Raw genomic sequence first — 144,179 nt, 5'->3', positions numbered from 1 at the left:
TATGCATTATTTTTCACTTTGATTCTGAAATATCATTCATTCCGTCATGAATATGACTCAAAGGGATGCATTTTGTGCATTTTCACACATTCTGGAGACAAAATATCGGCCTTTCTATTACAGAAATTGCTGCAGAAATAGGCGCATCTACATAAAATATGGTCAAAATTCAAAATGTTTCAAATTTAATGATTATTTTGCATTGAAAATATCATTTTATAACATATACAATCGATTTATGACTATTACGACTAATTGTGATGTCTTAGTCTTATTTCAGGTCTTATACTAGGTTATATACCGACAAGAAACGCGGCAATGCCACGAAACCAGGTTTTCAACACTTTTCATAAGAATAAACAAGAGTGCCAGAATGTCACAATATACGCCCGTCACAGCAAATTTCTTTACTCTAGCACCTGTATTTGCAGATGTAATTTTAATTTTGTGGTTGTTTAGTAATCATTGTAATTCTTTTGTTTTTCTAAGTCCACAAAAAACTCCTTACCAGGTAGAGATACCTTAAAATACACCTAAGATTAGAAAGTAACAACTATGTTGTACCACAGAAAAGTGGTCTTGGTTTTTCCCTACGGTCAATTATAAAAAAGTTACAATATAAGTTATTTATAGTAACAACTAAGGGAAGTTAATCTTTAAAAAAAAAAAAAAAAAAAAAAATTGTAAGTCCACACAGAAATCCTTACCAGGTAGAGATTGGTCAAAATACACCTCAAAATTGGATGTAACATGCATGTTGTACTACAGAAAAGTGGTCTCGATTTTTCCCTACGTCTAGTAATGAAAAAGTTACAATATAAGCTATTTATAGTAACAACAAACGGAAGTAATTCTAAAGAAGGGAACTGCGCAAGACACTTCGTCTCATGATGGTGTATAATTGTGCCAAGTTACATCAAAATCCCTCTATGCATGAAGAAGATATGCTCCGGACAAAGTTTTCATTCTTGTATCCTTTGACCTCTAAGTGTGACCTTGACCTTAGACCTAGGGACCTGGTTCGTGCGCATGACACACCGTCTCATGATGGTGAACAATTGTGCCAACTTTCATCAAAATCCCTCCATGCATGTAGAAGATATGCTAACCCTAACCCTAACCTAACCCTAACCCTATTTTTAGTAACAATGACCTTGACCTTGGTCCCAGAAACCCCAAAATCAATCCTAAGCTACAACTTTATATAAGTTTTCTATACACCAAGTTTCATCATGACAGCTCATTCCTAAGTTAAGTTATTAACCGGAAACCCTTTTTCTATTTTAAGTAACAGTGACCTTGACCTTGACCCCAGAAACCCCAAAATCAATCCCAGCCTTTGTCTTGATATAAGCTACATACATACCAAGTTTTATTCAAATATCTTTACCGAAACAAAAGTTATTGACCGGAAACACCAGTTTGACGCCGCCCGCCCGCCCAACGACATACCCCAATCTAATAACTCAGGTTTTCGTTGAAAACCTGGTTAATAAAAGAAATTGTTCTTTGTTTGATATAAAATTCAGCTACTTCAAAACAATTTTGTTACAGTTTCTAGATTTTCACTCCGTCGTAGACCTATTTTCCACTAGATATCCATACATTTGCTTCAAGAAAACGAAAAGAAAAAGGGGTGTTGAATAGTATGCAGTGAAATGCAAGTCAGCTGAAGTCAGGTACCCTCATATTGCCGCATTTCAGAAAGCGGTCCGCAGAATAAACACCCTACTTTCGTTTTCAAGTAAACAACTCGAAAACATGCGAATATTAGCATGAAAAGTGTCCTATTTTATGTAAAATTCATTCTACGAGTGAAATAGTGCCCATTTGGCCCCCGATTTACGCGCAAATGCGCAAAAAATGGAAAAATTAGGATCTATTTATTAGGGACTTCTTTCACTACACAACGGAAGCACATTTTTGACCGAATTACTGCATTATAACCTATACCGAAACTTAGAGGTCGGTGTCACTAAATACAACAATAAAACTCCTGCTCACACTACAAAGGCAATATTTTTCTCCAACACTCATGCAACCCCATCAGACTGTCTGTTTGCCTAGGATCTACAACAAAGACACCAGTATCGTTATATCATCTCCTGTTCTATCGTACACTGGTTTGTTTGGCGTGGATTTTCCGTTTGCTGCATCTTGCAGCAACATTCGTGCTTGTATCTTAGATATGTGACTTTAATATTCACTGTAAAACATTTAATGGCTATGGTAACTAGCATTTTGTTCTAACTATAAGCTTACTTCAGCAATTTTATTTGTTGAAACAAAGTCCTAGTTTAGGTCTGAAATGGAAATAAATGTACATGAATACTATTCCAAGCAGGTATTTGAAAATTTGAACATCACATTGGCCTGAAGAAAACTTCATGCTGAAAAAAAGAGACTGATTTTAGTAAAAGCTCATGTCTTCCCATACTGTTTCATTTTAACGGAAAGATGAATTTGTAAGCAACAGCAAGCCAGATCTCGGTGATATTTTGTTACACAAGTTTATTTGTTTGGAAAATAGAAAGGCTAATTACCAAAATACCAGTAGTATAAACAAATGTATGTAAACATATCAACTCATCAACAAAAAAGTAAACATGAGTGTTTGAAACACACATATGTCCCATATAAAGGCCCCTCAAAGGATACAACGTCACAAGATATTAAGTATGCTGTCACCCTGACTTGGACTTTAAGAGGCTAAAACTCATTCAACATATATGCAAAACTAACCTTGGTACTACACCTTCCAATAAGAATCGGATGTTTTTAGAATAAAAATAACCTAATCCAAACTGTCAAATATCTAATGGTCCAAAACTGTCCAGATACAACTGTAAAAGTAAATTCCCTTCGAGTAAAACACTTCCAGATTATTTTATTAATAAAATCTGTAAGAATATCCTTTGGAAGCATAGAATAACTAAGACTATCATGTTTTTGTTTTTTGGTTTTTGGTGTATTTTTTTATTTTGCTTGTAAGTTTATTGATAGTCGCCACCGGTAGCCAGAAGACTGTTAGTAATGTTAGTTGGAGGCGAGATACAGAAAACGCTCCAGTGCCAAGCTTCCCTTGTTCTTTAGCGTGCAAGGTGTATTTACACACCCATACAAGGGTCACTTATCCCAATGGTTTTGCTATTACTGAAATCCAAACAATTTTGGACTGGAGTTAAAATCATTTGTACACTGTTACGTCCGTACAAAGTAAATCACCAACAAGTTTTGACTGGTGCGAAGGCAAACAAACAACAGCAAAACTGTGTGTTTCTGAATAAATACGAGCGGGAAATCAAATAAGCAACCTTTTAATTTGGTGAAGCCTTGTAGTAAAAACATGAGCACTGTACTTTTAACTTGAATAAATATATAACATGTAAGCTTACGCTTTACGGCCAACAAGCATGACTTAAAACATATTTCTTGGACTGTTGTAGAATTCACAACGTATTCAACGTATAGCAGGCATCTTAATTCAACAATGGATTTTCTGGAAAACAGTCAGTCTTGAATATCTTAATATGAATTTTGCAATGTGAATGTGTTAAAACGTCAATATCAGACCTTTTTTCGGGGAAAACAATAGTTGGGTGAAGCGATGGGATTAATTTTTATTTACATAGCTGAAAGGTATTTAAAGCCCCGCCCGTCTGATTGATTTAATGCTACATCATACAAAACGAACAGAAAACAATAAAAATATATTTATCACACAAATGTATACTGACTAATAACATACAAAGTTCATCATTTGATCTATCATAGCGTTTACTATATTTCCTTTTGGATGGACCAATTTCTCATGCTGAGCGAGCGTAGCATCTCTATTATTTAGCAGTATAACTTTGTCGTGTAAGCCATCAAATACCTCAAATAAGATCTTACTATATACATCGCCGTAATAGTCATGTAGCCTACATTCTCCAGCTGGACCTTCAAATGCATGCGGTGCTTTAATCAAGACAATCGAATATTTGCTATCTAATAAATAATTTTCAACGCTTTTGCGGATTATTTCCATTTTTTGCCTAAAAACGTTATGGTGGAAGTTAATAACATGCGCATAAACATGTATCAATACAATAGCACGTTCATTTCGTGGTAGGTTGTCTATACGAAAAGAAATAGAGTGCCAATGACGCGTAGTGCCCCAGGCTCGCCCCATGAAGATTGGGTGAGCGTGAAAGTACCAGTTTGCTTTGAAATTTATGTCTCTGTTGACACACGTTGACTCTCCTTGACATTTTGGACATTTCTCAAATCCGTCTGATGTCAGTTTACATTTAAAACGCTTGATAACAGCTTCATACCACTGTCTCACTGTCGAATCACCAAACAAATATAAACGTCTGTTTTTAAGGCATGACATATAATGCTGCTTTTGAACACCTGAAATTTAAAAACGAAAGAAAGTATTCTAACAATAAATATTATCAATAAGGCAAGGTATTATCCGAAATGTTGTTAAGGCTACACGTTTACTGTACACTAAAATCGTTTACCACATTTTATGAGCGTTGGCTATATATCTTTAGAATACACTGAAGTCTATCTGGATATCTGCGTTAATTTAACGGTCACAACTCAGTAATTTTAAAACGTACTTGCATGTCCTGAATATATGCCCAAATTCACTTCACAGTGACCTGTTTCTATAAGCTTGTGCTAAATCCTTTGAAAAAGATGTCATGATTTATCCAAACACGCCTTTAATACATGTACCTCTAAAGCATAACGCTTGAAACGGGACATAATGAATTTATACTCAAAATACGAGGGGTGTAAATAAATACACGGAAAAAATGCTGAATTTTTTTTCTGCTCCTATTTGAATAAAATTTGAAAATCTTATAGATGAAAGCATATTGAATATAAATCCTAATGACACTGTCATATCAATCAAAATTAACAAATAAAATTCGTCATTACTGACGTTTTCAAGTTTCTTGCCATTAAATGCATTTCTTTACCGTTCTGCTAATAAAATAAAAACTGTTTGCATAATTTTCCTGTTGTACTGATGAAATGGGGCACTGAACTGTGATGCACCGATTCATAGCAAGCAATGAGCTCTTTGATTTTCAAAACATTGACAAGACGCTATTGTCATCTGACGTGCGAAGCACGAGATACTCTTCTAACCTACTTTAAACCTATAACACTGGTAAAATTTTGATTTTTCTTCTTCCTTTATGCATTGTCACTTTAGCGTTTTAAAGCGAAGCAATTTTTCTATTTAGCCTACTATGTTAAAGAAATCTTGTTTTGACATTTTTCTCGTGGCCATGTTATTTAACGATTCGGAATTCTTTGAATAACCACGTTTATTTAGTCCTTCGGAACTGTATTCAGTAAGTTCGTTATTATTCAGGACATATTCTTTTGGGACGACTTCAATGTATTCGTTATTCCTTAGGTATAAGCGCGCTTCGAGGTTTTATTCAATGTGTTCGTTATTTTACAGAGTTTAGCCCTTTCGGGCTTCATTCAATGTGTTTGTTATTTGACAGAGTTTAGCTCTATAGGACATTATTCAATGTGCCCGTTATTAGACAGAGTTTACCCCTTCGGGACATTTTCAATGTGTTCGTTATCTGACATAGTTTAGCCCCGAGGGTCATTATTCAATGTGTCCGTTACTTGACAAAGGTTAGTCCTTTAGTGCTTCATTTAACGTGTGCGGTATTCAGCAGGGCTTAAACGTGAATGGACATGACATAAAACAAACTAATAGTAAGTAAACCTTGTAAAGCTTTACCTTTAAAGCTGGTCATGTATTTTGAAAAAGAATAGGAAAACAAGCTGAGTTATGGACGGTTCTGTTGGAAATTGTTTACAGATAGCCCTCATCAAATAAAAAGCGCTGTACTAAATCAGTTTAGAAATCATTTTCGTTAATAGTTATCTGTAAAATCATTAATATTTATACCGAGGCAAGTTTGTAAGTTCCATTTTCCACCATAAAAGAAGCCCGTAGGCCTTCTAAAATGCCACGTTCTTGAAATATTGTACTGTGAACAAGGTATAGACGGTCTGTCTGTCACGGAGAAATATTTGATATCTTCACGTCTGTTCTCAACAGTAACTTTTAAAGTCTGGTTAAATGTGACTTGTCCTCTGAAATTCAAATGTTAAGAAATTAGTTAAAACATACGCAAATGCACTTAAGTAAAATCCGCGGAAAATATGTTTTAATCGATACAACTTTGCAAATGATCATGAAATGTAGAAAAATATCTGTATCGTTGAATATTACTGTTACTATGCCATGTTATCTGACGTTCAAAAAGACATATCAAAACCTGTTTTGGAAGACTTTTCAACGACGAGACACTTTCATATCTAACAGGTCTGTAATTATACAACATACTTTACCATCTAAGAACTACATACCTTTTAAAAAGCACCTTCTCACTGTCTGTGATTGGAAGAACTTCGCATTTCTCCATCTTCACACGCTGCAAGTTTTTACACGACAAAAGTTTATTTGTTGGTTTTCCACAATAAAACGGCATTCCCGTGTTGAAACTAGTCAAGTTACAAAGCTGTGTGTAGTTAGTAAGCAGCCGCAGATGTGTGTTGTTAGGATGACATGGTGCACAAGGGGTCTCGTCTGTGGAAGTTCTGTTCATGTACAGGCCACATAACTTTCTATTAGCTAAAACCTGAAAAGAAAACATGTAAAACACAAATTCTATAAAGCGTTTACCTTTGTAAAAAATGTACCATTGTTACCATAACACCAAATTATGGCTCTTGAAATACTAGCAGTCGCAATTGTCACAAATAACATTTTATTCACTGCTGAAGCTAGATTTCTTTCACAAACTGAAAATGAATTCTCGGCAGACGGTAAACTATCACGAAATCTTATATTTGTAAATGTTTGATATGGATAAAAGAATTTGGTAACAAGTTAACAATGGTACTGTCAAAACTGAATAATAGACAAGTTCATTATAGAAATTTAGCAGGATAGGGATATTTAAACAGTCTCTTTAGAAAAGCTATTTATGTATCTATTGACAAGAATAAGAAGTCATTTATATTTCTGTCTTATTCCATATAACAAGAAGATGTTGACGAATGGTCCAAAAAATTCTAATATCAGATTTATAAAACATCATCGTTAAAACTCTATATAACCAAACGAAAATTATATGTTAAGATGTTGACGGTGAACGACCAGTGCCGGATCATCCACTAACATAAAGCAGCTCAATCTGAGTTAGTGGTTAAGAAGAGCTAAAACTCTGGTTGTCCATTTTGAATCAATGATATTCAATTACAATAATGAGCCTCTAAACATAGGGGATGGTTCCCCGACCCATATGTACCCACTTGCTGGGACATTAAACAAGGTTACTATCTTTCTTGATAGAAGTTTTTACAAAATCAGTGTTCTGCGTGTGTTGTCAGCTCAAGAAGGAATTTTTTTTACCAAAACATACAGGTTTAACAGACTGGTGCTGTGAGATATTTCGGTAATTTTTAAAAGCAAATAATAAATTGTTAATATCTGAACTATACCATTTAACATGAAATTACTTACGTTTCATGAGACGATACCTTACATGACGTCATTTCATTCATTTCTATTTTCATGTACCTTTGTACAGAAATTAATGAAAAACCTACCTTGGTTCTTGTGCGATAAATACTAGTAATTGTCTCTCTGGTATATGCCAGTTTTACGTTTATTATTGAATCACCTTCCCAAAATGTTTCACACAACAGCGCATGCGTACCGTCTCTGTTGTCGTCCACAATACAGGGGGCTGACGCCAAGAAAGTTTTGTTTTCAATTGTAGCTCTAAGCTGATCACCTCCAGAATATTTACGTTGCCCGTAGCGATCGTACAAAGTAACAACAACTCGTATTGTTTCACCGACAGTGTACGCGTCTTTAGAACTATCTTGAATAAAAAGGAACGAATTGTAAATTATCAAACTGCTAAGAGATACTAAAATTGATACAAGTCAGTTACAATGGTGTAGGGAAGTTATCAACTGCTTGATATGGACACGTTAACACTTGCAAGACACAGAAACATTTGCCACGTTAAACTAGCTACCACCTTTAAATGATAATAAACCTGTGTTAGCAATGGCGCTATACGGTGGCCTATCTGAAGAAACTGATGTGACATTGAGCTTTTATTTACTGACTCCAAAACAGAAGAGTTTATGACTAAAGAATAAGGGTTATCTAGTTACTACAGTCGATCATACTGTGAAAAGGTCGACAGTCCTATAGCTGACGCGTCATTGTCACTTTGGCCTTGATCTGTCATCTACTGACTCCCAAAACAATAGGGCTTCTTACCCGATCATAGACAAAAATGCTATGAAGTTTCAAGTTCAAAGTTACTTCATTTTTTTGACCAGAAATCCTTTTGACTTTCAAGGACACTGTGACTTCGACATCTGACTTATGATCCCCGAAATAATAGCAATGTTCTGCTGACAACAGAAGTCAAGACATATTGTTTGAAAATCCTAAGCCAAATATTCTCTTGGCATGACAGGACATCGATTTCATTCTAGAGGTCACTGTGACTATGACCTTTGCCCAAATGGCTCTTAAAATTGGTCATTTAGGGGCCAAAAGAGATCATACTATACTCTTGTTATTGATTGAGAACCATTATAAGTCTCAAGATCATTGTGACCATGACTTTGGACCTACTTCACCTTGAAACAACAACGGGCATGTACTGAACAGAGACAATCATTTTGTAAAGCTTGACCATTGTAGGTCAAAGCGTTCTGTAGGTAGTTTGGTGTTGATTCGGAATCAAAGTGTCTGCCAAACGACAACTGTTACTATACAGGCAATGAGCAAAACCTACCCCTTCGTTTTGGGTACAACAATACCTGAAAATGATATTGTTGAGTGCTGCGTCGAGGCTGTTTTATAAATATCTTGGCATGGTTGAAACGTCAATGCGTTGTCCTCTGTTATGATATTGTAAAACCTTGGATCGCGCGGGTCGTCAACGCCGTATGTGTGCGCTTGTTGTCTGGAAAAAAAGACATTGATATCTAAATCTAGCCGTATTCCTAAGTTTGCCAATGACTTTAAAGACGAAATATATGATATTGCAGCGATGACATTTTTTGATTTTGTTTTAATCAAAGAACTTCTGTTAACGGAGGGTAAATTACAGAAAAACAGCCATTTTTGTTATTTCTTGTAACACATTTAACAAGGGCTAACAGGGGAGACATCGCGTTTGACTATTTCAATGCTTAATAGTGAAATAGTGATTATAGAAGGAAACTAGAGCTACAGCTACAGTGAGTAACACCCCCTAAAGACTGCCTTGTCAAAAGAAACAAATCATTTATGTTTGAATAGTGTGTTGTTTTTTATATTTAAAGTAGATAATAAATACTGAGGTGTGTGTACTGGTTTACAAAAGAACGCTGGAAAAGGAAACTTAAGTGACCTTGACCTTTGCTAAATGAAGTGGTAAGTTTAACAAGTAAATACTTTGTATGTCTGCGTATTGCGGAAACTGAGGCAGGAGGGGTGGGTAGGGTTGTAAGCGAAATGAAATTAAAAAGTAACATTTGAGGGTGACGCAGGAAACTATCAAAGAGGTATTTCATCTACATTTCATGGTGTCATATATACGAAGATTCGTGAAAGTGCATTAACACTTTAACTGGAAATCGTTGGGGAAAGGGACATTATTCATTGACATGTCTGCAAGAGTTAGTTTAAACAAATTTTTATTCCGAAAAGCATGAAATATATAATTACAATACAACATTTCAGGAATTGGACAGAAAGCTATACATGTCGTCATGTGAGCGCAAAAACTGGTTAACTGACATTTTCATAATTTTTCAGGAGAGCTAAAAAACTAATAACTCCTACTTTAATTTGAGCTCCTTTTATATGTGCATAATTTTCCAACAATTGAAAATACATGAATTTATACCTTAGATATATTTTTTATAAAATCATTACTTTAAAAGAGTTTTTTGTTAAATATGCAGATAGCTTGATTTTGTTCTGAAATTGTTTTGTGCAAAAACAGGTTAAATGCTCATAACTGGCTTTTGCGTCATTTTTGTGTGTGCAAAAAGTAGCTATGTGCACTTCCTAATGCATATTTGCACAACCAAACTCAAAAAAAGCTTTGTATATGCTAAGATAAGAAGAATAGATTTCAAAGTTGACTCACACTAATGACTAGCATGTTTAGAGAGGATCTGCATGATTAAAGATACTATGTTGTATAGCGGGATATGTTTAACTTTACTACATTCAGTTACAATTGGTGTTACCGGTAATTTATATAATAATTTATGTTAATGACTTTAAAAGGTAGAAACCTAGTGCAAGCCAGTGACTGAAATTGATTACTTATTAATCTCAATAATCTTAATTAACAGTCAAATGCAACATAACAAAGGGGTTCGGCACATGAGTGGATTAAGTTATGTGACTTATTTTTGCGTCCTAGAGGGTATAAAAAACATACTAATATGTCTACTCCCTGGAATATAATTATGGCTCAGCGCTCTAGGACACAAAACTCTATCCGCTGGTGTGCTGGACCCCTTTGCAACATAATATAGATAGATAATTTTATTCCTCCAATAATTTAAAGTATAGCACTCTCTCAACAGAAAAGTTGTTAAATAGAATGATGATAATTGTCATTTCCTAAATAATTCATACATTCATTTTACCTGTCAGGACTACAGTAATGTGGTTGATAGTTGCTTAATAAAAATGCTGTTTAATGGAATGTATTTATGTACTGAAAACGTTCTGTGGGGATTTTGACCAGTCGTTTAATAATAAAAAAATCGCTTAATAGAGATGGTCGCAAGTACGATGTCAACTGCAATGCTCCAAGTCAGATTAAAAAAAAAAAAATTATTACTCCAAAAGCCATATTCTTTGTTTCGAAACTCATTAGATTTAATATTTTATAATTACATAGTAAGGTTAGTATAATTATTATATAATTTATAGCATAACACTTTCCTTGGCAGCATTTCATTTAAATATTGGACACTGCTGAAGATGAGATTGATTCTGTGTAGTGTAATTGTGACTGTAATATGTTGTGCAGGTAATTTCAGTATATGAACAGTACCCTATACCACAAACTTATGCATATGTGCAGGGAGTCGTGAATGTGCGGGGGGAGGGGGAGGGGGTGGGGAGGGAAAGGGGAGTACCATTTTTTGAGTATTATATATACTGGTATATTTTCTTCTTATTTATAAGACCATACTGATGATTGCATCCTAAAAGCTCACTAGAATTCAGCAGTTGGCTGTTGAAATATTCAGAACCATCTACAGTAATACTTCCAACAAAGATCTTGTACCCCAATAAAGATTTCTACATAAAATACATTTTTTAGTTACAGTTTTGATGACAATGCATAACTTAAACAAAAGTAATCAGCAACCATAATCAGTGTTGAAATTGCAAAATTTTACACCCCTCCCACCCCTTATACAGAAATAATACATTTTCTCAAAATAAAATGTAATATAAGATGTATTATGCCTCATGCAAGTACATATAGCTTTTATCTAAAGGCATTTATTTTTTCCTTTTTGTACGTCAAAATATCAACCCCACAGTATCAACTCCTATAACTCTGACATGCATTTTGCCAATTATGCCCTCTTCTGGACTTTGAAATTAAATCCTGTTTATACTGTTATAAAGTTTGGGTACAAGTAACTCCATAACTAATGCATAATATTGATTTGAAACTTCACTTGTGTCTTCAGGGTTATTAAACTAGGTAATAGCATCAAGACCCATAAACCTGAGATGCATTTTGACCAAACTATGCCCCCTTTTGGACTTAGAAAAACCTGGTTAAGATTTTGCATGCAAGCTCCTATCTCCAAAACTAATGTAGATATTGAATTGAAGCCTCACTTGGGGCTTCAGGCTAATAAATCAAGGCAAAAGCACAAGTCCCATAACTCTCACATGCACTTTTGCCAAATTATGGCCCCTTTAGGACATAGAGAAAATCCCGGTTACAGCTTTGCATTCAATTTAACTAATGCAGATACTGGACCGAAACTCTATAGATATTTTAACATTTATGGTAATATTCCACAATTCGAACAACTGAGCTTTGGCAAGGACAGCCTTTGTTAAGAACAGCCATCAAACACACAGACTAAATAATGTGAATAACAGTATTCATAATTTCAACTCTTTACAATACACATAGTTTATCTCAGACTGTGATGAAATGATTATAAACTCTGTGTAAAATTTCATTAGCTTTAGAACAGTAAATTATGAACTACGGCTTCTGTTATTTGTTGTCGCTGGAAATAAGTTGAAAAATAATCTTAACTGACTTTGTGTCATCAAAAACTGGCCATAGCTGAAAACATCTAACTGTCGAAGAAAACAGAACTCAAGACGTTATGGTATTGGACCCCTAACAGTAATGTTGAAAGAATGGCATTTGCTTGGTATATTCTTAACGTTGACCATGTTTCGCACTGTGTTGCAATTTTTAAACAACATATATATAATTCATGGTGATGTAGAGTCAATTTTCAAAGTTATGGCCACTATCCAAAATGTTCGCAGAGAATTAATTTTGATAAAAGAAAAGAAACATCAAACTATTGGTAAAGAATTATAAAACACAAAATAAAACTGTCAATATATCTTTTTTCTAGGGTGCCTTAAGTAAACAGAGTTAATGAAACAGAATTCTAACTCCAACATTGAAAAACTAAGGTTGAATCCTGCAGGTCTGTTTTAAATTTTGCTCACTACATTCAAAAATAACCTTGGGGCAGAAGTAAAACCAACCTACATTTCTTCCACAATATGTAATCTAAAGAACTTTTACCGCATTTAACTCAGTATTTTTAAAGATGTCTAACTCTACCCTTTTTATTTCAGAGTACAATAAATATTATTTTGTACAATTAATCAATAATAAGTTTTGAAAGAAGTAAAAACTTACAAGAAAAAAAATGAAAATAAGGAAAAAAATACTTGGTCCCTGTGGGGCTTGAACCAAAGGGGTACATCACATAATTTTAAAGGTTTTGGGGTGGTCTGGGGTATAGTAACCCTTATTTTGTGAATAGGGGTTACTATACTCAAGACCACACCAAAACCTTTATGTGATGTACCCCTTTGGCTTGACCCTACACCCCCACCCACTCCCACATCCCCCTGAAAATTGCAGTCAAAGTAGGCATATGGTAGGAATTGAATACTCTTGACTTCAAAAAGGAGGTACTCTATTACGGGTCTAATACCTTATATAAGCACTCCAACATCACCAGCACCCTACATTGTTTTGATTTTTTCTTTGTTTAATGATAAAAAATTCATTAAAATACAAACTTTTCTCAAGTGAAACAATAATCCTGTGAAACTTCTATAAATAACAGAAATGTTTCTCTTAAAAACTCAGCAGAATATAGAATTTTGTGTTTAAAATACAAAAATATTGCAGGATGGGGTTCCCCCACGAGGAGTTTCCCACACCCTGCTACACTTTAGTGTACATACATACATACATTCATACATACATATTATTATATTACTGTGTATACACCATTCGAGTCAGGGATGCACCCAATGCACCATTGTTCCTAAAAACTACAAGCATACATGTTTTAAAGCATAGAATTCAGATCCCAGAGCAATTCTCATTTATCTTTTAGGTATCAATTACATAATTAATGTATATGAAAACTGAAAACCATTTTTTTATCATTTTTGCTCAGAGAAGTTTATTACTATGCTTTAATCAAAGAGACTTGCATTTGGCTATTTTATTTGTACTTAGGCAAATTACTCATTATACAAAATGTACATCTTTATCGCGTTTGTTAGCTTTGAATAACGTAAGTATAACAAAAATATTTTGAGATAAAAAAAAACAAACTTGGATCAGTAAGCAGTACAGATTGGTGTTCAAACTCAATGTTAAAATCATAATAAAATGCAAATTTACTATTTTGTTTGCCTATCTGTTTTTAAACAAATTATTGATGCAAAAACAAGTTAAGTGCACTTGTCCTGTTTTTGCTCTTATTAAAACAATGGTTTGCAGATAGCAGGTTTTTGCAAACTTCTGAAAAAAGGGTTTTTTAAATAAAAACTTGAAAAAATAAATGGTGGGCATATGTATAACATCATTTTGGACTAAAATATGCAAAAAAGTGATTTTTGAAAAAATGTCAGTTATCCAGTTTTTGCGCTCATATGACGATGTATTAGCTTACAGCTGTCCTCTCACTGCAAGAGTTATGGACCTTGTGTCATGTGTTGTGTGTGATGATGAGAAAATAAATGTTTTAGTATTTCAAAATGTTGGAACATTTTACAAGAAATTTAAACATTTCAAGTTAAGAAGATTTAATTCAGCAAAATGTCGTTCAGATCGCCATGCAAATGTGACAATTACTTCTTTCGACATTACATGGATTACTGAATAGTGTTTCGTAATAAAATCTGAAAACATATTGGATAAAAATGACGCTCCTCTGCTTTTTATTTTGAGTGACCTTATTCGGCAGATCCAAACATACATTTGCTGGTGTAGATACACTAGTGTGCTTCTGACAAAGCTTTGATTGTTTATGCGATGTCCCACTGTACTTTATACCCAACTAATTTTTGAACGCGCAGAAAAATCATTCAATCCTTACGTTTACATTTTTACTGCAGCTTGCCAAAAATAGGTGGTTCATTTCCATAATTACCACAAAATCATTGTAAATGGCAGAGTATCTATCTTTACAACAAATTAGATACAACGGCCATAAAGACCCACCCAAGTTAAAACACAGTTCCTGATTTTGATTCATAATATCCTCCAAATCCAATGCAAGCCAGTAAGTGTAATCAATTCAATTTCGATCTTTACAATCAGAAAAAAATAGTTTAAGCAATAACTGATTGTTCTTTTTGAAATGTGAAAAGCGCATGTTACATCCGATCGTGATATTGGTCGCCACTGGTTTTGCTGTAGTAGTGTTATTTATATGAAAATAACTTCGGGGACTTTTTTCTGTTTTCGTTCCACACATAATGTTTGATGACGCACTGAGATCACTACTCAAATTTGTTAAGATTTTTATTGAATCCCCAACCAGAATACTTGCCTCGTCCGTCGTCCACCAGTTTCTGGTCGTCTTGATATATGATGAATGGGAAAGACTAGAACTGCGTTTGTTGCTAATTGTCCGTATGGTTATAAACACCAAAGCTGTAGAAAGGAAAATGAACACTGCTCTCTTTGAACATCGTCTAAAACCAATGAAAATTGTTGAAGCAATTATTACAAATTCATAAAAGTTATTCATGCAAACATTTTAGCCGCACAATTCCATTTCTTGTGCTTTCATATACTACTACCCATAGATATAACTAGGAGCATAGAAACTGATTTTCAAAGGAGTAGACAACTTGTGTGAAACACTTGTTTAAACATCATTAAGATTACTGCTCTAAAGTAAAACAGTGGATTTTGTTCACAAATTGTGAAACAAAAACAGGCAATTTTCTATTCTTATAAAACAATCTTCTTTTTGCTATGTATTAATATGTATTCTAACACGATCCGCGGCAGCAATTGCTATATAAACATATAGCGAAATCGCCTATAGATATATGAATCTACGATAAAATATGGTTGGCTGTTACATTTCACCCCCTACGATTGTGACCTAAGCGATTCTACTTCTGTTCCATTAAATACGAATTATTTCAGAGCCAAACGGTTGAAAACAATATTTCAAAAACATAATTATGATAAAAAGTCATATTGACTTATGTGTAGGACCGTAAAACACATTTTGATCTCTACGAGCGAATTCAATTAGCTCAATTATGACTCAGCGATGACGTCATGAATGTATGACATAAAGTATGAAGTCATAATGATGTGACGTCATATAAAAGTTAAGCTTGTAATCAACTAACCTATTTTGATTATTCTGTTCATAAATAATTTGCGAGCTGTTAGATAACTAGTTTATAAATACTTCTCAAAATTCTAATAAAAAAGGAACAAATATCTATACGTTCCATTGGCTATGCAACACTTTCTAACCATGGGGGTAAATTGTAACTACATATATGATCCGAATGACGCATTACGCTGAAAATGTAGTGCTGTAAAATGCGAATTATTTGCGTTGTTAGAATCGAAATAATAATTATTTCTTAAGTAATAACCATGCAGAAAAACGATTTACCTCCTTTAGACAATCTGAAATATTGGCAATATCTTAATAGAAACATAATTATAAGGTTTTTACAATGTGAAGATTACTTCATAAAAACGAAATGTATTTCGTATTTGCAATAATTCTTCGTTTTTACGAAGTAGATCTAGTATTTCGCAATTAAGAAGTAACATTCCGTAAATAAGAAATAAAAACGACTGTGATATACATATAAAAGTGTCGGTTGTCACGCGAGGTCTCCATTATCATTCATTTCAGGTCGATTTGGATGAAAGCTTTTTTGAATCACTGTCACGTCCTTTTTCTCGATAACCACTAGAGACATGTGAGGAAAGTCGGTCATGGCACCAGTAGTGCCAAAACCAACGACCTACAGGTGGTAACATAACATGTGAAATTGGATAATCGTAATAACTAAATTAGTCTACTTGTTTTAAAGTTTCCGTGCTATTTTTCTAATAGAAAGATGGATAGATATTATATTGGAGTTATTCAGGTATTGATTTTTCACCCAATTCCAACTGATACCAACATCAGTTTCAATAATTTTTATTCGCATTAAACATTAATTATACAATGGTTACTTGGGGCCTCCGTGGCCGAATGACTTATGTCATTGACTTCAATTCACTTGCTCCAAACCGATGTGGGTTCGAGCCTCACTCAAGGCGTTAAATTCTTTATTTGAAGAAACCATCCAGCTGGTTTAAGCTAGGTAGGTGGTTCTACCCGTGATGAAATACTAAGTAATGCACGGAGGGGCACCTGGGGTCTTCCTCCACCATCAGAAATGGAAAGTCACCATATGATCTATTATTGTGTCGGTGCGATGTTAAACCCAACAAAAATATATATAAAAAAATGTTTACCTGAGTGCGACTGATTAACAGTTCAATTCAAAAGTCATAAAAATAAGAAAATATTATCATGATTATAATTTGGTAAACCTAATTAAAAGTGCATGTCTATAAATAACTTAAATTAACATAACATACATGTGTAAAGATTCACATATGTGAGTATGAACTCTGCCAATGTTCATACAGTTAGTTCTTTGAACTGTTTATTATTATTTCTAAGACTTGAAAATACTAATTGAAAAAAACGTTATATCATTCATTGCTATAAATTTCACTGAGTATTAAATACTGACACTATTACATTGAGTAAAAGAGTTTTACGTATACTTTTTGTTGTATTTTTGACAGATAAGTAAATTTCTGCTAAAATACATTGTAGTTAAAAGGTAACGACAATATTTCGAGTAAACATTGACTTACCTATAAATGACAGAGATGCCCATCTTTATGTAATATCCGATAAACGATCCCACCCCCTATAAACGACTGTATTCTCCCTCTTCCTGCTGCTGCGACCGATCCAAACAAACAGATAAGAAATAGTCTTCAAATTAATTATTTTGCTTTACACGGTGTGTGTGTTTATAAGTTTTACGATAAGTTGAACATAAAAATGTGTATGTGGTAAAATAACGGATGAAACAGACAAGTAATATTCATAATATGCTGATAAAATGTTGACTGATGACATTCATTGCATGGAAATTCACTCGACCGAGTCTCAAAACTGGTGAATAACATGTTAAATTGATTTGCAAACCAAATAATTCCTTTTTTGTTTTCTGAAATAAGCATGCATACTCCATAAATATATGTAAATAAGATGTTGCATAGCTGTTGCCTTTATGAAAGAAATTACTTTTTTCTGGACGGTAAAAACATTAATTGTATGCCGACTTGCCATTAAGTATGCGATTTATGTCCTTTGAGGGCGTAAATGAAATAAAAATACATACCGAAGTGTCTCTATCGACCAGTCTCCATGTACATAATATAATAATGTCATTTGATGTCGAACTCCTAGTGCTATATGCGTGTACTAATCCATTTAGGGTGTCTGTGACTCGCTATCCTACATAATTATATAATGCAATAGAATGCTTTAGAATCGTTTGTACAATTCTATGTTGGTTTTATAGACATATACTCTCATAAAATACATAATTAGAAACCGAAAGTATACACAGGGTCCCTAGTATGTCACGCAAGAAATTACCTTGTCAGGCGAAGAAATGCTTCCTGACGATTTCAAAAAGTCGATGAGGTGAAACAGGAGAGGACTATAGGTTTACCTCCGTCCGTTTGTCCGTCTGGCTGTCTGTTTGTCTGTCTGTCTCGTCCGCCAAAAATGGTTCCTTCGATTTCTTAAAGACTACTGCACCTACCTTGAAACTTCACACACACACACACATGGAGGGCAATATAATATGTAGTTATTGCCCGTATATTTTTTCGGATCGAATCCAAGATGGCCGACTGGCAGCCATTTTGAAGTAAAATGTGTTTCTGTTATTTCGTGAAAACTATTGCACCTACCTCTCTTAAACTTCACACACACAAAGAGGGCAGTATGTTATTAATGTTCGTGTTATTCGTTTCTGGATCGGATCCAAGATGGCCGACTGATTGAGCACTTTTCCACTAACAAGCATACAACCCGCTTGCTTTGCGCAAAAACCTCTGATTCGTGTGGGGAAAAATGCAGTTATTTTCGGAGAACAGGTTTGTACTGGTACAGAAATCGGGATCATAGGTTAGTTTAACTGCCTGTCGTTACATATTAACTGAAATACTGTTGAAAAACGGCGTTAAATCCTAAACAAACAAACAAACAAAACCAAGCATACACTTTGGGCCTATATATCCACATATAGATGCGGTATTCAATGGTAGGGAACATTTGCCCCCTCCAATCCCCCGCCCCTGTGGGGCTGCTTGCTTTTCTTTTTCATGTCAACCATTCGGAAAAGAAAGTATGGATCTCATAAGTAGATCCTTTCATTAAGAGTATGACATTGACTATAAAGAGAAAAGAAAAAGAAGAGGACGGATATTAACTACATGTTGCTTATGTGTGTGTGAAATTTGAGATAGGTAGATCTAGGTGTAATAGTATTCAAGTAATTGCAGGACCAAATTGATGAGGACACACATACAAACAGATCATGGTGACTCCTATACACACCCTCCTTCAAACTTCGTTATAAAGAAATACTACAGGGCGAAGGGAAATGCTAAGTCAGGACATCATGCCGAATCCTCTTTCATTGACGGTTATAAACAAATTGGAGGTTTTATCAATGATTTTATTTAGTTTTACCAAACAAGTATCGTTTCTTTGTACACAAAACAGTAGGATTTATATGTAGATCATTCTTCAAGCATGAAGATATGTAGGCCTACTTTTGACGCCAACAATGTGCAATTTCTGGACAAAATCAGCTAACAATCGAGTTGTTTGCTATAGTTTTACCTGTAATCAGAATAACATATTATATAAAGAAACAAATCATGTTCAGCATCCAATAAAATATAAATATACACACCAACAAAGCATATTAATCTTTTTAAAATAGTTTTTTCAACTTTTAGCGGTCAGCTTATTGTTTTGATCAGTCGTTCATAGGGCTTGGATATCCGTCTTAAAGTTAATTTTATAAATATCATTTGACATTCAAACAACAACATTTGGATCAATGCTTTTTTAAAGGTGTTTCTGGTATTCGGATTACCTCGGTTTTCGTCAATTTTTGAAAATTGCAAGAATAAAAGTCGCAATGGTATTATTTGCAATATTATGTAGGTACGAATACCACAAGAGCTCCACCTTAAAATGTTTGAGGGTTTGAAATGGTAAGTTTGTGAGTATGCTTTTCTTTCCCTTTTGCATTTTTGTCATGTCAAAAGTCCTTATCATTTCCTGTTTAATTAAGTTGACGAAAACTATGCATTTTAATCCTCCTTTTCCAAAGGGACTATATTCGGTGACGACGGCGAACTCACTGATAGTCTTATGCCGACGTGAATGTCGAATTCCTTCTCTCCTAGACAAAAATTTATTAGTAAGATCCTCTGGAAGCACCTCTGGAGGCACAGAACACAACCAAGCAAAATATTAGCAGACAAGGTTTCACCGAATTCGTTTATTAGCGGTAATGAAATGTGCAAAAACACTCCCGTCCCTGCCCTTAGATACTGAATGGACTCCATGATACCTAAGGATCAGAAAATATTACAACGCTCACCGCTGATAAAAACAAAATATATAAAAACGGTATCATTAAGAGATCGTATTGGTTTATATAGACTTTATCATAACTTTAAGACATAACATCCCCTATAATATATAGCAGGATCACTGTTAATGATTTCATGCCCTCAAGCATTGTACGGTATTATGACAATATTTATGATGTAGACTGACGTGATGCATAATTACACGGTCAGTGTCCCTGACAATAACAATAGCTCTATATAGCACCATTAAAATCTCAAGGTTATCTTTTTTTTTTTCAAAGTGCTGTTCATATACCATTAACCGGAACATTCAAAGATATATTAGACCAAAAGTCATATTTGAAAGTTTGAACGATTTACAAAAATATAACAGTCACAAACCACTCATAAGCGATACCGACGGCTATCGAACAGCAATCATATACATGTACAATCTGGTTTGTGTATACATAGACAGTGTATAATTCGTACGGTGTGTTTGTCTAAGATAGTACACACATAATAATACATATGCAGCTAAGCAAAAAAACCAAATAAATGAGCCGTGCCATGAGAAAATCAACATAATGGGTTTGCGACCAGCATGGATCCAGACCAGCCTGCGCATCCGCGCAGTCTGGTCAGGATCCATGCTGTTCGCTTACAGTTTCTCTAATTCCAATAGGCTTTAAAAGCGACCAGCATGGATCCTGACCAGACTGCGCGGATGCGCAGGCTGGTCTGGATCCATGCTGGTCGCAAACCCACTATGTTGGTTTTCTCATGGCGCGGCTCAAATATCATTCTGTTATATCTTCAAGCGTTTAGCATAGAAAAAAAGAGATACTATCATATATGTGACTGTTGCGCAGAAAAGTATGTTATAGCGGTTTTGTGCAAATTAGGATCAGAAATTTCTTAAAAGGGAGAAAACAAAGAGTCTGTATAGGATATTCAAAATCAGAATGGAACAGTATCACATCAGGTGTACCTCAGGGATCTGAGACTGGACCAATCTTGTTTATCATTTACATAAATGACTAGTCTGATGCAATAAATGCAGCTTGTAAAATTTTTGCAGATGATACTAAAGTTTATAAGAAAATCATCTACTCCACAGCAGATCATGTTTCATTACAGGAGGGTCTTTTCAAACACTGTGACTGATCTATACCTAAATGCAAAACTATCTAGTTTGGTCACATTAAACATGATTTTAGATATGAAATGAGAAACACAAACATGAATTTTATAAATCTTCCTACTGTTGAAGAGGAACGAGATCTATGTATAACATTCCAAAACAATCTGAAGAGTGACAAACACGATTTAAATGTTGTCAATAAGACAAAGAGACTTACAAGTTCAATTAAACGAGATTTTGCTTGTATGACCAAACAGACACTTCTGTACAGAAGACAACGTTTCGATATGATCAAAATCTTCAAAATTGTGCGCGGATTTGAAAGCATAAATTCTGAGAATTTTTTTTTTACTTTTAATGACAACCCAATTCGCGGACACTAGTTCCAAATTTATAAACCTGTTGTTAACAAGACTCTAAGGAAAAAACACCTTTCCCATGAGATGTATTGATAAATTAGACATTGTTTTAAGTGACAGTGTTCTATCATTCAAGACTAAATTGGAGTTCGATATTCGACTTACACACTGTCAGACTGCTCGTCAGTGATCATGATCTCAGGTCTGCCAAGCAAGGGACCAATAAAAAGTTTTTATTGCAAATTAAGTATGTATGTAAGAATGTTTTCTATTTATCCCAGCTGTTATATTTATGTTTCTAGTGTAACATGGCGTTATTTCAGTGATGAATTTCAGAGTGACTAGCTGTAAATTCATTTATATTTCAATGATATAATATTTAAATATTTTGCAATATATAACCTTGCTTAAATAAAAGATTCATATGAAATTATTTATATTTTGCTTTGGGGATTATTTTCGGACCATGTATCAATAAGCACTATATACCGGTAGCGAGATATTTTAACACACAGTTAAGTTACAAGTGTTACGGTATGATTACATTATTTATGCACCTGACGCTGAATAACCGAGATGCATAACGATAATGTGTTCGAAATATTCGTCCCTTATTTTTTATTTTGTCTGTCCGTTACATTATCTTGTGTACGCAACTTCTACAGCTTTCATCCTGTTTAAACAACAACATCAACATCATGCGGACATACCGCATATTGTCTGGAATAGTTTTTAAAGTTATGCCTATTTTTAGCATAAAACTTATAATACTATATTAATTCAACACATTCTAATCCATTTGAAATGAGACTGATCGTTAATCATTATTATTTAGTGTGCATACACTCATTATCGGGCCCCTCACTATTCTGGGTTCGAAACTTGATGTATAGAACTTTTCATGTGAGGGAGCCACCAAGCTGGCCTACAGTGTGCAACCTACTTTTTTGACCAATCAAAATTAAAAAATGTGGCCTCTTATTCCTGAAGACAATGTGACTGAAGCAATAATTATCAAAGAACAGCTCTACACGCTGAAGAGCGTCGACACGACTGACTCTGCAATTCTGATTGGTCAAACGTAGATTTCACACAATGTCAGATAGAGTCCATGAAGAGAATTCTGCGAGAAAAAGAAACCTTGGTCGGTCACTCCCTATCGGTTTCTTTTTATGCCCCCCCCCCCCCCACGCCCCCCACCGTTTCGAAGAAGGAGGGGTATATTGTTTTGCAGATGTCGGTCGGTCGGAATGTAGACCAATCCGTTTCCGGATGATAACTCAAGAACGCTTGGGCCTAGGATCATGAAAGTTGATAGGGAGGTTGGTCATCACCAGCAGATGACCCCTATTGATTTTGAGGTCAGTATGTTAAAGGTCAAGGTCACAGTGACCCTGAACAATTAAACGGTTTCCGGATGATAACTCAAGAACGCTTCAGCCTAGGGTCACGAAAGTTGACAGGCAGGTTGGTCATGACCAGCAGATGACTCCTATTGATTTTGAGGTCAGTATGTCAAAGGTCAAGGTCACAGTGAACAGGAACAGTTAAATGCTTTCTGAGCAATAACTCAAGAACGCTTGGGCCTAGTGTCAGGAAAATTGATAGTTAGGTTGGCCATGACCAGCAGATGACTCCTATTGATTTTGAGGTCATTAGATCAAAGGTCAAGGTCGCATTGGCCAGGAACAGTTAAACAGTTTCTGATCTTCTTGTCCAAAACCATAGGGCCTAGGGCTTTGATATTGGGTATGTAGCAAAATCTAGTGGTCCTCTACCAAGATTGTTCAGATTATTTCCCTGGGGTCAAATATGGCCCCATCCCGGGGGTCACATGGTTTATATAGACTTATATAGGAAAAAAATTTGAAAAACCTCTTGTCCAAAATCACAGGGCCTAGGGCTTTGATATTTTGTATATGACATCATCTAGTGGTCCTCTACTAAGATTGTTCAAATTTTTCCCCCAAGGGTCAAATATGGCCCCGCCCTGGGGGTCACATAGTTTACATAGACTTATATAGGGAAAAACTTTGAAAATCTTCTTGTCCAAACCACAAAGACTATGGCTTTGATATTTTGTAATATGGCATCATCTAGTGGTTCTCTACCAAGGTTGTTCAAATTATCCCTCTAGGGTCAAATAGGCCCCGCCTCAGGGGTCACATGGTTCATATAGACTTATATAGGGAAAAACTTAGAATCTTCATGTCCATAACTTACATCATTCAAATTTGGACCACATGTATAGTTTTGAGTGGCAAGATGAACCTTGACATGAGTTGACCTTGATCTTGACCTAGTGACCTACTTTCACATTTCTTTAGCTACAGCCTTCAGATTTGGACCACATGCATAGGTTTGTGTACTGAAACAAACTTTGACCTTGTTATTGACCTAGTGACCTACTTTCATATTTTCGAAGGTACAGACTTCAAATTTGGACCACATGCATAGTTTTTTGTTCCAAAATAAAATCTGACCTTGATTTTGACCTAGTGACCTACTTTCACATTTCTCAAGCTACAGCCTTCAAATTTGAACCACAAGCATAGTTTTGTGTACTGAAATTAACTTTGATCTTGAAATTGACCTAGTGACCTATTTTCACATTTCTGAAGGTACAGGCTTCAAATTTGGATCACTTGCATAGTTTTGTGTTCTGAAATAAAATTTGACCTTGATTTTGACCTAGTGACCTACTTTCACATTTTTCAAGCTGCAGCCTTCAAATTTGAACCACATGCATAAGTGAGCATATAATTTGTTCCTTGTGCAATTACTAAATGGTTCAAGGGGGGCATTTCGTGTTCGACGAGCTCTTGTTCACGAAGAATTCACTTCATAAACTCTATCTATAACATGGAAGAGCGATGGTTTTTCCAAGGTGTCACCCATGCTTGAAACAATTTCCGGTGTTTTCTTCGATCAAAAGCTGGTATTGTCGACTTATGACCTAAACACAAACAAATTATTTCTGAGCTTTTCATTTTTTATCGGGTATCTATGGTAAGATTTGGACAGGAATTGCTTTTAGTAACTTTTATTGCGATATTGTATGTATGTATGTATGTATCTATCTATCTATGTATGAGTGTACGTATGTTTACTTCAGCTGAGAAGCAAGTTTTATCTTTTAGTTTATACTAATATATTTTCGGTTGATTGTGACGAAAATTCTACAACTTATATTAATCACTCTCGACATTGCATTTCTGATGGAATCCATCGCCACGAGAGTATGAGAGAATAAGCCACTTTCCCTTTTAATGCTGAGCGCCAAGCAATGGATCTGCTGGTACCATTTTTGGCATGACGCGGCCGGGGATCGAACCCACGGCCTCCCTCCCGCACTGGAAGCGGACGCTCTATCACTAGGCTGTCGATGCGGTTAAATATTATCAACAAAAATAATAATAAATGAATAAATAACCGCATAAATCAACACCAAATCCGTACTCATGACTGCAAGAGAATAACAAAATATTACAATAGTAATAGATCACTTAAAATATTTGGTACTACAGCTTTAAATCGTGGTGAATGAAATGTTCTCATTTCCATGCATGGAACTTTTGTAGCATCTCTAATAAGTTTTAGATCTCATTTCGCGACATTTATTACAGTACTGAACAATTTATACCAAGAAACAGACTCATATTTTGTAAATTAGCATTTCCACTGCATGCATTATTGATACATATTGCATTGTTTTGCCGCTTTTACTGCAGACTAGACAGATAATTGTTGCATTTTACTGTAGATATTGAAAACATGTCTCCAAGTACTTGGGCCAGCTCAAGTCTGAAGATTCATTAAATCTAAAATGGTATCTTCATTTTTCATTTTCACTGGTGATTTTATGGCTACTCCATATTTTTTGTGAAATTTACCCTTTGGGTAACAACACACTAAATAGCTGTTATTTTTAATTTTATATAAGATTGACATATTTCCAATGATCGCAGCACACACTAGGATCCATTCTAAATGTCTGTAACTTATATTTTCTTGAAGAATAGAAAAGTGGGGTCATGTTTGATGCAAGAAAAATATTTTCAGTCAAAAATAAGCTAAAAATGAGACCCCAACTTGTAGTGATGGTGTATGATCTACGTTTCGATGAAAAATGTTGTCATGTTTTTATTTTATTATGAAAATGCTACCTACATGTCAAGCATAGATCTGTCATGTGATTTTAGCAAAACAAAATGCAAGGAAAATAAGGAAAATAGCACTACAGGGAAATAAATCTGAGGACTATTTGTATCCGCCATTATGCGACTGCCATTTTTTTCGCACCATTTTCCTATTTAGTGTCTGTATGCGTTATCACGCTGGACACAATTGATTCTGCCTTTCAGACCAGTCTGATCAAGATCTGTACTTTTTGCTATTCAGTCAGTATCTCTTTGGTAAACACCCCTTTTAACAGTTAAACTGTCAAAATTAGAGGACGGATAATTTCATTTTTTTATAGAAATTTAGCAGGATACGGGTTAAAACTGCCTAGTTTTGGTGGAAGATTGACTCTTAGTCTTCACGCCACATCGTCATATAAAAAGTATTTTCTGAAATGTTTCCTAAGGAAATCTTGCGTTGCGGTACGACATTAGAACGTTGAAGACGCAAGCTGGCCATATTGCCATTTTAGAGATCTATAAATATAAAATGGGAAAAATAGAATTGAAATACAAGAAACAAATCAGCCTCTACCTCAAGGCACTTCAAATAGTGCAATGTATCTTAAAATTTGAACTGTTCTATAAATGAATAGAAGCAACGTATTTGCAAATGATTGTATTGTTTTGTTTGTCTAAGTGAAAATTTTGAATTGTAAGTATGCTATCATGATATGCTAATTTCCAGTCTGTGGAGTAAATGCAGATCTATAATTATTTATTCCTTCACGAAACTTCCTCTGCTGACAGCATCTGTTATCTTTTAGAAAATGATGTACAGAAATGTAAATTTGACTGAAAGTATATTTGAGCGGTGCCATGAGAAAATCAACATAGTGGCTGTGCGACCAGCATGGATCCAGACCAGCATGCGCATCCGCGCAGTCTGGTCAGGAACCATGCTGTTCGCTAACAGTTTCTCCAATTCCAGTAGGCTTTAAAAGCGAACAGCATGGATCCTGACCAGACTGCGCGGATGCGCAGGCTGGTCTGGATCCATGCTGGTCGCAAAGTCGCTATGTTGGTTTTCTCATGGCGCGGCTCATTTGTCAAGTATGTGCTATCACTTAACCCGAACTTTCGAGATACATTGTATTAACTCAAAGTTTCGACATACCGCCTTTATGACATCCCTACAAAATATAGAGTTAGCGTAGGTACCCCTGGTTTAAGATGGTAGTCATGACCTCTTAAACACGTCGATGTAGAATATGACTGTATTTACTTGCCATAATAGCTCAATGGGTTGAAAGCCTTCCAGAGTTAAATTAACTCTCTATGGCAAGCCAAGGATCCTGGTATCGGCCAAGACTTACACTTCTATGTACATGCATAGTAGTAAATCAGACATGAGTGGAAATTTTCAGATGAAATTTTGAGCAACGTATCTCGTAATTTCGACTTACGTTATCGTAATTTTGACTTACATATTAACAATGCTTTGTCGTGCTGTCAGTAAACGTATGCTTAATCAACGAGTCCTCTAGGACTTACAAAGTCTGTTGAGATCAAGTTATCTGTTATGAATTTATTTATTTCTTTATCATGACACTGATAATTTCTAAGAAAACCCTTTTCTCCCTAGGCTCATCTGGAGAGAAAAGAGATATTGTATTGTTTTCAGAAAGTGCTATTTGAAATGATTTAATGACAGAGATATTTGTTTTAAACGACTCTACAATCTGACTAAAGTACTTGATCTTCTAAACGAAGATCTGAGAACGACCCATTCACATTCGTCTTCTGTAGATTTTGGATTTCCAGTATTGCTGTTTTTATTTTATCCAATCAGATGACTTGTTCGAATGTCAAAGAGTAAGAAAAATGTGCAGTCATTCCAGGGCTCGAACTCGGGACCCCTAGCTTACAAAGCAAGCGGTCTACCGACTGAGCTAGGCGGCTATCTGATACATTACGACATAAGAATTGTAAATATCAAAAGTTAAGGCTACAGGTAGATTTGCAAGATGTTGTAAGTTAGGCTCTGATTGGCTGGCGAAAGGGTCGTCAGAACGAGACAATGAATAGGTCGGTCTCAGATCCTATGCGTAGCGTAATAGGAGATGTACTTTAGTCAGATTGAACGACTCTAACGACTGATGCCAGATTAGGTATCCTCGTAAAATACGGAGTTTTCACAAGAAATAAAGCGTCACAGACGAGCGAAATTAACTGGTATTGGTTACATGTTTCACCTATCTAATGTTGCGCGCAGGCGTAAAATCCATTGGTTCAGAAAACATACGAGTTACGCCTTTTTTTAGAAAAAGGCGATAAAAGATGTGATTTCTAGCTTAGTATGCAAACTGAAATCATCTAATTTAAAAAGGAGAACGATTGAAAAAAAAGGTTGAATTTTTTGTCTCAATTTACATTCATTAATCTTCAGGTAAGAAACATTTTTAAACATTATTCAGTAGTTAATAAGTTTAAGAAATAGCCGGAACAAGCTTTAAACAACTTTAATGATTTAGCCTTAAACTTTTTTGCTTTAGTTCAAAGGTATAATTGTGTTATATGCAAACTTAATCTATTTCAGTTTTATATCTATGATTACTGTTGCTAGAGATTTCAAAGCTGACTATTGTGACATTGATCCTAAAATCGATAGGTTTTTTTTCCTTTTCCTTAGTGACACTTACCAAATGTATAAAGTTGAAAAGCTGTATAATCATTTATGATTTACAGTCAAGAAATCATTTTCAGTCTCCCGGTTACTGTGACCTTGACCGTTGACTTATTGATCCGAAAATGATAGGGATCATTCTCAGATGGTGCTTAGTCATCACGTAAATTTTGAAAGCTGTAGCGTTTCTACTTTGTGAATTACATTCCGAAAATTAAAAAAAAAACACTAGAAATTCAGTCATGTCCATATGACCTCTACCTTTAAGCCACTGGCTCCAAGATTAATAAGGATCACCTTCCACTAGTACTTAGTCATCTAGTTAAAATTGACCATTACCTTTGACCTATCGATCCCAAAAACTATACAGTTCCACCTCAAGTTGTGTTTAGTCATCCTATAAATTTTATTTTGAAAGTTGTAGCTATTATACTTTCTGGAGCAGAGTCCGGAAACTAAACTGTTGGCGGACATGACGGCCAAACGATAATACATCCATTTTCCCCCTAAACGCCCGTATTAAAACTTAAAACGCTAAAGAAAACCTAAAACACACGGAATGGCTGAAAAAATTATCAAAAATTTATATAATTATTAAAAGAAGCATACAAAGCAGCCAATCAAAGTAAAAGCAGAATCTGTTTGATTGAATCTGCTAGTGTGTGTGTGTGTGTGACGCTCTTCGCCTACCACCGACTTCTGCGAAACTCCATTATAAATTGAGCATTGAATTGGCTCCATGATCCCGAATGGAAATAAATTGAACAGAACTAAGGCCATAATCCTTCTACATACCCAACATTGAATATGGCAAACGGACAGACGGACATTGAGTAATCACAGCCTGCCCCTAGAAAATAGTATATGTGTTATTGTTAAGAAAAAATGAAACAGATTTGACGATGCGGACTCACAATGTGTGATTACGCTTTTGATAGCAATATTATTTTTTATCTGACACTTGCATTGTTCTTATCAGTCAGTGAATTTATCTAGGTTTAAGTTTTCACATGTGTTTCAGAAGCATGTGATTGTTTAGGGAAAATGAAAATAGACTTAAGGCAAAGAAACTTAAAAATCGAAGAAAGATAATGATACATATACTCTCAACTAACATTTAAATATAGCTTTTACACTCTCATGCACTTTGTAAACGCAGTTGAACAAAATAATAAGCTTGACCTAAAATAAATGAACAGTTCTCCTAAATGAGCACTACATTGCTTTCTGTTTCTTTTTGAACGTGTCTTATCTTTCGCCAAAGTTCTCTTTTATGTTAGATTTAACATCACTCCCACACAATTATAGGACATATGATGACTTTAAATGGCCCCTCCGGACATTATTTCATCGAGTAGAACCACCGACCTTCAATAAGACAGCCGGATGTCTGCCTCACATGAAGAATTATGCACCCCAAGTGAGGCTTGAATCCCCATCGGTGAGGGGCAAGTGAATTGAATTCAGCGAGTTTAACCACCCGGCCACGGAGACCCCCTTTCGCCAGTGTGGTATTGCATTTTGCATATGAAGCAATGTTGTGCCGAGCGTTTGCGCTGAATCAAACATCTTTGAGGATTTTAAGCACTCACTAATGTACTTTCACTAATGTTATATATGTTTAAACACGGGACAACAAAAAGAAATTTGTCCGTGGTACCGAGTATTTATTAGCTTCTTGTTTATGCTATGTTGTGGCTACTCGTAGGAAATCTAAAGTTCCATCATTCATACTCTGTAGAAGAAATGTAAATATTTAGCTGGTGCGTTTGAAGGGCGCCACAACGCCCACACGCCAAAACGAAAAACTAGCGCGCTGATATGACACATACCTTATTAACGACGCGCTTATTTGTCGTTCAACAAGCTCGAGAACGACACATTTTCAAGCCGTGGTTGTTTTTGCGATGAATAGGAAACTCGAAGAATAGAAGAGAAGTTTAGTTTCCAATAAACATACTTATGAAGGAAACCGTCTGTGTTTACATCAATATGCCGACATCAAATAATATTTTTTATCTAATATAACTCTCTCATTTTCAAATTATATCATGAGATGAGATGCAAAACATGGAAATACAGATTTTCACGTGAAATCTTACACACTAATGGCTGTCAAATTTCATTTTGCACATTTATTACAGTATTTGTAACAATTATTTGGAAAGAGCCCAACAGTCTTGACAAGTAACACATTAAGTGTCTACGTTATTAGTAACATGATCAGCGATTCTAATAAACGTTGAAATTGCACTGTTTTATTGTTGAATTGTAATGATACAAATATTGCAGTCGCAGCAGGACTATTTAATATGATATTATGTAACTATTTGATATAATATCGCAAACCTATTTTGATGGTATTTCATTACTAATTTATACACTATTGCATAACAGTTTTCTGTAATATTGCATAGCTATGTCACAGAAAAGTAGACAACTATCTTATATAATATTACATATCTATTTTGAATAATATTGCAGAACATTTAATATAATACTGCGCAACTATATTATATGATATAAATATCATATGGCAGCGTGTGTGACATCAATATTGTCAACCCGAGGGCAGAATATCACCTGAGGCGAAAGCCGAGTGGTGACGTTCTGTTTCGAGGGTTGACAATATCAATGTCACACACGCTGCTATATGATATCTATTTTATTATACCGAACATAATTAAGTACACGAAAATTAAAAAAAAATGCTTTTTATTCATTTAATTAAACAGTTTCATCTTTCGTCTGAATCGCCTGTGTAAACATTAAATAGTGACGTCACTACTATATGTGTACAAGAGAGGCAATCATTTCATAATTTGGCTAAAAATTGAAGCAGTTATTTGCCTTTATATGACATTTAAAATGTCAGCGCGGTCACATGACCTGACAGTCACTTTTGCTGGGTCACGGTCAAAAAGGTTGATAATGTTTTTGGTAGTCAAAATATCTCTTTCTTGGGTAGTGGGATTTCATCATTTAGACAAAAGCGAGGTATAGTAATATTACATGATTTGCAAACCCATTTTTTTATAATTTTGCATAATCATTTAATATACTAGCGGAAAAAAGAAACTGTGCATGTGTAAAAGGTTCATGTATCGCTCAATTTTATAAATTAAAGCTTGAAACTTTACACAGGTAAGCTGTGTATCCCTCTCGGTCATTTACACTGGTCAATGCATGAGTTGCACGGGTAGTTTGTCTGTCTGACCAATAGTTTGTTGTTTTTTTTTTTTTTTTTTTTTTTTTTTTTTTGCGATTTCTTATATACCTCCTAAGTGATAGCATATTATACACATGCACAGTTTCTTTTTTCCGCTAGTATATAATATTGCACAAATATATTGTATGATATTGCATACTTATTTCATATAAATTAAATATTGAATAACTATTTCATAATACAATGTTATCACTTGGTCACTTAGTATATGGAAGTATGGATGGATGATAAAAAACTGCCGCGGCAATTTTCCATAACATTGACCATACTTTTGAGATTAAAATGTTATGAATCGATCTTTTCTTCTTGTTGTATTATTCCTATGCGCTGATTCAATATTTCTTGTTGTCATGCAAGTGCAAGTGTCGGTGGGAGGGGGAGGGGCTTCGTGCTTACTTACATATATACTCATCACCGGTAACTAGTTTTTGGGCGACTCCTCTATTGTAGGATAGTGCAAGAAACAGAAGACGCTCAGATTCCAGAAATTCCCTGGCTGTTAAGCATGTCAGGTGTAAAGCACTTGTACATAATTATTACGAATCTTATCCCTATGTTAGAAATGTTTCGTAAAGGTGTGGAAGCTCTAACGAACCTTGATTTCTTTGTCAGACAGTGCTACTACTGAATTACTGTGTCCGCTCTGATTGACAACTTGAAAGGTATCAATCTTACTACATTTCTTAATAATCAAGCTATAACACTTTTGACTGGAAAAAGTTTTATGGCAAATGCCACTTATTGTTTTGATAACTCTAAGACAAAATACGAATATGAATTTTATTAAGCATAAAAAATATTACAATGTTTATAGCCAATATAATCATAAAATACAGCGCGAAAATGACATTATTTTAATATTTTTCTGTATCTCTTGTTTTGCTTCTTCATCCAGAATGTCATCTATGTTTGAGAATTGATACGACAAAGTGTCAGTGTCCTTCCACCCGCCATAATGACGTTGCTACATATCATCTCCGTTAGAACACATAAACGTTACGGTTATCCTGGACCCTTATGGGTATGGCACGTGAGACACACTGCGTCATTAAACATCGGATAACAGCAGCTGTCATTTTATGGGTAAACTTACTATTTGAAATAGTGTGCTGCTAATGTTGATCTGTATTTCGATTGATCATTTGCTTTCCGCTCAGTAAGTAGAGAACGCTTGATTCTACAATGGTCAAATTTTATAGGATGAATGACGTTGGTCAGCATATGACCCTACTATCTTGTTGGCCAAAGGTCAAGATCACAGTTGCCTCTACACTGAAAACAGCTCCCATTCAATAATTGGACTGGAGAAGGCTTGGGCTGTTGTAGTCAAACTTCACAGGATGATTGCCTATGACTTGTTGATGATCCAATTTCATTATTTTTATGGGGTTGTGGAGGCGTGGGGGTATTAATATTAAAACTCGAGTTTTCAGAAGTCATAAAATGGTTGCCTGTGGTGAGCAGATTACCCCTAGTGTTTTATAAATTAAAGGTCAAGGTCAAAGTTACATTGATACTGAAAAGATTTATGTTCAATAATTTGAGAACACTTAGATTAGCAGTAGTCAGACTTCATAGGAAAATTGTCTGTTGTCAGTAAATGACCCCTATTGATTTTGGGATTATAAGGGCAAAAGTAATTATCACTCCGACAGAATATCACTGTGAGTGTTTACAAACGGTTCTTGTGTCTGTATGGCCGCCGTAAAATGCAGAACATGTGCTTTGAAATGTTCTGGGTACCGCTATTTTCAAGTGCTCTTGGGTCAGTCACATTACACCGTATAGCGTGAACGGACGTCCAACGTATAACAAAATTTTCAACCCGTTCGTGTTCGTTCGTATTCGTTTCTTTACCGTTTCTCATGCGGCGTCTGCACTCCTTGTCCGGCGATGTTCGTTCCATCCGGTAGAAGGTTTTGAGCATGTTCAAAATTTGGAACGTACACCACCGGACAAAGTTGTCCGTTAGATGTACGGTAGCAATGCGCTGATATGCATTTTGTTCGTTACTCATGCGTTCCTTATTCTGTACTTGTCAGGTTCGCATCCGTTCTTGTCCGATGGACCTGATTCACGGTCGAACTACTACCGGATAGGCAACGGATGTAACGTTTGTTTAACGGACGATAACTGACAATAAATTCGTCAAACGTTTTGTCAGTTTCTCATGCGTTGCACTTACGTTTTACGCGGTACAAGTCCGTTACTAATACGGTGATGTCCGTTAATTGAACGTGGTTCGTCCTGTATATGTGCGTTGATCCTGGCAAGCAGTCATTGTACGTTTTATGCGCCCCGTTCAACGATCGCGAAAGCACCGAGCAGCAGCGGGGGGTGTCTTTCATCACCGGACAATTTTCTGTCGCATTTTTTCTATACGTTGGGCGTCCGTTAACGGTATACGGTGTAGTGTGACTGACTCATTTCTAATAAAGAAATAGCGGACCCAGCTGGTTTGTGGTATCAGAAAAAACAACCTCTTGGTCGCAAAATTGACACAACCATGGCAATGCTATTGGAAGTGGTCCATTTGGAAGACACCAACACGCGGACAAGACAGTCCATCAGAAAACTAGGACCAGGCAATTTATTGTAAAATTGATCAACTTACACAATTTGATAACTGATGTCTTTATATAAAATGAAGCATTCTTTGTCTTGCCATTTTTAATACCTTTGTTTGCCTTATAATGTGGGGGTGTTATGTAAAAAGTAAATAACTAGATATATAGTAAGTGAAAACTCAATATTTTGGGCAATACCAATATCATAATAATGAAAAAGGTCATATCGGTGAAAGTGAACTTATCTTTGTATACAAACAAAGAAGCACAGATGAATATCCACCAGGGAAAGCCACGTTTTAAATAAGCAGTCTCCCAAAACGTAAACCCAGCACGCGGACGCGCACACGACCAACACACATACACACAAAGTAAACACACAAGGACAAAACGAACAAATAAATTAACATAGTGGGGCACCGCCTTCGAACGGTCAGTGGCAAAACCACCACTGGGGAAGTTAAACCGGTTTATGGTGCACCTAGCCTCACTTTTACCCCAATCATGCTCCAAGGTCGAAGGACAGTGTAAATAAAGTTATCCCCGCCATGTAAACCCTAACATACGCAAAGGCAACAGAAGGCATGTAATGTAAAACACAAAAATGCTCTTGTATATTTATATAAAAACAATCCTTAAGAACCTAAAACGCATGTACTCAATGACAGAGCAACAAGGAAAACACCCTTAAAGGCCAGAAGACAGAAATCAAAATAGCTCAGTTCCGGTGGGATTTAAGAACTGCCTATCATAGAGTCCGCCACCTGTTCCGTCAGACACAATCAAAGAGGAAAGAAAGCATAGCGTCCAACTGTAAAAGAGCTAAACACCAAACATGCGATGTGTCTCAAAACAGTTGGGTCATAACGTCCTTTAATAAAACGTTTAATAACTATACTAAATACAATTCGGAAAATTGCCATGACCCCAAATCTGATGAAGTTTGTAAACCACATCCCCATAATAAACGGGTTTTGATATCCCTTCTAAAACTTACAAAAGAATGGTTAAATGTTTTTATCATAAACGTGCAGTCATAGTTATTTGAACATGACATAATAGGATAAAATCAGATTATTGAGTTTCACCTGTACAAAGATTTGTCAAAACTGATGTTGATAAATATGAATGAATAGTGATGATAAACCATATCTATCAAAGTGTCTCTGTTAGAAGTAATTGATATGTTTACACGACCATCCTACGTTTTTTTGCTCACCTGAGCACAAAGTGCTCGGGGTGAGCAATTGTGACCGCTCAACGTCCGTTCGTCCGCCCACACTTTCCTTTAAACAACATCTCCTCTAAAACTATTACGTGAAAGTTGATGAAACTTGGCCTGGATGTTCCTTGGGTGTTCTCTTTTAAAAGTTGTTCAAAGAATTGAATTCCACACAGAACTCTTGTTGCCATGGCAACCGAAAGGAAAAACTTAAAAAATCTTCTTGTCCAAACCGCAAGGCGTAGAGTCTTGATATTTGGCCTGTGACAGCGTCTAATGGTCCTCTATGAAGATTGTTCCCTGAGGTGAAAAGAGGCCCTGGCCCGGGGGTCCCAAGTTTTACATAGACTTATATAGGAAAAATGTTTAAAAATCTTCTTGTCGGAAACCACAAGATCTAGGCCTTTGCTATTTGCTCTGTATTATTGCCTTGTGGTCCTCTACCAAGATTGTTCAAATTATTACCCTGGGATAAAAGGAGGCCCTGCCCCGGGGGTCCCAAGTTTGCATAGACATATAGGAAAAAACTGTAAAAATATTCTTATCTGAAACCACAAGACCTAGGCTTTTGATATTTTTTATGTTGCATTGCCTAGTGGTCCTCTACCAAGATTATTCAACTTATGTCCCTGAGGTGAAAAGAGGCCCCATCCAGGGGATCCCAAATTTAACATAGTCTTATATAGGAAAAAAAATCTTCTTGCCTGAAACTGCAAGGCCTAGGCTTTTGATATTTGGTATGTTGCATTGGCTAGTAGTCCTCTACCAAAATTGTTTAAACTATGTCCCTAGGGTGTAAAGAGGCCCTGTCCTGGGGGTCCCAAGTTTTGCATACACTTATATAGGAAAGAACTTTAAACTCTTTTTGTCTAAAGTTCAAGACCTAAGCCTTTGATATTTGGTATGTAGCACTGCCTAGTGGTTCTCTAACAAGATTGTTCAAATTATGCCCCGGAGAACACTTTTATATGAGTTATATAGGAAAAAATACTTTAAAAAATGTCTGATCATATTTCCTACACTGTTTGATTATTACTACCTTATGATCCCAAATAGTTAGAGGTCACCTGACTGTGACCTTGACCTACTGACCTACTTGCTTGTTCCTTTCAGTGACCATGAATGTGACCTACTTTCTTAATATTTTAGCAATTTGAAACATGTAGCTCATATTACTCAGATGAGCGATCCAGGGTCATCAAGACCCTCTTGTTTATTTTTCTTCTTAGGAATTTGCGTATCTTAAATTGCGTAGTTAACCGTTTTGCTAATGTGGGAATACATACTAAAATAAGATTTACAATAATTGGACAACAGCAAACCAAAATAGTTACAAAATATTACATTTAACAACCAAAATTTATTTTAAACTTAAATTTAAGCTGGTACATAAATATAATGAGATGAAATAAAGGGAAGTAAAACATGTACAAAAATAAACAACTTACCTTTTTAGCGCAGAATAATATAATAATATTTAATGTACCTTAACATACCAAATAATTGATGAATACCATCTGATAATTTTTTTCAATACAGTGAAAGTAATGTTTGAAAGCTTGTCAATGAACTGTTACATGGCATAAGACCGGCTATGTGTATGCCCGTAAGAGTATCGAGTTATTTCAATGTTGATTTAACGCGTGTCATTAGATTAATTGTTAATTGACAACTTTTGTCGATATAGGATCACGTTTAAGAAAAATGATACACGTGGTATGAATAGTACGTTTTTCTGATAATTTATTTGTTAAACATTTATAGTATGTTTTATCACCAACACTAATGGCTTACATGTTTATTTGTATAAATAAGAAATCATTCAATATTAAGTCTAGATACACTATTGAATTACTTTTATTAATGCGTAGTGTATGCGTTTGTTTTGTTTTTGCTTTTTCAGTTTAAGCTAACAAAATTAACGCTGATGACCGTTCTTCATAATTATATGAAAATAAATGAAATACTACTTCTATATACCAATCATAATTATACCAAAAACAAATTGAAAGAATAGACTAGATTTGAAATAACGGCGAAGTTTTCGTTTCGTGATTAAAGTAAAATTGCCATTATAAATATTATTGCATATTGCAAGTTAAACGTATCTTATAAAAGTAAAATTCTATAAAGAAACATTTAGTACATCTTAAGATATTTGCAATAAATCCGGTTGCAAATTGTGTGTTATATCATTTGTTAAGTTTATGATATGCGCATTAGAAAACATTATATGGATTTAGCGGTAACTGCTGGTGATTCTCCGCGACCCATCATAATTTAGCGCGCCCCGCTGAGATATTTCATCGCGAATAGCCGTAGACATTTTATTTAATATAGATCATGGGGCCTTATAAAATCATCGCGATTAATCACACGCTTTAGTAGTCATTCAATGTGAAAATAGACATCGCTATTTTCTACTCAGGGTAAATATTTGTGCCGGTGGTAACGCAGAAAAAGCAAAATCCGCGAGCCAGGGACTGTAAAATACCTCTAAGACGTTTTGCTTTAAATTACTCAAGGCACTTTTAATCTACTTTCACTCATTTATAGACCAATATTGCGCAAGAAATCCATAAAATCGCTATAGAAACCTGAAAATAAAAGAGAATCAGTTTAAAAAGCAGAGAAACACAAGCAAGACAAACTGTATTCATTGACACAAATAATATTGGTCTGTTTCATATATTTACAAATGATTCTTGAGCAGAACTCCAAAGGACATTTCCTTCATTGTTATAATATTTTATTAGCATTTACTTCCGTTTATTCATATTCAAATGCAACATGTTACATACTGGTGTCAAGGGCCTAACGTTTGATTTATAATGGCATCCTGATCATAAAGATTGCTTGACTGTATAAGTCGTTTTGGCGTAAGGTCCTGTCACGTTTCAAGAGCCTATACAGACAGCAGATTTATTCGAATAACTTTACATATATTGATATTTGATATGGAACACTGTATTCGACTCTAGGCTAACCTTATTGTAAGTAAACATTAAAGAAAATAAATTCAATACTGTATCCTGCCTCTAATGATACTATGACTTGTTTTTTCGGGGATAATACCTCAAAGATATTTTGCTTCAAACTAATTAACGTTTGTTTAATCTAATTTCACTCATTTATAGCCCTATATTGCGCAAGAAATCCATAAAATCACGTCAGAAACTTGAAAATGGTATTCCAAATATAAGATACGTTCGCATTTTTTACTTCAAACATGTAAATATTCTTGCAAAGTTCATCTAAGCTGTCCATTTTAACTTAATATGAAGTCCACTATGTCGATGTAGATTATGTGTAATATTCTAGACAGATTTTCGTAGCAATAGGGGTATGTTCGTATTGAATATGTGTAACATTTTAATTTGTTTTTCGTTCCTTTTCGTTGTGTTTGCAGATCATATATCGACTTTCCAGCTTTATTTACCTTGCAATGTTTCACTGACAAATATAATGTCATTTAATTTGAATATTAATATCAGGATTTTAGATAAACGTTGTAAACACGAATATATCAATGGAGTCATGAAATTCGATTCTTTCATTTGAATGTAAAACGGATTTGTTGTTAATTACCGAACTCTTCATTTGATGAAGCGTATGTCCTTATACTTAGTTTTCTACACAATAAGCTGTACTCGACATTTGGAATAAGAAGATATAATCCGACATACGAAACAAATAATGCTAGCATAAAGCTGCTGCTTGGGGTGCTTATCAGTCCGCAGAGACATTCTCACGCGCACGCGCTGTTTACACACCTTTTAAATACGAGAAAATATTTAGAACAAATGAATTTTTCTTCGAATAATACTATTCTGCAATATATGGCAAGTATGGATGTGTAGAATATACATTTACATTTATCTATCCCCTGCTTGCGGGAAAATCCCCCCCCCCCCCCCCCACCCCCACTTTCCTGCCGTCTACCAACTATCCCATTCCGATCGCCATAGTTACAAGTAAACGATGAATCGGGGCAGGTCAGAAATATATTGTTCCTATAAAATATTAACATCCGCCCGGGCATTTTCGCACTGTTAATAGATAACACATACATGTACTTTCGATATCGAAGGTGTGTCTGCTTAGAAATTAACACTTTATATACAAGACATCACATATAAGACGTTTGAAATACTGTACAATGTTACTTTTTGGATACATCAACCTAAACATAATTGAGCCGTGCCATGAAAAAACCAACATAGTGGGTTTGCGACCAGCATGGATCCAGACCAGCCTGCGCATCCCCGCAGTCTGGTCAGGATCCATGCTGTTCGCTTTTAAAGCCTACTGCAATTAGAGAAACCGTTAGCGAACAGCATGGATCCTGACCAGACTGCGCGGATGCGCAGGCTGGTCTGGATCCATGCTGGTCGCAAACCCACTATGTTGGTTTTCTCATGGCACGGCTCAATTAATAATTGCAAAAAATAATATCGTTGACGTATGTTTGCAATCACTGGCGTTTAGTTTAACTGAAGTTGCACTTAAAACAATAAAAAAGGCTACATCTAACAATCAAGACAGATTTTCATGTGTGTTTATTTATCATATTTGCATAATTAATACGGGTATCAATGTTTTTTTTTTCTTTGAGGATTAGCTACCGCTCATGAAACTCGTATTCGTATTATTTTTATTCGGGTACCCATAAAAGTAGTGACATCCTTAAATGACAAGAATTTCCAGTCTAAAATTGAGTTGGTTGTATCACTACAAAGCGCTTTTGTATGTGACGTTGAATGAATTTTAAAAAAAAAGTTGACGAATGCTTTTTATTAGTGATGAGAATCGGACAGCTGATTCAGAATCGATTAATTGGTCCGATTCTGATCTGTCTCCGATCCTATTAATCGGAAAGAATAGAAATCGGAAGACCAAATAGACTATTGTAATGTAGCAATGTGGTAGTAACAGCAAACCTTTCTAAAGACTTTTATATCATTATATGACTACTTTTATTACTTTTTGATGAAGAATTTTATGATAAAGCTGCTGTAGTTTGCAGCCATGAGCAACTGCCGGGCAATCAGACAGGCACTCTGGGAGGAGCTGTTGGACCAAATGGAAAACTAACTGCCAAGGATCTGTGATTCAAGTCATACAAGACGCAATGCAAAATTTAACATGGAGTATATGTTGGGAACATTACTAGCTGGTCTGGAATTAGTTATGTCATCTGTTTTGAATTATATCCACTATTTTGCATTGTAGCAATAATAATAGCTTGTCAAATAAAATCTGAAATCTGAAAATCATTAATATAATTTTAAAAAGTGGGTGGGGTACCTTTGTTACTGTACGCTTTAAGGCATACAGACACTAAATAGAAAAATGGCGCGAAAAAAAATGGTAGTCGCATAATGGCGGATACAAATAGTCCTCAATTTTTTGGCTCTGTAGAGCTATTTTCCTTATTTTCTTTGCAATTTTTTGCTGAAATCACATGACAGATCTATGCTTGACATGTAGGTAGCATTTTCATAATGAAATACCAACATGACAAAAATGTTCATGGAAACTTAGATCGTACACCACCAGTATGATTTGGGGTCTCATTTTGTAGCTGATTTTGCAGTTTGTGTGTTTGACTGAAATTATTTTTCTTGCATCAAACATGACCCCCACTTTTCTTTTGATTTTTAGTTAGCACTGACAATATTCTTCAAGAAAATGTAAGTTACAGACATTTAAAATAGGTCCTGATGTGTGCTGCGGTCATTGGAAGTAGGTCAATTTTATATAGAATAAAGAACAACAATTATTTAGTGTGTTATAACCTTAAAGCAGATTTTGCAAAAAACACTAGAAGTATCAAAGTGGTCCTTAAAAGGACCAAACGCCCGGCATTCAGGCTTCATGTAGAACCCGAAATATTTCCAGGCGTCTGATGATGAACGTAAAATTTTATACAGCGTTCTCCATTTTAAAGTGCAATTATTTTGAAATATTAACCCAAAGACGATAAAAGCGCAAAAGTATGTACGCAATAGCGAGAGGTTTCTGAAAAAGTCTCGAAAGCTGAAATTGAATTTTTCAACACAATCAGCGACTAGAGTCGATTCCCTGGGTCAGAATCGATGTCGCCGACTTTAAAACTTTGGCGACGATTTCTCGATCACCGGCGACAATCGGAACATCTTTACCTTTTATGTGACGTTGACGAAACAAAAAACGCGGTGTCCTACGTCTGCCCTAAATACTTTCTGTGACCTCACTATACCGAAGACAGGTCTTGTGACATAGTCACGCTCAAACAAAATAAAACAAAAATACGCAAACTTTTTTGCAAGAACAAAAGACAATTTTTTCAATAAAAATGCGTTTCATTTTAGAAAAGTCGTGAAGAAATCGTTGTTTATCGATTTCTATGCTTTATGTTATATTTCATGCCAGGCGCGTAGCTAGGGCATATTTCATAGCATAGTAAGTAGACGTAATGGGGTGGGGGTCGGTGTATCCTCCCCTTGATTATTTATAAATGTGAGAACGGCAAATGGTGCATTTTAGCGTGTATTTGAAGCAAAAACATTGCACGAAAACCTTATTCTTTGTTAATTGTTTATATAAAATGTTTTATTTTACTAGGTATGTGCGTAATATTGCACGTGCAATCTGTGGTTTAGTGATCCATGTTATATATGTGCAAGTATTAATTCAAAACAAATGGTTAGTGGTGACACACTTTGAAAATATCATTATGATTGGATATATCATTCAAGAGATATGTCTGCATGTATATATACGATAGCTGTTACAAGGAATTTGCCATAACTCCAAACTGAATACTTGACTAGTCAACAAAAACATGCTAAGTTTCATGATACTGATACATATGTACCAAATCTGAAACTGATACCTTGCATAGGGAAAACATTCCGGTATAGCGACGTCTTCATTACGTCAACTTCGTTATAGGTATTTCCCTTATCTTTTTTAACTAAAACAGTATTCTGCAAAATGTTTCTTACACATTTGAATTATTTCGCCGTTTCGCCATCGTGATCTCGCGCATCGCTTTCTCTAAGGATATGCGAAGCGCGAGATAACGATGGCGAATGGCGAGATCGCGAAACTTTAGCAATTTCGTGCTTTCCCATCGTGGTTTCGCGCATGTGAAAATTCTCGATTTCACCCTTCGTCATCGTGATCTCGCGCTTTGCCATCATGATTTCGCGCTTTGCCATCACGATTCCGCGTTTCGCGTATCGCCTGCTCATGATGAAAAAGCGCGAGATCACAATGGCGAAGTGCGAAAAAACGAAAATTTCAGGCTTTAACATTAGCATTGGGTAGACATTTTACCAACAATATTGAATCATAAAAATGTTAAAAACATAGCGTGATTGTTGATATCCTTTCCGCAGCCTTAACGTACTAAAACGTATTAGCGTCTGATGGCCATTTCACGCTTCCGTAGAAACAACATTTATTACACGAAACTTATTTTGAAAATATTTTTGAAATGTCTAGGTCTGCAGCTCTCAAATACGGTTATATCTTACATCTGATGCGTAAACTGACACTCTCAGACAACATCAAAAATGACATTTTGAGCGATTTGATGAAGTTCCAAAATTATCAATGTACCCTTGGTCCGTTACGGACCCCTGTGGGATTTCTGTTTATCCAGAGCTCAAATATTTTTTCATAGATTATAAGCTGACATGCTGTACTAAAGCCCAGGTAATTTCGATTCGATAATTTCATACATTTAAGTACAGTTATAAGATAGATCTATAATATCTGAAAATTACGTAATAATTATTATGCGTGACAAATTACGTCTGCAATGTTATACAAATTGTCCTATTCAAAAGCTTTTAGCCTTGAAAATGTATCTTTGCCGATTTCTCAACCAACTGTTTTGTTGACAGTTTTAACATTGTATTATAATTTTATTATAGAAATTTGTCTCTTTAAACCGTTAGCATAGACGGCGTATGAATGTAATATTTCACATGGCCAGGATTATTACAAAATAAGAAATCAAATAGTAGGATAATGACTGTACCTTAATTGTTACAAAACTACAAAGACAATTATTGGTGGATTTCAATGCACGTTAAATCAACCAATAATATAAACCAGTTTGCTATTACTTCAGTTTACTGTACTTTAAACAAAATATGAAGTAAGCAATGACTGCGTATGAAGCAAACTCCGTTGCATGATATAGACTTCTTGTTGCAACGACTTCTTGTTGCAACCAAAGAGATTAGCCAGTTTAATTGTGTATGCTTGCCAGATTTTCACTACGCAGCTGCGTATCTGCGTAAAAGCAGCTACGCGCCTGCATGCTATGAATTTGATATGAAATGAATTACAACATGAGCTCCACGTGCATATGTTCAAATGGTCACGCTTTAAATATCACAAATGAAACTACCATATTTGGTCGAATTTAATAAATAAATATCTTGTGGGATCGGATTTAACAAATATATATCATATCGGGATACGTTGGTACTCGCCCTACCGGGCTCGGGCACCAATCAATCCCTCGAGATTTTAAGATGTTGTAACGTATAAAACATGCGCTTCTCCTACAGAAATAGAAACATGCGTATGATATTATTTTATGCTTTTAAATAGGTAAAGCATTTTAAAACACTGATAAGATTATATGTAACTGAAAAAATCGTCACGTTTAAAGTGAAATACAACACTTTTGAAAAATAAACAAAGTCTCAAAGTTAATGAACCATGTATGCCTCCATTGTCTTTAAAATGTTCAACCTATAACTAGGTATAATATTTCAGTCACTAACTCTAGCTGGCGTTCCTATAAATAAGGACATTTTGTCGCTGACTAACGTACAATATTTGTATTTATTGTTTTAAATTCCTACGGCAACTTTTGTATACTTTTTATTTAACTGTTTAATGGAAAGTCTATTTCTATGAACAAATTGTTTTAATTCATAAATGAGTTTAACGTTCAAACTACAATGTATACACTGTTTGAATAGATTTTCAATGGAGCATTTATTTAAGTTAGAATTGTGATAAATAAAAAAATGAAAATATTATTATTGATATTCCTTGGTAGTTTTCAACTTGCAGGTAAGAGATATTTTCTCTCTTTTTATGCGTTTGTGTTTCTTTTTCATATATTGTTTTTGATCTTGTCGATAAGTGAAGTCTAGAAAATAAGGACTCGTTTTTGTATACTTTGTATTTTACTATTTAATGGAAAGTAGTATTTCTATGAACTATTTGTTTTAATTCATAGTTGAGTTTGACGTTCAAACTACGATATGCTTGGCCCGAATACAATATTAATGTATTTCAGTTAGAAATATGATCGAAGATATGCTTAAAGATAAAAGGAAAATATTATTTGTAATCCGTGTCAATTTTGAACGTTCAAGTAAGATATGTTTTCATTATTTGCTGTTTTTTCTTTATACTTTTTCGTATATTGTTTTTGTTCTTTTAAAAAAAATCTAGAAAATAACGACTGTATGGTTCATCAAACGATATAATACGGTGTACTCGTAAATTTCTTCTTTAGACAGTTGTGTAATTTATCATATACAAGGTATCCTCAGTCATTTTAATTTTATTGAGAAATGGTAATTTTCTTAATACGATGAAAGTTTCACTCATAAAAGTTTCAAAAACATTTTTAAATGGGTGATCGGAGAGGAAATGACCTGGCTATAACACGAGTTCTTTCGTACGTTGTGTGAAGAAATAAGAAAGTTGTCGTGTGGAAATGAAACAATAAGAACAATGGATTCATATGTTTTCAACGTATTGGCTAAACATTTTAAATAGCCTTATTCAATTTCTATTTGAATCTGAATATTTTGATTTTATATGAATGTGTTTTATAGTAAATCAACTAGATCTGGCGGATCAAAAATCAGTATGTCCGGTCATGAAACGTTTTGCATATCCTTGGACAGATTGAACAGAAAAGTTTTAGATTTAAAATCACAAGACGATACAAAATAAAATAATACCACGGCGGTCGTATTCGAATCCCACATTCATGTTCATGGTTCACACATATTATCTAAGAAATAATATATCTCATTTAGTGATTTGTCGCTGAATAAATCATTGTTTAGAGTTCAGATGCTAAGGAATTTTATCACGAGGGCGCAGCCCGAGTGATATAATAATGCGCATCTGAACGGCTAACAATGACTTTATTCAAGAGCAAATCACTAAATGAGATATATTATTTCGATTCTAACACGATACCAAGGACTTTAAAGTACATCTTTGACGGTATTCATTAAATATTTGCCCGTTTACAATTGGTTTCTTTTCAAGCGCGCCGCTATGCCGTTTGACGCTATGACGTAATAAATGTGACGTCAGAACAGCGGATTGTTGTGTAATAATTCATTGTTTTCAGCCTTCTTTGTTTAAAAGGAAAATGAATCGGATCGTGTTAGAATCTTATATAACTCGCGATGCTTAACACATCACAAAAATATTATGTTGACGTTATGTCGACATGATATTTAGTGCCATATATGCATCGAGAAATATCGCTTTCAAAGGGGGGGGGTCCCAGTTAGGTGTCTGCGCAAAATGTTTTTTGATTTTATTTATACTTTGTGGTAATATACCTACATGTATTAAGTTTCATTAACAAGTATTGTTGTTACTAGTTTTGACTTACTTTTATAGATATTCACATTTAAAGTGGGTGGGGTAATCTGACCTGTGACCAGCCAGGAACACAATTTTTGTTATTTTTTTTTTAAATGGTTCTAACTTTTACCTGAAACTTTCATGATAAGATAACTATGCAATGGACATTCACACAACATGTTGCATTTTAAATTGTACTGAATACTTTTTTCATTACAGAGCCACAAAGTGGTCTAATCAAATTTACTGATTTTCAGTGGACGAACTTTACCAAAAAGCTAAAACATTTTTCATTAGTTGAGATATTAAGGTGTTATTTTCAGCAGATATTGTAAACTAAATAAACATTAAAATGACAGTATATCAGTGTACTCTGATTAATATTGGAAGAGTGGTACACTCTCAAACTGGGAAAAAGTGGGTGGGGTAAATAAATATTCGAAGCAACACTACAAAAATGGTGCAGTTGTTAAGAAATGGCCTCAGATTGTCTATTACTATCTTAATTTTATTTAATACAGCATTGATTGATAAATTTTAACAAAAAATTCCCATTTTATACATGTGTGTCATGGAAAAAGCATGGACCTTGAACATGACATGTAGACAACCCAAATTAACCCTGAAAGCTCAAAGTATTTAACAAAATGTTTTGCCTGAGGCAGTATATTTTGATGAAAGCTATTGTTTAAATTAACATTAAATTTTCTGCATTGATTTTTTCATGGCACACATGTATAAAGTCTTATTAAAGTGAAAAAAAAATTGTTAAAATTTATCAACCAAGTCTGTATTTAATAAAACTAGAATGTGTCTGTAGGACACAGGGTGTGTCCCCCCCCCCCCCCCCCCCACCCCTCGCATGGTACATTTGTCACAAATAAGGGGAAATTGTTCAAATGATTGCAGTCTTAATGGGGTATAGACTCAAAAAACTATGAAAACGATTCATTATTCTATACCATATACTTTATGAGCATCACAAACAAAAAATCCACTATTTAAGCTATTTCAAAGGCCATAACTCTGTAATAAATGCTAAAATTATCAAGAAGTGCCATGTGTGCAAAGGTCACATTATGATAAAGACTCAATTAAGGTTTCATGAATTTACATTTAGATACTTCTGAGTAAGGCACCGAGAATACTTCTGAGTAAGGCACATAATTAGGTAAAAATGTGCATTTATCAGTTACTATTTCAGGGGCCATAACTCTGGAAATAGGGGGCAAACCCAGATAAAAATAGTATATGCACAAGTTCATATCATGATAAACACTCATCAATTTATATCAAATACTTTTTGAGCTAGGCATGTCACAAGGTGAAAATGTGCATTTTTGACTATTTCAGGGACCATAACTCTAGAAATAGGGCGCGGACCCAGATTAAAAATAGGAGATGCGCAAGTTCATATCATAATTAAGACTAATGCAAGGTTTCATGAATCTATATCAAATACTTTTTGAGCTAGGCGTGTCACTAGGTGAAAATGTGTAATTTTTACTATTTCAGGGGCCATAACTCTAGAAATAGTAGCGGGGCCAGACGAAAAATAGAAAATGTGCAAGTTCATATCATTATAAAGACTCATGCAAGATTTCATCAATTTATATCAAATACTTTTGAAGCCGGGCGTGTCACAAGGTGAAAATGTGCATTTTTTACTATTCCAGGGGCAGTTACTCTAAAATTAGGGGGCGGAGCCAGACGAAAAATAGAAGGTGTGCAAGTTCATATCATGATAAAGACTCTTGCAAGGTTTCATCAATTTATATCAAATACTTTTTGATCTAAGCGCGTCACGAACTTCGGACGGACACACAGACGGATTGACGGACGGACGCACGGACAAATGCAAATCTATATGCCCCCACCACTCATGGTGGCACAATTAAGATAGTAATAGACAATCTGATGCCATTTCATAACAACTGCACAATTTTTGTAGTGTTGCTTCGAATATTTATTTACCCCACCCACTTTTTCCCAGTTTGAGAGTGTACCACTCTACCAATATTAATCAGAATATACTGATATACTGTCATTTTAATGTTTATTTAGTTTACAATATCTGCTGAAAATAACACCTTAATATCTCAACTAATGAAAAATGTTTTAGCTTTTTGGTAAAGTTCGTCCATTGAAAATCAGTAAATTTGATTAGACCACTTTGTGGCTCTGTGATTAAAAAAGTATTCAGTACAATTTAAAATGCAACATGTTGTTTGAATGCCCATTGCATAGTTATTTTATCATGAAAGTTTCAGGTAAAAAGATAGAACTATTTTTAAAAGAATAACAGAAATTGTGTTCCTGGCTGGTCACATGTCAGATTACCCCACCCACTTTAAATGTGAATATCTATAGAAGTAAGTAAAAACTGGTAACAATAACACTTGTTAATGAAACTTAATACATGTAGGTATATTACCACAAAATATTAATAAAATCAAAAAACATTTTGCGCAGACACCTAACTGGGACCCCCCCCCCCCCCCCCCCCCCCCAAATATTTTACTTAAATGGCATGTTTAAAACGAAATGTCACATTGCACAACTGTCTTGATTAATTTAAACAAATATCGAGTTGGTTATTCGCTTTTGCAGAATAATTCGCCATCATTTTCACCCAGACTGAACTCTTTCGCAAGACGTATTACCATTTTCTGTTCAGGCGTGCATAAACAAAGGAGCGTGACGACCTACAATTTGGCACCATGTGCGAAAAACCAGTTCTATCACATTTGATCTAAATTTTACAATAAAAGACATGTTAGAATCGAAATAATTTATATCAAAACCGTGTTTGAACACTATTTATACACTCGGGCGGTTAAACGTCGTTCAAAATAATTCACTCGGGCTGCGCCCTCCTGAAATTATTACGCCCGACGTATAACCACCAATCGTGTATAAATAGTGTTAAAACACTGTTTTGCTATACATTATTCTTTATTCTAACACGATCCTATACATTTTCTTATTAAATTTAGTTGAAACTGAGTATCATTTCATTATGTGTTGTCCTAAACATAGACAGCTAAGAAAAATGTTTTTACCAAAATACTGTATGAATTGGCCAACAATTGAAAAGTTTATTACACTTATGAAATCAAAATATCAGAGAACAATTGTTAAGTTCGGAAAATTTTTTAAAGCTGCATATAAGCTTAGAAATAACACAGATTAATAAATAATAAAGTTTATGTTCTTCTGTTCTGGTAATACGTACATAACGTTTTAGTTATAACAGGTATATCTCTGCGTGTATATCTTGTATTTTACTTTCGCACAAGATAGACAACAGTGAGAAATGTTGCTATTATATGCATGTTCACATGTCATTCTTGTTCTTTCGTTTCGAACATGTTTGATATCTGTGAATCTTGCATGTGTTTTAGAACATAGTTATATATTTGTAAACATGTATGTTTGTATAAGTTAATACATAAAACTATTGATTATGTTTAACATGTAATTATATGGTAAACCTTTCTTTAAAGATCATGATGCCATATTATACATATAAATGCTTATTGCATATTGGTACGTATGAAAATTTCAATATATTAGGAAAGTGGTTTCATTGTCAATTTTAGCATTTTTAAAGTTCTTGAGTGTGAACATTTTTTAACATTAGATCTTTAACGTTTCTGTTAAATTTATTTTCTGAGAATATTCAACCTGAATCTCTCCTTTAAATTATACTTTTTAGATCTTTGAACTTTCAAGCCTATTTGTTTTACTATACTAGTAACCATACAAAGTTCTAAATCTGATGATTCGGATATGTTTTCGTTAAAGAAAAGGTACATCTATTTTTTGTACGTACATAAGCAAGTTATACACACATGTATACAAGTAATTTTTTCTAAATATGTCACATGACATTACATGGCCAAGGCATTATTTGGGTAAAATGTGCTTGTGCTATCCCAAACTTTTTAAAATATGTTTTTAATTTTCTCTGTGCAGACATTTTACCGCCAGTCTCAATTTTCTGTATCTTATTTTACCGTTCTTCTTTTTTCCAAGTCCAAACTCGACAGTTTATGATAAAAGGAAAGGAATCTCCTCTGCCTAAAATGACCTAAAACTGAGTCCCTAGTTGTAGTAAATTCAAAGAACTTCAGCGTTTTTTTTTTTTTTTTTTTGTTATTTTTATTTGTTTTTTTTTCTGTTTATTTTTCTTCAAACTAGGCGCAATACTTGGCAATTTATTAATTAATCTTGATAATAAAAATTTCCATAAATTCTGAGAAAGAAACTGAACATATGAAACATTATCATATGGTCCTTGTCTGCTCACTGATACTGAAAAAAATCCAAAATGGCCTAAATGTATACTAGTATGGACGAAAGCCTATTTTCTCAAATATGTCATTTCAGCAATGTTCAGGGATATGTTTTGAACAGCATGGTAATTTTCTTTCAAGAAAACTAAGATCAGCATAGAAGATAAACTTTCTTGCAGCAATAATGTTACGGTACAACTTTTTCATTAATCGCCAAGTTGAAAATCTTCAAGATTGTCAAGGCCATATAAGATATAGATTAACCTTGCTCTTTTACTCACGGTAACAAAATTTTGTCTAACTCCTCAGTCTTCATCAGTTTAGGCGTTAAGCACAGACAAAAAGTGAGCCTAAACGTTGTTAAGTCACACAAACGTCTTTCTCTGATCTACTTTATCTACTGTATAAGAAAGACAAACATAATAAATAACATCTTATCAGTCTTTTATTTTATACCGTTTTTTCGTAGATGGTGAGTGTACATTCCCCTCAGACATCAGTAACAGCGTCTGGACCACTACCAGTCTCGGGGATATCACTTTTGGAGTAAGTCCTTACCTAAAATGATAAATAAAAAGTTGGCGAGAGTGTGGGGCTCGTTTTTGTCACTAACTGAATTGAACTTACCAATTAATACGTACGCAAATAAGCGTATAACGATGCAAAATGCTGTAATAATACACGGTAAAGTGGTGTGCAATGCTACATAAGTTATGTAAATTATTTAACATCACCAAACATCAATTTTTCTTATCCTGTATATTGAAAAGAACAGGCTATTTTTCATGTTATTTTAAAATTTTTCCATTTGTATTCAGAAGTATTAGCTAAAATTTACTCAAATCAAAATACAGTGTCTATCCAATCTGTTAGACGGCAGAACAACTAGTACAAAAATATAGTTGAATACATTTCAGACAACCGTGGCCGAGTTCTTAGAAAAAGGTGAATCAACATTTTCGAACTGGACATGCCATGTGTCGTCCGAAAGTAAATATGTCCTGCAGTAAGTACATACATATGACCCGCGCCATAAGAAAACCAACATAGTGGCTTTGCGACCAGCATGGATCCAGACCAGTCTGGTCATGATCCATGCTGTTCTCTTTCAAAGCCTATTGCAATTAGAAAAACTGTTAGCGAACAGCATGGATCCTGACCAGACTGTCTGGATGCGCAGGCTGGTCTGGATCCATGCTGGTCGCAAAGCCACTATGTTGGTTTTCTCATGGCGCGGCTCAATTATAGTTCTACTTATATTTTAAAAATGTGAAAAATACAGATTAGATACTTTAGTTTATACTTGCTTGTAAATGATGCGACTTTCCATTGCAAAACAAAGTGGTTACGATTTAAACCCATTGTGGCTTTTTGTGTTACATGTATCCTTACTTTTTGTGAAATGGATTAGCTCTTATACTTTTGAAAGCAAATACTTGTTCTTGTTTTCTTGTCTATAAAGGCTCTGAAATTGTTTAAAATTTAAGGTCCTCGTTTACTGTCACCTCTGCATCACTGGGAACAGAAATATATACCTATTACTGCTTTGACTTCCACCAACAAGGAACTGATTCATACCTTTACTACCATCCCACAGGTAAGTTCTCATCTTTATAACCATCCCACAGGTAAGTTCTCATTTTTCTTCCGGTAGAACTATCTTTATACCGCGCAGAGTAGCACCTTGCAAGGTCATTGCTAGTAGCATTTCAAACATGTTTGCTTCCGAAAAGTAAAAAGTAACAAAAAAGAGATCTTTTTCATTGCTATCTGTAGTCCTGTTTTCGTTTCTATAGTAACTGTTTTCGTCTTTCTAGGTTATGATTTATTCCTGTTAAACAATACAAATTGGCTTACAGCAACGCTGCGATAAATTCATATAGAAGCTGATAACGTATCTATTACAAAGTCGAAAAAGACCTTCTCAATGAACTACTTTTATACAAAAATACCGAGAGCTTTTGGACGGATACCAGATTTTGGGTACGGGAATTTGTTTATTGCAGTACCATTGATACAAGACAAATACGGTACAAGTTTTATTATTTTTTTATATATAATTTTAGCTGAGCTGGGTATTACTGGTGTCAGAAAACTCCAGCTGGGCACAAATACTACAACGGTGACAGCCGCATGTTCTGAAAGTATCGACACGGCCGAGTATCATGTAATGGTTAAAAAAGGTAAGATTTTGTCAACGGATATGCTATTATTGTAAAAGTTGAATTATTTTAGTATACTTCATGCACATCCCCTACTAGAACTCAGTTTAGCTCACCTGAACAGAAAGTTTAGGATTAGCTATTATTATAGGTGTATCGTCCACAATTTATAAAATGATAAACTTGATCTGTATCATTCTGGCAAGGTCCTCTCTTAAATATATTCAAATATAATGTCGGTTGTTCGTTATCATGCTCAATTTGTTTAATGTGAATATTGTAACTGCAGAACATAGGTAAACTTTTTATATTTCCGCAGTGTTAACGTATTCATCCGCGGGAGACATTTGTAACGAAGGACTGGTTTCATGGGCGAGCTCGCAATACCAGTCATAATACGCTCAACAAAATTCCTAATCGGTCAGTTTATATTGTATTACTATTTTGTTAATAATGCATGTATTTACAAGAAATTTCACTAACTGGCACTTGAATAGGTACTGCAGCTAATTTTTTATTTATTTTTGGCCGGCTCACGACAAACGTAACCGCATCAGACGTTTTGACCAATATAGCATATTTTGCACGTGCAGGGCATGTGCACCAAAAATGCACGTGTTCGTTTACACTTTTGGCATAACTGACGAATGTCCTGCTAGAAAAAATACATATCATGCTGAAATTGACACAAGAGCAACGTGCCCGAGCTGTCGGAATTTTACAACAAAATTCCAAATCGGTCACTTCAGTGAATTGTACTTGGGATAACTTTCGCCAAAAGAGCTCGGATGGTAAATAGCCACCGATAGAAGGTTGTTGTAAACGAAAAAAAAAAATGTTAAAAATGGAAATAACCATCAAAGTAACAGGTACAAACAAATTATATCAAAATTCTTTTGAAATTGCAAAAATAATTACCTACGTGCCGTAAATGTGTCCCTGCTAGCAACATTCCGACAGCTCTATCGCATTGCTCTTGTGTAAATTTCACCATGATATGTGTTTTTCTAGTAGGACTTTTGTCAGTAATGCCAAAAGTGTAAACGAACACGTGCACGTTAAAACTGCGGAAATATAAAAAGTTTACCTATGTTCGGCAGTTACAATATTCACATTAAACAAATTGAGCATGATAACGAACAACCGTCTCTTGTGCACTTTTTTTGCACACGATGTTATTAGTGGGGTTTTATACAAATCGAAACAAAAGCATGAATCAATTTTCTGATCTTAAAAAAGATAGACCATTTATGTATGAAAGGATGTTCATTACATAAGCAAAATATTTTGTTTGAAGTTTGTTGTAAAGTTGCGATAAAAACTCCGACAATTGTATAGTTTCTTTAAAGTTGTCATTATCTGCGTTTCAGAGATATTTGTGTTAATATAATTATGTAAGTTTAATTATGTAAATTATGGTTAAAGTATTTTTAAGCAGAACATGAACCTATTAAAGAAAAGGCGGAAAGAATATAAGTTGAGAGTTTTGTGCAAGATCAAAATATCTTTCACGAAGTGAAATCTTGATACATTATGTTTGTTAACTTGTTGCCACGAGTATGTAAACGTAAATTCTCAAAACTAGCACATTTGCTTTCATATCATTTCAATGGTTTAATCAAAATATACCCATTTGGCGGGCGCATTCAAAGTTTTTATTCCTTGAAAATACCTCATAAATTTTACTGCTATATTTCAATAATGAACAGGAAAATATGAAATGAACGATTTTAAGTATATTCAAATGCATATGAGCCGTGCCATGAGAAAACCAACATAGTGGGTTTGCGACCAGCATGGATCCAGACCAGCCTGCGCATCCGCGCAGTCTGGTCAGGATCCATGCTGTTCGCTAAAGGTTTCTTTAATTGCAATAGGCTTTGAAAGCGAACAGCATGGATCCTGGCCAGACTGCGCGGATGCGCAGGCTGGTCTGGATCCATGCTGGTCGCAAAGCCACTATGTTGGTTTTCCCATGGCACGGCTCATATGATGTTATATAATTAATTTATTTTCTGAGCGCTTATCGTCTATTTAAGCCAATTCTTAAGGAAATTAGGCGTTGTTATTTACTGGACAGGTATTAATTAGTGTGCGTGAGTGCATGCGTGCATGTGTATTCGGGTTTAACGTCTTTTGTAGCAATTTTTCAGTCATATAAACGACGGTGTCTACTTGTAGCAGTGAGCACAATGTCCAACTTTATAGCGCTGCCTCACTAGAGTATCGCGCCGTAGACAAGTGAATGATACTCCACCAGTCACATTATACTGACACCGGGGTGACCAGACCTAGTACATTCCTCTTAATGCTGAGCGCCAGGCGAGGAAGCTACGAGTTCCTTTTTCACGTCTTTTGTATGACTTGGCCTGGGATCGAACCCACAACCTCCCGCACTCGAAGCGGGCGCTCTACAAGTAGTTAATTAGTAGTTAAACACGATTTCCACATGGAGAGTCAAAGCTGGGATTCAATAGAATACGCTTTCAAAGTTACATGAGCGCCGTTATCAGGTTGGCATCATATCATTGGTCAGTCAAATATTTATAAGGACTTTAATTGGTTGGCCAATATATATATTCACTTAACTTTGAAAAAAAAACTGTACAAATTACCATCATTCAGTGTGACCGCCAACTCTTGTACACGGCATGGTGCTAAAGTCGTTAAAAGGCAACAATGCTAAATTGCTCATTGTATACAAGATCTTACAAAATGGTTATCTAAATTGTTTCAGAATGTATCCCACACATAGATCTGAGTGTTCGAAAACACTGGTTTTACTTGCAGATCTGACTACATTTGTTCCAAAAATATTTTGAGTCTCAGATCTGATATTATTTGTTCAAAAACGTTTTGTTCCTCATACACCTGACATTGTGTTCCGAAATACTTTTCTTCCTCTCATATCTGACATTATTGTTCGAAATGGTTGTTTTCCTCTCTGACATTTATTATTGTCTTCCAGTCAGAATATTAATTGTCCCAAAATGCTTGTGTTCCTTTAGATCTGACATTATTTGTTGTGTTTCCACTCATATCTGACATTACCTATTTCAAAATGCAAATTGTCCTCTGATATCTGACATTAATTGCTGTGCTCCACTTAGAGCAAACACTATTTGTTTCAAAAGACGTAATTTCCTCTCAAATCTGACATAATTTGTTGGAAAATGATTGTGTTCCACCCATATCTGTTATAAATTACCTCTCAGATCTAACATTAATTGCTGCGTTCCGCTTATATTCTACTATACTTTTTTCAGAATGCTTATTTTCCTTTCAGATCTGTTATTGATTACTATGTTCCACTTAGGGCTGACAATAATCGTTCCAAAATATTCCACTCAAATCAGATATCATTGTTCAAAATGCTTGTTGTCCTCTGTTTTGTTCTTCTCAGATCTGACATTGTTTGTTCAAAATGCTTGTTTGCCTCTCACATCTGACATTAATTGCTGTGATCTACTCAGATCTGGCATTGTCTATGCCAGAATGCTTGTGTTCCTCTCAGATATTGCATTAATTGTTCCAAACACGCTCCTATTAATTCATTGCAATAAGACACGGTGTAAACAAAATAAAATCGATTCTGCTTTGTAATGTATAATAGGCTTTGTAATGTTTAATATCCCAAGACACTGCAAAGTGATTGCATTAAAATGTATAAATATTTGAATAAGCTTTCTGAAAGCATTTGCATCTATCAGAGGTTAGGCATAGTCCCGAGACGAACCACTGTAGACCTAGTATGCGAAAATATTTCAGAGTGTGTTCTAATACGTCTGATCTGAATAATTGCAGCTTCTAATCTGAAGATTTAACAGTGTAAAAGCTCAATAGTTCGCTAATTGAAGACTCTGTTTGGAAAGAGCATAAGAATGGCAGAAATTCTGTTTCAGGAGGTGCGATTGAAAATGGTCAACTCAGTTGCTAATTTACTTTTACCTTTGTCCTATGACGTCAGTAATAATATTGCTATTATTGCTATACTTTCAGCTTCAGCAAGCAGTGTGAAAAATTACTGTGCGAGCCCTTTACTCGGTAATTTTCTCTACTCGTGCTCATCAGGGTCTACAGATAACGGTACGCTCAATGTGTGCGACACTTCCTCTCAACAGACGCTTGTTTTCAACCATACACAATGTACTCCTTCGGCACCAGTTATACATTCTTGTAAGTTTCGGTGTTATCATTTGTAAACTAACTTATGCTCCACCGACAGCGTCGTCTATCTGTCATTCCATCATTCCTTCGGTAAGTAAATACCGTTGGAAAAAGACAGACGTTTTATGTGATGGCGTTAGCGTCTGCCTGTCCGTCCGTCTATCTGTCATACTTTGTGTTCGGAGCAATCTTGGCAAGGAGACGATGTGCAGATTGCATGAACCAGGTCTTTAGGTCAAAGGTCAAGGTCACAGCAATGTCAAATCTGTTTCAAAAGCATAACTTGATAACCGTTCCCACACATACACCAAAACAAATTCCTTAAAACTTCGGGCGTATATTGCCCCGCTTTGCGGAGCTCTTGTTCTTTAATATTTTAGTTGTTTCTTAACTTGGTCATTGGTTCAAATCTTCAAGTGACGTGTTTTTAATGTTGAGATTTCGTATAGACATAACCTTAATTTATCATAAATATACTTATGTAGAACCAAGATAAGGCACTATGTGTAGTCACAGTCGGTTATATTCATAAAGAATTTCTTAACCATGTATAGGCCGGGAAGGTCAAGCTACCCAGTTTGAACCTTTAAGGAATGTAAATATAAATATACCGTAAAGGTTACTTGAACTTGATAATATTTCACTGTTTTTACGTATCTGGACGGCTTTCGCTCCGGTTCGAGCCCCTACAAGAGTTACTATATGGACATATTATTATATATCCTGGCTACAGTTTAAAATCTGTAGTAGTTCTAAAGGCTAAGACAAGTCATACATGGATAGTATGTGTTCAAGTCATTACATGCTGCATACCATATATGGATGTGTTGGTAATGTAAGTTGAAATTTATATCAAAAATCTCGAAATTATGTGTTGATAAAACACGTATCTGGCACTATTACTCTTTCGTAGTTCACATCCGTGAAATTGTGTATGTTGATCACAGTACAACTGTGCAATATCCAGTAAAGTTGAATCTAATAAAATACTGTTTCAATTTCGGCCGCGAATAAGTTTAATTAGCTAAATTGCTTTTTAAGACTAAAATCATCTAAACCTTCAATGCTAGATAGCAAAATTTCACTGGATATACTTCTAAGTGATATAATAGGAAAGACGTATCATTTTTATGATTTTTTTAAAATTGAAACAGTAAAAAATTCTTATTTCAGCCAACGGAGTATTGAATTGTGTGGCAAAGACGTCAGCGACAGTTTCATCCGAGACAGTCTATTATCAAACACTGTATAATACGGATTCCGCCGTTAATGATTTAACCACATTTCAGTTTGTTTGTCTTGTAAGTATATGAAAACGTAGTATTCTTTCATGCGGTGGCCAGCCAGCTAACTTACGGAAGGTCAATTTTTAACGCGAGGAAGCCATCTACGCAATGAAGCCATCTAGCCGGAAAAAATATCCGAGGAGGCATCTTAGATCTTTCTTCATCATATCTAGCTTGAAAATTGTCACAGGGCCTAAATGGCATCTGTGTAACAAAAAAAAAACTTATACCTAGCAAAATTATTTTACAAGTGATTTGGTAGTTCTTAAAGTTCTATTGCTACCTTACAACTCCTGTGTTCATTGGATAAGGCTTGTTCATTATGCAGTCTTCCTTTCTTATCACTAAATATTGAGCTTGATATACAAAATGTAGTTGTATCTTTACAAATATTGATTCAAATAGATCTTAAGACTTTAGAGATGTAAATTTTATCACAATCATTACAGGCAGTAACAGAAGACTCCAACGGTACTGTGAACTTCTCCTATAAAGATTCAGTTTGCACTGCTGGTCAGACATCTACTACAGGTACAACATTTGAGCCACTAACATCAACTAGTAAGTAGTCGTAACACTTTTTTTTACCCCAGCTTGTAGTACTTTGCAAATATCTCAGAATTACTTAAACTACATTTTTTGAAAGTTATAACAAACAATCAGCTATGATATACCGCAATTTCAACAAAATCGGACTCCATTATATAAAATTATTTGGTTGACCACCTTTCCCGATTTTACACAAAGAAATTCACATAAATACAAATAAATCTCTTGAGATTACAAATAAACGACTTTCATTGTTAATAAGAAAAATATAACAAAAACAAGTTCCCTGCTTTAGCAGTTGTATCGCAAACCAGTATACTTAAAAATGATGTTCTTTTTTAAGTAATACCAGGTAAAGATATTGTCCTGTACATATTTTCTGGGGTCAAACAGTGACTTCTGACTCGGTACAGTTTACTGCTTTGTATATCCAGTTGTGTTTATATCTTGAGTTTAATTCTGTTTTTATTGTTTCATTTCAGCGCTCTGTCGTAAGTATCAACACGCCTGTTCTTAAGCACTAATCAAGTCATCATATGACCTGTGATTGTTTCCCCCAACACAAAGGACCCAAGTATTAATCATTAAACAGTAAACACTGTTTAGTCATCATTGAACTCTAGATGCTGTAATACGTACCTGCTACGTTCTAAATTTTGACGATTTGTTTTGACTCTGTCATTTTATGTTCAAACATATGATAAAATTACATGTGCGTGGCAAATCTTTTAATATAATACGTTCTGTGTACACAACAGTGAAAGCGTCGAGAGTAAAATATTGTAACAAATTAAGAGATGAATATGTGTACTTGGTGTAAAACAAGGTGAGTGCTTATCTACCTTTCTCTTTTCAATGTTTCTAAATGGCCTAGAAGATCAATACATAAAAAGTGAAATCGAAGGTATTGACGTCAGTATGTTTAAAATGTTTTGATTGTGTATGCTAATGATATTGTTCTTATTGCAAATAGTAGAGATGAACTGCAAATGGGTTTAAATGTTCTTTCAGATTACTGTGATTGATGGAAACATTCCGCGAATACGTCTAAGACAAAAATCATGATATTTAGAAAAGGGGGAAGATTACTGAGAGATATGAATTTTTATTGTACAGAACACATTATTGATATTGTTAATATATTTGTATATTTACTACAGGCGGATCTTTTGCAGAAACACAAAATATAATTGCAGGCCAAGCAATGAAAGCCATATTGACAATGAACTAATATCTTTATAAATTTGTAATGTTTCTACTTTCCATAGCATATTACATTACATGTGTTAAGAAATCTGCTCAAATGATGTTATATATGGTGAACTCGGTAGATTATCTTTCCAGTCAATGCGTTATTATAACATCATAAAATACTGGGTAAAAATAATGCATACAAATGAGAACAAATATGTTAACAAAGTGTATAATTTATTGAAAAATGATTGTGAAAATTACTCAAATAAAACAAACTGGTGTTCACTAGTAAAATATGATGCATGGTTTATGCAAAGTCACGTAAAACAAAGATTGAACAATTTGTACAAAACTGGTCAAGTAGGTTAGACAATTAGAGCAGGGCTATATTCTACAGACATATGCTACTTTTAAATTTCAATCATCTCTCAATTGTATTAGCATAAAATGTTTTTGTAAAGATCTTACTAAGTTAGGAGTTTCTTCTCACAGACTGCATATCAAGACTGGTAGATGGATTAAGCCAAACAATACACCTCTAAATGAAAGCAAATGCTTTTCTTTTGATTCTTTAGAAGATGAATATCATTTTGTATTGACATGTTAAGTACACGTATATGATAATTTAAGAAAACGTTTTATTCCTATGTATTACTAGAAAAGACCAAATATGCAAAAATTTATTGAATTGTTAAATTCTGAAAATGTTTGCACAATTATTTACGTAAGTTAGGGAATTTTGTGTACAGAGTTTTTGATTTGAGAAAAGAAATGCTATACGCTATTTTGTAACTCCTGTAAGTGAAAATAATGTTAATGGTTTTTAATATTAGATATTTTGTTTTTGTTACAGATGTATGTATTTCGTTCTGTAGTCTGTAAAGATAAATAAATTAACTTAATTAACTTACTAAATGAACATATGTCTGGACACGGTATACTATAGAGTTTAACTAATATACTAACCTCTCATTTATAATCGTTTTAATTTGTACTTTCTTTTGGCAAGTTTAATTCTTTTATGCAATGTATTCTGTTTAAACGTAAATGTAACATAAAGCTATAGCTAACTTTACAGTTTAATTGTTATGTTGGTCTTTTGTTTTGTTTCGACAAGATCAACATTAATGTATATATGTGTATTTGTAACAGCATACAGCATTTAACATATCTATCGCTCGTATGCTTCGACATTTACCCACTTAGTATAAAACAGTAATATAACATATTCAATAGTCGAATACGGTCACATGTATCCACTAATAATTAAACAAGAATATATATAAAATAACAAAATTCTGTAAAATGTTTAATATCCAAACTCTGAGAAGGTCTGTTAAAGCACTGATTTATTGTATTATCATGTGTTCTTAAATGTTTGATACTTTGTAAATGACAATGATAAAATGCAATTTATTGTATACCTTCTCCGCTTAACTATATCACTATATGCATATGTCATACACTGTCCTGTCTTGTTAGTCCGCACGGGCCAATTTTGAAAAATAAACTTACCAAACTTAAACTTATCATATTCTTACCAAGTCCGAAAGGAATACACTAATCTTGATGATTTAACAATTAACTTTAAATGGATGTAAATTCAGATTAAAAAGGAGTGTGGAGAAAACAAATTAGGAAGGGGTGAAGATTAGTGCCTTTTTGTACGTCGTATGTGATGAAAAAAAAGTCACTTAATTGTTTCTGAATATTTTGTGTAAAACTGATTTCTTTTGTAACTTACAAGGCAGATCTTGCAAAGAAAAAGGACATTTTTTGCATTTTGTTTTCAAGGTGTGATAATTAACATCGCTTTATACATACGTTTACCACAAATTACTCGAACCTCGGACTAACTTCTTCACTTTATGCTACACTAAAATCATAATGTAATGACTATATACAGCAGTTGAATAAAATTATGTCTTTCTTTCTCAAAGCTTTGTATCTTCTTGTGCGGATTAAACCGAAAAGAATTTAACATAAGACCTACATTGTTGTATTCCATCCTCAATATCGAAAATCAACCCTTTTATACGGGCATTAAGACTTTGAAAAGCGCTACCCCCAGATATGGTATGCTATCGCATAAATTGTAGCACCAGGTAGCTTGGGTCCTAGAGATTTATTATTTTACAGTGATACTAGCTGACCCCAACATTCTGCAGAAAGTACCAGAAATTCTCTATACATGGAATTTTACTAGAACAAAACATATAAAAGATAATGTTTTCTAAAATTGCAACAGCACGTTTAGATCATATTTCGAAAACACTTTAAAGTCCCATCCCGGAAACACGTGTACAAAGTATCACTTTAAGGCGAATATTTTTGTTATCTCGAAGTAAAATGGTCGGTCCTATAGAATTCGAGATACCGAGATTCAGCTATAATATTTCTTACCGTAACACATTATATTATAATGGTAACATAATCAAAGACCAATCTGTTGTATATTAAATTAAAATTCCATTCAGTTTATATGCATTCATCGCGGTAAAGTTATAAGTATGGTTAATACCCTTATTGTATCCCATCAAACCTGTTTTAAAGACGCAGTCCGAATAAAGGTTGCTACTATAAAAGCAGCATTTAAAAGTCGCTGTTGTCCCTTCCTGATTAACATAAATAGCCTAAATTATCCTTTTTTAGAAACACTTGAATGTCAACTATGACCAATTTTCATTTCCCAAGGATGATCATTATAGACTGGTCTGATTTTATTGCCTATATGATAAATATCTCTGAATTGTACGCAAATTTTACTCTAATGGATATTATATTAGTGTAAATATGTGCATGTCATTTTGCGATGAATGTAAATTCTATATGTATTATTAAAATCTGAAGTGTTTTCACTTGTCTAGATTCATTAATTTCAAGTGTTATCTAGTTTTGCAAGAGACACTTCGTTTGTTTCCTTTTGCAATATGAAATGTTAATTTTATACTAAATGATGTTAAGTGTTGACTGTTCAGTTATCCCGCCAATGATAGAATACGGTCTAATTCCTGATACAAAATTAAATATTATTAAAACAACACATTTAGCAAAGTAATACAAATATATAATGTTGTTTTTTTTTTCATTTCACTTCCTTTTAATACATTTTGGAACACAGAATATATGTAAAACTACACAAATAGTAAAAACATGTTTTTTTTACCTTTCAGCAATCACAGAAGAGCCAAGCAGCAGCAGCAGCAGCAGCAGCAGCAACAACATTGCATTGATTGTCGGGCTGGTTGTTGGTCTTCTTGTTCTGTTATTGGTCATCGGGATTCTGATCTTTTATTTCTGTTTCTACAAGAAAGATCCAAATGCCGGGAAACCTATTGTAGAAAATACAAAACCGCGATTTGAAGGTATTTTTTACATATCAAAACACTTTATTATATTTTTTCAGCATCCGATAAAACATTTTATCTTATGGCAATTATTAAAGCTATCAAGGTAAGAAAGGGAGTAATGAAAATTGTATGGTTAACCATGTCTTAGTGGGAAAAATATAACTATACTGGGAAATTGTACTATGTGTAGACCTTTACGGCTTTTTTCAACTTTTAAAAGAAATTGATCATTAAATGTTGTGGTCGAACTTCTTGTTTTTGCTCAAAAAGCCCATGATACAATGGCAAGATTTAAAAATCATGAATTTTATTCACTGTTTTTTACTGGTATCTTATGAAAAATAAACAGGTTTCAAGATAATATGTTGGTTAACTCTAAAGTTTTCTTATCTAATATAATTTAAATGAACAGGTTTTCTTCAACGTTATTTTGTCGTTTTCTGGTCTAACGTATTCTAGGTGAATATGGTTTCTTTAACAAATAGTATCGTTTTCTTGTCTGACATAATTTTAATGAATATGTTCTCTTCGAAGTATTTATCGTTTCCTTGTCTGACTTTATTTCAATGATAAGATTTTTTTTCAACGCATTTTGTGTTTTTCTTGTCCGATGTAAATTGAATGAATAGGATTCCTTCAACGTTTGATATTGTTTTCTTAATTTGAATGTCTATGTGTCCTACAAAGAATTGTATCGTTTTCTTGTCTAATATTATTTTGAATAGACAGGTTTTCTTCGACGTATTGTTTCGTTCCTTTATCTATCGTTATTTGAACGAAAAGATTTTCTTCGACGTATTTCCTTATTTCTTTGGCTAACATTATTTGAATGAATATACTAGGTTTTCTTCAACCTATCGCATCGTTTGTTTCCTCAACATTATTTGAGCAAATAGGTTTTTTTGACGTATTGTTTTGTTTCTTTATCGGTCGTTATTTGATCGAAAAGGTTTTCTTCAACTGCTGTATTGTTTCTTTGCCTATAATTATTTGAATGAAAAGGTTTTCTTCGACGTATTGCCTTATTTCTTTGACTAACGTTATTTGAATAGATATAGATTTTCTTCAACCTATCGCATCGTTTGTTTGCTCAACATTATTTGAACAAATAGGTTTTTTGACGTATTGTTTTGTGTCTTTATCTGTCATTATTTGATCGAAAAGGTTTTCTTCGACTACTGTAATGTTTCTTTGCCTAAATTCTTTGAATGAAAAGGTTTTCTTCCACGTAATGTATCGTTACTTTCCCTGATGTAATTTAAATGAAGAAGTTTTTCTTCAAGGTACTGTATCATTTCTTTGTACAACGAAATTTTAATGAAAAGGTTTTCCCGTTTTCTTGTATTTTTATTTGAATGTACAAAAGTTTCCTTCAACGCATTGTATCGATTATTTGCTTAACGTTATTTGAATGAATATGCGTTCTTTGGCATGTCTTTTCTTTTCCTAAGTTATTTGAATCAGTGTATTGTATCGCTTCTTTGCCTATCATAATTTTAATGGAATACGTTAACTTCAACACATTGTAACATTTCTTTGTCTATCGCAATTTGACTGAAAATGTCTCCTTCAACGTATTACAGCGTTTTTCTTGTCTTAAGTTATTTGAATGAATAGATTTTCTTCGCGGTCTGATCTATCGAAATTTGAAAAAATACCTTTTCTTCGCCGTACCGTGTCAGTTTCTTACCTAGCGGTACGTTAATGAACAGGTTTCTCTAGGGTACTGTATTACCTCATTGACCCTTCATTTTAGAAGAACCAATCGAAATTGTGGAGTTGGATTATGCAACTTTGACCAAAAGAAGGCCAGGATCAACTCTTGACGATGACGTATTTAGTACACACTCAAATGCATCCAGTCCGCCTCCGTATTGAGGACTTATTTCTAAGTTATATGTGCACTTCACGTGGGATGTGTTCGGTTCATTCTTTAAAACAACAATTTTGTTCGATTTGTCAATAAAAACTATCTGCCCTTCATTGCAGTTGTAAATTAAAAAAGGCTACGTAAACAAACACCGTGAACAAACTTTTTAGTGAAAAATTATTGTTACTGTCAGAAATAGCTTATAAGTGTCGTATTGCTTTTGAGTAGACTACTGATTCGGGTCCATTTGATGTTTAACTATACTTTGTATCTTTTCTAATAAAGAACGACAAAACGATAGAAATGCTTGAAAAAATGTTTGAATTTGTAGTGTGCAGGTGTGCGGCCACGGGTTCGATATGTATGCTCTCAAAAGAGTGTGTGTGCATTTGCTTGGGTTTTGACAATCTCTTTAAGGAATTTTGTGACAATATTAACCGTATAATTCAAGTTAACACTTTTGGCCGCACACTTGTTGTAAATATGCATATAAAGACATATTTTACTAATTTTTGTAAACTTTAGTAACCCTTAAAATTTGCGTTTTGAAATACAATGCACAGAAATTATATAGACATTGATTACAAATATGAAAACACTTTATAAGATGAAACCTTAAAAACTACGAATATAGAATGAAAGTAAGTAAATTCATTTTTTGGTATTTCAGGATTTTCTCACGTCTTATTTTACAAAAGTAATAGTTTGCATGCATTCACGCGTACTTACTTGGCAGTCCGTGATGATTTTACCTTAAGAATGAATGCAAGATATGCCACTTAGTTGATATCCTTCTATCTTCAGATCCTGACAAGGATGGCATAATAGAAGACTTGGAGCTAGTAGACACTAGTTCTACCCCGGTGACTCGTGACGAGATCACATTTGAAGCAATGAGTCCCAACATAATTTCTAATGGAAAATGGCCAAATGGTAATGCTTTGTCAATGAGTCCAACGGGTTTTATTCCAAGTGGTATGACGAACGGATCTGCACGCAGGGACTCCGGTATCGACATGGCAGAAAGGACAAGCGATCGACCGATACCAAGAATTGGACTAAACCCAACCAAAGAATCTATGGTGATATTTAATGGTGATGAGAAAGTTATATCTGGCAATGATACTAGAATAGTACCGAATGAAAACCCTAATGCACGGACATTACAAATGGATAATTCAATGGCAGGAGGAGGACTGCTAACTCTGCAAGGACTTGAGGACGAAGAGGACGATGAACTAGGAGAGTTATCTGCCCGTAGAGAAGATTTGCCGTATCCTTCTCTGCCAAGACAAAAATCAAACCTTATGCCACCAATAGAGACAGCAGATCCAGAGAAAGAAAAGAACGAAAATTAAAGCAGTATTGCTGCAACAATATATTATTTATCTGTGCGTTAGGACGTGTCAATTTATCAGATCAATGCCGATAACGTGTATGCTCGCCTAAACCATTTTCAGCTGTTAACTTTGCGTCTGTGATTTCGACTGTGATACGGAATGGTCAAACATTTTAGCTTGTTTACCAATCTAATTTCTTTTTGTGTCATGTGGTGACAATGTACATGGAATCGGTATTACTATTATTTCAGGTACATTTTTATACTTTGGTACTTTTCTATAATAACAGAGTTCCGCTTACGCCAGTGGTAGCTAGAGTTCTATAATCCCTCAGGAACAGACACATTAAAATCGCCGAATTTGTTATTGCTTTCGTTGAGCGCTTTCTATGTCTCCGAAGTTAGTACATTTGTACTGTTATTGATTTGATTTATCAGATCGAATTAAATCCATTTAAGAGAATTAGAAAATCAATGTCTGTTTATCGCTTTTTCAATTTTATGCCGATGTTTGACATTCATTTATTATTATTTATTAAATCAGATCTTATATCATGGTGGTTTCTTTTGTATTACTTCAAGAGTAAACCTTGTCACATGTGCATGTAATGTTGTAATTCACTTCCTACCCAAATTCAGTTTTTAAATTAATTAACAAATAGCAAATGTCATTGAAATCAATTCCAAACTGACAAACCATCATTTCTTCAATATTGCAATTAAGCTAGTAAATAGTAGCTCCACCTCTTTTTTGAAAATGATTTGAAAAAAAGAGGCAATGATACTTCCGATTGGGCGCTGATTTAAATTTGACCAAAGAATGTGAGTTTTTATTTTTTTTAAGTAATTTAAAATACTTTCGACTCATTTTTCAATAAACGAGCTCAGAAAAGAATCTACCTTACATAAATTATATGAAGATCGACTTGCAAAGAACGCGTCTTTTTTTACCTGAACACATAATTTACCTCAACACTTTTGAATGAGGTGAAATAGGACAGTACACTTGACTTTTGGCCATTCCTTTCAAATTTGCAAAATCTAAGGGCTACACAGAAATGATTCTGGTTTATTTCTGAAGATTGATATTGCCAAATAAGTTATATGGTTTGCTGATGATGTTCTCCTGTCTGTACACGAGATGGAGCAAAGATGGTGGATAGATGATAAAGTACAGTCACGAAAGTTGGAAAAGAACTGAAAAGGATTGGCATTAGTGTTTATAAATCACAGTCTGGAATTGTTTACATTACGGGGAAAAATGGACAGTTTAAAGGAGTTTATACCCTCTCCTTATGAAAAGTCAAATAAAAAAGCGACTGACATTTACAAAAAAATGTATTAGGATTATTCTGCTCATGACTGTGAGAATGTCATCTTAATTCCATGAATTTATCAAATACCGTTTCTTTAATAGCTCCTGGACCATCAAAATCATGATGTGCAGGGATTTCAATAAATTATATAGCACCCGTACTTTAAGGTCGATCCACACCTTAGGACCAGAATGCAGAAGTTTGACGGAAAAGTATGAAATCTGGCTCAAATACAGATTAAACTCTATATTTTTATAATATTTATATATTTTTCGATTTGACGCTTGTGCGTTCGCGTTAAAAGCGCAACCTGGTGGAACCCGATTTTTCACGTCAATTGCTCGTTTTTCTGTCATAATTTCACTAATATATTGGCGATTTCATTTTTCTTTTCGATTGCGCATTAAGTTGTCTGTTCCAATGTATGTGACAAAATCTAAATGTATTTAGTGCATTATAAGACCGTATTTTTTCTGAAAACAAATTGGCCGGCTCACGCCGAAATCGTTATAAAATTTGTACGTTCAAATTTATGCATTTTGTCCTATAACTTTTTTTCCATACTGTCAGTGCTTTATTTTTCGAAAGCGTCTGCGGTATGGCTCGTCCTTTAAAAATATCAAATAAAAAAGGCACGTTGGATTTTTAGGGCGATTTCTTTACATTGAGTAGGAAGATGTCAAAGAGGTATAAATGTTTTCTATTATGGCCTATAGCTTACCTGCACGTGAACTGTCTGTTAATTTAATCAGCACGTGAACTGTCTGTTAATTTCATCTTGAAAATTACTTTCGCCTTTCAAAACTTTTTCAACATGAAAATTGATAGATATATAGCGTGAAATATTTTGTACAAAACAATATGTCTTAGCTGCAGCTTTGCTGTTACCATACTTTTTTCTGTTTTTGTGATGACGATCTGTTTGCATGCATGGCTGTACCATTTGACTGTGTTAGAACAGTAGCACAACTGTTCAGATATGAATGAAAAACATTACCAGGATTTAGTAAATACGGAGTAGCAAAATTCATATGACCGACCTTAAAGGTTTGACTTTACGGAACTTAAACGAAATATTCATCTTCTGTGCGATAAGTATAGCCTCCGTTTCGTAAAACTATAAACGCTAAAGGTAACAAAAAACCGCCCCACCTACCCAATAGCGTATTGATGGGCATGGGATGTGCATAAGAATTGTGCCTCAGACATTTTTACCTTACGGGCGAGAATGCTCATTTTAAACACGGGAGTGGATCCAACATATGTATTCCCAAATGGGCACCGCTTAAAATCATATGTTGTGCTTCCGGTAGTACATATGTGGTAAATATTTCGCAGAAAAATACGTGAGATTTTTATTTGTGATTGAATATTGTGAAAATGACATTGTTTTGCCAAAAAATTGCGATGCAGTGCAACCGAGTATACATTACCTACCATGTAAGAGCATTTACCTTACCTGTATTTGTAGAAATGACGGAGAAAAACGTATCCTCCGTGAAGCGGTATAACTGAAAAATAGTAACATTTTTATCAACTAGTGGAAATATGTTGTTTAGTTGACCAGCACCTGCTTAATTTTGCCCTCGCAACCTTCCGTGTGCTAAACCCCATCCAGAAGAAAACATATTTGGCGATCACTTTGCTAGAAAAATATTTTGGGCGAGAAACGGAATGGGATACATATGTTGTGCATGGGCTACATATGTTGTGCATTAGATTTTTTAGAACTCCACAGATCTTGAGCTTAAATGGTACCTGGAAAAAGAAACGAACAGGAAATACGTGCCAAGTATATGTCAAATCAGTCCAAAAATTATATACATTTGTATGAAAGGGATAACTTATAAACGAGCACAGCTTTAAGCTTATATTAGATGTTGTAGAACATTTACACTTAGGAGTCAACGCATCTCTCCTAAATCCGAAGGCGTTAATGTGTTGCTTATGTGTGTTGACCTGTGAATGTCGGAAATATGCATGTATAGTTTGGTGTATAGCATATTAGCTGCCGAGACGGTCTGCGTAATTATATGTTCTTGAACCTAGTGTTCTTTTCATGTTTGCTTTACCCGTTCATGTGCGCATCTATATATATCTTCGGCGGTATTTTGCATCGTTAATCGTGGAAATTGTCTGTCCGTGAACTGAGTTACAGAGCAAAATATCTGTCTCGGGCAACGGACTCAAAAATAAAATATAATAAATACTTTACGGTCTGGGTGTTTCAGGAGATATTTTGGTTTGCCCGATACAGAACTACTGGCCCAGCCTCTCCACTACATGTACATATGATATTGTGGACCTGGCACTTACTTGTGTAAAACTACCTTGTTACATATATACCGTAACTCCACATCCTAGGCCTATCATATAGTTTTTGGAAATATAGGAGGGAGGGTATACTGCAAGGTGCTCGGTCATATAATCAGAACATAGCTGGGTCTGGTAGGTAACTTAATCAAATTAAGGGCCCAGGACATATTTCATAATTTAATGACCAAGCTCAGTTTTATTCACACAATTTTTGACCGAGTACCATGCAGTATATCCTCCCTCCTATATTGCCACAAACTATATAGGTCTAGCTTGCGAAGTTACTGTGTAGTTCAACACAAGTAAGTGCCAGGTCCACAATATCTTATGTATTGGAGCGGCCGGGCAAAGCAAAATTACCTCCTGAATTGAAATCCCAGACCCTAAAGTATTTATTACATTTTATTTTCGAGTCCGTTGCCCGAGACACAGATATTTGACTCTATAACTCAGTTCACGTACATGATTCAAAGACAGACAGTTTCCACAGTTAGCGATGCAAAATACCGCCGAAGATATATATAGAGGCGCACATGGACGAGTAAAACAAACTCGAAAAAACACTAGGTTCAATAATATATAATTACGCAGACCGTCTCGGTAGCTAATATGCTATACACCAAACTGTACATGCATATTTCCGACATTCACAGGTCAACATGCACACATAAGCAACACATAAACCCCTTCGGATTTAGGAGAGATGCGTTGACTCCTTAGTGGAAATGTTCTACAGCATCATATGTAAGCTTAAAGCTGTGCTCGTTTCTAATATGTTATCCCTTTAACATACATGTATATAATTTTTGGAATAATGTGACATATACTTGGCACGTATTTCCTGTTCGTTTTTTTATCCAGGTACCATTTAAGCTCAAGATCTGTGGAGTTCTAAAAAGTCTAATGCACCACATATGTAGCCCATGCACAACATATGTATGCCATTCGGTTTTTCGCCCAAAAATATTTTTCTAGCAAAGTGATCACCATAATTTTCTTTTTCTGGATGGGGTTTTGCATATGGAAGGTTTCGAGGGCAAAATTTAAGCAAGCCCAGGGCAATTACAACATATTTCCATCTGTTGATAAAAATGTTGTTAATTTCCAGTCATACCGCTTCACGGAGGATAAGTTTTTCTCTGTCATTTCTACAAATACAGGTAAGGTACATGCACTTACGTGCTGGTCAATGTATACTCTGTTGCACTGCATCGCAATTTTTTGGCAAAACAAAGTCAATTCCGCAAAATTCAATCACAAATAAAAACCTCACCTGTTTTTCTGCAAAATTCTTACCACATATGTACTACCGGAAGCACAACATATGAATTTAAGCGGTGCCCATTTGGGAATACATATGTTGGATCCCCTCCCGTGTTAAACCTATTGCTCGAAGAAATGTTGACGCGCGCATGAGGTGCGGATCAAAAATGTGTCACATGAAATAGAAAGTGAGTAACAATCCCCTTTTCTAAACCAATCACCTAGCCTGTGTAATTTATAAATGAGAAGTTTGGTCAATGATGAGGTGACGCAGGGAGGGAGGGGTGTCCTAAAGCCAAAGCAAAAAATAGGAGTGAGTTTTATTAAATGGCACGTCCGAATAGAATTTGCTCTTAAATGATATATAAACAACAAGTTTTGGTTTTTTTTTATTATTATTTTGATGCATTTCTATAAAATGTGCTGTCAATTTAATTGTAATATATTGTCTCGTTGTATGCACAGAAAACCACAAATATGTATGAAGGCCAAGCAAGTGAGAATACGCAATATATTGGGTTTCATGTGATTATGCCTATTTGTTTAGTTCAGTAAAAAAGACATAGTTCACTTAAGCCTTATATGGCATACTCAATTTGGAAAAAATAAATTGTTATAATTAGAAAAAATATACATTGTTTGCTACCAGAATGTTTATCCTGTATACCGAATTCAGTTTTTTTTAAGAAACAAATTTATCATTTTTATAAAAATATGTCACCGAATATTTCTGAAATCACTCATTTATTGAGAAAATGAGCACTTTTGCCATATTTAGGTTACATAGGAATGTTTTAGTAGTGAGCACACTGAAGGACCATAAACAGATTTTGACCATAATTTTTTTAAAAACTAAAGTTTTCCCTTACCCTTAATGTTTAAAGTATTTTCATTTACGCCAGATATTTTCTTTGAATAATGAATAAATTGTAAAATATTTCATGCAGTTTGATAAAACAATACTTCTTGATGAAAGAAAACTTGTTCTTCACTCCATTTTTGGCAAAAGTGAACCTTTTGTATATACAGATATGTTTATTTAATTGTTTCGATAAAAATCTTAATGTTAAAGTCATTGAGTGTTATAATTTATGTTATATTTATTTTACAAAACGTCTTGGAGAAAAAAACAGTCTGACTTTTCTATCGGAAATAAATTATCTCAAGAAGAATAAACACGTACTCGTGTAAATTTTCTAAAGGCAATGAATCTATTAACGTATTTTAAAGTTAGACACTCGTAAGCTAAAAATAAATAACACGTGAAACTGGCGAGCATGCGCAGTTCAAGTTATACATCTTTTCCAACGCAATGTCCTTATTTAGTTTCTTATTTTAATTGTCCCTCATTTGCAGTTGTGTTGTAAATATCAATTTAACGCTTCGCTAAACACCACGAAAGATATTGAAATTAAAAAATAACAACATTAATTATCATTCACCGTTTCAGTGATTCGCGCCTACTTCGTTAAGGAAAATATTTTAATCTCAGCAAAGATTTAAAGTGATATGGTGCGTACACAAGATGATAAAGTGATATTAGGGAATGACATCCTTGTCCATGTATTAAGGATATTAAACACTCAGATATTAAAGTTTAGGTACTTTCATTTGTTAAGTATGGAAAGCCTGTGCGCCATACTGTAAAATGCAAATTAATTTATATTAAATGCCAACTAAATGTCAAGAACTTAATTCTAAATACTACATACGAAATGCTACTATTAATAATGCAATTTATCTACATTCTCAAGCTATCAGTAGCTTGTCATTATCCAGGTACAAACCAGGGTACCATGGTCGACTATGAAAGGCCAGTGTGCCAGGCTTATTGTTAAATGCTAAATGTCAAAGTGTAATTGCAAAACATGTTATTTGCCAAGCGTTTAATGTCGAATATTGACTGCCAAATATTAATTTGCACGGAAAGCTAATGTTAATTGCCAAATGCTAAATGCCAGAAATGTACCGAAACAAATGCTATTTGCCAAATAATTAAATGTTAAATATTGACTGTCTAACGGCAATTGTCATATGATAAATGCTAATTGTAAATTGCGAAATGCGAAGCAATATACTTAGTATGCCAAATACTTATTGCTAAGTACATATTAAAAATAAGGAACTAAATATATCATTGGATGAATGCAACCTTAACAGTCATTGATCTTCGTTACATAAGTTTGTTTCTATAAAAAACTAAAAAAACAAACTTTTTTTAAACTTTTCAAAGTAAAAGATTTCTGTCTCACGTTTTCATCACCGATAGAACATGTTATTGCCTTTGTTTAAACTGGTAGAGCACAATCTGTTTTGAAATAATTTAAATTTACATTCATTAGTGTAAGAAATACATGTCATTAATTCATAAAGTTAAAAAATTGGACTACTGACATTTATCATTTAGCAATAAGCATAAGCTACATTTGACATTAAGCATTACGCATTTAGCATTAACTATATAGCATTTTTACGAAGCATTTAGCATTGGGTAATTGGCATTTAGCATTACATATTTACCATTTAGCATTTTTACACAGACAATCATTAAATGATTTCTTTTAGAATCTATATTCAATAATGAAAGCATTCAGATGCATTTTTGAATAAGCATTCCTAAGAAAATGGAAACTGCTACCTACCCTGCCACCAACAAAAATATATTGTAGGTACTTCAAGACTCTTGAGATCGTGATAATTAAAGTAACACAAAAGCACTTGAAGGACTTAAAGTTCCGCGAGACCGTGATGAGTCAAGTTACCCTAAGCACCGGAAAGACTTCAAGTTCCTCGAGACAGTGATAAATAAAGTAACCCAAAGCACTGGAAGGACTTCAAGTTCCTCGGGACAGTGATGAGTCAAGTAACCCTAAGCACTGGAAAGACTCCACGTTCCTCGAGATAGTGATAAGTAATGTAACCCAAAGCACTTGAAGGACTTCAAGTTCCTCGGGACAGTGATGAGTCAAGTAACCCTAAGCACTGGAAAGACTCCACGTTCCTCGAGATAGTGATAAGTAATGTAACCCAAAGCACTTGAAGGACTTCAAGTTCCGCGGGACCGTGATGAGTAAAGTAATTCAAAGCACTGGAAAGACTTCAAGTTACGCGAGACCGTGATGAGTAAAGTAACCCAAAGCACTGGAAGGACTTCAAGTTCCTCGGGACAGTGATGAGTCAAGTAACCCTAAGCACTGGAATGACTCCACGTTCCTCGAGATAGTGATAAGTAAAGTAACCCTAAGCACTGGAAGGATTTCAAGTTCCTCGAGACAGTGATAAGTAAAGTAACCCAAAGCTATGGAGGGACTTCAATTTCCTCGAGACCGTGATGAGTCAAGTAACCCTAAGCACTGGAAAGACTCCACGTTCCTCGAGATAGTGATAAGTAAAGTAACCCAAAGCACTGGAAGGACTTCAAGTTCCTCGGGACAGTGATGAGTCAAGTAACCCTAAGCACTGGAAAGACTCCACGTTCCTCGAGATAGTGATAAGTAAAGTAACCCTAAGCACTGGAAGGACTTCAAGTTCCTCGAGACAGTGATAAGTAAAGTAACCCAAAGCTATGGAGGGACTTCAAGTTCCTCGAGACCGTGATGAGTCAAGTAACCCTAAGCACTGGAAAGACTCCACGTTCCTCGAGATAGTGATAAGTAAAGTAACCCTAAGCACTGGACGGACTTCAAGTTCCTCGGGACAGTGATGAGTCAAGTAACCCTAAGCACTGGAAAGAATTCAAGTTCCTCGAGATAGTGATAAATAAAGTAACCCAAAGCACTGGAAGGACTTCAAGTTCCGCGAGACCGTGATGAGTAAAGTAACCCTAAGCACTGGAAGACTTCAAGTTCCTCGAGACAGTGATAAGTAAAGTAACCCAAAGCTATGGAGGGACTTCAAGTTCCTCGAGACCGTGATGAGTCAAGTAACCCTAAGCACTGGAAAGACTCCACGTTCCTCGAGATAGTGATAAGTAAAGTAACCCTAAGCACTGGAAGGACTTCAAGTTCCTCGAGACAGTGATAAGTAAAGTAACCCAAAGCTATGGAGGGACTTCAAGTTCCTCGAGACCGTGATGAGTCAAGTAACCCTAAGCACTGGAAAGACTCCACGTTCCTCGAGATAGTGATAAGTAAAGTAACCCTAAGCACTGGAAGGACTTCAAGTTCCTCGGGACAGTGATGAGTCAAGTAACCCTAAGCAGTGGAAAGACTTCAAGTTCCTCGAGACAGTGATAAATAAAGTAACCCAAAGCACTGGAAGGTTTTCAAGTTCCGCGAGACCGTGATGAGTAAAGTAACCCTAAGCACTGGAAGACTTCAAGTTCCTCGAGACAGTGATAAGTAAAGTAACCCAAAGCTATGGAGGGACTTCAAGTTCCTCGAGACCGTGATGAGTCAAGTAACCCTAAGCACTGGAAAGACTTCAAGTTCCTCGAGATAGTGATAAATAAAGTAACCCAAAGCACTGGAAGGACTTCAAGTTCCGCGAGACCGTGATGAGTAAAGTAACCGTAAGCACTGGAAGACTTCAAGTTCCTCGAGACAGTGATAAGTAAAGTAACCCTAAGCACTGGAAGGACTTCAAGATCCGCGAGACCGTGATGAGTAAAGTAACCCTAAGCACTGGAAGACTTCAAGTTCCGCGAGACCGTGATAAGTAAAGCAACCCTAAGCACTGGAAGGACTTCAAGATCCGCGAGACAGTGATAAGTAAAGTAACCCTAAGCACTGGAAGACTTCAAGTTCCTCGAGACAGTGATAAGTAAAGTAACCCAAAGCTATGGAGGGACTTCAAGTTCCTCGAGACCGTGATGAGTCAAGTAACCCTAAGCACTGGAAAGACTCCACGTTCCTCGAGATAGTGATAAGTAAAGTAACCCTAAGCACTGGAAGGACTTCAAGTTCCTCGGGACAGTGATGAGTCAAGTAACCCTAAGCACTGGAAAGACTTCAAGTTCCTCGAGATAGTGATAAATAAAGTAACCCTAAGCACTGGAAGGACTTCAAGTTCCGCGAGACCGTGATGAGTAAAGTAACCCTAAGCACTGGAAAGACTTCAAGTTCCTCGAGATAGTGATAAATAAAGTAACCCTAAGCACTGGAAGGACTTCAAGTTCCGCGAGACCGTGATAAGTAAAGTAACCCTAAGCACTGGAAGGACTTCAAGTTCCTCGAGACCGTGATAAGTAAAGTAACCCAAAGCACTGGAAAGACTTCAGGTTCCACGAGACCGTGATGAGTCAAGTAACCCTAAGCACTGGAAAGACTCCACGTTCCTCGAGATAGTGATAAGTAAAGTAACCCTAAGCACTGGAAGGACTTCAAGTTCCTCGGGACAGTGATGAGTCAAGTAACCCTAAGCACTGGAAAGACTTCAAGTTCCTCGAGATAGTGATAAATAAAGTAACCCTAAGCACTGGAAGGACTTCAAGTTCCGCGAGACCGTGATGAGTAAAGTAACCCTAAGCACTGGAAGACTTCAAGTTCCTCGAGACAGTGATAAGTAAAGTAACCCAAAGCTATGGAGGGACTTCAAGTTCCTCGAGACCGTGATGAGTCAAGTAACCCTAAGCACTGGAAGACTTCAAGTTCCTCGACACAGTGATAAGTAAAGTAACCCAAAGCTATAGAAGACTTCAAGTTCCTCGAGACCGTGATGAGTCAAGTAACCCTAAGCACTGGAAAGACTCCACGTTCCTCGAGATAGTGATAAGTAAAGTAACCCAAAGCACTGGAAGGACTTCAAGTTCCTCGGGACAGTGATGAGTCAAGTAACCCTAAGCACTGGAAAGACTCCACGTTCCTCGAGATAGTGATAAGTAAAGTAACCCTAAGCACTGGAAGGACTTCAAGATCCGCGAGACAGTGATGAGTAAAGTAACCCTAAGCACTGGAAGACTTCAAGTTCCTCGAGACAGTGATAAGTAAAGTAACCCAAAGCTATGGAGGGACTTCAAGTTCCTCGAGACCGTGATGAGTCAAGTAACCCTAAGCACTGGAAAGACTCCACGTTTCTCGAGATAGTGATAAGTAAAGTAACCCTAAGCACTGGAAGGACTTCAAGTTCCTCGGGACAGTGATGAGTCAAGTAATCCTAAGCACTGGAAAGACTTCAAGTTCCGCGAGACCGTGATGAGTAAAGTAACCCAAAGCACTGGAAGGACTTCAGGTTCCACGAGACCGTGATAAGTAAAGTAACCCTAAGCACTGGAAGGACTTCAAGTTCCTCGGGACAGTGATGAAAAAATTAACTCAAAGCACTGGAAGGACTTCAGGTTCCACGAGACCGTGATAAGTAAAGTAACCCTAAGCACTGGAAGGACTTCAGGTTCCGCGACTTCATGATGAGTGAAGTTACTCAAAGCTCTGGAAAGACGTCAGGTTCCACGACTTCATGATGAGTAAAGTAACTCAAAGCACCGGAAAGACTTCAGGTTCCGCGACTTCATGAAGAGTAAAGTAACTCAAAGCACTGGAAAGACTTCACGTTCCGCGACTTCATGATGAGTAAAGTAACTTAAAGCACTGGAAGGACTTCAAGTTCCGCGGGACCATGATGAGTAAAGTAATCAAAAGCACTGGAAGGACTTCAAGACTCTTCAGGCCGTGATGATTATAGTAAACCAAAGCACTTGAATGACTTCAAGTTCCGCGAGATCGTGATGAGCAAAGTAACCCAAAGCACTGAAAAGACTTTGCGTCTCGCGAGACTGTGAGGATTAAAGTCACACATAGCACAGGATCGACTTTAGGTTCCGCGATACCTTCATGATTAAATGAACACAAAGGACACTGGAAGAACTTCAAGTCCCGTGAGATCGTGATAAGTAACATAGCCCAAACAACTGGAAGTACTTCAACTTTCGCAAGACCGTGATGATTAAATAAACAAAAATCACACTGAAATATCTGAAGCTGCGTGGACCAAAGAGAACAGTTATGGTGTCTGGTACAATTGTATAATCTAAGGGAGATTCTTGAAAGAGAATTTCCCATTTATCTCCCTTACACCTTTTTTTAAGTTTGATTTTATCTAAAAGGTTACTGCATATAGTTTGTGTAAAGATAAAATTAACAAATCTATGCGTATGATCAGTGTTTTAAAAAAGTACGCTCTTACTGCTCTTGAATAGCTGAATTCAGTATAAATTAAGGAGGCAGTAAACAGTTTTCTGAGCTCCTCAGCCTAGAGTCGCCTACCTAACTTTCAAAGCCTCACACAAAAGTCTGTAACCACACACCTGAAATAAAGATATTGCAACATTAACATCACTGTATGTCTATCGTTACACACCATCTACAATACATCTCTAATATCTAGTTTTCTGTTTACAAGACCTGAATTTTGTGCTCTCCCGGTCGCGGAAACTGATGACGAAAAAAGCTAAATTTGCCAATTTTTAAATCGCTGCAGAAAATTTCCTGAAAATGATAGCCCCAACTGCTACACTGTTCCATACTCCAGTAACACTGTAAATCTGAAAATAAGCTCAAAATATGTGCCATCCGTACGTTTCTTCACTGTTCCAGTTTCCTGAGGTCCCTGCTAAAATGACAACCCCACTTTAAGCTAGCTCAGAGGAAGCATGTATACGCTCCTGCAAGTCATTACGTCATACTATCAAGATCAAGGCTACTCAACTGATTTTTTTTAAATAAGTGAACTCAATTCTAGCCGCTGAAACTTCAATTCTAGCAATTATTATTACTTAGAAGTTCAAATATGCACTTCATTCCGTAAATTGCCTTTTATTTGTAAATTTCACCCGGCCAATTCGACACTAACGGCTCAAAACTGTGGGAAACACTACTTTCTATAGTTTTGTCGGCCATAGTCCAGGCTTTGCACCACTAAAATTATGACTCTAATATACTGACTAGAGGTTAGGGTTAGGTCGACTATGGCCACAGTGGTTCGTTTGCCCTATGGAAAATAGCCTTACCCCAAAACTGTTTACTGCCTCCAAATGTGGACTGTGACTCAATGCAGACTTGGAGCGCCGGTATAAATTACAGTCTCCGGTACATACCGGATTAACTTAATTTGAACGAAAATATCTTAAATGTATATATTTTGTAACCATGGTGATACTAACCCTAACCTTTAGTCAGTATTTTATGCATATTGTACACTAAATGCATGCGGACATGCAAAAATATGCATATTTTTGCCGTGCGCTACAATTGATAATCACTTTCAGGCATGCGCAGAAGACCGCTCCAAGTCTGCAATGAGTTACATTGATAAATGTGTACTTGTACTAACACAATAAAACAACCTGAAGATTTTAATAAACCACTGTTGTTGTTGTTGTTTTTTGTGACATCTGACTACTTTCTGAATGTAGATCTGCGTAAACAAATAATCAATATAGTCAGTAAAGTTAAATACATTTAACGAGGATGCTCTACATTTGAAGTAAATACCTAACGATAAAAAAAATTAAGTGACAGCTGGGCAATGAATATCCTTAAAATAAATGTTTTTATACAAAATTCTCTTTTTATTGTTATATACTTATCTTTTGGAAATAGTAATCTAAAGCTCCAACGAAAGGTTGCATTTCGTTTCATGTCCGAATTAGCGCTAAAGACAGATATACAATAATTCCCCCTTAACGCTCCCTGTTTTATTACAAAATACACTTAATGTTAACAAAATTTCTATTTTTATTTGATACAGTTGAAAACTTCCTCTTAAGTTTGTTAGTATTTATGCACTTATCAATGTACGATACACATAAAATAATCTAATGTCTAAAACTTCCGGGTGTAAATCCAAAATCTTTTCATGAAGGCGAATGTAAAAACTGGTTGTGTATAAAATGAAATATTGAATGAAATTTAAATGGATCATAATTGTTCAACTGATACAGGTAAAGTAAGATCTTTTTCATTCTTAAACAGTGAAAGGAGTATATGGATCTAACAAAGACACGGTATGTAAAACATTATAAAAGTAATCCCTGCGATATATATATTTTACATACCGTATATATATATATATATATGTTCAGTGTACTAGTATGTGTAAAGATAGGATAAAGAAAGCAGATCATGTCAGAGAATTATGGGTTGTGATATATTCTTTCCTCTATACTCTCATACCCCACCTCTCTTCTCATTAGTTGTGCACCTCTTTCAAAGTGGACAAAACAATTTTAACAATAATGGCATACTGCAATATGATAGTGACGTTTCAGATTATTACAATATTTAAAGACGAGTTTCGTATAATATCTTTGTACATGTACCTGCTAAACTTGTCTCTGTATCCAACTTGACATCCAAGTTTTCCACGGAAATTGATCAGAAGCTCACTACCGAGTCATCTGGATAGTTTGTCTTTTCCTTACTCGGATCAAGTCGTTATAGTGGAACAGAATCTAGGGCTCGTATTCACTAACGTTTAAGCCTGAAAATTAGCCTGCTGGCGGCAAAAGATTCTGCGACTGCTCATCCGTGCACTCTGATCATGGTCTGCCCTGTTCGCTGTTCAGTCAGTAAATTTTCAGTGAACACTCCTTCAAATAATAAATGGTATTGCCCAAATTGAATGAGGACCAGTCCATTTTAGAAATTTAGCAGGCTAAGGGTGAAAAAGCTTAATACTATATTTGCTATGTCATTCTTACGTAAGCACAGAGAGTATGAATATTCATTCCGCTCAGCAAAATTTCATTAGCATAGATGTATTATAAAGTTGTGACAACTTGAAAATGTGGCATTCATAAGTTTAAGATTCAAACTTTAAACCTTGATGACCGGATACGAGCCTAGGTTCACTGGTCGCCGTTTCATAACTGATACCATAAAATCGGAATTACTTACCCCCTTCCCCACCCACACACACGACTGACAAATACTATGAACATACATAAAAATCAGTAAAATATCTGAGTCAGCAAGAGTATCACAATGGCCGTGTCTGCAGTCAAGTAGTAACATAGCCGCATGGAGCCTTTGATAGTGTTTCCTGATGCAGAACAAACACTAACACCCTGTATATTTGTGCAACCTACGCCCACCATAATACTTGCGATCATCTTAAACTGTTTTATTAATAAACATGTATGACACTCTTTTTTCTTTTTTTAAAAAAAGATATGCGTTCAATTATACATTTCGCTTATCAGTAAATATAGACAAAACGACAATCTGTGAAGGTGAACTTATGAATTTAGGAATGTCTTACACATCTTGTGTAACCCAGTACAACTTGATAAGTCGGAAAGAGGTGTACATTCGATTAACTTACTATCTATATTTTTAGCGGTTTAAATAACTGGGTCGTTTTAAACAAATATCATATTTGTTTTACGTATACTACCCTATAGGCATTGTTACTATTGTAATTTGATATCAGTAAGCTAACAATACTTATATTCGCTTTGATATAATTTTGACACGCGTTATGGTTAGCATTTCCGGAACAAAAGAGCATGCACATATTAAAAGCTAAAGCAAATTTTCTACAGACTCTGCGATGCTATCAAGTTTACCCTTGACAACAATAAGTTTTTCCCCAAAATATTTCCCAATGAAGATTTTATTCCCCAAATTGTTATGAAATGGGAAAATCCCGCGGGAGAGAACAAAACGGGGAACCGTTTTTCATCATTCTTAGGTATTGTTTTCATGATATCACATACCAAAAAAAAAAAACTCGATCATTTATCATGTTTCATCTACGTCCTTATTTAATCGATATAATTATTAGATTTTCAATACAAACTTAAATTTTCCTTTTGAATTTTGCGATTATTGTTTACTTCATATGTTGTTTAAAAAGTACAATGAGCTTTTCCTCAATTCTATAATATATACTTTGCACTGTTTAATGATTGAGAATATATCTAAATTTGTTAAACTTGTATATTCAGAAAAAAACGTTTTGCTATATTAAATACAGTATTTTGATATGTAAAATTGCAATGCGCCATTGTTATAATACCATGTGGTGATAAGGCTAACTGTGTAATAACATGTCATCTATATCCAGGACAAACTATCTTTATGCAATACCACAGCACCAGAAATAGAGGGACCAGTGATAAATGCTGTATTGAATGGAAGATTTATGTGTTAAAACTCACCGGAATTACTTTGTATCCTCAGCAAAATCTTACTTCAGTACAGTCATGTTAAATGTTTCTTACATCTATCACACAATATTCAATGTTTTAAATAATAGTTACCACATTTTATATCATTGACTCTGTACCAGTCGCAAGTAACTGCCAACTTCCCCTCAAGAATCAGATGTTGAGGACGAATGATTTCAGACACAATATCTTTTATCAAACTATCACGGAGAACATATGTACGCCCCGCCCGAGGATGGAACTCACGATCCCGCGATCCGTAGATCTGCCCTTTCCCTATGAGCTAAGCGGGCGGGCATGAAACATTAGCAAAACCAACTAATTCGTACGTGTTTCCATTAACCCTTAGCCTGCTAAATTTCTAAAATGGACTGGTCCATCATTCAATTTGGGCAATACCATTTAATATTCGAAGGGGTGTTCACTGAAAATTTACTGACTGAATAGCGAACAGTGCAGACCATGATCAGACTGCACGGATGTGCAGGCTGATCTTGGTCTGCACTGGTCGCATAGGCAGAATCACTTGCCACCAGCAGGCTAAGGGTTAAATATAATCTGTCAGTAGCTAAGTTTCAAAGCCTTCTTTAGAAATATAACGATAATTTGTGATATCTAAAAGTTTTCTTCTTTCTATGTTGTACGAGCTGGAGTTCAGTACCTTTAATATTTTCATAAGCAGAACAATGTAAAAGAAAGGAGGGATACGGAAGAAGTAGGCGGGGGTAAGAAAGTTAGAAGGGGTGAAAAAGGGAGTATACATCACTAACATACAAGACAACATACAGCATATAAAACAGTACAGAAAAAAATCAAGTTGAAAATAAGAAATAAGGACACTGTGCCTGGTAACGGTCAGTAACCTTTTTAAAAAAGGGTACATCAGTTGAGATTTAAACGCGTTAGAGGCATGCAAACCTCGAAATTAACCAGAATTCAACCTGTCGGGTTAAACTGAAAAGGAATACAACTAACATAGAACACAACTGTACTACACAAACAGTTAATGTGTATAGAAAGCAGAGATCACCGCATTTGAAAGGTGAAGTTTCTGTTTTTAATCATTAATGGCAAGGAAACTATGTGCTTAAACGCGTTTTAGGCACAGCAACCTCACACTTTACTTAAATTCAACCTGGTCGGTTAGACAGCTTATCTTATTTCTGAAGTATAAAAAGGAACACAAATTGCAAATAACATTTGAGCAAAAATGTACTGTACAATTAACTAGCTTATTGTAGGTCACTGCCTTTGAACGGTTATTTTTCTCAAAAAGGAGATGGAGCGGTTAATAGCCTTCAGGACATGACACCCTAAATTCACAAAATAAAATTCCCCATGGAGATAATATCTTACGCTTGTGTTTTATGAAATAAAAACAGTTGTTATTTAAATAGGTACAATCCAAGGCATTAATTAGTACACCAATGTGCTCAATAACTTATTTTGGATGATAGCACTATGAAGTGTCAAGACAAAAACAAATTGCTTCCATTATTATGTAGGATTAAGGAGAAAATCATCAAAATTTGATTATAAAATGTATGTCTGAAATAGAAAATCAGAAGAAAATTGGTAAAAACCCATGCAAAATGTTCACTTTGATCGTCATCCAAAGCGTCTAATTGCAATACATTAAATTTTGTTTAATATGGGTATTTTCAACTTCACAAAAAATATATCGCATAAAAGGCGACTTTCACAACATGCAACTGTAAACAAATCGTGAGATGAATTTATCTGAGCGATTCGCAACATAACTTCCGACTTCTTTCCGTATTCTTAAACATTATGTAAATATTAAATGAACATAACAGGTTAGTTTCACTTTCATTAAGCTGTTTTTATATAAATTAAGCGAAATTTGTAGACGCTTCTTAATTTTCACCTGCTATGCATACATTAAGTATAGAAACATAATATTGACAAGTGTTTAGAATTTCAAAAATTATTTACCTGCTACTTGTATGTTTCATATAAAATCTATGGCGCGTAACAACGCTTGTGCAATTGGATAAAAATTAATAGACAGCTAATTTAAAAGTGATCGGTAACATTAAACACTGTACGATATAACGAAATTGCACAAATCAGCCACCATTCATGTCTGTTTTAATATCTTTAAGGTGGCATGTATCACTTTATTAAATGTTATTCGCTGAAGTCTTCAGAAGTTTAGATCTTTGTTATTATTTTGAGATTGTATATAATCCTGTATATTTTTTGGATTTCGTAAACTTTGTGACTAGATTAATAGTGTATGTAAGCGAATTATAGACTGTTCTCAAATCCATCATTATGTATATGGGCTTGAACTTCGGCGTTTTACGTTTTTGACCCGGGACCTAACTATGCTAGTATAATTATGATTTGCTAGCAGTTTCTTGTAATAATTAGAGTAAAATAGTAACTATGCGAACTCGATAACAGAAGACTGTCAGAAAAAAATTATGTTAATGAGTAAGACATTTCATGCCATTAGAGTATTTGCTGAGTATTTCATATTTATATATATTAACGTACGAAGTGTCATCTAAGATTAAAATACTTTATAACTGAATATTAAAGCGATATGAGTTACCTCATTCTCTCCCTATGGCATTTCTTTCAGTACGTGTTGAGAAGTAATGGCAACAGTTATGGCATCCCCCCGTCGACCATCGTTACCAGCGGGAAATCTTCAAGCTCAGAGTAATGTTACACACGTTAGGATTGGTCATGAAAGCCACCAATCAAATCATCAGTCACAAGATACTGCACCGCCTCTGCCTTCAAGACCAATACGTAGGCAGGCCATTGAAACAAAGTGTGAGTATTCAGCTTGGTTTATATGTGTTACTGTAATCTTTGTGTTCTTTTCTAGACTTTGTCTTCGTGGGCCGCTCGTTTGAAAACTAGAGGGAATTTCGTGCCCCGTTACTACCTGTCGAGTGCAAGTTTTGGTCAGTTCCATAGAGAAGTTGCATGTTAGTCTCAAAGGCTCTCTGAACTGACAGCAGAAAGTGCTGGCCAAAAAATATGGCGCGAAATCAATACAACATTACCAACTTTTAGTAACATCGATCTATTGGAAAATCGATAAATTTGCCTATATAAACAAAGAAGGAAAAAAATACTTAAACTTAAATAGAAAAAGTTCTATTTGAAAATCAAAAATTCGATACCCCACAAATTAAAGTTTAATTTATTCCGGATATTATGAATATTTTTTTTTAAAAATATTTTAATATTTGGTTGGTCCTTTTTGACTTTAAATAGACCCACCTCAGTTCATATAGACTCTGTAGGAAACGGGTAAAAAAAACTGACTTTTTCAAATATAACAGATAAAATGAGATATTTTCCGCAAAAAATCAAAAATTCGATACCCCTAAAAATGTAGAAAAATTATTCAATTTTCGTTATTTGTAATTTGTTTTAAATTTTATAATGATTTGTTTGGTCCTTTTTGCATTTTAGTGTGTACAGTGAACATTTCTTAAAAAATTCCGGCTTTTTCCGCCGTTATCCGTAAGTACTCGGAAGCTGTTACGGAAAATATTGTCGTCTGCTAGTCTGACTTTGTCGGTACAAATTGTTATAGCTCAAAGCCTATGAATTGTAGGCAACTTCACATTGACAAAAAAAAAAAAACAAGAAAAAAAAAATGAAAAGACTGTAATAAGACAAATTAAAACAAATTAATTGTTGAACTCAGAAACGCCGAAACCTAGATCCGCTGTCGTTTAAAATAACGCTATGGAGGATTTAGTGTTCAATTCGCATTCAATATACTAATGCTTTTAATTTTCATCGCAAAATATACTTAAAGCAACTAATTCTCATGTGTTTCCGTAAATTATAGTCTGTCAGTAATTGAGTTTCAAAGCATTCTTAAGAAATATAGCGATGATTAATTTATTAATTTCCAGATACCTATATTATTTTTTGCCGAACGATCTGGAGACTTTTTTTATTGCCGTGGCGGTCCGGGTCCGATCTCCGACGCGGTCATCTTTTTTTCTTCATATGGGATTTTTAATAATTTTTAAACAAAAAAAAAATAATTTTCTATTATTCATAATATGACCAAACTTTAATTTGAAAGAGAGCCTTGATGAACTGATAATTCTGCTTCTTTCCGAACCTCCTTTGTATATATTATTCAGTATTCTTAAATTAATGCATGTTTTTTTGGTACATTCTTTAATCATTCGTTTTAAAAACGCGATATCTGTTATTTGTTTTAGTCTCAAGATTGCACACACATTAAGCATAAAATGATTTAATTGTAACAAATATCTTAAAATTACCCTTTGACTTTTATTGTGTATTACAATATTGCCTAGGGGTAAACAATATCCGGTCAGTGTTGTTTCAAGGCGGGTCATAAAAGTTACCCCACTTACAATAAGTGATAGGTATTTTTATGGTTTTATGGTTTTTGCGTTGTAATTTATGTCTTTCACTTTCTTCTGTCTTTATATAGTCTTTTCCCTTTCTTTCAGGAAACTTGTTTTTACGATTTTTACCCTTATTTCATGAATCGTATGACAGTAGGAAGAATCAGTAAAAATTTAGAATTCACATCGTTAACAGAGTTGTTCCGTAAATATTTACTGAGTAAAGATCCTGGCCCAAATTTCACGAAAAATCTTAAGTTATTACTTAGTTAAGTCCGCTATTCTAAAATTGAGATATTGATGAAGTTATTGTTATTTAATGTTGTTTTTTTTTCCTGTAACAATATATTTATAGTTAAAGTATACTATGGAAGTAGTATTTGTCAGCAGTACTTATTCACTTATTCAACTCACGCAAATATGATATTTCTATTTAGGCACGATATAAGAAACTTGATCCTTACCATGCTAAATTACAATAATGAACTTGTCTATCTTTCAATTTGGACAGTACTATTAATTATGAAAAGGGGTGCATACCAAAAAGTTACTGGCTGAATGGCAGACAGTGCAGATCATGATCAGTCTGCACGGATGTGCAGGCTGATCATGACCTACACTGATTGCAAAGGAAGAACCAATCGTGTCCAGCATGGTAAGGGTTAAGTATTTCCTTTTAAAAGTATAAGTCTTATTTCATACTTCTTTTTCTTTAAAGCGACCGGCCTCCAGATCGTTCGACAACAAAAATACCTTTTAGATATCTTGAAAAAAAAGCTATATTTCTTATGAAGGCTTCAAAACTTAAATACTGACAAATTTCATGTTATGGAAATACATGAGAATTTGCTGTTTTTACTACCTTTTACGGTGAAAATCGAAAAACGTTAGTGATTTAGAATTTTGAAAATATTTCAGAATCACTAAAGAAAAAGCTCATATTCTAATGTTCATAATATGTGAAAGAAAGCGCGTATAAATATTTTGGATAACATATTCATATTCTTGAATATTTATTTTATTTACAGACAGTTTCTTGTGTGTAAATATCTCTTTTCTGTACATAGATATACGTTAGCATGATGTTTCATGTATTAAAAAGGAAGTAAATCTATGTGTTCGATGTATAAAATGTAACGATTTCTAAATATTTTAGATAACATATTCATATTCTTAAATATTACTTTGATTTGACAATTAATAAAGTATTATGTAGATTTTCGACTTGTTCCGATTTTCACTTTTATAATTATCAAAACTTCATTCAATTCAAGTATATCGTTTAGCAAACCGCCCGCCTGTAAATGCATCAGATAATGACCAAAGATGTTAATTATCGATTTTTCCCCCGTGTTACAACAACAACAACAATTAGTACGGAAATCAACGAATCCGTCCGGTAGCGATGATATTGGATTATTGGTTTATTGATTTTTATGATAGGTAGATCTGTCCCGCTTTATCGGTTTCGAGATGTTACTAAAAGTTGGTAATGACTGATCAAATTTTAAAAAAAGCTTTGAACGTCGCCAAAAGGCAGAAAAATCACGTCTGTAACAAACAGAGCAAAAACCGAAGAAAGGAATATCAACAATTAAACTCTCTTACAAAAAGAGCTCTAAGTACTAGGACATCCTTCATCTCAGTTTGCTGTACTTGCTTGTAATGAAACGGTCGATTTTCATACATATTCCGTCTGTTTTCCGTTTATAGGATATGATTTTATTGGTAGAAACCGTTCTTTGATAGTTTTTATTTTACTCTGTAGTGAAATAATCACAAAATTCATTCGAAGTTGCAGCTATATTTTTTCGATTGCATTGCTTTTGTTTACAGCGTTTATCGACAGAAACACAGCCAAGGCGTACTCAGATCCGAGCACACACCGTCATGTCGAGAGGTCACAAAGCGAATCATCTCAACATCATTACCAACAGCAGCAACACAGCGCTCACGCCGGAAGTTTTCACAGTCATGGGCAGACAACTGCACAGTCCGCAGTTCATCAACGTCAAAGACAACCAAAAACAAGTACAGTGTTGCTATAATATGTAGACAGCTTACGAGTACTTGCTTACTGCATTGAGTAGCGTCTAAAACGTTCTTGCATAAAATCATGTATTCCCATTTCATGATGGACCTTCGCCGTTAGCGTTTAGTTTGTCCGCGCTTCTCCGTGAAACCATTTGTCGGACTTAAGTGTGATTGATATGAAGTCAAGTCTAGGTGTGCATGTCGTCGGCATATCCCGCTCGGATTACTTCTTGCATTTATGGTCATTTTGAATAATTTGTCCGGACTTTTTCTCTTATATGATCATTGCTTGGATTTGACACGTACTGTCGTGACAGTTGAATACACTTCATAGAAATAATCAGTACTAAGCCTAGATGTGAATATGATTGAACGGTTTTTCACCGAGTTATGGTCGTTTGATTAATATACATATATTCTATGTAACTTAGTTTGCGCGTTTTGCTCGAATAATGTTTGGAAGTTATGGCCCCTCTAAGGTCATTCTAATAAAATATGTCCAGACTGCTTCTCTTATATCATTGCTGGGATTTGAGTGAAACGTCATTAGATTGATTAGCAGCCAGTCTAGTAAGGCATATATCTTATGGATGTTACGGTTAAAATAAATATTTATTTCCATGTTCTATTTCATAGGAAGAAACCTGCCTTATGAAGAATAAATAGTATGCAGAAACAAATTTTTTTTATTTATACTAGTATATAGTCTATTTCCAAGCATGACTGATAAAAAAATTACATTTCTTTCGCTTTGATTTTGAAATTTTATATATGTGTGGGAGTGCTTGTCAACTTTCTCGTTAAAGTCCTTTAAGTATTACTAAGATATGGTAATTGATTTATTGCACTTTCTTCTGCAGACGATGTACCCCCGCCTCCACCTTCATCACGTCCTCCGACAAGGCCTCCACCTCAATACGGTAATCTTTACTAATCATATCAATATAATGGTATTTAACCCTTATCATGCTGGACACGATTGATTCTGTCTGTGCGAACAGTGCAGATCATGATCAGCCTGCACATCCGTGCAGTCTGATCATGACCTGCATTGTTTGCCATTCAGTCAGTATCTTTGGTAAGCACCCCTTTTAACAGCTAATGGTACTGTCCAAATTGAAAGATGGACAAGTCATTATACAAATTTAGCAAGTCAAGGGTTAAATAAATCTGAGTGTAGAAAATATCCTTGTCGAGTGAGTTTACCGGATATGAGTTTTAACAACAGTGAAATAAGGGTTGTTGGTCAATATCCGGTCATAACTTCGGGCACAACATAAAAAATATAATGCACATAATTTGTTTATCGATTCTCATATAGTTTACATTAAGAATAACAAAATTGCATTATAGAAGCAGTAACATTATTTCAATATTGTAGAAACCGCCCCGCCGCCTCCGCCGGTGTCCCGTCCCCCAGCAAGAAAGCAACAGAGCCAAACAAATCAAAGTAAGTACCGTAATTATTTAAAATACATGTAAATGCCTGTTTTGGTTGGTAAGTATATTTCGGTGTATTAACTAATGTTCAAATATTTCTGTAAAACTACACTGTATTCTGATGAAACTTTTGTCTTTATTGGGTCGTTTCATTCGTACCCTAAGAAAATAAGCATAACTTCTTCGATAAGCTAGCTAAAATGTATTTTCAAAATATTTTTCGTCTTTCATATCAAACAAAGAATTTTTAGTAGGTATGTTGGAAGCAGTGTGAATATGGACAAATAGGTTAGGCACATGCGATGGCAAATATTTTAAGCTTTAAGAAACAATACATGTCGGAACTTTTACATAAATAGTACGAAAACGGAGTCTCTCACATGACGTAGTAATCGTCTCATTATTCCACTTAGACCTGTATTAAACTTTTTTTATTTGCTCTGTTTAGGTGCTCCTGCTCAACCTTTGCCACCAGCACATACAACAAAAAGACAGCTGAATACACAAGGTAACACATCAACAGTTATTTTGTTGTTTGTTATTGTGTGTGTATGGGGTGGGGGTGGAATTGAAAATTTTTTAAAGAATCTGTTCCGGTGTTTTAATATTGCATGTGTTTCTTTGAACAGAGGACATGATTACAACAAATATATAATCAGTGCTTAAAATAGATATAACTTCAGAATAAACGACTTGCCCGACTTGCCCAACAGCTACAAATTCGTGTGGGGGTCTATGTGGCAATGTGCTTAAGGTCGCCGACTTCAAATCACTTGCCCCTCACCGATTTGGGTTCGAGCCTCACTCAGGGCATGAGAAAGCCATCCTGCTGGCTTACGGAAGGTCGGTGGTACTACCCAGGTGCCCGCGCGTGATGAAATAATGCGCAGATATGCACATGTGGTCTTTCTCCAGCAGGAACTGGTCTCCTGCGAGAGAGTTGTAGCCGCCACCTCAGTACGGTTCACATTGTACGACCGCCATATTTGTGTACTGTTTGAGAAATAAAACACCTATTTGGTAAGCGTTGATCGATTTGTGCATTTTTTTTCAGAGGTCCCTCCCGCGCTGCCACCAGCACGACCTCCAAAGACGTCCCATAGTTCAAATTCATCTATAGGTAAAATTTTGATGCTCCGAGAGACTTTAAGTATACGAAAACTAAATATAAATTAATGTAGCACAAAATTGTCACATACTGTACATATTCTTCACACGGTCTTGTTTGTTCTATGGAGTAAGTAGTAAAAACGTATCTAAGTTAGTGGGTATTCATTATGTATATTTTAAACTTCCTTCTCTTGGAGTTAGAATGTTTCATTAAACAGTACCATAATATCATTCAGAGTCCGTACATACGGGAGTTCCTGGTAGACCACCAAAAAGCCAGTTACACTCGGCCCATTCTGTCGAGGGTAAGTATATTATCACATATTAATACCTACAAAAAAATCGATCATATTTTAATTCTTTTTCATAAAAGACCGGATTGTAAGAAAGTGTATCTTATTCGACGGACATTTAATTCTCTAAGGTTGAGATAGATATACTATCATGTGTGAAATGAATGAAGCCACTTGCATCCCGGGCTTCAAGATGTTTTTATTCGAAGGCAAAAGTTAATGAAGACTCGCCTATTTTGAATAAACTTCTGTCTGGTATTTTTTTTTACTGATGGCTTACTTAGATTTTCTTTCTTTCAGAACATCCCCATCTTAAACATTCAAAGTCAGGAGTGCAATCACCTGTAGCAACAGATGGTAACTTTCAAATATAATATTCAGCTAATCTCTTTTATTTTCCTGGAAATACTGCAAATCTGTTACGCTTATTAACAACATACACTACTGAATGACTTGCCGGTCAATAGTCAAAACTATTGCCCGAGGTCCGAAGGATGGAGCGCCTTGACTATTGACCAGAAAGATATTCCATAAGTGTTTTATTACATGACATCAGAAAATAATTTTCAGGGTTTTGTTTTTAAAATTTTGACTAATTAGCCCAGTAAACATGTGTTGAATACATACAGGACGGCGATTTATATATAAGGCCTTAAAAATATTGTTTGTTACATGTCAAAACAAAATAGGGTAGGTATGTAGGACATTTTTTGTGGGGGTGGGGGACATTTTTTTACAATGAAGAAAGAGCAACACTAAGCGAAAAGTATGAAAAATAGCGAAAATATCGGAAACAAAAATTCCAACGCCATAAAAACATTTAGGGTCGCGGCAAATTTTTAGGGTAGGTCGGGATAATAATAATAATAATAATAATAATAATAATATACCGGAAACAAACAATTTTTAGGCCTAAGGAGTCATGTAATAACATCTATATAACAACCTTTTCATATATTTTCGAGAATAAGATGTGTTTATTAAAAGAAATAACAATGAATTAGTTTACAACCACGTTCAATTAAATTATTCACTTACGAAATAAAATCTGAGAGCTTTGTAATCCTTTGAAAGAAAGTTTTATACGTTGATAACAGTAAAACGTTTTAACAATTTTGTTAAATATGCAACAGTACAAAAAATGTTTAAATGGCGCAAATATGATTTCTTTTTCTAGACTTTGAGAGCCGGTTTCGCTTCCATAATCCCTCGGATTTTCCAGAGCCCGAAACAACAGATGTGTCTACGAAAAAATCGTACTTTAGCCAGTCAGTTTCTGTGAAGAAAAAATCTCGAAGTAAAGTATTTTCCTAAAATTCAGGCGGCTTATAGTCAGGTGACGCTTAGAAAGCAGGCGAAAAAAATACTGTCCCTATGTTTTGTTCAAAGGAAGATAACTTCTGAGGATTTTTAAATGTTTATATTCATGCCCTTTGCTTTTCAGAACATAAGATTATCACAGCTAAGTTGAAATTTACTCGGATGATAAAAGCCAAAAAAATAGAAGTTAAGAAAAATGTTTTTAAAAACTTAAGAAAAAAGGTTATCTAATTGGTAGCCAGACTGTAAATCACTGTAGAATTTGCGGTTATAAAAATTGTATCAGTAAGCATGAAAAGTGCCTCCTTAGTTAACCTTAACCCTGCTAAATTTCTAAAATGGACTGGTCCATCGTCCATTTTGGGCAGTACCGCTTGTAAAAATCAAATGGGTGTTTACTGAAAATTTACTGACTGAATAGCGAACAGTGCAGACCATGATCAGCCTGCACGATCTTGGTCTGCACTGGTCGCAAAGGCAGGATCAGTTGCCACCGGCAGGCTAAAAGTTGATATGAGCTGATCGAAGATGTGTTTGTTTTGATTCGAGCAGTTCTATACATGCATTAATTGGAAACATGATTTTGTGATCATTCTGAAGTTGATTATTATATTTCTAAATTATTGGCATTTAAAACTGTAATGTGACACGACAGTTTATGAATGATAACACGATCCGAACAAGCAGTAGTGCAAGCTAGCTTCTTTATTCATTTTAAGTAATTCATACTTTATTTTTTATATATTTCAGAAGCTCAAGATGACTAGCTGGGATCTTTATGATATTATTCAGCAAATGATATAATTATACGATATTGCATAATATATTCTTTGGCAAAAGTGTGTTAAACTTTTATGAAACTGGAAAGAGAAAGTGTTAATGCGTATATGAAAAACTCTATTATGAATCAACAATGTTGCTGGTAGTGTATAGTCTATATAATAAATGAGGCGCATTATTTTCTTAACAGAAATAGATTTTAAATGCAATGAAAATGCAGGGTGATAACTCTGCAGAATTAGTTTTGTTATAATTTCTTATATTGCAATTATTAACAACTTGAGTTCAAGGGGGGAGGGGGTACAGGAAATTAGCGCATGAACAAAATCAAATACGACCAGAAAATAAGCGCATGAAAAAAATCAAGTTTGCCAGGAAATTAGCGCATGAAAAATATCAAGTTTGCCAGGAAATTAGCGCATGAAAAAAATCAAGTTTGCCAGGAAATTAGCGCATGAAAAATATTAAGTTTGCCAGGAAATTAGCGCATGAAAAAAATCAAGTTTGCCTGGAAATTAGCGCATGAAAAATATCAAGTTTGCCAGGAAATTAGCGCATGAAAAAAATCAAGTTTGCCAGGAAATTAGTGCTTGAAAAAAAATCAAGTTTGCCAGGAAATTAAGTTTGCCAGGAAATTAGCGCATGAAAAATATCAAGTATGCAGCTTCGTTTAATATTTCGACTGAAATCATCGCAGTGTACATGCAATATAGTTTGAGGAAAATTAGACAATTCTATTGATGTAATTCATATCTACAAGTTGGACGTGTTGACAGAATTTAACACTTACATATAGTAATGTTGTATTGTTTTCCATACAAGATGGTGAATTTGTCTTAACATTGGAACATGGTGTAAGATATACGTGGAATGATCGAGTGTATAATCGAATTAAGTACTGGTTTGACAATCAACCTTAAAAAATACAAGAAGTAAAAGTATATACATTGTTCAAACTTATAACCGTAAAGTGAACGTTGTTATTGACCATATTAAGTCATGCAGATTTTAGTGATATATGTACTTATTTAGAATGTAAAAATGGATGTCCTGGGGTGCTGTGCTCACGTGCACAAGTTAATGAAATGTTTATATTATATTATGTAGAACACTAGGACCCATAGTCGTTTTAACACCACGTATATTCAGTTCTCTTTATTTATTTTTCTTTAACACTTGTGTCAGGTCAGTCTTTGAAACTTTTATGAAGTAGTAACACTTGTAAACCTAAAATACATTGTGTTTAAGAAAAAATGGGCAACCAGGAAGAAAATAAAATTTTGTGGCCTTAATATAGATAAATGCATTCCCTGGACCGGTATTCGTCTGAAACTTAAGGCTTTAAAATGCTTTTTTTCAGCTGCATCGTCAATTATGCATTATATAAGACTACGCGGAAAATGCTGACTCAGCAGTGTGAATATTACCGATGAAATTATTTGCTACTCTTAAGTAAATTCGGGTCACCAGCTGCGATGATATTCCAAATTTGAAAATTACGTACATGTAAGAATGATATTTTTCTAAATAAAACAAATCTGATGGCCTGCATTGGCAACTATATTTGCCGAAATTACATACAAGGTTTAATATGAAGATTTTCAAGGTAATCACTAAATAAATGAAAACTTTTTGTTGTGAACTTATTAATTCGAATACTTTTAAGAACATACAAAATGTACGGTTTGAATGGGCTTCAATATAGGGAATCTTATTTCAATGTTTTCGTATGTGCATACAAGAGGTTAAGGCCCGTATTAATCAAATCATTTAAGTCTGAAATGTCAATTCGCTATGTAATTGTTGCCTTAGCGTAGGTTATTATTAGGTTATTTAACATTGTTCTGTGCAATACGGAGATATATTTGGACGAGTACCCAGCTGAGAAAACCATATTGGACGAGCCGCTAGGCGAGTTCAATATGGTTTTCTCAGCTGGGTACGAGTCCAAATATATCTCGTATTGTACAGTACAGTGTTAAATAACCTTTTTATTCTATATCTATTTTATCTTACTATAATAATAGTTTAAATTAAAAATGTTTCACTGAATATTGTATTCCTGCCTTTTCTAGTTTTTCCCAGCTTGGTATGAGTGCAAATATATATTATACAGAACAATGTTAGACCTTAAATAACCTTTTTATTCTATATTTGTTTCACTTCATACGTAATATACGTAATTCATTGAATGTTGTTTTTTCTGCGTATCATCATTAAAAAAAGTATATGGTGCAACCTCCCTACAACAGCCATTTGGCGGTTTGGGTGGTAATAATACTTGGCTGAGATATTATGCCCACAAACATTGTCAGCAAGTTTGGTGAAGATCGGATGAAAACTGTTCGACTAAAAAGAGCGGACAAGGCTAAATTTCCAGTTTTTCGAGTAATTCAAGGACTATAATCAAAGAGTGTCTGGTACAATTTGGCTGGTTATCGAAACTGGCTGAGATGTAATGTCCACAAACATTGTCAGCAAGTTTGGTGAAGATCCGACGAAAACTGAATTAGCAGTCATGTTTTGGATGCTGACCGCCCGTCCGCTGCCATTCATAATCTTCTCCATTTTGTTTCTTAACCGTTAAACAAAAACTGATAAAATTCAGACAGTCAGGGCTGATACCAATTTCTAGGTTTCGTCCGGAACGGCTTCTGTTAGCGACTTTTCAAATATTCCAACATCTGATGATCCTATTTACTGTGTTTTTAAGTTTTTGATTATTAACGAACGTTTTAATATCTAAATCAGGTAGCATTGTTATCCCTTTAATCGTTTTTGTGTGTTGTAAACAAAAAAAACTCAAATTAAATTCAAGACGCATAATCAAACTCTGTACATAGAGCGCCTACTTCATCCGATTTACATTCGGAACATTTTCACGCGTTTCGGGCTTTATCGTAAAATACAGAAAATACAAGATTTTTGTACGCACGTGCATCCAAATACCGTAATATATTGTACGGTCACGTGTTGCAAATGAACGTTCGCAATTGGATAGATAAAATAGGTATAGAATAAAATGAAACTTCGCATGGGTATTTTTTCTTCAGCTACCAACTTCATCAAAAACTAGAGTTAGGAAAAGTGATGTTACAGCAAATGTGTGATATATTTGTCATGTTTCGACATATGTTGTGTTTCATGTTATTTTTAGGGGAAACTAGTTCTCAGTTATCAGGAAAAATTAAATTATATTTTTATTACTTTTTTAATGGCAAGGTGAATATTAAACCAGTTATTCTAGTGAAATTTCTCAGTTATCTAAATATAATATGAACAACTACTACCGGTAGTAGTTATTATTAAAAAAAATAATTGTTTTTTCTTACGATATTCATTTTGTGTTTAAATTTGCAACATTCAGAACGATCTCATCATGGAAGAGAAGACAGATCAATTAGCCTTGAATAGTTCATTGAGTAGAACAAGAATTTTAAAAGTAGTTTCGCATGTTTTTGTGAGGCGAGGATGTGTTGTTTAACCGAATTTCTTGAAGTAAAGTTATTAGTACGAATTTCTAGGATTAAATAGTTGAACATTGATTTCAAGTTGTACATTGAAGATTTGTTGCGATTTCAACATGCTTTCTGTCAGAATCTTTTGTTGCTGTTATTTTTTTCTAGTAGTGATGTCACTTATATTAGGAAAGCTTTCCTTGTCTGTGTTAATCACACATGTCAAATTAAGAATTGTTTGTACTTATGATTCTGGTAGAGTTTCACAAATACTGTGAAAAATGTTACTGGTTTGTTAAAAAAATGTACATAGAATATATGAACTATTGTTTGATCTAACCGACCCAAGACAGGCTTTTCTTGTAATTTGCGGCTTCATTTTGCAATATCTAGATATAAGCTACATCATGTTGATTTTATGGCCAGAATGTATTTTTCCCATTGTAAAAATAGCATACTTTTGGCAAAAAAAAAATTCTCGTTTAGAAATTTTACAAACTTTTGGCGCAGAAATGTCTCTGTTGTACTAACTAAGATACACTTAAAGTTTCCTTACAATCCATCAGAATATGTAACTGAAATTTAAATTTTAAAAAAAAAAGTCCAAAACTGTCGAAATTTACAATGGAAATACCCAACCAAAATCATTGTTTGGTGGTAAATTCAAAATATAATTATTTTGAAAATTTAGATGTTCCTATTACCAACCACATAATTCTTTTAAATGATGTATAGTAACAATGGTATTGTTTTATAACCTTTAGCCTGCTGGCGGCAAGTCATTCTGCCTTTGCGACCAGTGCAGACCAATATCAGCCTGCACATCCATGCAGTCTGATCATGGTCTGCACTGTTCGCTGTTCAGTCAGTAAATTTTCAGTGAACACCCCTTATAAATGGTACTGCCAAAACTGAACGATGGACCAGTCCATTATAGAAATTTAACAGGGCAAGGGTTAGAGAATAAAAGAAAACCTTATCACGGCAATGGTGGATCAAACAGCAGACAAAGTTTATTTAACCCATAGCCTGCTGGCGGCAGATGATTCTGCCTTTGCGACCAGTGTAGACCAAGATCAGCCTGCACATCCGTGCAGTCTGATCATGGTCTGCACTGTTCGCTATTCAGTCAGTAAATTTTCAGTGCAAACCCCTTTAAATAATAAATGGTACTGTCCAAATTGAAAGATGGACCAGTCCATTATAGAAATATAGCAGGGTAAGGGTTAAATAAATGTTGCAATACCTTTATTGCTGTTGGACTTATTCATTGAAAATACAGGTGTCTATTGTTGCCTTAGTACACCCTAAGAGTGAAAATTTTGTTGTATATCTTTGAATACTAGAAAACTTGCGTGTATAAACTAATGAGGGTTTTTGCGAAAAAAAATCTAGAGGAGAAGCTTTCGGAACAAGAAATCTTTTGGAAATCTTACTTAATTGGCAAATATATAGCACAACAGGCAAGTCGTACCAGAATGTTTGGAACCCATGAAATTCAGAAATGAAAAGGACAGAACGGGATAGACAGATTTGTAAGAAAACTTATAAACATCAATATTTTTTGTAGAAAAAGTTCTATCTTTAACAATTAATGTTAACTACACTCCCTGACTTCTTCCTGTATTTCTGACCAGTAACCCACCCTTTGGTATGGAAAAGTAAAGGCAAGGAATGAATATAACAAAGCTCTTGAATTCTTCCCTATTTATTTCCGTAATACTGATGGCACAAACAAAATAGCACTTTTAATTTCTGACAAGAAAATTTCATTAAAATTGCAGTTTACATGCATTATGTATACAAGCTTTATCTTTATTTAATAAAGATTCATACCATGAAGGGCCATAAGGACCTTTTAATCCCTACCTGAGCAATACAGATTACCCAGTTTTATTTAGATTAGTTCTATATAAATAGGTAGACGGCTTCTTCAAGTGAAAAGAAGGTTTTTACTTTGCGTTCATCTGATGAACCTTTTACACCCATTGACTCGGTACTAAACAACTTGACTTCGTTTTCAACAAAAGACAAAAGGTAAGGGTAGATTTCCCGGAAGCACAGAGCACCCCAAACACAGCAATAGAGGCATGCATCGCAAAGTAGGCCCACAACAAAAAGATGCTGTAACGGAAAAATAATGTAGACTGGTTAAGTTTCATGTATACCAGGTAGAAAAATAAAATCAGGTACAAAATATGGCCTTAGTGTTAACAATAATTTGATCTAGAGACCCAGTTTCTGACCCTAAATGTCCCAGTTTCAATCATGGTCTATATTTTTATAAAGTCTAATTTATATGGTCAGGATGAAAGCATTAAAAGGTTTCCTATGATTTGACACAGTGACCTAGTTGTACACCCAATATGACCCAATTTCTAACATTAACAAGATATAATTAAGATAACCAAGTTTTATGTGAATCAGACACAGAGTGATTTGAGTTTCAACCTTTACTAGATTACATAAAAACAGTCTGATCAAGATTCACTGCAGATCTGACTGACAATTTCTAGATTTGATCTAGTGACCTAGTTTTTGACCAAAGATAATCCAGTTTCAAATTTGACCTACATTTCATAAAAACAAAAAGTTTTTTGAACTTCAGGTAGCAACAGTGGCCTCTAGAGTGTTAACGAGGTTTTTCTGTGATTTTCCCTTGTGGTCTAATTTCCCATATGACCCAGTATCAAACTGGTACATGATTTTTGCTAAGACAGATGATTATTCTGACCAAGTTTCATGAAGACTAAACCAAAATTGTGACATCTATAGAGTGTAAGCAAGAAAAATGTTGATCACAACACCAACAGGGTGATCCAAATAGCTGACTTTAGCTTAGCACTTTGCGTTAAAATATGGTAAAAACAACAGATTTTAAAGGTATATAGAGCAAATACCTTCCCTTTTTCAGCAATCAGAGCAAATGTCTATTTCAGCCTATCATTGCACATGCACATCTGTAGAGATTCCCTTCACATTTTGTTCATGTTAGTGTTCATTTCCAGTTTTACTATAAAAAAATTACGCATTCTCTACACAGAAAATTACGAATTTTTGGATTCAATTCAAATTTTCAATATTTTTGTTTTGAATTCATGCTTTATGCACATTTCAACAGCTGAATTCCATTGGCAATACACAAATCACAGTTGAGTTTGTAAATATTCATTGCGTATACAGTGAAGCAGCAAACACTATATCCCTCTTTATCATTGAGGAAGCCTCTTCCATTTTCTGATAGAGGACAGGATCACCAATTATACGAGCTGCATTCCGGACATCTCGCAAAGTCTCATGAAGCCTCTGTATACACCTCACAATGATTCCTTCTTGCACATCAGTTAGATTTGTAATCTCAGAAAATGGCTGAAAATAAAATATATTTTTAGCCCGTTAAATGTGTTAACTGCTATTTTAAACAATGTTAAAAACAGCTGTTTGTAAAACATGTATGCCCCCCATGATTACCTGTCTAATTTTCAGTCCCGAAATAACTATGACCTTGACCTTTGATCTACTGACCCCCCAACACAAAAGGACCATCTAATGACAACTGTCAATCTTTCTTTGAAGTTATTGGACTGTAGACCAAAGTAAGCAGGAACTGTTTTTAGTCTCAAGGTCCATGTGACTTGACCTTAGACTTACTGACTCCTAAAACAATAGAGATCATCTATTGACCACAGGCAATCATTTTATGAAGTCTGAAGCCAGTAGACCGAAGGGTTCTCAAGTTACTGAGCAGAAAGCATTTTCAGTCCCCAGGTTGCTGTGACCTTGATCTTTGATCTACTGACTCCCAAACAATACAGGTCATCTACTGATCACAGGGAATCATCCTATGAAGTTTGACAAATGTAGGCAAAAGTAATTTTACTAATTCAGTGGAAAGTACTGTATTTCAGGCTTGACTTTTGACTTAATCACCTCCAAAATAATAAGGGCCATCTACTGATCACAGGGAATCATCCTATGAAATTTGACAAATGTAGGCAAAAGTGATTTTACTAATTCAGTGGAAAGTACTGTATTTCAGGCTTGACTTTTGACTAAATGATCTCCAAAATAATAAGGGTCATCTACTGAACACAGGCAACCATCCTATGAATTTAACTACTGTAAGACTAAGCATTCTCTACAGTTACTGATCGGAAACCAAATGGTCTACCATCTGACTGACTGTCAAACAGACTGAAAGTGGGCAAAATAAAACAACCCCTTTTTTTTCGAAGGAGGCACAATTAATGTGTGTAACATATTTCTGTTAACATGTTGTTTTGTCTTGCATTTCTGTACAGTGCTAATGTGTTCACAATAAATAACTTACAACTTCTCCATGAACAGGTATGTTGGAAGATCATTCTGCTTCAAGATTTATGACAAGAGATTGAACACCACTTTTATAATAATCTAATCTTTACCCCGCTAAATTTTTAAAATGGACTGGTCCATCATTCAATTAGAGCAATACCATTTATTATTTCAAGGGGTGTTTGCTGAAAATATACTGACTGAATAGCGAACAGTGCAGACCATGATCAGCCTGCATGGATAAGCAGGCTGATCTTGGTCTGCACTGGTTGCAAAGGCAGAAATATTTACCGCCATCAGGCTAAAGGTTAATATCACTGACCAGTTTCATGATTATTCTTAGAAACAACAAGTCAGATGGTGAAAACTTGAGACTGTTCTACACTCAATTATATTATCTTTAAACTCTTGACTTTTTGCACCAGATACAAAAGCTACTGAGTGGGCTAAGAAGCATTTCCTTTACGTATATCATCACATAATTCAATTTGGACAGAGCAAACATTGTCAAGGTTTGCATCAAAATTGACAAGAAAATTAGTCAGAACATCACTCTTGTTAAATAACTTATATATACCGGTACCTGGTTTTCAGACTAGCCAATCTACAAACTTATTTAACAAGAGGACCATGATGGTCCTGAATCGCTCACCTCTTCCCACATGACCCAGTTTTGAGTATGACGTCGTTTTTCTATTATTTGACATAGTGACCTAGTTTTTGAGCTCATGTGACCCAGTTTTGAACTTGACCTAGATATTATCAAGATAAAAATTCTGACCAATTTTCATGAAGATCCATTGAAAAATATGGTCTCTAGAGAGGTCACAAGGTTTTTCTATTATTTGACCTATTGACCTAGTTTTCGAAGGTACGTGAAACTGTTTTGAACTTTACCTAGATATCATCAAGGTGAACATTCTCACTAATTTTCATGAAGATCTCATGAAAAATATGGCCTCAAGAGAGGTCACAAGGTTTTTCTATTTTTATACCTACCGTCCTAGTTTTTGACCGCACGTGACCCAGTTTCAAAACTGACCTAGATATCATCAAGGTGAACATTCAGATCAATTTTCATGAAGATCCATTGAAAAATATGGCCTCTAGAGAGGTCAAAATATTTTAATAATTTTAGACCTACTGACCTAGTTTTTGACTGCAGTTTACCCAGTTTCAAACCTGACCTAGATATCACTAAGATGAATATTCAGACCAACTTTCATACAGATCCCATGAAAAGTATGGCCTCAAGAGAGGTCACAAGGTTTTTTTTATTATTTGACCTACTGACCTAGTTTTTTAAGGCACATGACTCAGTTTCAAACTTGACCTAGATATCATCAAGGTGAACATTCTGACCAATTTTTATGGAGATCCATTCACAAGTATGGCCTCTAGAGAGATCACAAGGTTTTTCTATTTTTAGACCTACTGACCTAGTTTTTGACCGCACGTGACCCAGTTTCGAACTTGACCTAGATATCATCAAGATGAACATTCAGACCAACTTTCATACAGATCCCATGAAAAATATGGCCTCTAGAGAGGTCACAAGGTTTTCTATTATTTGACCTACTGACCTAGTTTTTGAAGGCACGTGACCCAGTTTCGAACTTGACATAGATATCATCAAGGTGAACATTCTGACCAATTTTTATGGAGATCCATTCACAAGTTTGGCCTCTAGAGAGGTCATAAGGTTTTTCAATTTTTAGACCTATTGACCTAGTTTTTGACCGCACATGACCCTGTTTCGAACTTGACCTAGATATCATCAAGATGAACATTCAGACCAATATTCATACAGATCTCATGAAAAATATGGCCTTTAGAGAGGTCACAAGGTTTTTCTATTATTTGATCTACTGACCTAGTTTTTGATGGCACGTGACCAAGTTTCGAACTTGATCTAGATATCATCAAGATGAACATTCTGACAAATTTTCATACAGATCCCATGAAAAATATGGCCTCTAGAGAGGTCACAAGGTTTTTCTATTATTTGACCTACTGACCTAGTTTTTGACGGCACGTTACCCAATTTTAAACTTGACCTAGATATCATCAAGATGAACATTCTGACCAATTTTCATGAAGATCTCATGAAATATATGGCCTCTAGAGAGGTCACAAGGTTTTTCTATTTTTAGACCTACTGACCTAGTTTTTGATGGCACGTGACCCAGTTTCGAACCTGACCTAGATATCATCAAGATGAACATTCAGACCAACTTTCATACAGATCCAATGGAAAATATGGCCTTCAGAGAGGTCACAAGGTTTTTCTATTATTTGACCTACTGACCTAGTTTTTGAAGGCACGTGACCCAGTTTCGAACTTGATCTAGATATCATCAAGGTGAACATTCTGACCAACTTTCATGAAGATCTTGTGAAATATATGGCCTCTAGAGAGGTCACAAGGTTTTTCTATTTTTAGACCTACTGACCTAGTTTTTGATGGCACGTGACCCAGTTTCGAACTTGACCTAAATATCATCAAGATGAACATTCTGACCACTTTTCATTAAGATCCCATGAAAAATGTGACCTGTAGAGTGGTCACAAGCAAAAGTTTACGGACGCACGCACGCACGCACGCACGACGGACACAGCGCGATCACAAAAGCTTACCTTGTCACTTTGTGACAGGTGAGCTAAAAATGCAATACATATTCTATTTAAAATGTAATATGCACATTATTCACTTTGTCATTCTATTCTTCACATAAAAAGGTAAAACAAACCACATACCATTCCCCTTGCCCATTCAAACACAACTTCCATCAGTCCAAACTTGAATGTTTCCTCGTACTCAGAGTCTACCTGCATTCCTACTTTTTTCTGTTTTTGACTGATTTCAGCTGCCTTCTCCAATATTCTGTCCCGACCCTGGAACATACAGATGATGTCACATCAACATTAATTATAGATAATACATTACAAAAATATACTATTTTTACAATTTACATACAGTAAAAACCCTGATTGCCCAAAGTTGTAAGATGGGCAAGCTGCTCAACTTGTCCATGGTTTTGAGCAACTAAAGCATAAAGGATATTTTTAATGAATGAAATGATACCTCATAAACTGCTCAATTTCAGCTGGCAACTATTTTTCTGTTAAAACGGCATGGATTAAAACTGCCTATCTGAAACTCTAGAGTTGCTAAAATTTTCTCTTCAAAAATCATATTAAATGACATTAACCGCTTACCTTCTCTAGATTGCCAATAAGTCTTGACACAACAATTTTTCTGTTCAAAACCACAAACAAGAGGGTCATGATGACCCTGGATCGCTAACCTGAGTAATATGAGCTACATGTTTCAAATGTCAAACTGATGATAAAATATTAAGAAAGTCAGTAGGTCACATTCATGGTCAATGAAATTCAGTTTTATGATTTGTGTGCAAAACTGTGTCATCAAAATTTCAAGGCTGTATCTTAAAAAATAAGAAAGTATGTCAGTAGGTCAAGGTCACAGTCAAGTGACATCATATCACTTGGGGTCATCAGGTAATTATAATTAAACAGTCTTGGAAATAGGATCAGATGACTTTTTAAGTATTTTTCCTATATAACTCACATATTAATTAAGTGACCCCAGGGCGGGGCCTCTTTTAACCCCAGGGGCATAATTTGAATAATTTTGGTAGAGGACTACTAGACAATGCATCATACCAAATATCAAAAGCCTAGGTCGTATGGATTCAGACAAGAAGATTTTCAAAGCTTTTTCCTATAAAAGTCTATGTAAAACTTGGGACCCCCGGGGCGGGGCCATATTTGAACCTAGGGGAATAATTTTAACAATCTTAGGAGAGGACCACTAGATGATGCTACATACCAAATATCAAAGCCCTAGGCCATGTGGTTTTGTACAAGAAGATTTTCAAAATTTTCCCTATATAAGTCTATATAAACCATGTGACCCCCGGGGTGGGGCCATATTTGACCCTAGGGGGATAATTCGAATAATTTTAGTAGAGGACCTCTAGATGATGCTACACACCAGATATCAAAGCCCTAGGCCCTGTGGTTTTGGACAAGAAGATTTTTAAAGTTTTTCCTTTCGGTTGCCATAGCAACCAGAGTTCTGCATGGAATTCAATTCTTTGAATAATTTTAAAAGGGGGCCACCCAAGGATCATTCCTGTGAAGTTTATTGTAATTCTGCCTAGTGGTTTTCAAGAAGAAGATTTTTTTTAGAAACGACGGACTACGCATGACGGACTACGCACGACGGACATCAAGCGGTCACAATAGCTCACCTTGCAACTTTGTGACAGGTGAGCTAAAAACCAAAACTGCCTACCTCCTGCAGGGTCTGTAAGTTTCAGTTTGCTACTATTCTTTTCCAACACCATGGTTGACTACAACTGCCTACATTATGTAGTATCTACAAGTTTCAGCTGGCAACAATTTTCCGTTCAAACACCATGGATGACAGCAATAACCTACCTTTTCTAAAGTGTCTATAAATCTTGGCTCACTACAATTTTTTCTGTTCAAACAACAAGGATGACAGCAATAACCTACCTTTTCTATAGTGTCTATACATCTTGGCTCACAACAATTTTTCTGTTCAAACACCATGGATGACAACAATACATTACCTTCTCTAAAGTGTCTATAAGTCTTGGCTCACTACAATTTTTCTGTTCAAACACCATGGATGACAACAATGCTGCTATCTCTGTAGGGTGTAGGTCAGTAAAAGCATTCTCAAACACAAGTTCAGTGATCATCAGCTCATGTGTTGAGATCTCACAGGCCACACGGCCTTTCAACTGGACGGCATTGTGCTCATCTATATAGTTTAAAGCCTTCAATACCTGCAAGAATATATGAATAATTATTATCAATACACATCTGGAAACATTTCCTGATAATGTTTGGCAATCTATTTCTAAGTAAGTAATAAGGCAAAAACTGTAAAGATGCTACATTTGCATAACTGGTTTCATTTTGTATAAATTAAAATAATTCTACACCCCAAGCAAGGTTTGAAACTAAGCAAAAATGATCAAATCAGTCTAAGTCAGCAACCTGTACCACTTGACCATGGAAGACCCATGTACCAGTACTGTCTTGTTTCTCTGCAAGTACAGTTAATTCTCATTTTTTTACATGATAAAGAAATGGAGGGTAAACCAGGTGTGTTAAATCTTAACAAAGAACATTTGCAGTTCCAATCTGACTTGTAGTCAGGTATTTATGCTGTAAATAGCTGATTATATGACAACTGATTCTACTGATAAAAGATAAGAAAACTAAGTTCTAAAAATTTAAAGTGAACCGGTATTATAATTTTACTTATCTCCAACAGTCATGCTACTGACCTCAACTCTCTGCTGATATTCTGGTAAAAGGGTCAGACTCGCATCAGACAGGAGGAACTGCAACCTTCGGTAGTCCTCTTTCAACTTCATGTTTGAACTGATTTGGCTAAACTGTAATGAAGTAACAATGTTATCGTGTACAATTAAGGTGTAAAATTTTAAGTTTCAAATTATGATTATGCTATTTTCTTGTGTTTTATCAATACTTCAGTAAATTTTATGTTTTTGTTGGGTTTAATGTCACAACAGCAAACATATAGGTCATATGACGACTTTCCAGCTTCCGACGGTGGAGGAAGATCCCTCCAAGCATTATTTAATCAAGGTGCGGCACCTGTGTAGAACCATTTTATGTCATTAAGCAGCTACACAACTTTCCTCACATCAAAAACTTCAACATTCGAAAGGTCTTGAATCTGCACAGACAGGCAAGTTATGTGTACAAACTTTAAGTTAACTGCTGCCTAGAAATTTCAACTTGTCAAACCAAGATAAAACATCACAGGCCATATGATTATGTTCCTTAGATTCAGAAATATAGGTTTATTTGTTTGTGTAAGATCATTAAAGGGCTTTAAAAATCAACAAGGAGGAATCACTATTGCAGAAATTTCTTTCCTCATACACATACATCATGGCAGACCATCTGTGAAAGTTTCCACAAGTTCTGACATATAATGATACAAAAAAAGTTACGGGACATTCAGACAAACACATTCAGACAGAAAAACAAGTCCACACCTTTATGCCAATGAGTGCCATCCAATTTTAAATGAACACAAAATAACCTGCAAAATACCAGTACTTACATGTTCAGTAAATCTTGGGCAATTCACACAATTATACGACAAAAACTTATCCTTCATGAGTTCTAGAGAACGGAATTTTTCCACCAGCTCAATATCACGAAGGTGAAGGTCCTTGATAGGGTCAAGGCCAGGTAAACCATTACTATTGGCTTCTGTCATACGAAGAAGTTCTTGTGTTGCTGTGGTTACAGACTGGGATGGAGGATCATTTCTGGAAGTGTTGAACACAACAAGAATAGTATATCAACAATAATTAAAACCTGATGTTTAAAAAGTTCTGGTATGAAAAATTTATAACTACAAAAAACTTCAACAAAAACTAAATTTAAAACAAAATACATTATTTTCTTCACATTATTATAAAAATAATTAGTAGACTAAAATCATTCTCATAGCCATTTCCGGCTGTAAATTTTTCAGTATAATTGCTACTGGAAGATACCTGCATGCCAAAAACTGATATCATTTAATGTAAACGCGAGTCAATTGAGCCAGCTAAACAGTTTCCTTCTGTATCCTAAGTAGGAACTGAACCCGCACCAATGTTGGAAAGTGGTTCGAAGACAGACACTTTAACCACTCAGCTGCAGAGGGCACCCTACGCTATTGTCAACTTTTACTTTCAGAACTTTTACTTTAATTAAAAAGCTGTTCTGAATTGTGTTGAGCTAACCAGGATATCAATAAAAGTCGCATAAGAGTTAATACCGTCAAATCAAGTTTGAACTTACCTAAATCTGGGTTGCTCTCTTTTCTTTATATCATTTATTACTTTCTCTCCATCTGTTCGTATAGTTTTTGTTGTTACTATGGCAATACTATCAGCTTTACATTGCACCATTTCATGCCAGCATGGACCTTCCGGTTGGAACAGTTTTGTTTTTATCACAGGCTTAACAGCATCACTCTCTAAAGAATTGTTACTATTTATAGCACTGCTAGTATTTTTAGAAGTCTCACTATTTTTAGCACTATCGTTATTTTTATCACAGATGATTAGAATATTAAAGTTTCTCTCATTGTTAGCACCCGAGGATGTTTTGAGAACAACACCTAGTACACTGTTGTCTATTTCATGGTTCATGATCACAACACGCCCTGGGGACAACGCCTTCACAGCAGCAGGATGAGATAGAATAATACCCTGCAAATATGCAAACAAGATTTGTTAGAAATCATACATACACATCTTCTGACAATCTCACAGATGTAATCATACCTTGTATGATTAGTTATTCCCTCGTACTGAACAGAAATAAGAATACAACAAGAGCAAACCTACAGGTGCCATCGCTCATCTGCAAGTGCTGGTCAGTATGTAAGAAAAGTGTTATAGTTCAAAATTTCTACGTACAAAATGGACCAAAATTCTGACAAAATGCATATCAGAATTATGGTTCTTGGCCTACATAGTCATCTAATAATGATAAACAAGTGTGCAAAGTTTAAATATTTTAGCTCGTATAGTTTTTGAGCAAAGACGAACCTAAACAAAAATTTTCTATGTACAAAAAGGGCCATTATTTTGACAAAATGCATATCAGAGTTATGGTTCTTGGCCTACTAAGTCAACTAATGATGACAAACAAGTGTGCAAAGTTTCAAAGCTGTACGTATTATGATTTTTATTTATTTATTTATTTTGTTGGGTTTAACGTCACACCGGCACAATTATAGGTCATATGGCAACTTTCCAGCTTTGATGGTGGGGGGGAAGACCCTAGGTGCCGCTCCTTGCATTATTTCATCACTTACTTCATTTTCCAGAATAAACCTAAAACCATTTACTACTCCTCGCTACCTACTACAATGATTTACACTGATACAGATCCCACCCCACTAGTATAAAACTTCACTCTATTCATCATTCAAAGAGCCCCTATCACATCTAAGATATCCTGGAGAGATGCAAGGAAGACAATGTCATAATACTGTTTCTATCAAGCGGTTCGATTTTTTAAAAAAAAAATGAACATGGGAGGGGATACCCCTCCTGCACCCACCCCTTATCCCGCCATACAGACTTTACCCCAGCGCCTTAGAAAATTTCTGGGGAAGGGCATTTAATTTAGCCTTTCTTTACTTTTTGGAATATCATAAACAACATATAATGCCTAAAAAAAGGAACTGTTTGTTTCCTGTAATATGCTCAAAAAAATTAGGGGAGGAAGGTTGGTAATTTTTTTTTTTTTGGATTTTTTCTTTTTTAAGTGGGACTTTTCAGAAATTATTTTTGTGTTGTAAATGAATACAAATAAGGGGGGTTTTGCCTTTAGAGCATCAGTAGGATGCTTTCTAACATCAATGACCATGTTTAAAGCATAAAAAGTGCAGTTTTGCAACTTTTTGTTAAAAAGTTGTAAAAAAAAAAATCTCCAATGCCATAAAAACTTTTAGGGTCGGGCCAAAAATTTAGGGTAGATCTGGATATTGCAAACAAACATTTTTCTTTTAGGAGTTTATGAAAAGATACAGATCAGTTTTCCTGACCAGAGGCAAACAAGGAGCCACAGCCATTAATACAGATGTTCAATTACATTGTTTGCAAAACAACATAAAAATAATGTGTTTCCCTTTAATAAACCCTACTTGTGTTTGAGAATATCGATATTTGATTACTGATGTGCATACGGACTAGCAGACCCAAAGTATGTATCAATATACCCCAGAATGCATTTACATTTATCTTTGAATCATATAAATTAAAATGCAATACTTAGCTAAAGTTGATTATTACAGATAAAACTATGTAAGAATTTCTAAACAAAACAGCATTGAATTTCCTGAAACCACACAGATTTAACCCTTATCATGTTGGACAAGACTGGTTATGCCTTTGCGACCAGTGTAGATCTTGATCAGCCTGCACATACATGCAGTCTGATCAAGATCTGCACTGTTTGCCATTCAGACAGTTTTGTTTTGGTAAGCACCCCTTTAAACAGTTAATGGTACTGTCCAAATTCAAAGATGGTCCAGTTTATTATAGAAATTCAGAGGGTAAGGGTTAATATGTCATTGCTTTGATCAGTAGAAGGTAAACAAACAAAACGACAGTTTATGTTTGATTCATACTCTGTGAAACTTGTGAACCTTTCAGATATTCAGGAAAATTCAGTAATGTAGTTGGAGATGATGAAATTGTTCAACAACTAGTTTTTCTATAAATGCAGTTTCCTTTGATGATGTTACATACCTGAAGATGTTTTTGTAGATCATGATAGTCTCTGCAAGCCTCCCAGTATGGCTCCAGGTCCACCGAACACATAAAACATTCTATATCTTCTAGAGTGGAGAGCTTCTTATGTAACTGTAAAATCACATGTTGTCATTTGAGAGGGAAGAATAGATTCCTGATAAGGGAAACAATTTGTATATGTAATAAAGCTAATTGTTCCCCTTTCAGCAGCAGCAAATGACAAATCAAGGTGCTATTGCCTAACAGTGTCTTATTAGCCAGACATGTTCATTATTTGCTCCAATACCTTTGGCTGATTAATAAATAGATGATGAAACATAAGTGTCTTTTCATAGTGAATTGATTAAATCATTGAATAAAATAGAGATGCTTTTGAGAAAAGCGCAAGTCTCCCACAACTGCCTAATCATCTTGCGCATGCACTTTCGTGCACCCAAAACTTAGCCTATACTACTAATTTCGCATGCGCTTTCGTGCAGGCAAAACGTACCCTATACTACTAATTAGTAGTATAGGGTACGTTTTGCCTGTATGAAAGCGCATGCGAAATGAGGATTTTTCGGAAATTCAAGGGCCATAATTCCAAAGTGCCTGAGCCGATTTGGCTAGTTATCGAACTTGGCCGAGGTCTTACGGTCAGACACATTTTGTTCAAGTTTGGTGAAGATCGGGTAAGAAATGTTCGATTTAGAGTGCGGACAAGCTTTGTGACAGACAGACACACAGACAGGAGTAAATCAATATGTCTCCCACACCATTGTGTGGTGGGAGACATAATTATAATGAAATACGAGGCTCTGCCAAATTTGTTATTTTTGTTCCACAGGTTCAGTAAATGTGGAAAGACACAAATGAGCCTTGCCATGAGAAAACCAACATAGTGGGTTTGCGACCAGCATGGATCCAGACCAGCCTGCGCATCCGCGCAGTCTGGTCAGGCTCCATGCTGTTCGCTTTTAAAGCCTATTGGAATTGGAGAAACTGTTAGCGAACAGCATGGATCCTGACCAGACTGTGCAGATGCGCAGGCTGGTCTGGATCCATGCTGGTCGCAAACCCACTATGTTGGTTTTCCCATGGCACGGCTCAAATGTACTGGTAATATCATTTTTTTATTACATATTAGCTTTTCATGCTGAGTTTCATAGCTTCCTGTACCTATTATAGACAAAGTCTTTTTTGACCAATGTCTCCTATACTTAGGGCAATATTAACACAAACTTATTTACAAGTGTACCTAATTTACTGGCTTTTTCTCACTCCTAAGACGTAAATCCTGTAACAATCCCAGTTTCATAACATTTTTCTTTGAAAAGAAAACTGGCTTAAGTTACATTTATACATTTCACTTACTTCTTGAGGACATTTTCATGAAAATTACATCACAGTCTCCAATGGTATGAAAATGAATTTTGAATACCAGTCTCGGAATGCAACACTATCACTGGTCAATTTCAACATTGTGCTCATTAAAAATTTTCAAACTTGTCTTAACATTCAGACTGACAACCCTGGATCCTGTTCTTATTAGACTATACTGACTGTCAAGGCCTATGGTGTCCCCAACCTCTGGTATTAGGTGCTGACACATATTACTTATAATGTCAATGTAGATGAAAAAGTATCTGCCTATGAAAGTTTTATGCACTAATACTCAATGTGTAAACTTAGCCTAAAGAAATATCTACAGATATAACTGTAAAATAATTGAGCCGTGCCATGAGAAAATCAACATAGTGGGTTTGCGACAAGCATGGATCCAGACCAGCCTGCGCATCCGCGCAGTCTGGTCAGGATCCATGCTGTTCGCTAACAGGTTCTCTAATTGAAATAGGCTTTGAAAGCGAACAGCATGGATCCTGACCAGACTGCGCGGATGCGCAGGCTGGTCTGGATCCATGCTGGTCGCAAACCCACTATGTTGGTTTTCCCATGGCAAGGCTCATATAAGCAAACTTTACCACTTGAAGATCTTCCTTTCGTCTAGCAACATCTTTTTGGCTGTGGAACTCCGAAAAACTTCTTTTCATCATATCTTCAACTCGCAGCTGCTCCACACGAAGAAGATTTAGAATCATTGAGTACGTCAAGCGGAATCGAGATTCTAGCTTTGTTGGTTTGCCCTGTATTAAAAGCAGTGATAAATTTGATAACAGGTGCTGTGTTGCTACTGTATCTGTCCGACAGTTTATTATCTATAGCTGAATTACTGTACTGCCATTTTTCAACAAAATTGCAGGTATATAATGGAAGTGAATTAACCTAACCAGTGTTCTTCGATTGTGTACCAATAGTGACTTTAACTTAAGCAACAGTTTACTGTAATTTCTCAATATGAATGAACGGTTAAAGACAAATCTGTCAAACAGTCATGGATTACATTTTTCCTGCCTAGGAATCAAACCCGGCCAAATTCATTCTTTTAAGATTCCCTGCTTCCCAGCTGCTTATAAATAATATTGGACGTTTTGCTACTTAACCCTTATGATGCTGAACACGACTGGTTCTGCCTTTGCGACCAGTTTAGATCATGATCAGCTTGCACATCCATGCAGTCTGATCTAGACTTGCACTGTTCGCCATTCAGTCAGTATCTTTTTGGTAAGCACCCCTTTTAACAGTTAATGGTACTGTCCAAATTGAAAGGTGGACAAGTTCATTAAAGAAGTTTAGTAGGTGAAGGGTTAAACATCCTGAGACACGATACATACCAGCATCATTTTATGAAGGCTCGATACTTCTGGAACATCCCCTTTACACAGTATGATAACAGTTCCTGTGGTGTCGAGACCTCTTCTTCCAGCTCGACCAGCCATCTGTATATACTCTCCTGGTAACAGATCTCTGGAAATATCAGTGTTTTGTTAATATTCAAACACATTTTAACATCTGAATATATCATTTATATCTTAAATACCTAACAAATCACGAAACAATTGTCACATTATTGTTATGTGGTAATATGGTTGATCTTGCATTAGCAGCAACCTGTATTAACCCTTACCCTGCTAAATTTGTAAAATGGATTGGTCCATCATTCAATTTGGTCAGCATCACTTTTTATTTAAAGGTGTGTTCCCTGAAAATTTACTGACTGAATAGTGAACAGTCCAGACCATAATCAACATGGACGTGCAGGCTGATCTTGGTCTGCACTGGTTGCAAAGGCAAAATCACTTGCTGCCAGCAGGCTAAGGGTGAAGCAGCCACTTGCATTCCAACTTGACTTTATATTCTGATTTCAACCAGTCTTAAGCAGTCATCTATCTTAAACAGCCAGAGGGTGGGGCTCCCTTGACTTGATTGCTTAATACAGGTTTAACTGTAAATTTAGATTAGATAATAGAGTTTTGTGATAAACCTACAAAATACCTGCTATATTTATTCTTATTCATGGTTGAAATTGTGCTAAATATAAAAGTAGAAAAAGCAAACATGTTATCAAACAACTTCTTTTCTTCCATTTTCATTTATGTGCCATGTCTATAAAATCAGATAAGAAAAACATTTATATGAATTAAATGGAGCCCTTTATTACAGAAGAATATAATGTTTTCAGCATCAAAACTGCTATTTTTAATCAAACAAGCTAAAAAATACCAACCTGAAATGCGTGCCATCATGTTTTCTTATGGAATCAAACACAACGGTTCTTGCTGGCATGTTAACCCCCATTGCAAAAGTCTCTGTAGCAAATAGTATCTAAAATAAGAAAACAATTCTCCATAATTAAGGTGAAGTATGATTAAAAAATCTTCAAAGGTTTGCATTTTTTGTTTTGTATAGAAAGTATTTAATGTAAACAATTTTTGAAAGGTATCTTAAATATCTAAACAGATAAATCATCAATAATCATACTGCATATGACTACAAAAAGAAACTGCAAAATCTTTAATACTCGTGGGGTTCCAATTTTTCAAAGAAATAGTTTCAATTCATTTTATCTTCAAACATTTAAATCGAAGTATTTATGTCCCCAAAAAAACTCATTTTGACAAAACTCACAAAATTTCAATACTCCAAAAATTAAATGGTTAGGTTATTAAAGGTAACTAAAGGTCTTCATCATTGTTACCTTACATCTGAATAAAGATTACAGCTAGAAGTAACCTCGTATAGCCAAAATTTTTATTCCATTCCATACACTGTTCCCTGTTCTAGGGATAATAAATTTTGCAAAAAATAAAACATAAATGGCTAGTCATAACTTTTATCTCTAGATGTATTTTATTCAATAATTCTAAAACTTACTTTGACAAGTCCTTTTTGAAACAAAAGTTCTACAACTTCTTTCAGTATAGGCAGTATACCACTGTGGTGAACACCAATACCTCTCTTCAGTGTGTCCTCCATCTGTAGAACCTACACAGAAAATATAGTAACATAGGTCCTTGTATTTTTTGAAGAAGTGTAAATTTGAGAAATCGGTCAATAAGCACAGTAGAAAACAGACAAAAAGATAAAGCCTGGAACAAGTCATAATGTTTTGTGGACAATATTTAAATGATCCACTGTTCTTATATTATGTGTGCTTTAGATAATTCAGAATTACTCAGAAAGCAATTATAAGTCAATCCGGTCTGAAACCCTGCTTGGAATGCAGAATGCTTTCATATTTTTCTCAGTTGGCTTATGGGTTCAGTGGTTTCATCCAGGGGCATCCCAGTACCTGAAACAGTGTCAGAAGGGGAATTTGGTGTCTTAGTCCAACATTATAGTCAGAAAGATTTCACCTGAGCTGTGTCAGTGAGACCTAAACCCCAACAAAACAAAACCCCTAAACCCCAAAAAAAACAAATATACTCAAAAAGTCTTAATATAATTTAGACACAAGCTCTGAAACAATCATGTTAGAAAAAGAAGAAAAATATAACATACTTGAGGTAACTGTTGATCAGATCCCTTCAGTTTTTTAATCGAGCTGTGAAAGAAGATGTGTATTTCACTTTTCTCCTTTGCTGTGGTGAGATCTAGACTGTGCAAGTTCGTAGCATTTTCATCAATCTTTTTCTTGGAGAAGGTGAAGGCCACCACAGGTAATTTCTCTTTCTTTTTCAACATGTCTATTACTGACAACCATACATTCTTATCCTGGTACAAACAAATAAAGTTTTAAAACTCTAAGTCAGAGGGACAATTAGAGATACAATTCCTCAGATATATGACATATTTTCGGAAATTGGGATAGTATGTGCACTTTATACATGTATATAATTGTAAATGTAATATACTGGTAAAAACAAACTACCATTATTACAGAATTTCTCAATAATGATCCATTTCTAGGTAACACCAATCTTTATTACCATATTCTTTCAATAAACATTTTTAGTGCAAGTGGTGAAAAATGCATCGTATTTTTTCAGATATTAAATCTTAATATGTAAACTGAATGGAGATACAATTTTTGTTTTTCCTTAAGCTATAAATAACAGACCTGATTTGGATGTCCTCCTCGGGTCCCTTTAGCACCAAAACTCTGAGAACTTTTCGTTGCTCTCTCCTTCTTTGCATCTATGGCTTTTTGGTAACTGAAAGTCCATAATCAAAAATACTGTTTGTTCAAGAAAATGACAATGTGACTTTTTCTGCAGTAAAACAGAAAGATTAAGACCAAAGAGAATAAAAAAATAGTCTCAGACATTCTTAATTTTTTTCCCACGAGATTTGATGTTGTTATAAAGACAGAAAATTGCTCCCGTCACCTCTGTGTTTTGCAAAAGAAGTCAATAAATCTGGCTGAAAAAACAGTAGAATATTTGATAATGTAAAGAGACACTGGCACAACAGTAGAATATATAAGAGACACTGACACAACAGTAGAATATTTGATTATTTAAAGAGACACAACTCAACTGAAAATGTCTGATGCTGACCATAAAACACACTGCCATGTTAAAGTGAAAATAAAGCATAACCAAATACTCAGGGTTCCCACAATTTTCTGTTGGTAAAATTCAAGACTTTTTCCCGACTTTTTCCAGGTTTTCTAGCAAAATTCCAGGTTTTTCAGTCGAGGAAAACCAGACATTTTTCAAACCTTTTTCCAGGCTATTCAAGGCTTAACACTGCAGGTTCTACAGTATTTGTATACTATTGATTTCATTCCTATCTTTGGGATAATAAATATACATGATGCATGCTTGTAAAATTGCATTCTGGTAGTAAAAGGCATACTGAAACACTGGTTTGTATTTCTGGCTTCCAAGGTTTAACGCTCCTCATAAAAAATATTCAGTCATAAACAAGTGGGTTGAGGGGATTACTTTTATTTACACTGTCCCATGTCTTTGGAACATGGTGGGGGTAAGAGTGAGGTTGGGTGCGCACCATAAACCGGTTTAAGCTCCCCAGTGGTGTTTTTGCCACTGACCGTTCCAAGGCGGTGCCCCACTGTGTTCCTTTGTTTGTTCGTTTTGTCCTTGTGTGTTGACTTTGTGTGCGCGCGTGTGTGTATGCTTATTATTCGTCTTGTCCTTATGTGTTGGCTTTGAGTGTGTGTGTGTGTGTGTGTTGTTCCTTTTGTCCTGATGTGTAAGCTTTGAGTGTGTGTGTGTGTGTGTATGTGTGTGGTGCACGCGTTTGTGTGCTGGGGGGTTCGTTTTGAGGAGGCTGCACTTTTGGTGCGTGGCATTCCCTGTTTGATATTTTTCTTTGGTTTTTTGCTTACCTAACCATCGTTCCTGGGTGTAAGCCAGTACTAGACATCAACCTCCTTTAGAAAGGATCAAACTTTGTACTGTATAATTCTAGACACAAACAGTTTATCTGTACTATATATTTTAGGTGACGGTAATTTTGACACACTGCTACAACTTATTGGCTATGATTAACTTTTATTGACCAACACATTATATCAGAACCTTCGTAAGTAGATATAACTAGAGCTATCACTAAAGGTGATGAATGTACCCCCCGCATGCACTGACACAGTACATTGCAATTTGACGCACACAAGATTGCATAATTATGTGGACTGTATGTATACAGTATAGTAACAAAAAACAAAGTCCCATAACTATGCAGAATATTTATCTAAAAGAATGTAACATGCACCATGCACAACTAGGGTTGGTACTGATCACTTGTGTGAAGTTTCATTAAATTGTGTGTAAGGGTTTGGTAGATTAGGCACGCACAAGATTGCATATGCAGACTGTATGTACATAGTATGTTAACAAGAAACAAAGTCCCAAAACTCTGCAATTTTTGTCGCTGAAAGAACCTTACATGACCCATGCACAACTACTGTTGATACTGATCACTTGTGTGAAGTTTCATTAAATCGTGTCAAGGGGATGAGGAGAGATGGTGCACACAAGATTGTGTCTATGTATATAGTATAGTAACAAAAAAACAAAGTCCCATAACTCTGCAAATTTCTTTTCTGAAAGAACCTTACATGCCCCATGCACAACTACTGTTGTTACTGATCACTTGTGTGAAGTTTCATTAAACTGTGTCAAGGGGATGAGGAGAGATGGTGCACACAAGATTGTGTCTATGTATATAGTATAGTAACAAAAAAACAAAGTCCCATAACTCTGCAAATTTTTGTTCTAAAAGAACCTAACATGCCCCATGCACAACTACTGTTGGTACTGATCACTTGTGTGAAGTTTCATTAAATTGTGTCAAGGGGATGAGGAGAGATGGTGCGCACAAGATTGTGTCTATGTATATAGTACAGTAACAAAAAAACAAAGTCCCATAACTCTGCAAATTTTTGTTCTAAAAGAACCTAACATGTCCCTTGCACAACTACTGTTGGTACTGATCACTTGTGTGAAGTTTCATTAAATTCTGTCCAGGGGATAAGGAGAGATGGTGCGCACAAGATTGCGTCTACGGACAGAAAACCAGACGACCAGACAGACAGACGGACAGACAACCTGAAACCAGTATACCCCCCCCCCCCTTACAACTTTGTTGTCGGGGGGTATAAAAAAGATAAATCCCCTTGCCAGGCAGTGCCTTAATTCATAGCGAGCGTAGCTTGCGAGCAATTGCGCGAAGCGCAATTGCGAGCGCGTAGCTCGCCTTACGGCAATGTGTAGGCGAATATAACAAAGGTGTGCCGAATGGGGCAAAGTGATGTAGCTGAAAAATTTTCCTCTCGTCTGGGCGCCGCCATTTTGGGTGCCGCCATTTTGTTCTACTTCCGTCAAAGTCGGGAAAATTGTTGTTTTTTTTTTTAATTTTATATTTGAGTTACAATCTCTATGTTCATTAGGTGTCTTTACTTTTAAAAAAGTAATGTTATGGAAATAATTTCAATTTTGCTTTTATTTTACAAAGTGCGTGTCCCTAGAGGACAGGTGCTCACAGGAAATGCTTTGTTGGCAGTGAATACAGAACTTCATTTGATTGCTGAATATTATCCATCGCTCAAAAATAATGCAAGAAAGATTTCCAGTTGGTAGAAAAAAATATAATTTTCTTTTAAAAGATCAAGCATTGGCCAGAAAATGGGATAAAATATCATAAATAAGCATAAAGCCATAAGAACGCCACAAACAGGTAATGACGTCACCGTGACACCGGCTTTCCATAAATTTTTGCAACGTATGATATTCGCTGTTACAGGTATAATGACACTAAATTTTTGTTTCTTTTCAAGTGAATAGGTTCTCGGAATTGTTTTAAGCAGTGAATAGTTTCTTTGCCGTTTAAGCTACGCTCGCTCAGAGGCTTTGCCTTTTTCATATTATTTTCAGAACACAACGAGCTGAGGCCAATTTCTTGCCTAAAAATGCCGCGCAATAGTGCAGACATCGTGACTATTCATGATCAAGTAAACGCTTGCAAAACGGTCCGTTTTATTAACACGTTATGATAACTAGTTTCGTACTCAAACCGGTTCGTACTTTTCCCGAGTTTTTCCCGATTTTTAACAGATATCGTAAAAATCCCGGCATTTTCACGACCGGGAAAAGATTTTTCGAAATTCCCGACTTTTTCCCGTTTTCCCGGTAGCGTGGGAACCCTGAAATACTGCAACATGTATCTGTAACTTACCCTGTTGTACTAAAACTTCCTTTTGCATCAACAATTCTGAAGAGTTCATTACTGGTTTTATTGCTGTTTCCAGTGTACAGGAAGTGCTCCAACGGCACTGGTCTCTTTGTTGTGCTAATCACATAAATCTTCTTCTTCTTTGTTCGACTGAAGTGAATAATTGATACACACATACTGTATTAACTCAGAAATAATGTGAAAAACTTTATATAGACTAGAAAATAAACAGGGAGAGCCCCCACCCCCCCTGCTGAAACAAGGAATGTCAACAGAAAGTGATGACTGCCCCAACTGTGGAGCCTGCCGGCTTAGCTCAGTAGGTAGAGCACATATTTACGGATCGCAGGGTCCTGAGTTCGATCCCCAGGCGAGGCAAATGTTCTCCGTGACAATCTGATAGAAGACATGTCTGAAATCATTTGTCTCCCATCTCTGATTCATGTGGGGAGTTGGTAGTTACCAGGTTTGTACTGGTACAGAATCCAGGAACACTGGCTAGATTAACTGAAATACTATTGAAAAAAGGGACTAAACCTAAAACAAACAAACAAACAAAAGTGGAGTGTGCTTGTCTGCAAGTTCGGGTACAATGTTATAACTGAGACAGGAAGTATTTTAGACAGATGGAATAATGGGACAGTGCAATTACTATATGCATTCGAACATGATTATTTCTCTCATTTTCCGGAAAATTGTGCAAAGAAAGTAAATATAAAGCGCTATAATATTCAGTATTAACCAACATTATCATTCTTATATAGAGGAAAATGTTTTCTGTTTATTTATCATTCAACTTTGAAGTGGTATTTTACATTGCATACAGGTAAAGTACTATTAAGAAAGGTAATATGCAAAAGTTAAAGATACAGAGCAAAGATCAAGAGTATGTTTTACATCAGTTTTGAACTAGGAAGTTGAAATTAGTGTATCATACCCTATCCATGCAGCAAACTCCAGTGTGTTAGGTACAGTTGCACTAAGTAGAATAATATTCACATGTTGGGGTAACATAATCAATACTTCCTCCCACACTACACCTCTCTGTAATACACACAATATTTAACTCATTTACAGACTCACCTTGGCAGTTATTTCAAATACATATGATAAGCAAACAGTAAGTCTTGTGTTATTAAAGATGACAAAATGCAACTAGAAAATTTCAAGGTAATCAGATACTCAATAGAATGAAAAGCACATGGCATAGTCATAGTCTAGCTGTTTTGTGAAAATACTTGATAAATTACTGAATTAATTTCATCAAAAATAAAATTGCCATCTTTATAAGAACACATTCAAAATGGTTCATTTTCAAAAAATGTAGTAGAATTGTTCAAGTACCTCTGCATCATTAATATAATGGACCTCATCAAATATCACCCACTCTAAGTCCCTGATCACATCCGATCCATTGTACAACATTGACCTAAAATAGAATACTCACTGATTTGTAAAAGTAAAACAAGAGGGTCATGATGACCCTGGATCACTCACCTGATTAATATTCATGATGACCCTGGATCACTCACCTGATTAATATGAGCTACATAGACAATTGTAAGAGATCATGTAAGAAAGTCAAATATAAGTAAGCACTGAAACCTTTTCCCAGTTGTGTGAACATGTTTCAAATGTCAAACTGATGATAAAATATTAAGAAAGTAGGTCAGTAGGTCACATTCATGCCCACTGAAAGTCAGTTTTAAGATCGGTGTGCAAAACTGTATACGTCATCCAAACTTCAATGCTGTATCTAAAAAAACAAGAAAGTAGGTCAGTAGGTCAATCTCACATAAAAAAATAAGCGGCCCTGGGGAGGGGCTTTAAATGGACCCTGGGTAATGATTTGAATAATCTTAGTAAAGGACCACTAGACAATGCCACATGTAAAATATCTAAGCTCTGTGCCTTTCGGTTTCAGAGAAGAACATTTTTTCATGTTTTTTCCTATAGAACTTCATGTAAATTCAAGGGACCATGGGGCGGGACCAATATTGACTCTGGGATCATAACTTGAACAATCTTGGTAAAAGTCCACTAGACAATGCCACATACCAACTACCTAAGCTCTAGGTCTTCAGGTTTCAGAGAAGAAGTTTTCTGAAATTTACAATATAGTCATATAGGGAAAATAAGCCCCGCTCCCTTGCGGCCATGTATTTTAACAAAATAGAATGGCTTAAGCAATTTTGGTAGAAAGTCACCTCGAGATCATTTTTACAAAACATTTTTGAAATCCAGCTAACAGTTTCTGAGAAGAAGACTTTTAAAGATTTTCCTTTCGGTTGCCATGGCAACCACAGTTCTGAATGGATTTTAATTCTTTGGGCAATTTTGAAAGGGGGCCACCCAAGGATCATTTCTGTGAGGTTTGGTGTAAGTCTGCCCAGTGGTTTTGCAGAAGAAGATTTTTGAAATTTACAACACAGACATATAGGGAAAATAAGCCCTGCCCCCTGGCGACCATGCCTTTTATCAAAATAAAACAGCTTAAGCAATTTTGGTAGAGGGTCACCTAGAGATCATTTCTACAAAATTTTTGAAATCCAGCTAACAGTTTCTGAGAAGAAGATTTTTAAAGATTTTCCTTTCGGTTGCCATGGCAACCAATGTTCTGCATGGATTTCAATTCTTTGGGCAATTTTGAAAGGATCATTCCTGTGAAGTTTTGTGTAAATCTGCCCAGTGGTTTTGAAGAAGATTTTTTTAGAAATTGTTGACACACGACGGACGACGGAGGACGTTGACACATGACGGACGACGGACATCGAGTTTCACAGACATATATGACACATGACATGGATTTGCATGCAAATAAGTTGTTCGGTCAATTCCCATTCCTGGTATGGACTTAAACCAACTGTTCTCAGCTAATAAGCAACATTATACCAATTTTAGAAATAATTTCAGAACTTGAACATATATGCAAATAATGTACAACTAACCATCAGGATTAAGTAACTAAACTTTCATCAAATGAAGACACCTTGATATGTAAGGACAAGACCACAGCCTTAAAAAGGCAAACCATTGTTTTCACTGTAGCTTATATAGGAAGAATTATCAAGTTACATAGTCAACAATGACCTTGGCCTTACTGCTTGCAAGATGGTTCTTGCATGTGACACAGTCATGATCTTGTAATGGTCCCACCATTTGCAACAAAGTTTTCATCCAGACACATTTTCCACAAGTACATATGCAAGGTTGGGTGGGGTGGTGAGGCATTGAAAATGTATAACAAGAGCACTGCCTTGCGGGTGCAGATGCTCATCTGATTTTTTTGTCTCTGTATAACAGAAATATTGTCCTACCCGTGATTTTCTAAGTCCAAAAGGGGCCACAATTCTTGCAAAAAGCAATGTAGAGTTATGGTACTTGATGTGCAGAGTCAGCTTTTAAATGGCGAATAACTGCTCTAAGTTTTAAAGCAATAGCTTTGGCCGTTGAGGAGAAAAGCTGACCTAAAAGCTTAACAAAACTTAACCAAGAAATCTGATAAAAGGGGACATAATTCTTGCAAAAAGCAGGATGGAGTTATGTTTCTTGCTGTACAGAGTCAGCTTTTGATGGTGAACAAATGTTGCAAGTTTTAAAGCAATAGCTTTGACCGTTAAGGAGAAAAGTTGACCTAAAAACTTAACAAAACTTAACCAAGAAATCTGATAAAAGGGGACATAATTCTTGCAAAAAGCAGGATGAAGTTATGTTTCTTGCTGTACAGAGTCAGCTTTTGATGGTGAACAAATGTTGCAAGTTTTAAAGCAATAGCTTTCAAATTTTGATAGTTTAGCAGAAAACCTGACCTAAACACAAAACTTAACCAAGAAATCTGATTTTCCAAGTCCAAAAGGAGCCATAATTCTTGCAAAAAGCAGGATGAAAAAGAGTTATGTTTCTTTCTGTATAGTGTCAGCTGTTGATGGTGAACAAGTGTTGCAAGTTTTAAAGCAATAGCTTTGATAGTTTAGGAGAAAAGTTAACCTAAACATAAAACTTAACCAAGAAATCTGACAATTTCCATGTCCAAAAAGGGCCATAATTCTTGCAAAAAGCAGGATGAAAAAGAGTTATGTTTCTTGCTGTACAGAGTCAGCTGTTGATGGTGAACAAGTGTTGCAAGTTTCAAAGCAATAGCTTTGATAGTTTAGGAGAAAAGTTGACCTAAAAATAAAACTTAACCAAGAAATCTGATATTTTCCTAGTCAAAAAGGACCATAATCCTTGCAAAAAGCAGGATGGAGCTATGTTTCTGCTGTACAGAGTCAGCTATTGATGGTGAACAAGTGTTGCAAGTGTTAAAGCAATAGCTTTGATAGTTTAGGAGAAAAGCTGACCTAAACATAAAACTTAACCAGGCAACGCCAACGCCGACGCCGATCAAGTGATGACAATAACTCATTTGTTTTCCAAAAATTCAGATGAGCTAAAAATGACTTGTTACATACCTTAGAATTTCTGTGGTCATTATAAGACAGGCTGCAGTCTGGTTGATCTGCACATCTCCGGTGATCAGGCCAACGTCACTAAATGTCAGCTTAAAGTCTCGGTATTTCTGATTGGATAATGCCTTAATAGGTGATGTATATACTGTTCTGAAATGTTAATGTTTTACTATTTGGTACATCTGACCTTATAAAACCTGTCCTATTGGGAGAAATAAATATTAATTGGAATAAAACAAACATCACTACCAAAATATCATTAAAGATGTAAATGTATTATCATTTTTATATTCAATACACCATCTTAAAATAAGCATTTTTATATTTATATTCAACTGTTCATAATTAAATGCTTACTGTTTTTGTTTTTTTTTAAATGTTTCCACAACAATTCTTATTACTAAGCAGTACATAGATATTTTAGCTAATATTAACTTTTTTCAGCTCAATATTGAAGACAGCTTGAACTTTCAATTCCTGGGAAAAGTTAGAACTACATAATCCCTTATATCTAACAAAGTTGGATTTGAACAGGATTCAAAATTGTTCAACCAAAGCCATATCTAAAATCAACTTGTAATGTACCTTGCTAATTTATTGGTTTCGGCTAACTATTTTAATGTTGGATTATCAGTTAGTAAAGTTGTCAATCATGGAATATTGACATCCCTAGTTTTTTTTTTTGTAAACTTTACCTTGTCATGTGCTTCAGCGATAGAGCTATAGCATACTCAGCTACCACAGTTTTACCAGCTGACGTGTGGGCTGCAACAAACACACTGTCATGGCTCTCTAAGTGAAGTATAGCCTGTTTCTGAAACACGTCCGGCTCAAATGGCCACTGCAACACAAAGGATGGAATACTGAGATAAAGCCGAGTTATTATGATAGTACAGTATGTCCAAGATGAAAAGTCAAGTTGTCACGCGACCCTCGCGACAAAAACTTAACGAGCGTGTTCAATTGCAGTGTCCTGGACACGCTAGCAGTCCTGAGCGGACACTGTGTTCGTTTATTTCAGTCTGCACTGCAATGCGCAGCGATGCGAACACGGTGATTTGCGGTGTCCGGACATGATGCGTCTCCGTGTTCAATCGATAAATCAATAATAATGGTGTCATTTATAATATCTATTAACAAAATGTAAATGCAGATATTTCTATTAAAACCGAGTCCTGTAGGTTTAAATAATGAGAGAAATTATTTGATTTGTTTAAAAATCATGTTTATTATGTGAAAAACAATAATCACGTCGTACATTTCAGGTACTTGTCGGAATCTAAGTATAATGATGTTATCACCCTTTATGTTGATCACGTGTTTTCTGTTTATTATATACCCGTTAAAAATACTGTTCTTGATATTAACAGGTTTCTATAGTTCATTGCTGTTTGAGATGATTATGCATGCGACAAGTTCAAAGTTTTTTTATTTGTTTGTTTTATTTACTAATAGTACTAATATTGTTTTACGTAAATATTAAATACAGGAATAAATTTCAATGATGTTTGAAGTAATTTACATTTTTTTTCACGATTTTATTTGTTCAGTTTATTCACTAATATTACCAACATTGTTTAACTTAAAAATTAAATATGTAGGCCTATGATACAAAAAACATGTATAAATATTATTAAATTTCAACAATTTTTTAATATTTTTTTTTATTTTATAATAGATGTATTAGAATGTGATCATACTTACGATAACTGCATGAAGCGTACGGGATATCATAACATTATGTACAAGTACGTGTGCAGATTCAATGCATATTAATTCTAAATATTGAATAAAAGTAAGTTACATTAGTTCTTGCAACTTGCATCGCATCAGTATTTAACTATGTTAACATGTACCAACAATAATAAATTGTTTGCTTGATTTCTTCAGATCCAGTTTGCATCCAGAGCCTTTGTAAACGGATGTTAATTCCCCAACAACCTTTGTCCGTACTTAACCATTTTCCTAATATATAAGTGTCAGACCTAGACCGGCTTTACTGTGATATTAAATCCTAGCATGTTTTGTACATATTCATAGGAAGTCTTAGCGTGGTTTTCCCACTTTTCACATTGATAAGGACAATTGTTGCTAACCATCATGAAGACGTAGCTTTTTTGTAGGGATTCAAGATTAATAACTACATGGACTCAACTACTGGTAGTTTTATACCAAACACTACTATTACATCAAACAATGAAAAGTCGGAAGCTTTTCTTTTATTTTCTTCAACCATATAAAAATCATCTATTAAGAATAACATTATACAGCAATATACATACATTTACATAATGAGACAAAGACATAATAACAAGCACACAATTATACATAAGACGCTTACACATGTAGACAAAATAACAGGAAAATGAAGAAAAAAAGTAAAACACTTATCAATGCTTACACAAATTTGAGGCGAATACACTCATGAGTCATAACCAAATAACATTATATACAGCAATATACATATATTTACAAACGGAGACAAATAAAAAACATAAAAAGATGCAGACAAATAAACACATAGACACAAATATCAATACATGTGAACAAAATAACAAGGGCATGAACATGAAACATAAAACAAATAAAACACGTATCTACAGTGCCTACACTGAAAAAAGACATATAGCCTCACGGTTCATGACCGAGGGGTGCGTCCCCATCTCAATCCATGTTTAAGAAGTTCATAAATGTACCCAGTGACAAGTCTGTCAACGGCGCCTGGTCATTTTCAGCCTCAACCTCGGACTCGGCCCTCTGCCTCTCCTTTCGCTGATTGCGGGTCTGTCGTCTCAAGAGTTCATTGATTTTGGGAACAATGCGTTCCTTCCACACTATTTCTGAAGATACATCTGGGTAATAGTACGTTACATACTTCTTTATAGCACACTTCCTAACAGGACACAGTTCACTTTTCTGAAGCTTTCCGCCACCGTACCAATTATATTGGAACCTTAAATTCCCGATTCCGAAGAGTTCCGGAAAGAACCTAAGCACAAGTTTTCCAGCAAAGTTTCCCGGGCAGTGTGAATCGGCAACCATTTGCCGCAGTACCCCCTCGTCGATCGTGTAGTGGTCTGGTATGCCATCAGACCGAAGGTCTTGTGCTGCTTCTGCAGTCTCGGTTGTTCCGGAAGGAACCGATCCCTGGGCAACTTATCTCTCCAGTAATTCCCTGATTGCCCTCTGATTGTCTATAATTTCGTTGTATTTCCTGGATGTCGCCTCGCCCTGTTTCTTCAACTTTTCAACTTCTTTCATAAGCGATCCTTGGGCGGCGTCTATGCCCTGAAGGTAAGTAAGCAACTGGTTACCCGAGGTTGGTCGTACTGATCGAAAACTAAACTCTGGTCGCGACGGTGTGGATGGTGTGAGTGCATCATGGGCAGGTGTAGCTGTCAGCACTGGAGTAGATGACACAGACGTCACCGATGAACTGTTGGCGGCCGTCATCGTGGTGATGCTGTTTCCGGTAAGCACAGTCACGGGCACAGACGGTAGTGGATCTATGGGCTCTGGCGCAAGTCTGTTGGCAGCTTCATGGGCAGGTGTAGCTGCCGGCACTGGAGCAGTTGACACAGACGTCACTGTCGTACTGTGGGCAGACGTCGTTGTGGTTACGGTGATGCTGTTTCTGGTCACCTGCACGGTCGTCGATGGGTAATAGCCTGGAGGAGAACATGCATCAAGTACTTTAGCTGCCGGTTTACCACTGGGAGTCTGAAAGAGAAATATAAAATAATGCTAAGATTTAAACGTTAATTATATTCATGTTATAAAATATAAACAGCATTTGCGCTACGATGACCACCACTTAGGTACTCTATATAATGATTTCGTGACATAAGCTTTAAAGTACATCATTTAAAGCTTCATTATGGCTACTTGTCAATCAATATTTCCATCCTCGACACACATTTAGCATGATAGTTACGTTTATTTTTTCTCAGTAAGAAGTGTCTCACAAAACACGAGCCATTTCGTGACAAACTGGAGTCCAGCATGTGTTGGAGTTGCGGGTTCCGGCATAATGTGTTGATAGTCTTTGGAATTATACTTAAGTATGTAATTATTCTTTATTTTTTACTGTAGAGACAACATAAATATCTAGGGTCGCGCAATCCAGTTTAGTGCGTTATTACGAAGGCATTAAAGATCTAATTGTCATCTTACTTTGATTGATTCCGTTGCTTTCCTCTTTTGCGGCTTGCTCCTTTGTTTCCCTGAACTCTGCTCTTTGGTCATACGGGCCCGCATGTCCTTCTCTGAACCAGATGCGATTATAACAGCGACATCTACCTGGCCCTTGTTCCCCCACTGAACGTCGTAAGTTTCGTCAATGGCAATCTAGAAAGAAATGAAATCTAAATGATACTCATAGGCCAGATAATCTTACAAATACTTTCCTTTAATTTATGCCATTAAAAATGCATAAAATAAATAGAAAATTTGTTTGTTTCAGTGTAAAATCGAAATATATTTCACTCGTGAACACCATAATTTACATTTTCACTTGTGGCTGCGCCATTCTTGAAAATATTGCATCATAGTGTTCACAAAAACAATCTCATGCAAATTGTAACATAAGATTTAAAATGTGTAAAAATGTTGCAACATTTAACTATAATTAAACAAACTGGACATCAACAACATGCAGTATGAAAATAACTGAAATATAGTTACAGATCTCGTTCGTGTTTGATATTTTCCTGAAAAATAAATTTAAAAAAAAACAACAAACAAACGAGCAAAACAAAGGCATTTATTTAGCTAGACATTAATTCTGACATATTAAATGCACAAACTCATTGAGTGAACACTTAATGCCTAATTATACATGTTAACTTAAAACTGCCCTATATACATGTACGTAGTCTTCACTCGATGCGTACGTACATCCGAATTGATATTTGCGTAAGTTTTCTATATCTTATTTATAAAAGACAATTTTATCAGTGGTGCTATTATTATTATTCCCTCGAAAATCTATTGAACTACTGAATAACAACAATAACTACTTAAAAAAAATACAAGAAAATGCACGTATGTTTGTTTATGTTTTGCGAAACGGACACGGTGAATCGCCGCGAATGAACACCCAGAACCATCGTGTCAGTGTCCACCGTGTTCCGGACACGCTGATCGCCGCGATTTGCGGTGGAAACACCCAGCTGGGTGGTCAATTTACAATGAACACGCTGCTCTAGTATTGCAGTGATGGGTGTCCATTGGAACTTTTCATCTTGGACGTACTGTACCTTGATTTCTGATACATGCAGCTCTTTTGGATTTTTCCAGGGCAGATGTGATCCAGACTTGCCAAAATCCACTCAAACTGAATACATTTCAGATCAAACTACTGTAACAGTTATAATGACCCCTTACGTTTCACTATAGCCATATTCCTCAACCTATTTATCATTTCATTTCAGCCAAATACTACTATAAAATCCTCTGAAAACAGCAATATTTATACAAGTATGCCCACGGGCATAATGTCGAGCCCGCCAGCTGTCAAGTGTGACCTTGACCTTGGACCTGGACCTGGTTCTTGCGCATGACACTCCGTCTCATAATGGTTAACATTCATGCCAAGTTACATCAAAATCCCACCATGCATGAAGAAGAAATGCTCCGGACAAACTTCAATTTGACCTCCAACTGTGACCTTGACCTTTGAGACAGGAACATGGGGTTTGCGCATGACACACCTTCTCACTGAGGTAAACATTCATGCCAAATATGAACAAGATTGGTCCATGCATGTCAAAGTTATGGTCCGGACAAAATCAGATGCACGCACGGACACACACACATACACTGAACCAGCAAAAGAGGTGACTATATCGAGCTCACCACAAGCGGGCTAGACAAAAATGTTTTCTGTCAAACAGTCACGCAGGTCATATGCCGAACTTGAAGACTTTTCTAGTCTACATACTTAACAAACTGTATGAACTAGGAGAGAAAAGTTTCAACACATTCATGGGCTTTGTTTAAAATACTTACCTTGTATGCCATATCAGGAATCCTCTTGTAGAAATCATCTACAGGTTGGTTCACATCTATATTAATGGCCCACTCTTCTTTTGGTTCTTCTTTCCTGACTGGTGCTGTTACAACTTCAGTAGTCTTGTCACTTGGGGTGTCTACAAGCTTTTCCAGACTTTCACTTCTTTGTAGTTCAATAGTTTCTTTGGCTGGGACCTGTAAGTAAGGAACTTTGAGAGTATGCACTACAGTGCTGACAAATACCAACAGTAAACTTTTTAGAAGAAAGGTAACAAAACAAGGTATATATCTATTTATTATGTAACTGACAGAAAATGCTTCAGCCCTGACCGGGAATCAAACCCAGAACCTCTCATACCTAAGGCGGACACTCTACCATGTTGCTAATTTGCTATAAAAGCCACCTCAACAGCAAGGAAGTATAAGTGTACCCTTATACTTTAGCTTACTACATGTGCAGACTGCATTGCATTTTACAAAGTTACATAATACAAGGATCATAGTGGATGAAAGGATGATTCATAGCAGATGGTTTAGACACTTGAATAATCAGTTTAAGACATGATTTAATAACATTTAGTTTTTTCTTTAAAAATTTTCTCCTTTTAAACTGCTACTTTCAAAATCATAACAGTAATTTTGTCACTGTAAACAAACCTTAGTGTCTTCAGTTGCTTTCTCAAACTCTTCATCATCTCCAACGTCAAGGTCATCAAGGTCATCTCCCAAGGTCATAATATCAGCTAAGGTCATGACCTTTGGTTGTTCCTCCAAAGACTTTGTTTGCTCTGCCTGCTGTTTCTGCACCGCAGCACTGAAGGTCATACCTTCTGGTAAACCTGGTGCTACTGTCAACAAGTCTGTAAAACAGAGCAGAAATAAGAATGTTACGATCAGCCATTGGCTGTATTAAGTTAGCAAACAAAATGTATGAACAATTTTGAAAAGCAAGCTTTAGTGAGCTCTCTTCTTTTATATCACAAGCAAACTACCCTAATATTGCCAGATACTGAACAAATTATCTAACTGATATGCATTTTACACATTCAATGATAAGTTTACATCAAAACCAGAACTATAGGTCTTTTGGCAGCCTATAAGATACCCCCACACCGACACAGCCTTTATCTACAATCATATAACTGTTTAATAAAATCACCCTCAGTCTACTCATCTTTCAAGAGTTATCACATTTGCATGAACAAAAGTAAGGAAGGACAGACACACCCATATGGTGACTCTAGTATTTATCCCCTCCTAACCTTCTTTTACTGAGGTATATAAGGCACATATTCAAAAGAAGTGGTGGAAAATTCTGGCCCTTGACAAAAATAACATTTTGACATAAATAAATTTAATGCATCTTAGGAGCTGCTACTCTTTACATACCCTTCGATTTAACAAACTCTGTGTTCATTTATTATTTTGCTTTTTTAACACTAGCACATCATATCTATCAAAAGCCATTATAGTACTTTCAAGTAACCTGTAGACTTAAAGTCAACAGCTTACCATTTTCAAAGTCAATATCAACATTTTCAGTCGCCTTAAGCAATGACTCCAACTCTGGTTCAACTTGCCCACCTGTAATATATAATATATAGCATTCTGTATTGTCACAAGCTGTGTCATGCTACATTTTAATATGCTTGTCTCTGTTAAAACGTGCTTACACTAGAATGACGTCACGTTAACATGTGGTGACTTCAAAGTTTTTGTTGCGACCAAGAAAGTGAGCTACTATATTTTATCTACTGTTTAGATTATAGGCATATTAGAATTGAAATAATTTATAGCAAAACCGAGTTTTAACACTATTTATACACTTAGGCAGTAATACGTCGTACAAAGAATTTCACTCGGGCTGCGACCTCGAGAAATTATTACACCCGACGTATAACCGCACATCGTGCATAAATAGTGTTAAAGCACTCTTTTGCTATAAATTATTTCTTAAATTTACTTAAATTATAAATACATGTTACCATACTTTGTTTCGGATTCCCATATTATTTAATATATAGATTACCATAATGTACCATTTATATATATACTTGAACAATAAATCATATACAAAATAAAAAGAAAAGCCTTTTATGCAATTTTGATAAACTCTAACTCTCCCTTCTTGAAATTAACAGAAACACTGAGAAAAGAAAATGTCAGCATGCCAATTATGTATGTTTGTGTGCAAGAAGGTTCTCGAATGCTGAACAATATATATGTATATAATCATATACCTTGCCAGAAAAGAAAGTTAAGGAGCAGACTGCAAGACATACCTGGTCAGAAAGGGTAGTTAAGACTGGATATCTGGCAAGAAAGAAAAGTTACCTGGCCTGAAAATTAAGATAAGACCAGAGAGATTTAGAGACATATCTGGTCAGTAAGGGAAGTTAAGGCTGATGAGATTTAATGATATATCTGGCCAGTAAGGGAAGTTAAGGCTGATGAATTTTAATGACATATCTGGCCAGTAAGGGAAGTTAAGGCTGATGAGATTTTATGATATATCTGGCCAGTAAGGGAAGTTAAGGCTGATGAGATTTAATAATATATTTGGCCAGTAAGGAAAGTTAAGGCTGATGAATTTTAATGACATATCTGGCCAGTAAGGGAAGTTAAGGCTGATGAGATTTAATGACATATCTGGCCAGTAAGGGAAGTTAAGGCTGATGAGATTTAGAGAGATATCTGGCCAGTACGGGAAGTTAAGGCTGATGAGATTTAACGATACATCTGGCCAGTAAGGGAAGTTGAGGCTGATGAGATTTAATGCTACATCTGGCCAGTAAGGGAAGTTGAGGCTGATGAGATTTAATGCTACATCTGGCCAGTAAGGGAAGTTAAGGCTGATGAGATTTAATGCTACATCTGGCCAGTAAGGGAAGTTAAGGCTGATGAGATTTAATGATAAGGGAAGTTGAGGCTGATGAGATTTAATGATACATCTGGCCAGTAAGGGAAGTTAAGGCTGATGAGATTTAATGATACATCTGGCCAGTAAGGGGAGTTAAGGCTGATGAGATTTAATGATACATCTGGCAAGTAAGGGAAGTTAAGGCTGATGAGATTTAATGATACATCTGGCCAGTAAGGGAAGTTAAGGCTGATGAGATTTAATGATACATCTGGCCAGTAAGGCAAGTTAAGGCTGATGAGATTTAATGATACATCTGGCCAGTAAGGCAAGTTACGGCTGATGAGATTTAATGATACATCTGGCCAGTAAGGGAAGTTACGGCTGATGAGATTTAATGATATATCTGGCCAGTAAGGGAAGTTAAGGTTGATGAGATTTAATGATATATCTGGCCAGTAAGGGAAGTTAAGGCTGATGAGATTTAATAATACATCTGGCCAGTAAGGGAAGTTAACAATCTGACTAAAGTACATCTCCTATTACGCTACGCATAGGATCTGAGAACGACCTATTCATTGCCTCGTTCTGACGACCCTTTCGCTAGCCAATCAGAGCCTAACTTACAACATCTTGCAAATCTACCTGTAGCCTTGACTTTTGATATTTACAATTCTTATGTCGTAATGTATCAGATAGCCGATTAGCTCAGTCGGTAGGTCACTTGCTTTGTAAGCGAGGGGTCCAGGGTTCGAGCCCTGGAATGACTGCACATTTTTCTTACTCTTTGACATTCGAACAAGTCGTCTGATTGGATAAAATAAAAATAGCAATACTGGAAATCCAAAATATACAGAAGACGAATGTGAATGGGTCGTTCTCAGATCTTTGTTTAGAAGATCAAGTACTTAAGTCAGATTGGGGAAGTTAAGGCTGATGAGATTTAATGATACATCTGGCCAGTAAGGGAAGTTAAGAAAGGAGAGATTTAATGATATATCTGGCCAGTAAGGGAGGTTAAGACTGAAGAGATTTAATGATACATCTGGCAAGTAAGGCTGATGAGATTGAATGACACATCTGGCCAGTAAGGGAAGTTAAGAAAAGAGAGATTTAATGATATATCTGGCCAGTAAGGGAAGTTAAGACTGAAGAGATTTAACGATATATCTGGCCAGTAAAGGAAGTTAAGAAAGGAGAGATTCAGCGATATATCTGGCCAGTAGATGGACGTTAACACTGAAGAGATTTAGTGATATACCTGTTCAGTAAGGGATTTTAAGACAGGAAAGATTTAATGATCTGTTCTGTAAGGAAAGTTAAGACAAGAAAGATTTAATGATCTGTTCTGTAAGGGAAGTTAAGACAGGAAAGATTTAATGACCTGTTCTGTAAGGGAAGTTAAGACAGGAAAGATTTAATGACCTGTTCTGTAAGGGAAGTTAAGACAGAAGATATTTAATGATATGGAAGTGAAGGGGGAACTTAACTACATACCTGGCCAGAAAGGGAAGTTAAGACTGCTACCCCTAACATCCCCAGCAGATGTAGGGTCTGGTGCCCTCTGAAGAGAAAGTGAGTTCTGTGCAGTTTTTCCCATGTCCGGTAAATACTCCTGACAATAAAAACTTATGCAGTTCTTTATTGAATAACAACTCGCTCTTAAAAAACATATAATTCTAAATCAAATAACAACTTGCTCTTACAAATAAATCATAGTTACTTATAATTACATTATCAAGATTCTTTTAATACCCTAGAAACAAGCTCCTGTTAATACATTAATAAAGTTTGTATTTTATCACACTTTTATAAAGATAACTGATGATAAAATGACAATAAATGAAAAACAAACAAGTATATTACCTCTTTATATCCAAGCAGCTGACCAGTAGTGGGATTCCGCTCAACCTGAATGGTTGTCTGTAACGAAGTCACATCTGTGTGTAACAAATCAAGTGGCTCTGCAACTCTTGGGATAAACCTAAATGTATAAAACCTGTTTGGTGAATCTTTCAGTTTCAACTCAACTCCTCATCCAATGACTTAAATGAACTTCATGTTTTGATATAGGTCAAACATACCTTTGTAAAGTGTTTTTTTTTTTTTTTATTCTGACACAATTATAGGTCATATGGTGACCTTCCAGCTTTTGATGGTGGAGGAAGACCCCAGGTGCCCTTCCATGCATTATTTCATCACAAGCGGGCACCTGGGTTGAACCACTGACCTTCCGTAAGCCAGTTGGATGGCTTTCTCACATGAAGAATTTAACGCCTAAAGTGAGGCTCGAACCCACATTGATGAGGGGGCAAGTGATTTGAAGTCAGCAACCTTAACCACTCGGCCACGGAGGCCCCCTTGTAATGTAGGGTGGTGGCGTGGGGCTAGAGGTGGGGAGAGGGCAAGGAGTTCAAGAACTACTGAGACTGTAAAGTTTGTTTCTCACAGAAAATTGAAAATGTACATGCAGATACAGCTCTATGGCAACTAAATTGTTTCATTAATTTCTTGTACATTCAGAATACTTTACAGCTGATGCAAATCAATATACAAAATACAAAATGCATTCAATTTCTTTCCTGTATGAAATATTTGTAAATCATACTCAATGGTGACACAATTATATTTTGTAAGTCTTAAGTTATTTTTAGCAGTGAATTAACAATTTATAGCCAAGCTGCTACAGCTACAAGGTTAGGTACAAAAACAACTTCAAATACTGACAAGTACTGACAGAGTCAATACTTTTAAGCAGTGAATACATTGTAAAACATTAACTAAACAAGAGCTGTCTGATGACAGCGCGCACACTATTCGAAGAATTGAATGAAGAATGGGGTCAAAATATTTCCACGGATATTCAGACAAAAGAAATAAATAGATTAGACAAACAATGTTCCTGTATTACTTTGATTTCGATAAGTCTTGCACTAAATGGCAATATATGAGCCAATTTCAAAGTCCAAAAAGGGCCATAATTCAGTCAAAATAGTTATGTACTCTTGCCTACAGATGGAAATCATAATGATAAACAAGTGTTCAAAGTTTAAAAAGCCATATGTCAAATAGTTTTGACAAAACATGGACTTGTATGAAAACAGAACCAATTTCAAAGACCAAAAAGGGCCATAATTCAGCCAAAATAGATGACAGAGTTATGTTCTCTTTCCTACAGACAGAGACTATTATACTAAACAAGTTTCAAAGCCATATGTCAAACACTTTACAAAAAATATGAACTGGTACGAAAAACTTAACCAAGATTTCTAAGTCAAAAGGGGCCATAATTCAGCCAAAATCCTTGATGGAGTTATGTACTCTTGCCTATAACTGGACATGGTGATGGTAAACAAGTGTTGAAAGTTTGAAAGCTTTATCTCAAAAGACTTTGTCTAAATATGAACTGGTACGAAAAACTTAACCAAGATTTCTAAGTCGAAAGGGGCCATAATTCAGCCAAAATCCCTGATGGAGTTATGTACTCTTGCCTATAACTGGCCATGGTGATGGTAAACAAGTGATAAAAGTTTCAAAGCTTTATCTTAAAAGATTTTGTCAAAATATGAACTGGTACGAAAAACTTAACCATGATTTCTAAGTCAAAAAGGGCCATATTTCAGCCAAAATCCTTGATGGAGTTATGTGCTCTTGCCTATAACTGGCCATGATGATGGTAAACAAGTGTTGAAAGTTTCAAAGCTTTATCTCAAAAGACTTTGTCAAAATGTGGACTGGTACGAAAAACATAACCAAGGTGTGACGCCGACGCCGTGGTGAGTAGGATAGCTCTACTTATTCTTCGAATAGTCGAGCTAAAAAGTAACTGAAAAATCATGAAGAAAAACTATTGGTTTCTTTTGTTTTGACAGTTTTAGGTCAAAAGGTGACTTTCCAGCTTTGATGATAAAGAAAGACCCTACTGTGCCCCTATGTGCATTATTTCATCAAGAGTGGGCACCTAGGTAGACTTTCTGTAAGCCAGGTGGATGGCTTCCTCACATGAAGAATTCAACACCCCGAATGAGGCTTGAACCCACATTGGTGAGGTGCAAGTGGTTCAAAGCCAGCAACCTTAACCACTCTGCTGCAGAGGCCCCTAAAACCATTAGATAAAAGAGTATGAACTATTATTATTATTATACCAGATTTATATAGCGCCCCTTTCATGATCAATTTCACGTTCAAAGGCGCTTTACATAGTTCAAATGCAGCCACACAGGGCGCATAATTCATCCTCTACTAGTACAGACACAGAGCGATCTGACCAGAGGGACAGAGTGAGACAAAGCCCCCACGACAGAGAGATCAGAAATCAGATGCAGGCTTGTTCGGCTAACTTAGCCTAGCTCGTTGCGAATAGACAGCCTGATTCTTTAACGTGCCCAGTGTATAACACTGATACATGCAAGGATTGATTGGGTTCCTGACCAGTACACCTCTAGTTGGGTGGGAAACACTGAAAAGCGTTTCTGAAAATTCCCGAGTAGCTGCCGGGGATCGAACCCCCGACCTCAGGATTGGAAGGCCAGTGTGTAAACCACTGAGCTATCCATCCACCATTCTACATGAAACTACATGAAACTCAGATTTTACTGAGAGCTCTCTAAGTTTGTCTATATATGTCAGTAAGAGAATTTCATACTTCTGTGCTCTATCCACATCATGTATAGGCAAATCTTCTAAATTGAATAGGAACTTCTCAAATTCATCTTCAATTTTTGGCAGTACAGGTGGTAGGCCAAGAGGTACCTTAAATGATAAGAGAAGCAATTCAGTATCATTCAAAATTATTTTGGATATTGTAAACTTAATTCACTACAACCTATAACTTTACAATCTGCATATATGAGATTTTACTGCCATAATATACTTTTTCCTTATAAAATTCTCTGTATGTATCAACAGTCAAATTTTTCCATCTCTGAAAATAGGAAAAATTTGTTCAAACATTATGAAATATGTATACACATGGGGAGACTTAATATGTACATGTACATATATTTCTTATTATCAATTTATCTGCCATTATTCTCAATAAAAAAAATACATCAGTAATAAACAAACTCATTCAGAATACTTATTATCAAGTTTTCTCACTGTTTTCAAAGGCAGCTGTATCCTTTCTTTTGACCGGTCTACTTTTGGAACGACTTCAAAAGACCCGCTGACCCCTACTTCGACAAGGTCAAAGTTGATGTTTAAGTCTGATGTACTCGCCATATCTAACTATGTTTACATAACATCACCTAAAATAAAAAAGATGAAAAAAAATAATTCCAATATTCTAAATACCAAAATGTGACACTAAGTAGTTTTGTTTATGTGAGAATATTATACAAAGTATTTAACCCTTATCATGCTGGACACGATTGAGTCTGCCTTTGCGACCAGAGTAGATCATGATCAGCCCGCACATTCATGCAGTCTGATCAAAATCTGCACTGTTCGCCATTCAGTCAGTATCTTTTTGGGAAAGCACCCCTTTTAACAGTTAATGGTGCTGTCCCAACTGAAAGACGGACAAGTTCATTACAGAAATTTAGCAGGGTAATGGTTAAAAAACTAATATTTTCACCACAGAACATTGGCAAGAAAAGATCCAGTAACAAGAGCACCGCCTTGCGGGTGCTGACGCTCATCTGATTTTTTTTTGTGTAATAGAAATATTGTCCTACCCATGATTTTCTAAGTCTAAAAAGGGGCATCACTCTTGCAAAAAGCAGGATAGAGTTATGTTTCTTGATGTTCAGTGTCCACATATGATGGTGAAAAACTGTTGCAAATTTTAAAGCAATAGGTTTGATAGTTTATGAGAAAAGTGGACTTAAACATAATACTCAAGCAAGAAAATGATTTTCTAAGTCCAAAAGGGGCAATAATTATTGCAAAAAGCAGGATGGAGTTATGTTGCTTGCTGTACAGGGTCAGCTTATGATGGTGAACAAGTGTTGCAAGTTTCAAAGCAATAGCTTTGATAGTTTAAGAGAAAAAGTTGACCTAAACATAAAACGTAACCAAGAAATCTGATATTTTCTAAGTCCAAAAGGGGCCATAAATCTTGCAAAAAGCAGGAGGGAGTTATGTTTCTTGCTGTACAGGGTCAACTTATGATGGTGAACAAGTGTTGCAAGTTTTAAAGCAATAGCTTTGACAGTTTAGGATAAAAGCTGACCTAAACATAAAACTTAACCAAGAAAACTGATTTTCTAAGTCCAAAAGGGGCAATAATTCTTGCAAAAAGCAAGATGGAATTATGTTTCTTGATGTACAGGGTCTGCTTATGATGGTGAACAAGTATTCCAAGTTTCAAAGCAATAGCTTTGATAGTTTAGGAGAAAAGTTGACCTAAACATAAAACTTAACCAAGAAATCTGATATTTTCTAAGTACAAAAGGGGCCATAAATCTTGCAAAAATCAAGATGGAGTTATGTTTCTTGCTATACAGGGTCAGCTTATGATGGTGAACAAGTATTCCAAGTTTCAAAGCAATAGCTTTGATAGTTTAGGAGAAAAGCTGACCTAAACATAAAACTTAACCAGGCAACGCCGACGCAGACGCCGACGCCGACGCCGACAACCGCTCAAGTGATGACAATAACTCATCATTTTTTTTCAAAAAATCAGATGAGCTAAAAATTGTGATTTTTTCAGGTGTTAATTTTTATTTCTATGATTCAACCAGGTGACCATATTTTTCAACCAAGGTTTCGAAACTGCTGTAGATTTTATAAATACAAACATTCCGAATAGATTCGATAAGGATAACTGTCTGTTGACAGTGCGCTTGACTATTTAAAGAATTGATGGAAATATGGGGTTAAAATATTACCAGAGATTTTCAGACAAAAGAAGAAAAATAAATAAGACAAACATTGTACCTAGATTTGTGGATTTGGATAAGTCTTGCACTATATGGCAATGTGTGAACATGATGGTAAGCAAGTGCTCAAAGTTTCAAAGCCATATATCAAACAGTTTAGACAAATATGGAATGGTCTGCAGGGCTTCCATTAGGATTCAATTTCATGGAGTCAGGACTGCCTAACATTCAGATTTTGGAGTCCCTCTCAAATTTTCTTGGAGTCCTACGTAGTATCACTTTGTACAATGACCTTCAATATCATCATCATCATCATAATCATTACTATCATCATCATGTCTAATTGGTTCAGAACAATGTGTAAAGTAATAGAATTTTGAGAAAAGGACCACCAGAATGATTAAAAACATTATATTTATCAAACAAAGAAATATTTTATTGTTTTATTATACAAATGTACGTTTAGTAACAGTCAGCATTTTATTAAAATCAACAGGTTTACTGTTGTTCAGCTATATAATGAAAATCGACATAAAAAATTTAAAGTACAGTTTACTTGGAGTAGAATTATGTCAGTTTACTTCATTCACCTGGTAATACCCAACCAGTTAACTTTCATCCCCACATCAAATAAAATCAATAAAGGAAAATTTTGCCGGCACTCTCCCTTTGAACTTTAGCTGCCATGTGCTTGTGTTTATTTCAGGCTATTCATCAAAATGTGTCAGAGATATCAGTTCTTAATAGGAGACAAATTAAATGGGTTTTTTTCTAAAAAAATACTGTAGAAATAGGATTTACCATTTATGAAAAGTAAGTAGGAAATTTACTACCGATCAGAAAATATATGTTTTATGTCAATTGCTAGAAGAATATAGTTACTTGCTGAGGTTTTCTTTGTGCTGAAATTATCGACATATTTTCCACAATTAGTTACTTTGTCTTCTGACTTCGGAGCTTGTTTCACCAACTTAATATCTTAATCCGAGCCAAAATGCATTAATGTTTTATTGTCGGCAGTTAGTGTCTTCTAAACATTTCTGATCTGGATAACGGTTTACTTTACAGACGGTCTCTATCAAACACGATGCTTTCACACTAGTCTCACACTTCAAACACTGCCAGCCATTTTTTCGAGCCTGTCAATCATCAAGAGTAAAACCGCTTTGATTAATTACGGGGCGGAGCTAATCACATCATTCGAGTTAAGTTACATCACGGTGTATTGATTTTGTCGTCCTTTGAAAATATCGGGGAAGTCCTTTGTACACCTTTGACTTTGTGTATGGCGTACGGATCATAATTTTTGGCGTATTTTAGGCCGGGACCCCGCTTAATGGAAGCCCTGATTTCAATGTCAAAAAAGGGCCATAACTGAGAATGAGTGAGATAAAGACCTTGTCCTAGTTATGGAGTCTTGCCTCCATATGTAGACTATGATGGTAAACAAGTGGTCAAAGTTTCAAAACCATATGACAAACAGGTTATGCAATGGACTGGTATGAAAAATTTAACTGATTATAAAGTCCAAAAAGGGCCATAATTCAGCCAAAATAGTTAACAGAGTTATGTACTTTTTCCTACAGATGGAGATCATGACTATTTTAATAATAATTTATCGCATAAATTCTCAACATGTATTGAAATTGAGATAACATAGATCACAGTTCTTCGTGATTGTCTTTTGCTTTGAACATAAAACATTTTGGATCAGATAATGACTGTTTTCTTTTTGACATTGCCATATTTGTACAATTGTTATTGGTTTTATAGCTATTTCTAGTCAGATTTAGCTATATAGCTAATTTGTGACTTTTCTGGGCCCTGTCAATCACTGCCATCCGAAACACGATTTGTCCAATTCCCAGGATACTAAGGATGTATACCAGACAAAGAAAATTTATCTCTTTAACAATGCGTCTTTCAAGAGAGACAACAAAAGAGGTGCTTATTTTTCCTTTAATGCAAAGCATATACTTAATACACTGATAAACGCTATGAAAATTATGAAAAACCTCTTGTTTCGCTTTCCTTTGAACATCCAATCGGCGTTACCTGCCCTTGCCAGAGTAAAATCCGTCTGTAGTCGGTTGAGATCTGCCAGAACTATAGATACTTTTACAGAAATATTACAGTGGATAATGGTCTAAAAGTACCCATATCAAAATGTACCCACATGGTAAAGTCAAAATGTACAAAAAAGGCTAAAATATACCCACTTGATTGGATCAAAATGTACGATAATAAAATCTGTAAAGAGACTTTAAACGATTTTAATTCATTGATACTGAGTTATAAAACTTTAGTTTCTAACATCATAAGAGACTAATAAAACAATATCGGAAAACTAACTGGGAGGCGATCAGATCTGACATGCGCTCATTTAGTAGTAGTTTTATTAGTAAGGCATATACAAACCCTGATGAGGCTTGGAACTCATTTAAGGACAGCTTAAATGAATCTTGTATCAAGCATATCCCTACTAAAATATCCAAATCCCGTGCCGACTTGCCTTGGTTAACTCCCAGAATTATCAGGCTTATCCACAAGCGTGATAAACTCTATCACAAACTCAACAAATCCCCAAATCAAGCTAAGAACCAGAAACTGAAGTCCCTAAAATCCTATATACAAAGGCAAATAAGAGCCTCATACTGGTCATACATGGAAAACGTCATCTTTAGCCATGATTCCCAACCTGGTAGAAATAAGAAATTCTATAGCTACATCAAACATAACAAAAAAGAAAATGTCGGCATAGCCCCACTCAAATCAGATGGTTTCACCCATACTGATCCAGTCACTAAAGCAAACATCCTTAATAAGCAATTTGAATCAGTTTTCTCCCCACCTAAGCCCCTAAGCCTTAAACATTTGTGCTCCAAACTGTTAACATCCCCTTCCTCCCTAATGGACCAAATAAATGTGACTCCAGAGGGTGTTGACAAACTCCTTCTTGGCCTATCCCCACATAAAGCGTCGGGGCCAGATGAATTATCCCCCCGTGTTCTCAAGGAACTTCATCAAGAAATCGCCCCCGTCCTTTGCCACATCTTCAATTTATCCCTATCCCTAAATACAGGCATTGTCCCTCAAGACTGGAAAAAGGCAACAGTTGCACCAGTCTTTAAAAAAGGTCTCAAATCAAAACCCAGCAACTATCGACCAATCTCTCTGACCTGTATTGCGTCCAAACTCCTTGAGCACATCGTGGTTTCAAATCTTATGTCCTTCTTTGACAAACACAATATTATCAGCCAGTTCCAGCATGGCTTCAGGTCGGGTCATAGTTGCGAAACTCAGCTTATTAATTTTACCCAGGAACTTTATAGTAATTTAGAACAAGGCCAACAAACTGACGTCATCGTAATGGATTTTTCTAAGGCATTTGACAAAGTTGACCATTTGAGGCTAATTTACAAGTTACAATCCCTAGGTGTTAGTCCCCAAATAACTAATTGGGTCAAATCCTTCCTCTCTAATCGTACCCAGAAGGTCGCAGTTGAAGGTCACCTGTCCAGCGAACTTCCGGTCCTGTCTGGAGTTCCACAGGGGTCTGTCCTTGGGCCTTGCCTTTTCCTTGTATACATTAACGACCTGCCTGACTCAGTCAAATGTAAAACCCGTATGTTTGCAGATGACACCATCGTTTACCTCACTGTCAAATCAAATAATGATAGCATAGCCCTTCAAGAAGATCTCCATAAATTAGAAACATGGGAAAGAGTCTGGCAAATGGAATTTAACCCCGACAAATGTGAAGTCCTTAGAGTAAGTAGGAAGAGAAATCCCTTTATATATCCCTACAGGTTACACAATACAGAGTTAAAGTCCACCTCATCAGCTAAATACCTAGGAATAACTATCTCCAATGATTTGAACTAGTCACAACACATAGAAAACATAACTTTTAAGGCAACCTCTTCCCTTCGATTTATTCAGAGAAATGTCAAGACAGATAACATAAAGGTCAAAGAAGCTGCATACTCCACCTATGTCCGCCCCCAGCTAGAATACTGTTCAACTGTGTGGCATCCTTGGCAG

General features: G+C 35.4%; 5 protein-coding genes across 7 annotated transcripts; 2 read left to right on the top strand and 3 right to left on the bottom strand.

The window, feature by feature from the left end:
* Nucleotides 1-3,701: 3,701 nt before the first annotated feature.
* LOC123551359 (NXPE family member 1-like) lies at nt 3,702-7,986 on the bottom strand. The gene is made up of 4 exons (XM_053525031.1): nt 7,648-7,986; nt 6,403-6,674; nt 5,939-6,126; nt 3,702-4,398 (listed from the first exon to the last, which is right to left on the bottom strand). Exons 2-4 carry the CDS (start codon nt 6,639-6,641, stop codon nt 3,737-3,739), a joined length of 1,089 nt encoding a protein of 362 aa, XP_053381006.1. The 5' UTR covers nt 6,642-6,674; nt 7,648-7,986; the 3' UTR covers nt 3,702-3,736.
* Nucleotides 7,987-44,432: 36,446 nt separating this feature from the next.
* LOC123551333 (uncharacterized) lies at nt 44,433-67,045 on the top strand. Its single transcript, XM_053525030.1, has 10 exons — nt 44,433-44,727; nt 51,043-51,119; nt 51,491-51,579; nt 52,061-52,170; nt 52,640-52,756; nt 56,735-56,911; nt 58,076-58,203; nt 58,638-58,749; nt 59,220-63,296; nt 65,956-67,045. Exons 1-9 carry the CDS (start codon nt 44,682-44,684, stop codon nt 59,252-59,254), a joined length of 891 nt encoding a protein of 296 aa, XP_053381005.1. The 5' UTR covers nt 44,433-44,681; the 3' UTR covers nt 59,255-63,296; nt 65,956-67,045.
* A 13,044-nt stretch (nt 67,046-80,089) lies between these two features.
* LOC123551319 (uncharacterized) lies at nt 80,090-95,089 on the top strand. 2 transcript variants are annotated; one of them, XM_045340183.2, is made up of 11 exons: nt 80,090-80,323; nt 85,101-85,297; nt 88,708-88,902; nt 89,766-89,825; nt 90,287-90,355; nt 90,794-90,853; nt 91,400-91,465; nt 91,692-91,760; nt 92,049-92,105; nt 92,926-93,045; nt 93,819-95,089. In XM_045340183.2, the coding sequence occupies exons 2-11, from the start codon at nt 85,117-85,119 to the stop codon at nt 93,833-93,835; spliced, it is 894 nt and encodes a 297-aa protein (XP_045196118.2). In that variant the 5' UTR covers nt 80,090-80,323; nt 85,101-85,116; the 3' UTR covers nt 93,836-95,089. The 2 variants fall into 2 exon arrangements, with proteins under 2 accessions (XP_045196118.2, XP_045196110.2); XM_045340175.2 differs by having other exon boundaries at nt 80,092-80,260.
* Nucleotides 95,090-98,998: 3,909 nt separating this feature from the next.
* Nucleotides 98,999-142,227, bottom strand: LOC123551309 (SKI2 subunit of superkiller complex protein-like). 2 transcript variants are annotated; one of them, XM_045340163.2, is made up of 26 exons: nt 142,151-142,227; nt 138,412-138,560; nt 137,957-138,063; nt 135,178-135,295; nt 134,809-134,926; nt 131,964-132,035; nt 131,109-131,311; nt 130,449-130,646; nt 125,135-125,280; nt 124,443-124,589; nt 121,336-121,420; nt 120,929-121,035; nt 119,995-120,141; nt 116,414-116,507; nt 115,855-116,067; nt 115,228-115,338; nt 114,581-114,678; nt 113,688-113,820; nt 112,938-113,099; nt 110,974-111,087; nt 108,509-108,921; nt 107,778-107,988; nt 106,969-107,079; nt 106,243-106,461; nt 104,378-104,515; nt 98,999-100,675 (listed from the first exon to the last, which is right to left on the bottom strand). In XM_045340163.2, the coding sequence occupies exons 2-26, from the start codon at nt 138,532-138,534 to the stop codon at nt 100,475-100,477; spliced, it is 3,789 nt and encodes a 1,262-aa protein (XP_045196098.2). In that variant the 5' UTR covers nt 138,535-138,560; nt 142,151-142,227; the 3' UTR covers nt 98,999-100,474. The 2 variants fall into 2 exon arrangements, with proteins under 2 accessions (XP_045196098.2, XP_045196087.2); XM_045340152.2 differs by lacking the exon at nt 142,151-142,227 and adding an exon at nt 141,018-141,257.
* Nucleotides 126,683-130,433, bottom strand: LOC128549030 (mucin-5AC-like). The gene is made up of 2 exons (XM_053525029.1): nt 128,613-130,433; nt 126,683-128,159 (listed from the first exon to the last, which is right to left on the bottom strand). Exons 1-2 carry the CDS (start codon nt 128,694-128,696, stop codon nt 127,596-127,598), a joined length of 648 nt encoding a protein of 215 aa, XP_053381004.1. The 5' UTR covers nt 128,697-130,433; the 3' UTR covers nt 126,683-127,595.
* Nucleotides 142,228-144,179: the final 1,952 nt, after the last annotated feature.

The sequence above is a fragment of the Mercenaria mercenaria genome, chromosome 15, assembly GCF_021730395.1.
Source record: "Mercenaria mercenaria strain notata chromosome 15, MADL_Memer_1, whole genome shotgun sequence".
NCBI classification, from domain to species: Eukaryota; Metazoa; Mollusca; class Bivalvia; order Venerida; family Veneridae; genus Mercenaria; species Mercenaria mercenaria.
Note: the sequence above shows the minus strand (reverse complement) of the source record. Positions and strands in the feature narration are given on the sequence as shown.

Bases quoted from the DNA above. Each gene is read 5' to 3' on its own strand.
- LOC123551359 (XM_053525031.1), bottom strand. From the start codon at position 6,641: ATGAACAGAACTTCCACAGACGAGACCCCTTGTGCACCATGTCATCCT. The intron at 6,127-6,402 runs GTATGTAGTTCT...TTTGAATTTCAG, and splicing joins GAGAAGGTGCTTTTTAAAAG to AGGACAAGTCACATTTAACC. The intron at 4,399-5,938 runs GTATAAATATTA...TTTAAATTTCAG, and splicing joins GAACTTACAAACTTGCCTCG to GTGTTCAAAAGCAGCATTAT.
- LOC123551333 (XM_053525030.1), top strand. From the start codon at position 44,682: ATGAAAATATTATTATTGATATTCCTTGGTAGTTTTCAACTTGCAG. The intron at 51,580-52,060 runs GTAAGTACATAC...TTAAAATTTAAG, and splicing joins GAAAGTAAATATGTCCTGCA to GTCCTCGTTTACTGTCACCT. The intron at 58,204-58,637 runs GTAAGTATATGA...CAATCATTACAG, and splicing joins CATTTCAGTTTGTTTGTCTT to GCAGTAACAGAAGACTCCAA.
- LOC123551319 (XM_045340183.2), top strand. From the start codon at position 85,117: ATGGCAACAGTTATGGCATCCCCCCGTCGACCATCGTTACCAGCGGGA. The intron at 89,826-90,286 runs GTAATCTTTACT...TCAATATTGTAG, and splicing joins AAGGCCTCCACCTCAATACG to AAACCGCCCCGCCGCCTCCG. The intron at 90,854-91,399 runs GTAACACATCAA...ATTTTTTTTCAG, and splicing joins AAGACAGCTGAATACACAAG to AGGTCCCTCCCGCGCTGCCA.
- LOC128549030 (XM_053525029.1), bottom strand. From the start codon at position 128,696: ATGCGGGCCCGTATGACCAAAGAGCAGAGTTCAGGGAAACAAAGGAGC. The intron at 128,160-128,612 runs GTAAGATGACAA...TTTCTCTTTCAG, and splicing joins AAGCAACGGAATCAATCAAA to ACTCCCAGTGGTAAACCGGC.
- LOC123551309 (XM_045340163.2), bottom strand. From the start codon at position 138,534: ATGGCGAGTACATCAGACTTAAACATCAACTTTGACCTTGTCGAAGTA. The intron at 134,927-135,177 runs GTAATATACTTG...TTTTATTGTCAG, and splicing joins AGCTGCTTGGATATAAAGAG to GAGTATTTACCGGACATGGG. The intron at 111,088-112,937 runs GTAAAGTTTGCT...GTGATTTTACAG, and splicing joins GAAAGGAAGATCTTCAAGTG to TTACATAAGAAGCTCTCCAC.